Source organism: Bos javanicus, chromosome 13 (genome assembly GCF_032452875.1).
Source record: "Bos javanicus breed banteng chromosome 13, ARS-OSU_banteng_1.0, whole genome shotgun sequence".
Taxonomy (NCBI): domain Eukaryota; kingdom Metazoa; phylum Chordata; class Mammalia; order Artiodactyla; family Bovidae; genus Bos; species Bos javanicus.
This window is the reverse complement of record NC_083880.1, coordinates 54,456,755-54,577,282: the sequence shown is the minus strand read 5'-3', so window position 1 is coordinate 54,577,282 and position 120,528 is coordinate 54,456,755. Positions and strand designations below refer to the sequence as shown.

The following is a 120,528-nucleotide window of genomic DNA, read 5'->3' as shown; positions in this document are numbered from 1 at the left end:
GTGTCGCGGGAGCAGACTGCCTGGGGCCTGGCCGGGTATCGGGTCGCTGGTACCTCTCCAAGCAATGCACCTCCTCGAGTTCACGGATTCACGGGTTGCTGTGCGGGTAGCCCCTTCTCGGGACACGAGGGTTCCGTGCGTCCGAACAGCAAACAGGTGAGACAGCGGCCCAAAGTACAGGTGTGACGAGGCAGTCTGTGCCTAGGTGAAAACTCAGTCAGGTAGATAAAAACACGCTGTGCCCGGTTTCGTCCTAGAACAGGCAGCGCTCCTGTAATCAATGCATGCCGCGAATACTGGCCAGTGGTGAGTGTGGTGCACATGCCACATAGGTTCATCCTTTTAAAGTGTGCCCTTTGGGGGCAGTGTATTCACATCCCATCACCACAGTCAGGTTCAGAACATTTTCACCCCAAAGAACCCCATACCCATTAGCACTCCCTACCCACTAACCTCCTTTCTGTCCTTGTGGGTTTGCTAAGCCTGGGCCTGTCCTCTAAGGTGTAGGTACTGTGTCCACCTTTCAGCCATGCCCCCACATCACCCAGTGGTTGTTTTCTGTAGGGGAACCAGGTAGTTCAAGGACAGGCCTGTGCCTGAAGGCACAGTTCTTCCACCAGGCTGTCAATGTTGTGCTCATTCCATTAAAGCTCAGATGGCCCTCCTTGGAGTGGCATTCATTTCTTCTGTAGTATCTCTTCTTCGGACAATATAAAATAGTCCTATGCATTTGCTTTGATAGTTTGCTTTTTTTTTCCCCACTTAGTATGTCCCCAGTAGGGAAATGATGAACCACTTGCTCAATAAAAGATATCAGGACATCTGATTAATCATATAGAGAAAAAATTAAGAATACTTTCCCCCACACCAGCATAATAATTAGTTTCAGATCATTGAAATACAAAATTGTATAACCAATAAGTATACAGGATGATATCAATAAAATATATGAGACGATTCTAAGCATGACACCAACACAGACCATAATGTGCACAGACTTGCCCTGGCGAACTTGTTTAAAAGCAGATTCTAAAAAAAAAAAAAAAAGGCCTGGGTAGGTCCCAGAATGCCCTGTTTCTAGGGAGCCCCCAGCTGATGTGTGTGCCTCTGATCAGTGGACCCCACTCTGAGTAGCAGAATCACAGAGTACGCGGAAATTTACAGTGTTTAAAAGAGAAAATAAAGATTATATTCAACTTGGCTTTTCATTTACCAGAAATAAAGATCACTGGCACCTACAGTGTTTTTTGTGTTTCTTGATTTGCATGGATTCCTTGCAAATAGCAGTTTCTGAGCCTTCTTTTATTTAGACATGAAACATGAGAATGATCTGGCTTTAGTGAAGCTTATTTTATAAATCAAATGTGAAGAAAATATCAAACATGCTTACTTCAGACTCTAAACGTGGCTCCCAACAGTTCTGGTCTAGCCCTCCAGGGCAGCCCTCCTTAGCTGAGGAGTCAGGCAGAGCCCAGGAAAGGTCAGGATGGGACAAAGCCCACCCCCAACACTTGGCTCCCTTGAGCCAAAAGTAGGCCCCTGTTCCAAACATGCCAAAAAAAAAAAAAAGTAAACAGCATCGTGGAGCAGTGCAAAAGGCTGCCTTTTGAGGCCAGGAGGGGCCACCCTGTGGCCAGGCTATGCTGTAGGGGAGACCTGCACGGCCAGCTAGTCCACGTTCCTAGCAGCCCCTCTCCTGTGTGTTCGTGATCGGGGGTCAGCAGAGACAGTTCTGCACGAGATCTGGAGGCCAGAAGAGGAGCTACAGCCTCACAGATTTTTCTACTCAGAGGTCACACCCTGGGGCCACACGTGTGGCGATCCCCCTCTTGGGGACAGCAGCTCCACCCACTGTTCCACCTCCTAGGGGCCCACTCAGCCTCTGTCGAGCCCAGTGTGCCTCTAAGCCTTACAATACAGTGCCCAGCTTCTCAGGCCAGACTATCAACGCTGGGGGTGCAAAAAAACGTAGGAGAGAAGCCGGTCCTTCCTCAGGGAACCTGACCTGTCCTCACCCCATTCTCCACACCTTCCCTCAGCCGGTCCTGTCTATCCAGCTCCCACAGCCAAGCTAAGCCTGCAGACCAAGCCCTGATATGTCACCCTGTCCCTGTCTCTCTGTCTTTCCCTCTCTCCCTCCCTGTCTCCCCCTGACCCAGATAACGAAGCGACAGTGAAACCCGCAGCTCCAAGTCTTCATGTTGTGTGCTGTGCATCTTGTTGCTGTGACTTGTGGGTTTCATTCACTCCTTAAGGAGTAAGATGAGTGGAGAAATCTTTGTTAGAGATGTGATTTTAATCAGCTGCTTAGGAGAATTTGCAGAGTCTGACAAGACTGAGCAACTAGCACAGCGCAGAGCCCTGAGTAATATTTGTTGTCACATGACCTGGGCCTGTGATGTGTGTTCCTTGAAGCAACTTGGGAGAAATTGATTAAATATTTTTGTGACCAATTACTAAATATTTGCAAAAATTAATTGTTAAGTATTTAATTTTGTGTTTTAAGTTTGATACTATCTTTAAATATTTCTAAAAATACTGTTTAATAGATTGATAGGAGTAAGAAATAGGACACAGAACAAAATACAAGTTTCCCTCTGCTTTCTTGAAGGTGCCTCGTCTGTTAAAGTATCAATAAATTACACACACAAGGAAAGACAAACCAAAGGAAAATTTAAAGCCACTAACTTGGACTTCCAAGGAAATGAATGCGTCAGCCTGCCAGGTCAAGAGACCAACAGTTCAATGACAATGGGCAGGTGGCCCGCAGGAGTCAGACCACCAGAGGCAGGGAGAGGGCTGAGGCTATAGTTAAAAAGTAAAGTGAAGTCACTCAGTTGTGTCTGACTCTGTGACCCCATGGACTGTAGCCTACCAGGTTCCTCTGTCCATGGGATTTTCCAGGCAAGAGCACAGAAGTGGGTTGCCATTTCCTTCTCCAGGGGATCTTCCCAGCCCAGGGATCGAACCCAGGTCTCCTGCATTGCAGGCAGACGCTTTACGATCTGAGCCACCAGGGAAGCCAAGAGGGAAGCCACCAGGGAGGCTATAGTTAAAAACTGCAAAATCACAACACATTAAAAGCAGCCCGAGGTGGACCTGCGCTGCAGAGAATTAGCGCTGAATGTCCAGGGCTCGGTGGAGAGATTTCAGGACTGGTCTGGGAAAAGTTCAACGGAGCAGGGTGTCAGAGCCGTGGCTATGCTGGGGTGTCCTGACCCGCTCAACCACGTGGTGAGGAGAAGGAAGCAGCAAAGGGACCCAAGCCTTCTCTCCCTCGCTCCCACCCCTTCCTCCTTCCCCACTCTGTGTTCTTTAAACAAAAGGAAAGTGTTCCTTTACTACTTACATGATGACAGATGTCTATGGGTAGCCAGTCCATCATCACAGATGAAAGGATGCACGTGGCCCAGGGGAGAGGTGTGACCTCGGCCGAGCTGCCTTTCAGGCTTGAGCTGCTTTCTTTTTGTTCCTGACGTGCAATATGTGTGTGTGTGTGTGTGTGTGTCCATGTGCATGTGTGTACAGGCAGGAGCTGGGTCTCACCCAGCAGTTGCCAGCCCAGCACAGTCTCCCTGTGGGTCTGGGTGTCACTCACAGTCAAGGTCATGAGAGCAAACAGCCTCCATAGCTGCCATGGGACAGGACCCCTTGTCCCCCTAATGCCTCCACCCTGCTGCCATGCCCACCACCCTGCTCTGTCTGCCTCCTGTCCCCTCTGGCATGTCCTGAGCAGAGTCTTGCAGCTGATGGCCTTGGCCTGGGGCCAGTATCTCACTGGACGCATGTGGCTCCCCCTGGCAGTTGGGCCTCAATCCACCCTTACGTTGGCTAAAGGGCACCTGGGTGGTTTTCTGCTTTGGGCGATCGTGAATATGTATCACCAGAAATATTCAAGTTCTCGCACCCTTGGGGTGACATTGCCCCACTGGGAGCACATGCTTTGGGGTGAATGTAGAGGGGCATGGCTGGTTTGCATGGACTTCAGGGACAAGTCACTGATTGGAAACTGGCAGCTCTTCTCTGGGGGTGCTGCCTTCCCTCTACACTGTCCTGCGTCCTCGCCAGCACTTGCCACTATTAGCTTTCTGACTCACGCTGTGTAACTTTCCTGGGGCAGTGTCCATGGCAGCTGAATTCCTCTTCTTTTTACTGATACCCTGATTTCTCTGTTGCAGCCAGGGGTGGCTGTGTGCCCACCTGGCCAACGAGGTCAAACCAGACATTTTAAAGGGGCGACGCTGGCTTCCTCCTACAATAGTGAAGGGATGATGTGATGGTTCCAAAGGCAGCCTTCTTGCAAACCGGAGGACAAGAGTCATGAACAGTGGATGGCAGTGCAGGGGCCCCTCAGTGACATCATAAGTCAGTCCACTTGCTGGGGCTGCCTGTCCCCCACCTTCATGTGTTGCTCAAAGATGCAAAAATCTCTGTACCTCTTTGGTGATCCCTGCCTGAGCACCAGGAACACAGGTACAGGAAAAGGAGGCCAGAGGCACTGCAAGGAACTCGTGCCTCAATCTTGGTTTCCCTGGGATACCTCTCATTGCCCCCATTCCATGAACATGTGGGACCCCACATATCTCCAGGGAGCATACATTCTCTGGGAAGGAGAAGCTTGAAATCTTTTGAACAATGTGAAAAATGAAAATGAGGCTTTTGATGAATACTTGATGTCTTTGGGAATCACCCAGGTTATAAGAAGTGAAAAAAGATACAAGAACGTATAGAATCCCAATTGTGTAAAAGAAAAATGGAGGGAAAAGGGATTAAGGGAAAAGGCACACAGCCGATGACCTGTTGGGTGGGAAGATGTGGGTGGTCTTGGTGGGTCTCCCCTTTCTTAAGTATCTGACAAGAAGCAGGCTTCACAATCATTCGAAACCTGGAGCTCCAATCCTCATCTTGAGGGACCTGGGTTGCTGTTGGGGCTAGTATCCCGGTGCACCTGCTTCCCCCAGCCCTGCCCAGTGTCTGTCCTGCAGCACTTGGGCTTCTCTCTCTGGCAGGCATCACCAAGGTCAGGCTAGCACCATGGGTTCTCCACAGATGAGCCTCCTTCCTGGGCCATTGTGTGTCAGCGAGCCTGATGCGTTTCCAAGATGGCAGTGGTGGCAGTGGCCCCAGGCTGGGGTCCCTGCACTCACCCCTGGTTTCTCGTGTGTTCAGCTGGGTAACCGATGGTCAGTTACTGACTCTTCAGCCCACGGGGTGGAGTCTGTCCTGCCCCAGGGACGTTTTCTGGGTGTCTTGGCTCACGGCGGGATGATGGGTGCACAAGCTTTGTTAAGAAGCCAAATGCTGTTGCCAGGGTCACCAGGTTGGGGCTAGTCATGCAGCTGAAGTTCAAGGGCAAGACCCACAGCTTCGTCGTCTCCTCCCAGGCTGTTCTCCTGACCTGAAAGCACCACATGCCCCCACCTCCCACTCTACCACCCCCGGCTATTTACTCCACCTTGCATGGTGCCTGGCCCACCTGCTCTGCCTCACCACATGCTCCCTACCAACCTGCCGGCCAGCCCGATGCACCTTTAAGCCCTGAGTCAGCAACTGGGACTCTGGGTGCCTGCCAATCCTGCAAGGGATCTGCGTAGACTGCCTATCCCCAGACCTCACGTCCCTGTCATCCCTGATCGTGCTTCTCTGTCTTTCCCTTTGTGGCCTCGGACTTCCTGCTGGATGTGGGGACCCACACTGGAACTGTCCCTAAAGGGGGTGCATTTGGGAGGGGTCTTCAGGCCAAGAGCACCCCCTGCCCACAACACGCTGACCCGCAGGAAGTAGGGAGCCAAGATGTCCTGTCCAGACCCGACTTTCCAATGCGATGCCACACAAGACAGAAAAACTTTCTGTAGATGTTTATTCTACTTCATGTAACAAAGCTATGAAGTTCCATGTTTAAATGTACAGTGATATAATACTTTGCAATATAAAATACAATTTACAGAAATTTCTATCAAGTAAACCTAAAGAAACACACTTGATTTTTTACATTTGGTTGTATTTAAATTAGAAAATTTTTGTTTTACATGTAAAAAAAAAAAACCTTCACATCACATTAGATGTTGGAACTCGTCACCACTTTAATGTAACTTAACCTACTGATAGGGTCTGTAACACCCACAAATCACCCAAACTGCTAAGTTCTCAATGTTCTCGCAGCTTAAACGTTTGTGCTAGAAAGGGAAGAATCTGTAGTGATGTACAATGGAATAGACTCCAAAGAACAAAGGAAATTCTCTAACTTTACATTTGCAAAATTAAGTTTATGAAAATATAAAAAAAAATATCAAATTATATTTATACAGTCAAATAAATTAGCAAGTTTTCCTCTACTTTCCACTTCAGAAATACTTGGAAACACACGACGGGAAGCAGCTTCCTGTGCTTCACGGTGAAAAGCATTCTAATTTGCAGTTTTTGAGCTAATAGCGCTATTTTCACCTCAGGCTTTATACAAATATTGTTCCATTTCAACGACAAATGCTGAGACTTATCACCTGACAAGGACAGCAGTGTGGAGCTAGTGCACTTTTCCTGGGACATAAGAAAGAACTGCTCAGGTGGTAAAGTCCAACCAAAAAACTGTTCCTGATTATTCAAGTCAAAGAACGGCCCTCCCACCCCACCCCACCTTTTAAATTACACTTAATTGATTTATTTCCTTTCTTTAGACTGGTAAAATTTAAATCTTTTAAACTAAATATTATTTAAAATTCAACAGTTTCTATTCAGATGTTGCTTTTAATCATTTTTTTTGGGAAAGAAAAACTGTAAGGCAATACATAAAAACTGAGCAAAACTAAGAAATGTTTTGTTTCCTGGTTGAAATTTGTAATTCAAATTTCTTTGTGACGAGAGAAAGATGCACCTGTTAAATTTGGCATTTCTCAACCATCCAGAGGTTAGCTGACAGCCATGCACAGAAACCCATGGCCACCAGGTCCAAACCCTGTGAACCAGACTCTGGAAACAGCCACACCTCTGGAAACAGACACACAGGTGAGATGTCAGGAAAGGTATGGCTTTAACAGCCACTAAACTCCCTCACAACTTACAACAGTCAAGTTACTAGAAAAGATAACTTTATAATCTGAAAAAGCAATATGCTTTTGTAGGTACGTTCCCATTTCAGTATATTTAAATGGAAATGTTAAGAGTTCTTAGTTTTTTGTTTCTAAAAAAGCATAGGAATTGTAAAGGTGTGAAATTTTTTAAGAAACCATTATACACAAAATTACAGTAACTTTTCAAGTCCATAAGGTTCTATTTGCGCATGAGCCCCCAGTTCTTTCCAAGACCATCTGCTCAGCAGGGAGTGCGGCTGCTGCAGGGCCCTAGGTCTGGGCAGTCGGAGCGGCAGCCCGAGGGGTCTCGGTCTTGGGGTCCCGGGGCCGCTCCGGGCTCCGGCTGCGGTCCCTGCGGCGCTCCCGCTCTCGGGCCTTGTCGCGGTCTCGGTCCCTGCTGCGGGACCTCTCCCGGTCGCGCCTGCGGTCGCGGTCCCTGTTGCGGCTCCGCTCTCGGCCCCGGTCCCACTCACGCCCCTTGTCCCTGCTCCCGTTCCGCTCGCGGCTCCTGTCCCAGTCACGGCCAGCGTCCTTGTCACGGTGGCGGTCCCAGTCTCGGCCACGGTCCCAGTCCCGCTCGCGGCTCCAGGTCCGGCCGCGCTCCCGCTCCCAGGGCTTCCCACGCTCCCTCTCCCGCCGCCGGTCATCGAGGGCCCGGCCTGAGCGGCTGTCAGGTGGTGGGGCCTCAGGCTCCTCTGGGGCCTTGTCGCGGGGCCGCCCCTCAAAGGCCGGGCCTCTGTACTCGTGGCCCCGGCCCCCCTCGCGGAAGTCGGCCTCTGGGCCCTGGGCCGGTGCGGCAGATGGTGCAGGAGGGTGCCTGGGCAGCTCCAGCAGTGGCCTGGGCGCTGGCTTGGGGCCGGGGGGAGCTGGACCCTGGAAGTGGAAGCGGGGAGGCACCGGTTCACTCTTCTCCGGGAATGGGGCACCCCCCCGAGGTCCCCCAAAGGGCAGGGGTGCAGGTGCCCTCTGGCCGGAGAACCGGGGCGGTGAGTGGACCCGCTGCTCTTCAAACTGCTGAGGCTGCATGCCCCTGGGTCCAGGCACGAAGCCAGGCGCTTGGCCTCTGGGGCCTTCAAACTGCCCAGGGTGTGGCCCCCTTGGGCCCACGAAGTGGCCGGGTGGGGGTCCTCGCTGACCTCCGAACTGAGAGGGAGGAGGGCCGCCTCGGGGTCCCTTAAACTGCGACAGCAGAGGCCTCCTCTGACCTCCAAACTGGAACGGTGTGGCACCCCGGCCTCCTGGGAATGGGGCCTGCTCAGGTCCCTCGCACTGGGCAGGGCCACCTGAGGCCTCGCCGTACAGGGCATCCGGGTACTCTCTCTTCTCCCCGTGTGCGTCCTTACGCTCTTCCAACAGAGGCGGCCCTGCTCCCCTGGGTCCTCCTAGGTGGGACGGGGAGGGGCCCCTGCCATCCCCATAGGGAGGTGGCCCATGTGGCCCTGAGAACAGGGAAGGGATGGGTCCCTTCGGAGGCCCGAATCTGGCCGGTGGAGGGCCTCCTCTTGGCCCATCGTTATTAGTGTTCTCTTCTGAGAATGGAGGGACTGGCCCCCGAGGAGCCGGGAAACTGGGGCCGTGAAGGCCCGACATCCCGAAAGCACGCGGTGTAGGTTCCCTCTGGCCCTGAAACTGGGGTGGAGGTCCCCCTTTCTGTGCCAAGGCGGGGAACACACCAGCCCCCTCGCCTGGCCTGGGCTGGGGCTCTCTGTCTCCTTCAGTGTCAGTGGCCAGGGCGTCACTTTTCTCGGCAAACTGAGCATTTCTCGGGTCATCGTACTGGGAGGAGCCCATCGGGTTCTCCTGAGGTGCATACATGGGCCCTGAGAAACCAGGAGGGGGGAAGGCCTGGCCCTCACTCTGCGGAGGGTAGAGAGGCTGGAAGGAGGCGCCCGGTGGTGTGGGCAGTAGTACCTTCCGGGCAGGTCTGGCCACAGCATCCAGGCCAGCCATGCTCTCTGGCCCGAGGGTTTCTGAGGGCTCACAAGGGGGACCATCCTGTTTGGCCGGCAGTGGGGCCTCTTCACCCGGAGTCCATGGTGGAGGGGCCGACTCAGGTTCCTCCTGGGCCGGCAGCAGCCCTGGACCGGCGGAGACCCCTCCGGGTGCTTCTCTGGCCGGCGGGGCCCTCAGGGCAGCCTCGCTCTCATTGTTCTCCACGGCCAAGCGCCGGGCCTGCCTGGGGTCCCGGCTCAGCCGTGCCTCGGCATTTGGGCCGGGGGCCTGGTTGGTGGCGGGGGCCGGAGCCGGCTTGACTGCAGCCTGCGGTTCCTGCGGGAACAGCTCGGCCTTGGGCAGTGTGGCCTTTGGAGGCGGTGACATGAGTGCGTCTGACACGGAGAAGTGGGCCATGGAGGCCCCAACGGCGGCCCGCTGCTGCCTGAGCGCCTCTTCCTGCTCCTCCACCTGTCGCTTCTGCTCCTCGATCTGCTTGTTGAGCTCTTCAATCATCTTCTGCTGCTCCACCAAGGAGGGGGCAGAGAGGCCAGGCCCGCCACGTGTGTCTACACACATTCTGTTGGGCAGGTCATCGATGGTCACTTTGGCTTCCTCTAAGATCGTCTCATCCTCGGGGTCGTAGGCTACCTCCTCCCGCTCAGCTGCCTCGGGGGCCTCTTCCGCGTCCTGGTGCCTGGTCCGGTCACTGGGCGGAGGGTCCAGGGCTCTCTCAGGACCGTACTCTTCCTCGGGGTCATACGGCCTATCGTCCTCCTCCTCCTCCAGGGCTCTGTCTTTGGAGAGCTGACCGAACTGCTGGACGATGGGATCCAGCAGGGGTGCTGCCGTCAGCCCCCCATCGGTCTTGGCTTTGGAGTCCTGGTGGGGGGCTGGGGCCGACTCCACAGGCTCTTTGGAGAGGGGGTCAAAGGACTTCTTCTTCCCAAAGAGAGTCTGCAGGATGTGTTCCAGGGGCGAGGCGGTCTTTGAAGTAGAAGAGACAGAGGAAGCAGCCGCTGGAGCTGCTGCCGCCGTCCCGGATGGTGCTGTGGCTCCTGGTTTGAGTGTTGACAGTATTTTCAACATGGAAGACGAGCCTGGCGCCCCAGGTGCTTCTGGAGGAGGGGGTGGGGGTGGGGGAGAGCCTGGGGGCGTGGTGCTGACAGCAGCGTCCCCTGGGCAGAGCTGGTATTTGGTGGGCCTCTTCTCCGGCGGCAGGGCAGCAGGCACTTTGGGATGGACAGGCTCCACCTCGTCCTGTGTCAGCAGGCGAGCCCGCTTCTCCTCTGTCTTGTCTAGCTCACCAGCGCCTGAGGGCCGTTTTGTTTTCTGACAGATCACTAACCCGAGGATTATGTTTGGACGCGGTGACTCGAGACCTAAAAAACAAGAGTTGTGAGAATGTGAGAATCAAAATCAGCCTTTGTCCTTGAGAGGTAAGCTTTATTATGGGCAAGGAGGGGGAGGAGATTCTGTGGCAAGATAAAATCAAGTGTTGGGAGAGTTACTGCGACAGACGCATACTGCACCAGGACCGCACTGCACACTTGCCTGGCCTGACGCCCCACAACCCACGAACTGGGGGCCTGATTTACAGACACGTTCATCCCAGTGGCTGGAATCCTACAGGTTTCCAATTACACACAATGCTGAGACAGAAGCACCCGCCCCAGACCGTTAACATACTGGGCATGAAGCCTGTGTGGACCACAATGTTTTCTAACATTGAGCTCTGTTCTTTTATTTGTCTCTAACTACAAATCAGGAGGGTAGCACCCTCTTTCGACTCTAACTTATGAGCTGCAATATATAATTTATTTTATACTAATGTTAAAGATTCAATTAGGGACCGATTCTACAACTCAATTACAATGATCAATACAGCACACAGCATTCCATTAAGTTCACCACTCACTTGTGTCAACAATTATAATTAACAGGAAAAATGATGCTGACTGAAAGGGCTAAAATAAACGTTCTTTCAGGTTTAGAAAGAAACTCAATGACCAGTAACTTATCAAGAGCTACCTAACGCTCAGGTCTTTGTCAACAGAGGACATGGGCCGTAAAGTGCACAGGTGTTCAGGACAGGGGCGGTGATGGACAGGCTACATGGAAAACATGCTGAGAATTTCAGAAAAAGCATAATTCTTAAAAATTACTATTTCTTCAGTAAGGCTGAATTGTAGTACTCTATATCAGAAATGCTACTGTTTCAGTAATGCCCCCCACCCCAACACTCATAATAAATCCAGAATACTGACAGGGGAACAGAAAAACCCAAGTCACAAATCAGTGATTTAGGAAGAAATGATAAACACAGGAGAAAAATTGTTTCCACAGCAGAAGACAGTTAAAATTAATCAAATTGTATAATTTCAATTTATGGATAAATCACCACTATTTATAGATATTCACATATTTCCTATTTATTCACTAAGAAAATTCGGACTGCTTTTCCTGTTCTGTGATCTTAAGTTGCTCACAAATCAGTTGTCTCTGGACATCATCACGTGGCTCCAAGCATTTCTGTCGCCCTTCCTAAATGCCAGCATAGAGGTGCTGACGAGGAGAGCCAGGCCCACCAGAGTGAGCTGGGCCAGGCCAGCATCCACACGGGTAACCTCCACACGAAGCACCTCCAGCCCCTCCCCACATGGCTTCTGGGCCTCCTGTTCACAGAATGATGTTCATTGGCTGAGGGCCCATGAAGAACCCCACTAGTGAGAGGAGTGGCTTCCAGAATGCTCTGTCTGACCTGACACAGCTGTGGAGGGAGGAGCTGGACACAGGGGTCACGGGGACATGGGCACAGGAGGGCCAGGCCCACTGCACTGAGCATCGCATCCAAATAGCTCTGCTCAGATGTCAAAGGTAACCCATCAAGTTCACTTTCTAATCAAAATGAATTACTTTAACTTGGTATGCCTCTCACTCTAACAGCCTTCTACTGAGTATTCATAGCTCACAAAAACCCAGACTGGGGTAGTCAGTTGCTCAGCTGGCTCTCAAGGCCCTTCTGGGCTGACTGTCGCCGACAGTCCCAGAGCTGGCAGAACGGGTCCCCATGCTGAGCACAAGCTGGAGCCTCGGCGGCCCTGTGAGCAGCAGATTGATGTGCTTGGCGATGGCAGGCAGGGCGAGCAGGAGCCCTGGCCAGGGCCATCCTTTCAGGGCAGGACCCATGACGGTTCTCACCGCAGACAGGCTGTGCCACCTCTGAAGAGCTAGACCTCTGAAGGGCCAACACTAGGGCCTGCCTGGGGTGTGAACCAAGCTCGGGCCAGAGTGGCCATGTGTGGACCGTAGTCACCAAGTTAGCTCCGGGGTCAGCATGCTGTCCTCAGCCAGCACTGCTCCCACCATGGCTCTCACCAGCTCCAGATGCTTCCTAACCAACAAAGTGTACCTCAGACTCGGCAAGACACTTCAGACTCTGCCTTTGTGGTCACGGCCATCACACATAAGGTTATGATGGAACTGCTTCACATTTACATTTGTTCTGAAAACACTAAGCTCCCTGGCATCCCCTGAGCAGGTCTGTGGTTAAACGCTTTCCGCTCTCAGCTATCCCATCTGCACACGCCTCATCAAGCTCCGGAGTTGGAGGAGTGTTAGTTTTGAACTTCCCTACCAATCTTCTCCAGGATCTTACATCTAAACTGGGTCGTCTCACAATGCACGCCCCTATCGGGAAGCAGTCAGATCTCATCCGACTCACACGATCAGCTTATGGAGCATGAAGACATGAAATGTCACCAGCACCTCGGAAAGGACTTGCTCATGGGAGACCTACAACTCCTTGCACTACATGGGGCCTTGGCAGTGACCCTCATGGAGACGAGGGCATGTCCACTGCACCCGTTCTGCACTCTCACACGTGGGTGTCTGGCAAGGCCGCCACTGGGGAGTTGGTGAGAGTTGTCCCCAAAGACGTCCACTGGGGCCAATGTGGCCATGACCACTGCTGAGTGTGAGCCCTGGAGGAGAGGCACCCTGAGAAGAGTGTGCAGAGACAGGGGCTCCAGAGAGGGCATGGGGCACCCCTGGCCCCAGCAGCAGTGACCAGCCAGGGTGCTGATGTACCCACCTCCCTTTGAGGGTGGTTGTGAAGCTTATGAGAAAGTAGATGAGAAGTAGGTGTGGGGGACACTGAACTACTGATTCCAGACAAGGGGTGTTGACCAGACTGAGCACCAGGATGTTGGTACCCCGACTCGACTCTCCAAACTGTGAGAGCAAACGGTCCACAATGTTCCAAGGGGGTGAAACAAGTCTTTCAGCTGCACGTAGCCCCAGGTTCACACTGGGAGGGCCAGTCCCAGACTGCCCATACAGACAGAAGTGGACTCACTGAAAAGGTGTGTGATTATTTCCTGAGCCAAGGTCCAAACAGGGGCCTATGTCTGGGTGTGTCAGCAACAGGGTGGCCAGGGAAGTGATGAGAAGCAGCAACCCCCTCCCCGGGGTGTGGGGTGCCCCCAGATACCTCAGATGTGGCACTTGGAGGGTGAGGTTTAGCTTTAATCAATAAACCAGCAGACAGCAGCCTCCTTAACCACATCATCATGATGCTCCCACCCCTAAGTCTACCTGGCATGCTCCACTATTCATTATTTAAAGTGAAAACCTTCTTATGGCCTGAGTCTGACAAGACAAAATGTTCACACCTGCAGGAACAGAAATTGTGTTGGTGTTAACAGCTACCGCCCTTAGTGTTTGGGTGGAGAAGCCCTGCCTGACCCCGCACGCTCACTCCCCAGCAGACCTCCCATGCTGGGTCCCTAAGACCTGTGGTCCCAGTGAGCAGAGTGCTGTCCGTCCGCGACCAGGAGCCCGTGCAGTGCCACCCGCACAGCCAGAAGCTCGCGGAGTCGGCGTAGGCAAAGCAGGCAGATAGTCCTCAGTCACGGTGCACCTAGACAGGGACCAAGGCCTAGCAGACGGTTCAAACTCAGACAAACAATGACCAGTTTCCATGAAATATTTTTTATTGGTTTCAAAGGAGAGAGAAACACATTCCTCATGGCATGACTGTGACTCTGATAACGGTATCTCCGCACGGTTTCGGAAGCGCACAACTAGGCGTGCACGCACACACACAAGCAGACACTCAAGACATGCTTACCTGACAACACTGTAAGTCGTGGGCACTTTCAGCTAACTCAGGAGACAATTAGGAGTGAAGACAGAAAACACCACGGATTGACCCCATCTGCTAAGAAAGCGGCCTTCTCCTTGCCACACCTTAGAAGGTATGACCCTGTCCTCTGCTCAGTGTGGCTGGGGAGCCCTGGCTGAGACCCCGCGTCCCAGCAGTGGAGCCTTGTCCCAACATGAGGGGCAGCAAGCTGGGCCATGAGTACTGTCGGCTGGGTCAGAGGGACGCAGGCCTCCCAGGTGTCCCCCGAAATAACACACGGGGCGGCGTGTGACATGACGACGGCCTGGCCTCTCTGAGACAAGTCTGAGAGCACACAGGACAGAAGGTCCTGGAGGTGGAGCAGGCTCAGGGTGTGCTTGGACGCCGTGCAGGTGGCTGGGCTGTGGGCTCTGCGTGGAGACCCCTCCAGGTCCACCATCCCCACAGTGCAGGGTGGAGAGGACGCTGAGAGCAGGCAGAAGGTGCAGGCCTCCCCAGTTCTGGACACGGGTTCAAAGCCTTGTCTCCACCTGCTTCTTGGGTGTGAGCCACACAGTGAAAACCCACTGGCTCCTAAGTTCAGTGGTGAGGGTCACCGGTAACTTTTTCCAGAGACCAAGTCATGCTGAGTGGGTCACTCTCCACCTACAGCTCCGGCAGCCGGCCTGCGGGCTGCTCAAAGCTCTGTGCCCCAGTGAGGCCTCAGGACGGAGGCAGGGCCGGGGCAGACCCTGGCTCCACACTCCCCAGTCTGGTGACCTCAGGCAGCAACACCCCCAGGTAGTGCAGGTGCTCAGCTGGGCTGGCTGCTTTGAGGGACATGACGCCCCTCAGGCTAGGCCTGTGCCATCAACATGGTGCAGAGACAGCAGAGCACCCTACCCACCTGGCAGACACTGCACACGCCACGAGCCTGGGACCTGCCTGCGAGCACTTGCACCACATCATGATTTAAGTGTGTGAAGTGGCTCAGGGAGGAGTGTGGCCGACGTGCAAGTGGACAGAAGACACACAGATAACCATTGTCAGATGAACATCCCAGGAGAATTAAAAACACATATACCAAGTTAAACAAGCTCAGACTTAGAAGCCCTTCAATCAAAAAGTCTTGAAACGTCTTCTCTCTACTGTGGGTGAAAATCTGCCACAGGAGCTGTGGGGCGCTCCTTCAGGAGTCTCAGCCTCGGGAATGTGGGGGTAGGAGTGATGTCCTCCCTGTTAGTCACCCATGTGGTCACTTGGCGGTTAAGGCAAGCACTCCCACCCAGCCCTCCTTATGGCCGTGTCACCCGGAATGCCCAGTGCGGCCCCCACCCAGCACAGCAGTGTCAGCTCCTGTCTGGGCTTCACTGGAGAAGTCTCCTTGGTGGCCCCCCGGCCACTCCCTCCCTACTGCATCCCCACGCCTGACTCATCCACCTCTGCTCTCCCGGGGACTGTCCCATGGCCCCAAGCCTGGCTAGTCCCTGGCTCATGTGACAAGATACTCTGGGACGGAGCCATGGAGTCTGCAGGTAGAGCTACAAGAGGGGCTCCGACAAGGCTGGAACGGTCCCCCTGCCCCACTGGACAAGCACTCAGTGTATGCCTATCCCTGTCTATGCTTGCGCTAGGCCCCATAAAGGCCACCGCCCTCAGGACTGACCAGGGGCTCCTCACGGTGTCGGGTAGTTGGCTTCATGACCGTCACTGCAGCATCTGGAACACGGTGTCCGGGGACTGGCCAGAGCCTCGGGAGCTGCCTGCCAAGAACTTTGGCCACAGCCCTCCCTGCCACCCATCAGGCAGCACCACTTTAGCACAAGGAAGGCCAACGGCCCCCCAAAGCACTTGGCTTCTGACACGTGTTTGGCATTGAGACAGTCTGTGTGTAGTTCTAAGAGCACAAACCAGTGGTTGTGGGGGCTGACAGGACTCTGGGGGCACAGCTGCAGAGCCCACCAGGGGTGAGCGGCCCTGCAGGGGCCCAGACAGCACAGGTGGACGCAGGTGTGCATGTGGCTGTGGCAGGAGCATGGCCATGGACACGGAGATGCCAGGTGCAGGGGGCCCCTAAAGATGCCAGGTGCAGCCACAACCCCTGAAGTAAAGTACTTCAAGAGCCCTGAACACGTGGTGGACTCGGCATCTCTGAGGGGCTATCAGTCTTGGGGGCTTCATGGCCAAGGGGATGCTCCCACGGGGGCATCTTTCTGTGAAACTTAAGTCACATCAACCTCTCAGGGTTTAGAGGGCCCTCAGAGACCACATCCCCCTTGGAACCACCTTGGCCCCTCCACAAGAAATCAGTGTGTAAGTCACGCTTTCACGCAGAACTCTGTTAGGAAGGAGCAAGCAGAAAGAGGCCCACTGAAGGTAAAACTCAAGCAGCAGGTTTCAAAGTGCCTATTTCTAGAGCCATTTCCTATTTCACTGCCATTTCTTGCAACTCCTTGAAATGAATCTCCAAGGCAAGGGGGAACAGCCCGGCTGACGTCCGGAGGAAGGCAGGACCAAAAGGCCAGACCTCGGCCCACCCTGCACTGCCCCTGCTCCTGCACGTCAACACCTGCTTACCTGGGGCCAGGCAGGCTCTAGGTGGACACTGCAGGCTTGGCCCTCTGCACAAAACTCTTTAAGACAATTTACGCCTTGACAGGGTACCTCCAGTGCCCCCTCCTCTATTCTGGAAGTTCTGCAGCCCAAGCTGCTTCAGCTCTGCTCCAAGTTCCGCTGCCGAGGCAGGTCTAGGGGAGGCTTGGCGTCGGCGGGAGGGGATGTTTGGGGTCTGAAGGCTGGTGCTTACCTGGCCCCTCAAAGGGCAGCAGTTTGGAGGGGATGGGGTCAGTGGCGCTGAGTGGGATCAGGTAGAGGTCCTTGACGTGCCGGCTGTTGTTGGCCACAACGCCGAAGCGGTCGCGGCTGCTGAAGTAGGAGTAGAGTGAGATGTAGGCCACCTCCTCTTCCTCGGTCGCGGGGTGGAAGCGGATCAGACAGAGCTCCTGGACAGACAGGACGGGAGCATGGGTCTGTAGCTGCTCGGAAAAGCTGCTGAGCCTCAGGAGCAGCTGCGAGGGAAGCAGTGCCCAGTCCTGCTGCCCAACACGTGAGAAAAACAGGGCGGTGAAGGAGCACAGGCCCGAGACTCAAGACTGCTGGATTCCATCTTGGTCTCGGAGGAGCCTCTTTAAAATTATTTCTATTTATAGTCCCAGGGGGATCTCGACACAGATCTCACCTCATGGGGTTTTTGAACCAAAGGGTTCATTTGCGTGTAGGGCCAGTATCTGACACAGAGCTAAGAAACCACGAAGCGTGTGATGAGTTGTCTGCAGCTCTGAAACCCAAGGGCTGAACTGGACCAGGGTCATCACCCTCTGTGACCTCAACAAATCCAGAGCCCCTCCACCAAAGAGCAGCACACATGCAGATTCATAGCTGAGTCCACATCTCTGCTGGCCCCCCACCGCTGCCCACTCCAGCAGCTCAACAGTAAGGAAGCAAAGCACCCATGTTTCTGACCGACTCAGCTGCACACACATCACAAAGCTTCCACCGCCACGCTCCCCAAACACCCTCACAGGGCGGCCAGCTGTCAGCTGGATTTGAAACATTCACCTGGAAACATCTCACAAACTGAGACATTTCAAGTACTAACAAACCCCTCCTTTCTCGGGCACAGCGACCAGGCTGCAGGCAGGTACCTTGGACACTGAGGATTTGAGCTTGCCGATGTAATCCCAAACGGTCTTTGGAGCAATCCTCCCACCAATGTGAATCGTGTCGGGCAGGTCCTAAACGGAACAGACTCTGAGTAAGTGGCCAGTAAAACCCTGGTGGTCACAGAGAGACCCCAGACACCAGATTCACAAGAAAACCACAACTATTCCAAACAAAGTAGCGATTACACAGTCAAACGCTGCTCAGTTAACTAACATCCAGGATCATGAATGACCAACCCCAAGGATGGTACAAGGACAACCGTCTACTAACTAGGGTGACAGCAAAGCATTTTAACGTTCTCTTTTAAGAACAAACAGCAACAATCAGGTGTGATTCAGAAGTGCCTGAGCACTCTTGGCTGAGTCTAAAATGCTAGTGCTGTTTCATTAATTTTGAAAAACAATGGTGCTGTGTGTGTGCCCCTGCACACATGCGGCTGGGCACACATACACCCACCCGGGTCCTGTACAAGCTCCAGTGGAGCAGAGGGAGGAGGAAGAGGAGCTTCAGCTTTTTCAGGGAAGATGAAGGGTCTGAATTCCCACCACTGTGTGAACTGCATAATCTCAGACTCAGCCCAGTACAAACAGCCCCTATTTTGCCTCTAGAGGAGCTTGTGCATCCAGACACTCAAGAGGAAGACGGTCACACTTCTGACTCCAGTGCATGATCAGAGTGCCTTGGAAAAAGGTATGCTCACGCCTGTGCACACACACCCATGCACGCACACACACACATACACACTTCTCTCTTGGTTCACATCTGACTCCAGTGCGGGATCAGAGTTCCTTGAAAAACAGGTGTGTACATGTGTGTGTGCGCACACACACACTCTCACACTTCTCTCTCTCTCAGTTCTAACCTCACTGAGATAATCAAAACATCCAGAGACAGGATACGCCTTAGTGACAAACTTGGCTACACTTTGCATGTTAATAAATCCTTTCCAAATGGTGCTGAGTCGAGACAAGAAGAGGGTTGTATCTCCTTCAGGAGGGGACCGGGACTCTGAGATGCTGCAAAACAAAACCACAGAAAGTAAGTGAACCTTCTCTCTCTGCCCAAAGAATTGCCAGTATTTACTTAAATTGTGTGAGAGTCATGTCTGACTCTTTGCAACCTCTTTGCAATCCACAGAGGATTACCTGTCAGGCTCCTCTGTCCATGGGATTTTCCAGGTAAGAATACTGGAGTGGGTTGCCATTTCCTTCTCCAGGGGATCTTCCCCACCCAGGTATCGAACCCAAGTCTCCTGCATTGCAGCAGACTCTTTACTGTCTGAGCCACCAGGGAAGCCAGACTCTTACCATCTGAGACACCAAATATATTTTGGTCAAAGAAATATATACTGTATAGGCAACAAAAGCAGATGGCTCTAAATTTAGTTTTTAAGATCTATATCTCTAAGAGGATAACCAGTCACCCTAAAACCGAAGCTTTAAAAAATGCCTTTTTATGAAACAGAAAACTGAAGAGAGCTGCATTTCTGGGTGGATTTCAGAGCTGAATGACTGAATCACTCATCACTGCTCTCCCTGTTCACTGGAAAGGAAGGACGCAGAGGCTGCACCTGATGCTTGGGGACGGTGGCACGGACAGGAGGTATCTGGGCTCGGGGGACGCGGACGGCTTGGCCAGGATGGACTTGGGCACCGTCACGGAGGGTGGCACTGGCTTTGGTACATCTTGTCGGGGCTCTGCTGGGGTGGTGCCCTCCAGGTGGGTTGCTGCAGAAGCTGTGGCCGTGCTCGGCCCGCCCAGTGCAGTCCTGGGGTCCCGGCCGGACATCGTGACCATGGTGAGCACACTGCCACCACCAGGGGTGGGGCAGGGCAGACCTTCCAGGGCTGGGGGCTCAGGCTGGTTGTCCTCCAGAGGCACTGGGAGGTACTTCCCCTCCAAGTGAGTGTGAGCTGCACTTTCCAGGTCTGGCTCTGAGGCATTTTCAGGCGGGGTTTCGGGTGCCGCGTCATCTGCCTCGCTGAGAACTGGCTCAGGTGGGGGGCTGTCGCGCTTGGACTTGGACTCCTCCTTCTTGACAGAAGCTGATAACTTCTGTTTTTTCGGAGCTGGTTCATCTTCCGAGGATGGAACCTGACCTGGAGAACAAGAGGAAGGCCTGCGTGAGAAATCCCACATGGTGGAGGACGAAGCCTGCCCGTGAGCAGATGGACGACCCCAGCTTTAAGAAGTGGCACTCTGAAGGCAGGGCGTACTCCAGCTCCTGACTATCTGACTTGGCTTGAGCCCAAGGTCAGGAAGAGGCCTCCAGTGTCCCCAGGCCTGCTCACCCGTGCAGATCTTGCAGTTCAGGTCAAAGAGGTGCGCCCGGTGCTGGCTGGTCGTGTCCTGCAGCATGCTGCTGAAGACGCCCGGCAGCGGCGCTGCACTCCGCTCGGGGGCCGCCCGCACCGACTCTTGCTGTTCCTAACACACATCAAGTGGCAGAGGGGTCACTTCTTTTCCAACCCATCCCCAAATGAACAGCACCATGAGAAAGCACCCCACATGACTAAGGATCACTGAAGAAAGAGAACAGGACCACTGGACACAAGAACTTGAGGAGCAGTAGAACTCCACACACTTGCTTAAGGTCAGTGTCCTCCCAATAACTCAAACACCCAGCGATATCTGGAAGCCCCAAAGGTGCAGGTGCTCACGTCAGAGTCTGACACTGGTGGAGAGTCTTCCATGTCGGGAACAGCTTCCTGTTTAATGGCAGGCTTCTTAGTCTCATTGTGCAATTTCGTTCTGGACTCCATCACCTAAAATGAGAAAGACATAAAGCCTTAGCCCTTCTTCCCCAAGAGGACTCACCTGCACCAAAAGGCTATTAGTTCACTTCTGGGCCTCCAGCCACCGCTTCTGCCAGTACTCACAGGCTTTGTCGTTCGCTCTCTCCACACAGAGAGCTCTTTGGAGACCAGTTCTTCTGGTTTCATTCTCACCAGTTTTGCCAATGAGATTTCTTCACGCAGAACTCGATGGAAAAGTCCCTATAAACAAACAGGTCTCATTCATGCCTTCAAAACCTCTGCAGGTCTGATTCTAAGAAGAAACGATGTGGAGACCACAGCAAGGTTAAGTTCCTTCCCCGAGGCCAGTTGAGGGCCCAGACAACAGGGGCCCCGAGGTGGGCAGCCGATTTGATGGCCTGCTGCACCAACCCTGCTAGAGATCACCTCACAGAAAACAGTCGACTGAAGAAGGTACGGAGTTAAGAGGTAGCGCAGGCAGGCAGGAGCCTGGCCAGGCAAGTGCCCGGCCCCATGAGGACAGTGCACAGCACTCACGCACAGCCACTGCGGGGACCGAGTGTCCTGACCACAGGCCTGGGGCAGCACCTGGCCAGGGCTGTCCCACTCCTAAGGGTCTGGCACACACCTGGTTTTTGGGGTCCTTGAGGTTGAACATGAGGCTGCGGTACTTGCTCTTGTACCGATTGTCCGTGACTCGGAACAAGTTAAACATCTCCTTCTCGATAAGCAGTGCGATTTTCCCTACTTCATTTTCTGTCATAATTAAGTCATCACTGTCATTGACTCTAGAAGGAATGAAAAAAGCCCCACATCAACTGCTGCACTTACAAGTGACTTTATTTTCTGGGCTGTGCCATGTGCCATGTGGGATCTTAGTTCACCGATCGGGGATTGAACCCAAACTCCTCTGAGGAAGCGAGGAGTCTTAACCACTGGACCACCAGGGAAGTCCCACGTGTGACTTTTTCCTTTGAACAGTGGGGCTACCATGAAACTGCCACTTTTTATGGGGAAAGCCATCCGTTTTAACAGATAAGAAATAGTGAAACCGCACCTTTTCCACAAGATCTCCTTCAAGGAGCGTCTTATGTTCTGCCGAATTTGTGAATTTGGCTGGGATGAGGCTGGGCTCACGGGGCCCAGGCGTCCTGGCGCTGGAGAGGCCAGGGGAACGGAGGTGCTCCCAGGCTTCCTGACAGCTCCCACAGAAGCAGCAGAGCTGGGGAACTTTCTGGAAGCAGACGTGGCAGCAGCAGTCACCAGCCCTGCCTGCTTGGCAGAGGGAGCGCTGCCTGAGGGGGAGGTGGTGGACGAGAGCCATGGCCTCTTAGGGATGGTGCCCTTGAAGCCTGAGGGCGACTTTCTGACAGTGGGCTTGGCCACCGCTGTGTTTGCAAAAGAAGGGGATTTCTTTGGAAGGAGATTTCTGCCCGGAGGTTGTCTGCCGGCCCCCGAGGAGCCTGGAGGAGCCAACTTCTTCGCCACCACCACAGCCGTCTTGTCCTCCATGCGTCTGTCCTCCTTCACGGCTGCAAAGGAGAGAGACCCGCTTAGTGAGGTGGGGGCTTGGGGGGCCCACACAGCATGTGCACCAGAAACCAGCAGAGCTAACCAGGCATTACTCTGTGAGACGGACTTAAAGAGAACTTTTAAAGTAACTGTTGAATTCACAAACGGAGTGTAAAAAGGACTACTAGCAACAATTCTGATAGCGACTATATACTTTGAGGACAAATGCTTTATTATTAATTAAAAAACCAATAATCCAGTAAGCTGTTAAAGGCTAAATTTAAACCGCTAACATAACTTGAAAATTGAAGGGCAAATTTCACTTTATCAAGAAAAGGTATAATTTCAAAGACCACTCTCATGGAGAACTCCAGTGCAATTTTTGGTAAACATGAACTTAGAAAACCTTTCCAGAATGCAGCAGACACACTCTTTAAATGCATATTCACTGCCCACCACCGCCTCCCCAACACCACAAGGCTCTGAAAGTACTAGCAAGAGTCCATCCCAGGGGTAAGGGGCTCACAGGTGTTCACCATTCTTTCAGAAAGTCAATTGGACATGGTAAGATTAATGAGACACAGGATTCTGGGAGAAGACTGCAACATGGAGGAGGCCAGCTACTTTTATGCCAGGAGCTGGGTGGCAGGGCCACAACACATTCCCATTCACATGCCTCCAGCTGCAGCTTGTTACTGGCTAAGACAGTAGGTTCGAGCTTTTAACCCAGACAGGGATGCAGTCAAAAACTAAAACAGAAATCTTTATGCCAGTACTTCATGCTGACAGAGTATACCTAACCCTGTATCAGACCGAGAGAGCTGCACCTGCAGGTAAGCAAAGCAGGTCATTCTCAGAATCAGCCTGTCAAGATTAAAATCCAGACCTAAAACCAGCCGTCACTGACGTTTTGTTTTTTTTTTACAAACAGTCTGGGTTCTATGGCCCACTCCCAGACAGCCCCGCTCCGGTCCACTTGCCCAGAATGGTTGGACCCAGATGGGCAGGATGGGGGAACAGGCGGGTCCAGGGTGCGAGCTGGGACAGCATGGGGACACCAGCTGGGGCAGGTGGTCATCTCACATGGGATCGATGGAGAGGCTGCCTGCCCAGGTGCAGACTTAAACACCCACGGCACGGTGAGCCCCCAGCACCTAAATGGGAGACTTCAAGATGTTCCAGCAACCTTCCCACTTTACCCAGAGATTAGAGCCACCAATCTGTCACCCCCTGGTGCTTCTTAAAACTGTCCTAGAGAGACCCAGGGAAAGTCCAGTGAGGAAAGTGAGACCCTATCTGCAGCTAAGGCTTGACCCCACAACAGCCCCAAGGCATTCACGGCCAATATCACACAGGGCCATCCTGGCACAGGGTCAGAGCGCTGCCCTCCAGAAGTGCCCTGCCTCCAACACTGGCAGTGCCAGGGCAGACAGGGTGCTAAAAGCCCAGGGACTGCAAGTTTTTTCCACTTCATAGTTTAAAGGAAATTACTTTTTAACCAAGTTTGAAACAGGGCTACTATGCACACCCAACACTTTTAATTAAGAGTCGGGTTAGAGGCAGTTCATTGTCATCAAGCAACAATCTTGACTTCCAGTCTCCCATTTCCATCTCACAAAGCCTGATCCATGCCCCTCATCCATGGTGTCCCAACCACTAGTCCCGTGTCTGCTGGCACCCCCATGTGATGCTGTCTAGGCTTTCCCAAGACCACCCACTTCCCGTGGAGGGCTCACTCATGCTCTACGTCCGCCCCGCTGGCCAATACCCACATCCCATCAGCAAATCAGTTCATACAGTAAAAACTGGGAACCTCACAGTAACTAAAATGAAAAATTACATTTCTGTACGTATTATTTCGTCAGCTCAAGTTCACGTCCCTAAGGGAGTTGCCACAACTCAGTACATGGAAACTTTTCACCAGCTGACTTGGCTAAGAGGGTCTGCAGTACCTAATGTGCGGACTGCTAGAGTTTAGGTTAAATGAGATGGGTGGAGGCCCTCTTCTTGGGGGAAAAGAACAGAGTGCAGCAGGATGCAGTCCCAGATGTGACCACCAGCAGGGGATGAAGGAACCAGCCTGTCAGGATTAAAATCCAGACCTAAAACCAGCCCAGTCACTGTTTTACAACCTCCACTGAGATTATTTTTAACATTTTTAAACAACTGCAAAATGGTAGCCTAAAGTGCTTCCAGAATCCTCAGTGAGGCACCTGTGATGGGGTCTCAAATCCTGCCACGTGGCACCTACATTGTTTCAGGTGACAATTCCTGTTAACTTCACATCCTTCACTCCCTAAGACCCACGCTTGTGCTGTCTCACTGGTGCACTCTCACTCGGAAACACAAGCCAGAGGCTTATTTCTGGGCCATTCCCAGTCCAGGTGACTGAAGTGAGCGATCTGCTGTCCAGGAGCAGGAGCAGGTGCAGTAAGTGAACATCACCTGAGAATTAGGGGACAGCTTTCCCGAACCAGCCTTCTGCTTTCTTGGAAAACTAGTTGCTTCTGGCTTTTTAAAGTCACCTTTCATCCTGCCTTCCCTGCATCTCAGAGTATGTAAGTAGGTGTGACTAGTGTAAATTAAGAAACTGGCAAAAATATGGACACTAGTGGACCTTAACAGCTAGTTGTTTCTGTCCCCCTTGTCCGTCTGGCCCCACCATCACACGTGGGCTGGTTGCTGCCGAAATGGCAGGACACCACACAGCACTGGAGTGCAACAATGACACACTCATTTCTGTGTAGAGCTTAAATTGCACCGCTGACTCTTCACCCAAACTCCTGTTACCGTGTGTGCACCTTCACAGAAGGGAAGGAAAGCAGCACCCCCAGGAAAGCAGCACCCCCAGGGCATCGTGGCTCCAGAGACGGCAGACGCCCCCCCTGTGCTGTCAGGAAGCAGGGAAGACTACCAGCCTGCAAGTTGGAAGAACACAGCCCCCTCCCCCAGGAGTGTGTGCCTAGTCTGGGTCATCCTGGGGTCCTGCCTGTGGCAAAGAGTGGCCCGAGTTCCAGGCTAGGTGTTTTCTTGGGGAGCAGCTACAGGAGGAAAAGCTGCCCGGTGGCCTGGTCACTGCCCCAGATGACGTCGTTTCTGCTGGGTCCGGCCATTGGTTTGTACTGGAAATGAGTTGTTTGTGGTGAAGCCCGGTAGGAACCAGGCAGGCCGGTGCGTTCAGGGACCAGCAACATTCTAATTGGCTAATTTCCCAATCAGCATGAAACCGGAGGCCTTGTCACTCGGTGAGGCAGCTGTGGCGCTACAGCTTCGCTGGCCACTGGGTGGCACTGGTGGGCCTCGGTGGGGACGGGAGGACAGCGGCATGGAGGGCCGCCCTCCACGGGCAGTCAGTGCTGTGCAGCTGCAGCAGGACGAGGCAGCAGCGACGGGCTGCCCGCGCCCAGTCAAGGCTGTTGCAGGGTGGCTCCTCACAGGGCCCGGCGAGAAACCCTGAGGGACGGCCATGGCTTTATGCCTTTCATCCTGCCCAAACGAGGTGCCAATTTACCCTAAAAGCCCCTAGATACGAGGCTTAGAGTAACAATGAAAGCAGGGTACAGGGGAAGCACAGGCTGGGGGCCACTTCTTACGAAGCACGGGCTGTAAATGTCAAAGGAATCAGAGCTTCTGGTGTGACCAGGCGCCAAGCAAGACTCACCGCATGGTGTGAGTAGAGGACCCCCTCCCTTTCCCCCCTTGCCCATTCCCACGTGGCTACAAACCTGCCCAGACAAGGCAGCTACTGCCCAAGGATCAGGTAAGGGAACCGACCAGCCAGGGCTCAGAGGCCACAGTAGCTCTGGGGGATGGACTCTGCACACCGTTATCAGCAGCTCTATTTTCAGCTCAGCCTGGCCATGTATGATGCTGCCTCTCAACTTTTTGACTCCTCCTGGTGTGAAAAACACCATTTTGCTTTTGTACCTTTGCTTAATTATTCTTCAGTGAATTTCTCCTGTAGTAGTAGTAATGCTTACATTGCGGGGGGGGGGGGGGGGCGGTGGTACAGAGAAAACTCGGGAGGCCTGAGCTCTGGCCCTGTGCTCTCACAGCAGGGGTCTGTATGTGGGTGCATAGCCTAACTGTTCTGCTTTGGGGCCAAAGCTTGTCCAGATGGACTTTTTTCTTACTGATATCCAGTATTTGAGTGACTTACACCTAGAGAGGTGCAGAGAACTATCCATAATAAATTTGCAAAAAACCGAGTACACGTTCAGAGACAAACAACCCTTCCTGTTTTAATAGTTTCACATACAGCATTTTGAAAATAAAATACTGAATGATCCATAATGGGTTGGTAATGTATGAAAGAAACAGTCAAAGTCACCCCTTCAACAGGAATCACCAGGATGACATGGGACGGAGGCCATGGGAGGCAGTGTTCCCGTGTCCTGTCTGCATGGCTAGTGGTGGGGGTGACCCCTGCCCCGAGACCCCACCAGGAGCAGCGCTGCTGCGTATCCTGAGTTCTGACCCTGCCGCCAGGCACTCCTACCACTTTAATGAGGTTCAGTTTTCACTCGTCTGTGCCTAAATCATCTACAACTTTAAGAACCGTGATGGAGCCAGGGGCAGGTTGGACGCTTACTGCCCCCACCCTGCAGGCCCCTAGTCCCCAAGGGTGGTGCTCAGTGGAGCCTGTGGCCCAAGGCACCTGCTGACCCGGAGGGTTAAGCGGCAGTTACCTTGCTGTTTGTCCTGTTGATGCCTCCCGGTGCACGGCAACGCCCCAAGCTTCGTTTACATAAATTTAAAGTGGAAAACTTTATCGATCTTCTTAGGTTAACTTCTTTAACTTTCAGAAGAAAGACTATAACTATGTGCACAGTGATGTGCAACAAACATCGAGGGTGTTAACCGTTCAAACACACCCGAGCCCCATGAACCACAGGGGAGGGTGTACAGCTGCGTCTTCAGAGGCCTTGTGGACTCGATGCCACCTCAGGACTCTGCCTCAGGGCTTGTCTGCATGTGTCACAGGAGACACAGAGCCCCACAGGCCACACGCAGGCCACAGAAGAGCAGGCATGGTGAGCAAGACCGGTCCTGCTGGAAGCTTCTACCCCACGCCCCCGGTGAAACACCAGAACTATGGGGGGGCAGCCTGGGCACACCTGAGGGCCAGTCAGAGAAAACACCTGTGCATGCAAAACCTTCCCTGCACTAACTTTCTGAACAGCTGGCTATTAAAAAATCAAACACTTGTGAGAAGTAAAATACTTAAAAATACCAGATAATGTCAATGACATCCAAAAACATTCCAGCTGTATGGGTAACAAAAAACAGCCATCTTGGTGAACTCTGTATGAGAACAGGTTCTGACTCCAAGTGGGGGGAGAGATGCAGATGTGCAAAGCTAGTTTGTCACCAAACACTTTTTTTTTGCCACTATCCTAGAAGAGACGGATAAAAATGGCTCATGCAGCTGATAAAACATGTCTCTCCGAGGGGGCCATCGCTACTGACTGCTCTTCTCCTCTCACAGCCTGTGACAGGTGTCGCCCCTGTGAAACCACGTCCCTGGGTCCCGGAGCCCACGGAGCCGCAACTTGGGAGACTGGACATGTGGCTCACGGGGGCCACGCTTGTGTCCCAACAGGCTGCTCAGCATCACTGGACCTGGCGCACAGGTTCTGCCAGGGGTTCCCATTTTAATTCTCAAAGCTAAAGGACACTGCAGGAATTTCATTTTTCATTCAAAATTTTGTTCAAATCCCGTGTTTGTTCAAATCACCTCAGGGCCATGGAGGGAGCCTAAAATATGGGGAAATGTTCTGAGTCTGTCAGAGTCCCACTTTCAAGTTCTAACAAACCAGGGACACTTCAGAAAAAACACTTCAGCCCTCTTTGTGCCTGGATAGTACTGAGAAGTGAAGAGGAGGAGATGGAGAGGAAAAATGAATTGCAGAACTATGAAAACAGGAACATACATCATAATTTGGGGGAGAAATAAAACGGCAACTGTTTCCCTAAGCTAAACTGTACAGAAACTCTGAAAAACAATATAAATAAATATCAGAGAGCAAGTATATGTTACTCCCATCACCCCAAGGAAGTGAAGGGCTCTATGTCCACGGGGGCAGTAGGTCAGAGCCCTCATGCACAGCAAGGGCTGCCCCTCACCCGCAACCTCAGGCCAGGGCCAGCCTGGGAGAGGAGCGTCCAGAGCACCGCCGGGGCAGCACGCTGACCTCCCAACGTCTACCCAAGACTCGACCTGGACCCAGGGCCATGTGGACAACGCCCCCTCCTGATGACTGTCCTGGCATCACCTGCACCCAGAGAAAAGTCACACCTGAGGCTCGGGTGGCAGGTAAGGGTCCTGCTGAGTGTGTGTGCAGGGCCCTGGGGAAGGTCCGCAGCCCCCGCCCTGTCAGGTGGTGGTTTGGGGAAGAGGCAGAGGCATAGCTGCTACTCACCGAGGCGAAGTCGGGTGTTTACCAGCGCCCTTTAACGCTCCTCCCAATCATCTTTTGGGAAGATGACATTTCTGGGATAACAAAAAATCATCAGAAGCAACTAGCTCAACTAGCTCAAAAACTAGCCTTATGCAGGCTTGAAGTTGTGGCTATCCATCCACGTGGTTCTGAGCCGTAAATGTGCTGGGAAAGTCAGTGAGGAGCTGATGTGCAGAGAGAAAAGGCAGGGCAGAGGGAAGAGAAAACCCCGCCTGTGAGCAGTCACTGCCTCCTCGCGGGCCGATCTCCCCACCTCCCCACCCCTCCACCCCAGTCTTCCACCAAAAACCCAGAATAAAGAGTTGGGGGACAAGTGCCCACCCCTCCTGTCAACTTTCCTAACTTGTGGAGCACCCTACAGCTGACTCCTAGCTCAGAGCCTGGGGGATTCTGGTCGACAGAGAAGGAAATTGGAGAGTAATCAATCACCCAAGTTTGTGGCTACACCCCAGTCTTCCTTTTATTCTGCCACATGCCTACACCAACCAACCGAGAGCAGTTAGCACAGGATCCCAGAGGCTGTCCCCGCCCGCTCATGGCCGGGCGACGGTTACAGTTAGGTCCAATCATAAGCCCTGTAAAGCGCTGCTGTGTAGAGGTGTGCCTCTACTGTGTTGAGGTGCTATAACTTGATGGAAATTTGACACGCTGTTAGCACGAAGTTCTTAGTTCAAACAATCTGAGGTGTACTGAAACTCATTTTAATACAGCATCTGGTTAATATTTAACCACTCACTCCTAATATCCGAAAATAAATATATATATATATATATATATAAATATACATACATACACGTAGTATCACTTTGCAGTTTACTTGCAACTTCATTTCTTAGGTCTTGGGTCATTTACATTCTCAAAAACGCATCTAGTTATGCAGTATTCTAGCCACATTATAGCCAGGAGGTCCCCCTCTGGGGGACTAGCTTAAGATTGGGCTGAAGGGAGGCAGCACTCGCCTGTAATCTGGAAATTTAGGACCACTTAACCTTTTGGTGCTTTCAAAAAAGTTGCAAGAGTTTAAGAGCATAAATTAAACCTGAGCACAAAATAATCTCAATCACAGAATACAATGTGCCCTGGAGCAATTTAAGCGTCCAAAATTTAATTTTGGAGAACGAGGCTGAGAAACAAGAACAGAGGAGAGTCAAGCTGCACAGTCTCCTCTGGGACTGCATGAGTCTGTCTGACCCATCCAAGCCCATTCCCAGGAAGCGGGGGAGGAGGGCAGGGCGGGACTCCTGGTCTGGGTGCTGCTCAGCGCAGAGATGTCTTGCTCACTTACCTTCCAGCACAGGAAGTGGGCCAGGGCCTTCAGGACTGGCATGTGTATTTATGTCATGTGTAGTATGTGAATTGGACGTGAAAAAAATCCCAGTTTGGTCAAAAATAATTTAACTCCTAAAAATCATACTTCAGCTGAAAATCAGCTACATCACTACTGTGCAGTAAGAGATTCCCACAACATACAGAGAAGAGAGGGTCACGTGTGTAGGGAGCAGGCTGCATGGCACAGCCCCATGTGGAGAGCTCCCGGCGGTGGTGGCACCATGGCAGACTCCGGCGGACCTTGGGGGTGGGCTGAGTGCCCCACCATCAGGTTCTGTTGAAGACACTACACATACTTACCAGAGCCTAATAATAAAGAAAGTGATTAAAGACATCAATGGTCAGAGGTGAACATTCAGCCATGAGCTGGTACAGCTTTTTGGAAACACTGACAGGAAGTCCCAACAGACTAAGGAAGGGTGCGCCAGGCTCAGGAGGCCTCCTGGCCTCGGGCAAGGGCTCCGATCTCTGCAGGTGCAGCACCACACAAGGCTAGAACTCCTAGCTCTGAACAGGCCTGAGTGCACGGCCGTCCAGAAAGACCAGGAAGGGTCCAGAGCTCCCCCTGGGTGATACATACATTTATACAACAGTGGCGGCCAGGGGGCAGCAGTCTGTTCTGGCTTTACTGCATTGTAATTGTGGTCGCTGGCCCAGGACGGTGTGCTGCTCTCACAGACTGGTTCCTTAGTGAGGACCTCGTTCCTGGGAGGGGCCACTGCTGCCTTCTTCACCGCGTTTTCCTTCTTGTCTGAAGCCAGTCTCTTGTGCACAGAAGAGATTTTAATGCCTGCCTGGATAATCAGTAAAGCCCCAATCACTAGGGAGATCACCGAAGTTAGCCTGCAGTTGTTTTACTCAGCAGCGCAGGTCAGGACACACTCAGCTCCTGGGTCACCCCAGCCCATGAGCTGCATCGGCCACCGCCCTAACATCCTGCTGAGGGGCCAGGCTGACAGGATAATGAGGGGCTTTGGAGCGAAGCAGTGAAATGAAGCTCGAGCACAGCAGGCAGTGCCCCCGTTTGAAAATGCACCCAAGCAACACTGCCCAGACAGGGGCTGTGGACTTAACAGCATGTGGAGAGGACAGGCGTACCCCTGCACCCCCCCAAACACTCAATGTGGGCACCCTCAGGGCCCGCTTCCAAACCCCGCTGCCTAGACTCCCACAGGGACCACTCGCTCCCCGGAGGGCTGATCTGCGGGGTGAACTACTCCATGCAGCCACTGGCTTCCGTGTTTCTGTTAGTCCCTCAGCTAGAGGCAGGAGAAGAAAACATGAGAACACGTGCCTCTTCGTAATTCTGACCAGAACACTGGTGGGGAAGGCGGAGGGCAGCGTGCAGGCGTCTTGGCCCCTCTGGGCCTGTGTACCTTCCTCTCTTTCAATCAACCCACCAAGCCTGGCACCTCCAGGCAATTTTGGTTTCAACTACGCAAATGGCCGGTCTTGGTCAACTTACTTGAACGCTACATTTTTGAAGAACGATTTTTTCTGGCTTTGTCTTCAGCTTTTCTTTTGCTTTGGGTTTCTGCTCCTTCCCTGCACTCAGGAAGCGCATGGTGGCCGCAGCGTGCTTCAGGATGCAGTCGTTGCTGCAGTAGACCGAGTCAGGTTGTGCCACGCTTGAGCACCCAGGGCCGATGCACTTGGCAGCACCAGGCGCTTCCACGACCTGCAAGACCAGACACGGGTTCAATGTAGTCCCCCGCTGGGGCAGGCACCATGCTCTGTAAGGTCACTATTTATGGTACCGAGATTAACACCTTTAATCATGTATGAATGATTATGCATAAAAATGTATCTGTTTATTCAAAACACATAAACCCTCCTCCCGAGTAAGGCATCACGTTTTCAACCACCTTTCACGCCCCGCACAGTGGGCAGAACTCTGAGAGGACTTCTGCTGCACACTTCTCAACACAGCGGGATTTCACACCAGAATTAGGTTCTGTCACTGACCGTATGGGCATGGATTTTGCCAATTTAATTAAGATACCAGGTAAGAGGCTTTTGAGTCAGTCCAAAGGTTTGACTTATCAGGTAAAAACCCTCAAAAGAGGAACTGAGCCTCCAGAAGAGTGAACACTCCATTGCTGGCTCTGATGGGAGGCTGCCCAGGCCTGGGCTCTGCAGTCAAGGACCTCAGGCAACAGCCAGAACACCCAATTACACACGGATCTCAGAAACAACAGGTCCAGTATAAGCATGCCACAGAAACTGCCAGGAACATGCTTCATATGCATTTTACCCTAGCCGAGACTGATGAGACCCTAGCCCCACTGACACACAGAGAGCAGTCTTATAAGACCCAGAACCAAGGGCCTGGCTCAGCTAGGCCTGGGTTTCTGGGTTAATGGATGTGTATTGTCTAAGTCGCTAAGTTCTGGTCACCTGTTATCCAGCAGCAATCTGGAATATGACAAGGGCTGAACACAGCTGCTTGTGGCCATGATTACTAAAGCGTATTTTAATGGTCAAGACTAATAATGTATGTGACATATACATGAAATGCACTTGAGCAAAATCTTTTTCCTCAAATAATGTACTTAACTGACTTTCCTCCATAGAATCCAAGTTTTACCCAGAAAAAACACTTAAGCTTATGTGCAGTCTTAAACACAGCAGGAAGATGATGCTTCCTGCTGATTTCCATTTCTGTTATGTTTTCCTTGAATTACCAGTTATTCTCATATTTCCACTTAGTGCCTCTTCACACCCCCAGGACAGGGTCCAGGCCTCAAAACTAACTCACTGCAAGGGGGTGATGGCAAGGGTGCTGACATGGCCACCACAGGGCCCCACCACAGGGCCCCACCACAGGACGCCTGCATCTACAACACCTACAAGAGATGGGCCATGGTGGTGGGGTGGGCCCCCAATTCAAGGAAGGCTTGGGGTGAAAACACACTGAGTGTGACACTCGTGAGCACCTGAGACAGTTCTCAAGATGCACGGAAACCACAACCCCTGGACAAGACATGTGTGAAAAGAGCTGGGAAAGGAGGAAAAAAGAGCTGCACAAACACTGGCGAGTGGGGAACACCATCACAGAGGGTGTATCAGGCACAGTCACCTTGTCACCCTGAGGAGCTGTGCCGCCACTCTGGGTGGCCTCGGCATCTTGCCTTGAGGTGGGGATGAGACTACTGGTTTTCTCAAGACAGGGCAGGTGATACAGGTGCACACGTGCTCCTGTGACTCGAAAGTAATTTTCTTAATACGTGCACTTAAACTTTAAGCTCAGGATGCTGGTCGTGAGAACACTAAAGAGTAATTTTTTAAAAAATTATGAAATACGTTAAATCAGTAATCACAGCACAGGAGACAGACACAGTTATTAACAACATCAAAAAACAGACCTGAGCAGGTGCATGGACCCAAGAGCCCACAGAGTCCAGCCCTATGCCAGTCACTGCAGGGAAAACCTAACTTATCTCAGAAGACAGACGCTTCCGACCTTGATGTTTCTGCCAAAGGCAGTTGAGGGCTTACAGTCACCTCTATTGTTGGCCTCAGGAAATAAGTACTTACGGGCTGGAATATCTTGAGTTTCTTCTTGCCACTTGGGTTTGCAGCTTTTTCAATTCTACCCTTAATTCCCTGGTCTTCACTTGACTTCTGCTCCACGGTTCCTATACTGGTGAAGTCCGTGCTGTCGGCACCCAGGGGTCCTGACCTCGTGTCCTGCATGTCTGTGGCTTCTGAGCTGGCCTCATCCTGCACCTGCAGGATCGTGCAGTTGGGGCAGATGTAGTCTTCCCCATTCCTCTCCAAGAGGCGCCCTCGAGCCTCAGAAATGCCCACACAGTCACCATGAAACCATTCTTCACATCGGTCACAGCAAATCATAAACCTGAAATAAAACAACGGTCAATGTGTTAGTCACTCAGTTGTGTCCAACTCTTCACGACCCCGTGGATTGTAGTCTGCCAAGCTCCTCTGTCCACGGGATTGCCTAGGCAAGGATACTGGAGTGGGTTGCCATTCTCTCCTCCAGGGGATCTTCCCAACCCAGGGATTGAACCCAGGTTTCCCACATTGCAGGCGAATTCTTTACTGCCTGGGCCACCAGGGAAGCCAATGGTATCAGGAATGAAAAGGGAGAGACAAACTCAATTTTAAAAATATCAATAAGTCAAACTCATTGTTTTTAAAAAAAAATTACAGAAACATGGAGCATAAAGAATGTCAGTGTGCCCTTCTCTCAGTTCTATTACCACTGTACATTACCAAATTACATCATCCTTTTCTTCGAGGGCAACCTGCCCTGGACCGCAAATGCCTGTCCAGAGAATGGCAGCCACTCCTTTACCCCTGCAACTACCCAATGTCCACACTGTGCCCCAGTCACAGCCAGTCTGAGCAGCGTCCTGAGGGCTCTCTTGGGCAGCAGACCCACTCTGGTGCAAGCCATCGCACCCATTCACTGCCATGCTGTGACCAGGCAGCCAACACCCCACACCAGCCACCACCTGACAAGGGCATGGTTCTGGGTAGTGCCCACACACTCCACTGGTTTCTTTCTGACAATGACTTGCTCATCTTTCCCGACAAACAAGTCACTCATTCAGGCCAGCTTAAGACTCTCTTAAGAGAACAGTGAAGTCTCCGGCAGTTTCCCTGGCTCTGCCCCCAACCATCCCCCACGACCCACCTGTTGTTGTGAGGCTGGCGGCACAGGCAGTACAGGGCGCTGGGGTCATACACCTCACACTCCGGCTTGTGCCGGATCGAGTCTGCGGCTTCCTCGGCTCTCCCTCCTGGGGCCACTCTCCCATCCTGCCGGCCCTCTCTGTCCTCTTTCACTGCCTGGGCCGCAGCCCCCAGGTCGCCCTCAGGCTCCCGTGAGGCAGGCAGTGAGCCCTCCATCACATCCCCTGCCTGGACGTCCACGGTCTCAGCCGGGTCCTCCTCCCGCCGCTTCCTCCGCAGGCGGTTCTGGATGCCCCTCGTGGGCCGGTCCGCGGGCTCCTGCTCACGCTTCTTCCGCAGGCGGTTCTGGAGTTCCTTCAAGGTCAGTCCGTCGCTGTCGCTGTCGGATGTGTCGTCCTCGTCCTCGCCCTCTCTGGCCTTTGCCGAGGAGGCCAGCCGCTGCTTAGCACCCGTGGAGCTGGACCTGGGCCCACTCTTCCCGTCTGAGGCGCTCTCCACACTGCCCTCAGAGGCAGTCTCCGCGTCTGTCGCTGGACAGGACGCTGGCTCCCCAGAGTCCTCCAGGGACACGGGGGCACTCCGACGGCCACGGCGCCGCACAGTGGTCAGAAACTCCTCCACCCGCTCAGTGCGCTTTGGCTGCCGCCCACTGCGCCGCAGGGATGGGCTCTGCTGCTGCCGGGGCGACGGCTCCAGGGTGTCCACCTCCGCATCCCCGGCACCCTCGCGCTTAGCAATGGTGGTCCTCCGGAAGCCCCAAGTCTTCCGGAACTCCTTGCTGGTGGGCTTGATGGCTTTGGGCGCCTCCTCACCACTCGGGTCACCCTTGTCATCCATACCTGACAAGGAAACACAACCAGGCCATGTCAGGCATCAGCCAGGGCTGCGGTCCGGGCCTGACACCCATCAGCTACGAGCAAGCACAGGGGGCACTCCCTCACACATGGGAGAACCCGACCTAAAGAAAGCAAAAATGCTTCTACAGTGCAGGAGGATTCAGTGACGAACCCCATGCTCAGGAGGAAAACCCAGCGAGCAAACTACATCTATGAACATGTCCCCTGACTGCTGAGGATAAGCATGTATACCAGAAGTCACGGAGAATGAGGAATTGGGCAGTGGTGCTGCCAGGACGGGGCAGGATAGGGCAGCAGGGGCTCTCTGGCTCCCCACAGGGAGACATGGGCCCACCTCCCACCTGGCTGGCTCCAGGCCCAGAACTCTGGAGCCCCAGAGTGTAAGATGTCCACCATCCAGCAGGGGAAGGGTGGAGATGGGCTCGTTTGCACCCTGAACACCCAGCCCCACTGAACCCACCCAGATCCTAAAGCCGAGACTGTGTCGACACAACAGGGGTCACCCAGCTCTGCTCTCAGGTCCGCAGCAGGGACACTCAGCCAGATGGCACCTCGTGCATCTATTTCTTCTCTCTTCTAAGAGATTATTAAAGGCTCCAGTTTGTGAAAACTTTGTTCTTATTTCAAATGAAAAAAGCCTGAAAAAATACAGTATATACCTTAAGAATTTTTTCCCCAAGCTGTACAGGCTTCAATTACATTTAAATGCTAATGACAACTCAGATTTTATGCCACGTTCCATCCCAGGGGGAGGACTCGTACAGAATGAAAACCTTCAAACAGAAAACACACAAAATTCAAAGTCACACACCACGGAACTCTCTGTTTGGTTCCCACCAAGTGGTATCACCTCCCATCCCCCATCCAGACCTGCAGTTCCCCACTCTGGGCCTTGGCCCATGCTCTGTGACATCAGCAGCCACCCTGTGACATTGTGCCCTCAAGGGCCACACCACTGTCCTGGTCACCCAAGGCTTTCTGCGGGAAGGACTTTCCTCTACAAGATACAGCCCTCACCAGCAAGAATACACGCCATTGTAAACTAAAGGAACACTCAATCTAATGATTGATTAGACACTCTTGGGCTAAAGTTTAGAATATTTCCAACAAATATTAATGGTACACCAGTTTTTATACATATATAATGCCACTTTTGAAATAAAAACATGACATCAAAACTTAAAATTGTGTTGTTGGCATTTAACATATTATCAACTGTGGGAGTTTTGCAAAAACAAAACTGTGGCCAATAATTTGTTATGTAAGACTGAAATGTCTCTGGTAAATAACATTTGGATAACAAAAGACGCATCAGTACATCTCTGGTCAGTAAGATGTCAACACTACTGCCGTTGTTACCTGCCCCACACAGAAGCATGGGCACTTCTCCCGACTTCCTAAACCCAGCACAAACAGGGCCGTTACAACCTTGTGGCACAAGGAAAGCACCAGGCCCCCAATGCTGCTGTCGTCAGCCACTGTTCACAGATCACAAGGCAAATTATCTTGAGACTGTGTCCACGGAGTAAGCTCCTAAAACAAACAAACAAAAAAACATTTTAAAGATCTAAAGCAACCAGAACTAAAATCACATTTAAGGGACAAAAGGCACAAAACTTTCCAAGCAATCTCTTAAGTCTACATTATGTGACCTACAAAGACATCCACCCAGTCCACAAATATGGCTCCCCTGCAAGGACTTTTTTTAAAAAGGGAAGATGCATACTTTGACTACACGATGAAAGCAGGGCTGGGACAGGCCATGGTTGGCACCCTGGTGGAGAGGGAGCTGGTGGTCGAGTGCAGAGGCCTCAGTGGGCGGGAGGATTTCAAAATCAGTCACTGGTATCAGCTGCTTCCTAATTACAACCCTACTTCTGATGGACCCAGGCCAATAAAAACCAGAGGGAGAATCAGGAACAAAATATGAAAAGATGAACAAGAAAATTATATGTGAAAGCAATTATTTACAAATTCTTAACACTGTAGCTATGTCGTCATTTTAGTTAAAAAATCTAATAAAGATTTCAGAAGACTAATAATTATTGGACATCCCTGTGGTACAGCTTATCTTTGTGTATTTATGCATTTAATGAACATTTCTCCTCCTGTCTCCTCATTCAATCATCATACCTAAATGCTCCACAAACACATTTCTGTTTCTAGGTAAATTCTCAGTATTAACATTTTAACACATTTCACATTCTATACCCAAGACCCCTGCCTGCGCCTCTCCTCACCTCACCTCTTCCTCGCCTCACTCCAACTGCCTCCCTTGTTAACTGTGGTCTCCTTAGTGACCTCAGGACAAACATTCCATCCCACCTCCTTTTAAAGGGACAGAGCCCATCTCACTCTGGCCACCCTCCATCCCCAACACCATGGCCACTGCATCTCTTTCAAGTGGTAAACCCATTTCAAAATGAGAAACTTCTCAGAAGGTACTTGAAATAATTCTTACTTTTATATTTCACAACAATGAAAAAAGTAAAGAAATTAGGACATTCTCAGGAAAAAAAAGTTTTAAAAATTTATGCTAATCTAAAAAAATCATGCCTTTGGATTTGAGTTCTGAAAAATCAAAAAAGGAAAATCCAGTTATTTCTGTTAAGTGGAGTGAAATACTTAACTCAAAACATAATATAATTTTAGACAATTTGATTCATTTTTCTTGATTTTATACTTGCAAAATCAATTTCATGATTTCTTCACAAATTCAAACATAAAACTTCAGGTCATGAAACAAAAAAGTCTATCAAGATAAAAAAAAACAAAACCTCTAAGATCAAGGCAAGTTAAAAAAAAAGTGTTATGCTCCTAACACAACTTAAAGTAGGTCCACATGCAACAGCAGGTCACCAAACAGTGGTCACACTGTACCAGCAACGACGACTCCAGAGAGGAAAAGGTCAGTAGGCACTCCTAAAACTGGGAAAGAGAAACCCAGAGGCAAACACTGGATACCCTGAAATGTACAATCTTAAAGTTCCTAAGTGCAAACGTCCTCTCAGCTGAAAACGGCTCCATTTCGTACTAAGTAGACGTGCAAATACCAGTGAGAAACCGTGGGTTCCCCAGGCCCCCCTAGGGGTGCTGAAGGCACCCATCAGCACCCAAAGACAGGCGGAAGCCCACCTCCCAGGCAGCTCTCCACTCCGACTTTTTGTTGTCGAGGCCCGGTGATATCCCTAAAACTTGAGGACCCCAAAGAGCATTTGCTCATGTGGGATGTGTATTTCCAAAATTAAACCTGAGAAAGACTTTCAGAATTGCAGACATTCCCTCATACCACAGTAAACCTTGACAAACTGCACTTCCCCAAAAAGCGGTTGTGACAGGAACCTGAAGCCACATCCGTACTCTGCACACGTTCCTAGGCTTACAGCCTAACTATATAAAACTGTTAAGGCACTCAGAGTGCATCTTGTGCCCATGTGCACACGTGCAGAGTCCACAGACTGGCATATCTCATTAGCCAGTATGAGACACACCTGCTAATGCCAGCGTCCATCTCCTGAAATGTTTTTCCTTACTGGGACAATCAAGCTCATGGTGGCAGATAAAAGCTTTTCAAAATTCTAATCTTCACTTAAGCTGGCATTTTTTCATCAGTAACAAATACTGTCCGTTGCTTTCTTCAAGACTCACACTGAGTATCTTTGAGGAAACACCTGCCACACACCCAGAAAATGCAGTCCAGCAGCAGTGTTCTGCGGGCACCTCTGTCCCCTTGGGGGCACGCTGCCAGGAACCTCTGTGCCAGTGGCGCATGCCCACTGGCGGGACCTGCTCACAAGGCTGTGAGCCTGGACAGGGTTTCCAAGCCTACCCTCCAAAAGGGTTTCGATACACACCACGAACATCTGTAACATGACATTTCTAGTTGCTTAAGGACACGCTGGATCCATGTCAAGCAGTCACATGTATTCACACTTTAGGGTCGGACGAGAACAAACACTTCCTTCCACAAAACTGGTCTAAAACCACGACTTAATTTTCCCTTCACGTTGTCCAACCCTTGAAAGATAAGCTGCCAGAAATGATTTTCTTAAGAACAAAAAACATGCTCCCCCAACAACGTGGGTGAAACTGGACTCTACAACCAGATACATCTGAAGGCTTGGCTTCTACAAACTTGCAACATGCAAGTAACCACATCTTGGTCATTTAAAGATGTTCAGGTCTATGAACTGAGGGTTTATTTCTCTGAGACACTTTAAGTTATAATATATAACTGCAGTGAAGCTCCTACTTTCACAGTACAACGACCAAACAGCTACATTTCTCAAGAAGGTAACAGGCAAGCACACACCTGCCCTGCCCTATGCTATGCTGTCACTTCAGTGGTGTCCAACTCTGTGTGACCCCATAGACGGCAGCCCACCAGGCTCCCCCATCACCGGGATTCTCCCGGCAAGAACACTGGAGTGGGTTGCCATTTCCTTCTCCAATGCATTAAAGTGAAAAGTGAAAGTGAAGTCGCTCAGTCGTGTCCGACTCCCAACGACCCCATGGACTGCAGCCTACCAGGCTCCTCCGTCCATGGGATTTTCCAGGTAAGAGTACTGGAGTGGGGTGCCATTGCCTTCTCTGTGCCCTGCCGTACCTGGCAGCAAAACAGGCTGGTCCTCAAAACCTCACAACCGCGAAATATTCCCAACTACAGCATTACCTCTGGAGAAGGCAATGGCACCCCTACTCCAGTACTCTTGCCTGGAAAATCCCATGGACGGAGGAGCCTGGTAGGTTGCAGTCCATGGGGTTGCAAAGAGTTGGACACGACTTCGAGACTTCACTTTCACTTTTCACTTTCATGCATTGGAGAAGGAAATGGCAACCCACTCCAGTGTTCTTGCCTGGAGAGTTCCAGGGACAGGGGAGCCTGGTGGGCTGCCGTCTATGGGGTCGCACAGAGTCGGACACGACTGAAGCGACTTAGCAGCAGCAGCAGCACGGCATTACCTCATTACTCTGGGCTGTGCTAACTCACTTTACAGTTCTGCCAGGTGAGGCCAAGGTTCACAGCTACTGAGATTTCATATTAAGGGTCTTCCGTCTCTGACTAATTCTGTGCTGTGGGTGAAGAGGGACTGAGAAGATGCTGAAAGTTCTTTACCTACCAGGAAAAAAAGAGGCAAGCTTTCCCAATTAAAGCCCCTTTCACTATTCCGTTTTTACTAACAGAGCAGTCACTACTGACGGCTTGTCCGGGAATTTCAGATGATGGGAAACACCCTGAAGGGTGGGTGTCCTCTGACCACGGGTGACCCCACACTCATCCTGACTCGAATGTACAGATGACACTTCAGTCCTTCAGGAGCCCCATCAGGATAACCCTGAGTTTACTAAAATTACCCTGAATCAAAGGTGCCTGCAGCACAATAAGCTTCTCAAGAGGTAATTGCAGAGGGAAATCTAGGAACAACCCTGCTGTTTAACATTTCTGAGGTGTTTTTGCTTTACAGGTATGCGGAGACAAAACCCAAAACTTTTTGCTTAAAAACTCGCTTGGACTGACGTCTGCCCCGGCCAAGCTCTAGCGAGGTCAGGCCCCCAGCGCCCTGTGTACAGGTGGCAGCGGCTGCTCCAGCGTCTCTCCCCAGTTTTTAGTGAAAACACAGGCTTGTGACCGGATAAGCCACCTGAACATGTCGGGGTCACAGAGGAAACGAAGCCCCCCGTCCTCCACAGAGCCCTGCCACCGCAGACAAGCTCCTGTAGTGGTCTGCACATCTGCACCCCTGAGCCTTCACAGATGGGGTGACTGGCTTGGCAAGAGGCCCCAGAGCTCACCCATGGCCCTGCCACCAGGATCGAACTGCCCCGGCACCCTGACCCCAGGCCTCCCATCCCCGGAGCTGCGGAAAATCAAGTCCACTGTGTAAAACCCCTCAGTCTAGGTCTCTGTCACAGCAGCTCCCTCTTGCCTCCCAGGGAACAGGAAAACATGGCTTCAAACACTGGTCAAGGGAACCTGAACCCTATACCCTGGGGGCTGGTGCTTGTAAGGCCATTGCTAGGGTCTTAGGGACCCTCTGAACTGCACAGGCTCTTATCCTTACTGAGTCTGCAGGATGAGGTGAGTTTGGCCACCACTAAATGCCCAGGACAGCACTGGGATGGGGTCCCAAATGGGCGCCACGTCTCCCCTTCCCCAACCAAGACAGAGGGCAACAGTGACTGTGTGGTCACAGCCGGGACCTGGACATGGAAAGTACCTCCCAGAACAGCCATCCGTGCAGGCATCCCAGCAGCTGCTTCCCTAGCATCTCCAAGTCCCATGGCTGTTAACACAGAACCTTGACCCTCCAGCTCCCCACTGCCTGCCCTATTGCTTTTGTATCTACAATGGTCCATCTGGGTCCCGAGTGCATCTGGGTTGGCTACTCCCATGGCAGGGGCAAGATCCCACATCACCCACAGTGCCCACTGCAAGCCCTGACTGTCTCATGGTGGCAAGAGCTGCTAGTTAGGGTCCAGTGGGAGGCTGTGGGTAAGGAGAGGACATCGTACAGTAAAGGCTAAACACCCTCAGGTCAAAAGACCTCTGAGACCTCTTCATCCAGCAGGCACCTTCGCCACACTCCAAGCCTCTCATTCCAGGCGGCACACTGCGAGGGAGACGTGTGCACTGAACCCTCCTCACTGGGGACGGCAAACTGGCCATATTCCACTCCTTTCCCCCAAAGCAAGGAAAGGGTTGAGACGCCCACATTCAAAGACACTGCCTATCTTCTTAACAGTAATCCATTTCCCAGGTGTTAAAGTTCTGGACAACTGTCTTTTTCAATTTTCATTTCTCAACAAGAGCATTTCTAATCATGATCTAGGCAGAGGTTCTCAAAGTGTGGCCCCCGGACCTTCTAGCTGGCCTCCAAGGTCAAAGCATTTGTACAAAACTACTTAGCAAAGTGACTAAATAATAACATGGAAGTGTTTTGTGACCTTTCAGGGGCAGGGTAGTTTTTCAGAAGCTAAATGATGTTGGTGTGATGATAGCTGGAATGCAGAAGCAGGCAGGAGAATCTGGCTACTGTTGCCCTGCCTAAGTCAGACACTTAAAACCCCAAGCCACCTTTCTCCTTAAGCTATTTCTTATCTTGGAACATAGTTTCCATAGAGTGTTACTTATGTTAATATGCAGGTGTTTGCTATTATTTCTAAGTGAGTAAGTAAACTTAATGTCTCATTTTTAATGCCAACCATGGGAAATATCAATAGATAAAACAGAAACAAAAGCCCTTGGGGTCCTTGTTCATTTCAGGTATAAAGGGGTCAGTCTGAGAAAAGACAGCACAGACTTGACATGAAGGGTGATGTCAGATGGCTGTAAGACTGCAGGGCCCTGACAGTGAGGCTCAGGACGCCACCTTTCCAGGAAGACAAGGAGGCACTGATCATGAAGCTGCAGCATTCGGAGGGACTGCCGCCCACATCCAAAGAGAAGTGATTGGGGAGAAACAAAGCTTGCCCTCTCACAAGCATCTGCTTCCCGAGTGCAGCTGCAACTCATGCCACAGGCCATGGAGCAAGCACGATGCTTGGAGACCGCGGACACGCAAAGTCCAGACCCACACTGTACACTTCAGCTGGAATTGTCCTCTTTCTCTGAGATTAGCAGAGGCCAATGTCTAGGTCTGGGGGGGGCAGTGGGGAAGGCCCAAGCTTAAATAAAACGGTTATAAAATAAACAACAGGACTGTCCTACTGATTTTTACAGATCCACACAGAGCTGAACTTGATGCAACTCCCCACAGCTGCCACTGCTGCCTGGGCGGGAGATGTGCTGAGGAGAGCACCTTACTACTGGAATACCTTGTGAAAGGGTCAAGTCTTTTTAAATTACAACCTAAAGAGCCAAGGGTAGCGCTGTACTAGCCTGTCTAAATGGGGCATCTCAGAGGGACCACTCCCCCTGGTGCAACTGAGCATCCCCGGTTCTGACCAAGGGAGCCAGCAGTGTCCACCCTCAATGACCACAGCATGACCCTCCCACGTTAATGCCTAAGTCCGAGGGTGTCCCAGACTTCAACCCCAGCTGCAAACCTAACAGCTAGGCACTCTACCCAGGTATATGGAGATGACCATGACCTCCGTTTCCTAACAAGATACCTGAAACGACACAGCATCAAGTACCAGTCAGTGTAGGATAAATGGCAAGTTTATGAAAACGACAATGTCTGCTTGTGAGTGGCTGGGAAAACAGGCCCTCGTGAACAGTCTGTGAACATTTATCAAGGGCCCCCCAGTGCTCCACACAGAGCAGGCAGCATCTCTATTCCCCGCGGGGGTGGCTGCTTCACTGTGACCTGGTAGAGAGAACTAGGCGAGAGCAGGTGTGTTTATGGGGTGCTCCCAGCATGGACACAAATCTATGACCATCACCAGGAGACCGGTTTGAAAGAAATCCAGAAACATCCAAGTGATGGTGTTCTCTAGTAAGATTGTAATGAGAGCAGGATGAACTCTAGAGCCCCTGCCATGGAACGAGCCCCACGCCCGAGTGGAACAGGAGGTTACATCCAGTTCACAGCACATCCTGCCTACCCCCCATTCCCCAAACCAAGCTCACAAACATGTCCACAGCTGTAACTGGGCTTCCAGAGGCTGCTACTTTCTGGGGTTTCTGCTTTCTTTATATTCTGTATATTGTCTTGTTTTCTATGTATAAATTTATTTTTGCAACCCAAACACAGTACAGCTGTCTTTATACTGGGGGAGGCCCCATTTACCTTCCTGTTGTAAAGTATATTAAATATCACTTACACATCTGCATCAGCATATGAAAAACAAAACCATAGCACCTGATACCCATGAGAGAAACAGCTGCTTTACAAATTGGGCTCCCAACCTGCCCACAGCTGAAAACCCACATATAACTCATATTCGGCCTCTGTGAATGCAGACTGTGCAGTACTGTAGTACTTACTGCTTAAAAACAGGCTCTATGCGAGTGGACCTGGACAGGTCAAATCTGTGTTGCTGAAGGGTCAATTACACGACTCAGAAAGAGGAAAAGACTAAGAGTCGCCATGCTGTGCTGTGTGCTTAGTTGCTCAGTCACATCCAAGTCTTGGCGACCCCACGGACTATAGCCATACAAAACAGTAATCCACTTCTGGACATACAGCTGGAGAAAACTCTAACTCAAAAAGATACACGCACTCCAAAGTTCACCGCGGCACTATTCACAAGAGCTGAGACACAGAGACAACCTAAATATCCACCAACAGATGACTGGATAATGCAGATGTGGTATATGTATGTAACAGAATATTATCAGCCATAAAAAAGAATGAAATAATGCCATTTACAGCAACACGGATGGGCCCAGAGATTATCATAGTAAGTCAGAGAAAAACTATTTACAAAACAGCAAAACAGACATAGAAAACAAAGTTATGGTTACCAGAGGGGAAGTGCATGCTTGGGTAGGAGGATAAATCAGAAGTTTAGGGGAAAAAAAAGAGGCCTGAGCAAGAGACTCCAGGAAGTGTGAACACTTCACATCAAGTGAGGACTGTCTGGCCTATCCACTCCCAATTAGTATGTGTCCATTAACTGTTAATCGTGGAGATTCTGCAGTGGAATTAACACACATTATTTGATGCTGGCCATAAATAGCGTCATGTTAGGTACCCACTGTTAAAGATGCCACCGTTTAAATAAGAAGTGCACAAAGGACTGTTTAAGGAAAGTTTTCTTAAAAGGATTCTCAAGGCCACCAGGTGTATGAGAAATCAGTCTGCTCTTGGACACAGTGCCAACTTCAGGGACCCAAGGACAAAGTGAGTCAGCCTGTGAAAAACTCAACCCTGGCTCTCAGGAGCCAAGTGGAAGTCACCAGGGATCTTGGGACAACTGTGTACAAAAGGGAAAACATGTCCTGTTAACAGGAATATAAAACAACCAGGACCTGGAACATCTGAAAACACATACGAAAGAGACCCAGCCTGTGGGTTGCCTGGGAAGGGGCCCAGAGCCTCTAAGGCCTCTGTGGTCATAGAAAGACTTACAGTGTCAACAGCAGGTCCCACAACTCCAGTCATAAAGAAGATGGGATCCCAAGTCCCACTCTAATCCATCCTCTCCTCAACCTGAAGACAAATCCCACCCTCATGAAGGCCCACCTGAAGCACTGGGCACCATGTCCAAGCCCCATGACACACTTCCTCAACAAGCCATTGTGATGTTCACACAGGCGTGTGTGCTGTGAGGGGCATGGCTGGCCAGAAAGCAAAGGTCACTGCGGGAACTAGCAGATGGTAAGGGGAACAGCCAACTGCACAACTTTTAATTTGTGCCCTTTCTTATCAGCACATAATTCACTTCACTTGAAACAGCCTGAATAATCAAATACTAATAAAGGACAGTTCTTGGTGGAAAATCAGAACTAAGTTAAAGATATACCTTATTCCTAAACTCATTGCTAAAATAAGCCTGCAAGAACACAACCAACTAGGAAACAAGGCTTAGCAAGTGCGTTAGGCAAGGAGTTTCACAACAGGGTTGGGGCTGGGTCTCCATAGCTAACCCTTGACACATCTATGCCATGTTAAAGTGGGCCAGTCATACAGATGGTTATGTCTATGCATCAACCCCAAGTGCCAAAAAGGGCCCCAGGCTCCAGGTTATGTGGCTGGCAATCCTCATAGGTCCCTGTTACAAGTCTCCAGGCCTGAGAAGGCCACCCTTCTGGTCTCTGCTACAGCCAGGGTGCTTGGCACACAGGATGCAATAAATATTTGTTGAATACAATGAGAAGTCTTCCTAAAGGTCACAGATCGTATTTCCTTAAAGTCTCCAGTTAAAGCACCTTCCTTGGAAGCACGTTGAAACCAGAACTACATAGCTCTGAGGAAATCAAAGAACATTTGTCTGGGGTTGGCCCAAAGGCCCAGTTAGAACCCAGGTATTCCATCCTGGGCAAGCTCTTTACAGGTGCTTCAGCTTCTGGGAGGTTAGAACAGGTACAGAGCATCATAGTCACTGAAACGAATGAGCACACATACAGTGCTCAGAACAGGGTCAGCCTGGGTGGACTGCCCACTGTGAACTGTTGCCAAATGGAGGCTCAGCCTCCCCCATACCAACGAACACTACAATGAGGTATGTGAACACATAAACACACTGAAAAGATCTTAACATCTGCCTTTCCTTCCTGCAAAATCCCCAAGATCATGAGGCTCAAATCTCATTCTATCAAGTATACAAATTACACGGATGTTACCTAAGGCCAACACACGAATTAAACAGTATCTTCAATTTCACTCACATGCTGTTGTTGTAAGGTCCCATCTCTAAGCTCATTAATTGGAGTGCTGGATTCAGAGCAGAAAACCTGCCCTGACCTCCAGGGTTTCCCAAGAAATAACAGAGAGAAAGCAAACGAGGGCGTGGGATCAGGACCCAGAGGCCTAAGCCAGAAAAGGGATGGCAGGGCACATCTCCCGGGAAGCTGAAAGTTACCTCTTTCTACTGTGAGGTCGACCAGAGCATAAAATACAACATAAATTTGAATCTTACATCAAATCGACAAGTGACGCAATAAAAGCTAAAAATCTGCATTTTACGGCTAGGCACATACTCTTTCAAAAAATGAAACCAATTTTCTGAAAGTCTTTTTCGTTGTTCTCTACTTCCGACAGCATCAAATACCACATAACTATCCTAATGTCATCCTTTACAAGAGTAGTCGACTAGAAACAAGCGAAACAAAAGCGACAAAAACCACACTTTAGGGTGAAAAAAAAAAAAAAGACCGACAGGGAAACTTCACCTCCTTTAAGATGTCTAGAGAAACTACTCTGGTTAAAAAAAAAAAAAGGGTGGTGGGGAGGGGGGAATTCAACCCTATGTTACACAATTAAGGCAGAATCATTTCCATGTACCAGCAGCTAGACCAGGAACTTCTAGGAAAAAAGCATCGCCCCGCTCTAGGGTCACCCCGCTGCGGGTCACCGGGCGGCGTCCTGCTGGCGCACTTCAATCCGTTTCGACCACGATCCGGCGCCTCGAACACTCCCGCAGCGAGCGGACCGGGCCCGGCCCCTCGGAGTGGACCCTATTCAGCAGGCCGGCGCCCTCCGCCCCCCTGCAGCCCACTGTCCGCGCGGCCCTCCCTTCCCCCTCCCCGCGGCCGCCGCCATCTTCTCCGCTCGGCGGAGCGCGGCCGGGCGCGGGCCCGGCAGCGCCAGGCTGGCTGGCCTCCGGGCCGGCCATCCCCGCCCGTCCCACGCGGTCCCGCGGGCGGCCGCCCCTACGCCCAGCGCCCCGGCCGCCACTCACCGTGGGCCGCAAGCCTCCAGGGTTTCGCAGCCATTTCCTCCGAGCGCCGCGGAGTGGGCGGGCGGGGTTGGCGCCGGCCACCGAGACGCGTGAGGTAGAGGGGCCGCCCGCGCTCTCAGTGGAGGGAAGACGCTGGCCACCGAGACGCCGGGGGTAGACGGGCCGGCCGCAACCCGAGCAGCGCCCCGGCGCGGCGGGCGGAAGGAGGAGCCCGGCCCAGGCCCAGTCCCTGCCCTGCGCCGCACAGTGGCCGAGTCCAAGGGCCAAGGCTGGCAGTGTAGGCGGCGCGGCTCCCGTCGGCCACCCTGGGCCCAGTTTGTGGCAGAAAAGGCAGGCACCCGGACGCAGAAGCAAGGCGCCGCGTTCCTTTCCCGCCGGACTGCGTTCCCAGCTTCTCTGGACTCGAGCCCGCTCCCTACCGAGCCAACCAGCTCAGCGCCGGGGCAGTTCCAGTCTCAGCGCACACAACCGGGCACACCTGCCTACGGGGGCTGCAAGGAAAGGGATCTGACAAATGATAACCCTCCACCTGGATTTTCTTCACTCAGTGCTGACTAGTATCAATTAACACCCCAGTACCTGTGCGTGCTTAGTCGCGTTGGACTCTGCAACCGCATGGACTGCAGCCCGCTAGGCTCTTCTGTTCATGGGGATTCTCTAGTCAAGAATACTGGAGTCAGTTGCCATGCTCTCCTCCAGGGGCTCTTCCCAACCCAGGGATCAAACCCAGGTCTCCAACATTGCAGGCGGATTCTTTACCGTCTTAGCCACAAAGGAAGCCCCCCCCCCGCACCTGCCCCTCCCCAAATACTCAACAAGCAGACCTCAGAGGGGAAACACCTGCTACCTTGGGACGCTGGACCCAGGACAGTAACTCCTTGGCTGAAGGCCTTTTGTCTCCATCACTGCCTCTACAGGTCCCTTATTCCACATTCCTTAAAAGCAGGAACCTCTCAGCAAAAAGTGCCCTGTGTGTAGTAAAGCTGTGCGTGCCCAAGACCCTACAGAGGGCTGCCAGGTGCTTCTGTAGGGGAGCACTAGGGGCCTGGGAGCAGGTGTGCTTCTAAACAAACATCTGGAAAGACCACACAGCCTGCCAGGCTCTCAGAAAATGCCCCTTTTCTTCAAAGAATTCCAACACAATTTGTTTCTGTTGGTGTGATTCCATTAGGACCAACCACTTCCATGGAATCTTGCAGACTAACTTCATACTCCAACATCTTGACCGTCTTCAGGTTTGTCCCAGATAAGTGTAGTGAGAAGTTCAGAAACATGACAGATTAAGTGGAAACTGGCTTGAACCAGGAGTATGATCTTGGGCAAGCTCTTTGTTGAATGGGACTCATATGCTGGGGTGCAGGCGAAGCTCCCTGCAAAAGGCTCCCTAAATGGGAGCTGGAATGGGGAAACCCCACCCAACCTCTCTGGCTGAAAATCTTTACATGAAGCAAACCCAGCAGCAACGTCTTTCTAGGTGAGATTTTTTTTTTTTTCCAATCTGTGTTGTCTTTTCACTTTTTAAAAAAAATTAATTATTTTAATTGGAGGCTGATTACAATATTGTAGTGGTTTTTGCCATACACTGACATGAATCAGCCATGGGTGTACATGTGTTCCCCATCCTGAACCCCCCTCCCACCTCCCTCTCCGTCCCATCCCTCAGGGTCATCCCAGTGCACCAGCCCTGAGCACCCTGTCTCATGCATCGAATCTGGACTGGCGATCTATTTCACATATGATTATATACGTTTCAATGCTAATCTCTTAAATCATCCCACCCTCGCCTTCTCCCAGAGTCCAAAAGTCTGTTCTTTACATCTGTGTCTCTTTTTAACTTGTGTGCGGCTTCAGGAGGGCACTGGGTCCTGTGAATGACATGGAAGATGGGGCTGCCGATGGAACAGGAGGAAGCTCTGGGCAGAAAGCTCAGGGGACAGAAAGAAGACCCCAACAGGAAGCCCCACCTGTGCCACTACAGTACTTGGGTTGGGGATGGCAGCTCAAGTGGGCACTCGGGCAGCAAAGGAAAGGAAACTGCACCTCCCCACCTACCCCTGCAACTGGCCTCCCTTTCTAACCTCCCAGTGGGAGCTGGTCGTGACCATGGGCTACAAGGTTCAGAGGCATCTGCCATCTGCGGGAGGACTCAGGCCCTTGTCCTTCTACAACCTCTTCAGGTAATTCAGTTCATCTACTGTCACTCCTCACAGGAGCTGCTCTTCCCTGGTGCAAAAGGCATTTCTAGAACTGCAGTTTGGGTACTTTTCGTTGACATCTACTAGCTAAGAAGGGGCTGCTTCCCTGGTGACTCAGATGGTGAGAAATCTACCTGACATGCAGGAGGTCTGGGTTTGATCCCTAGGTCGGGAAGATCCCCTGGAGAAGGGAATGGCAACCCACTTCAGTATTCTTGTCTGGAGAATCCCATGGACAGAGGAGCCTGGCGGGCTGCAGTCCACGGGGCAGCACAGGGCTGAACAACGAACACTTTCACTTTCACTGCACTTTCAGCTAGGGAATACCTTCTCCTAACAAACTTACTTTAACAGCTAAACCCAGAGGAACAAACAGGTTTAAAAGGAGTCTCCAATTGACTCAAATACCCCAAATACACAAATAAAAATCCTGAAGTTCAGGGAACTGACAACAACAGTGGTTCAGAGGTTAGGAAGCTACGCAAGCTCCCAGGCCTCAAGGGGTTTCAGTCTTTGAGGAAAAATATGGGAAAAGTACGACTGATGCATCCTCCATATGTGTGGACACCAGGTCCTGCCACAAACACCCACGAACAATTCTGAGGAAATTTATGAAGGCGGAAAAGCACAACTGGAAGAGTCAGGATTCCTTTTTAGAAGACCGCTTCCTGGTGTTCGGCCTTCTCTCACCCCCGAGTTAAAGCCCACTGGAAAGCAGGGTCCTGAGCAAAGCACCCCATCTCCTGGTGGTCAAGTGCAACCCTGAGAGACAAGGTAAAGTTTGTCAAGACCCTCTCCAAGGACAATTTAAAACCAGATGAGGCAGCAGCCAAGTCGCTTTATTGTTACTCTTGTTCAGAACTCAAGGATGAACAGGCTAGCACCCACCCTGCAGGCAGGCCAAGAAGGGGTCAGGAAGTCGGGGTCAATGGTAGGGCCACTGCCTGGCCCTGGGGCAAGGTCCCCAGTGAATCTGGACCCAAACTCAGACCCAGGTCTGGGCTGGAGGGGAGAAGAGAGGAAACCAAGAGCCAAAGTCACGGTGGGACCCCCTTAGCTCCTCCTCCCTGGCCTTGGTCACCACTGGGTGTCTTTGAATAGCTAACATGTGCCCTCTAACCCCAGGGGCCATGGGCTGCAAGGCTAAGACTTCAGAACAACGCTGCTTACTCCTACCTTTCAGGATGGCTCCTGATACTAAGACTACTTTCCCCGTAAATTTAGTGAAAAGTAAATAGCTAACTTAAGAAGAAATATTTTAATAAGTATGAGACATAAGAACCGTATTTCCTTGCTGGCTAGTTTCATCTCAAGTCTCTAAAAGAACACACCAAATAAAAAAGCCAGAAAAATCAACTCCTATCAGAGAAAAGCAGTTTTGACAGAAAAGCAGTTTAAGTGTAAAGCGGACACAAGCACGTGGCGTGCTGCCTCCACCACACTGTGCCTAGATTCTGCATTTCCTCACTAGCTCGTCCATCACACCACAAGGGCAGGTGACAAAGGAGAAAGGCGAAACAGGCCCACAGATCTGAACCGAATTCCGAAGGTGGCTGGTAAGCAGGAACAGGAACCTCCCTCCACAGGGTGGGAGGGGATGGTCAACTGAGACAAGGAAGGTCCCAGAGCAGGGCCACAGCCGCTAGTCCTCAGACGCAAGTATGCATCGACAAATAACTCTTGTTTTTTAGTCACTAAGTCGCATCTGACACGACCCCATAGACTGTTGCAACCCCATAGACTGTAGACTGACAGGCTCCTCTGTCCACGCGATTTTCCAGGCAAGAATTACTGGACCTGGTTGCCATTTCCTTCTCCAGGGGATCTTCCTGACCAGGGATTGAATTGGTCTTCTGCACTGCAGATAGATTCTTTACCTTTGAGTCACCAGGGAAGCCCTAAGTAACTGTACTGGCTACATTTTAAGAGATTATTTTTTCCAAAATTGAAATACTTGAAAAGTGAAAGATTCACTAAAATCAGGTCTAACAGTGGCTTTTTGGATTTGTCCAAAAGAGGAAAAAAAAAAACAACCATGTAATTTCCTGTGCTTGCCTGGATCACAGAAACAAAATGGTGAAGTGAGAAAAGTGTATTTGAAGGAAATCTCAACAAGAATAATACAAGTCGAGCTATTAGGAAATTGCAAAAGGATACCCAACAGGTTTTATTCTGAAATTTCAACAAATCAATATAGGAGACCAAGAATGTTGCCTTTTACAACTATACAGAAAAACAAAAAATCTTGGGATTCTGTCAGCATACAAAAGTTCCTCTCATTCCAATGGAAAGTAAAAGCATTTAAAGAGTAAACATAAGAGGCTTTTAAAGTCAAAAAAAGAAAAAACAAAATTTGGCAAGTGTTTTTAAAAAGGAACACATGGTTATCAGTTGAAACAATGGCTCATCTTTATTCAGTGTTCTATCTCCCATATCAGACGTCCGATCACAACTGGGCTAATGCAAAAACAAAACAACCAAAACCAAACAAAAACAAGAAACCCCTTAAAGCATATACAGATAATTTTCAATAGCTGTGCACATATACGTTATTAGGCGTTTATATACACACGTGCACGTGTCTGTATCTATAACCAATGTACTTATCAAAGCCCTCTCCAGGCAAGAGGGAAGGGAATGGAGAGTTTCAGCAGAGACGGTCTGCAGCCCACTGCCTGGACAGGGTAGGTAAACTGCCACTTGAGCTTGCTGCCCGTGCCCCGCTGTCCAGCCCAGGCCATGTGTTTTAGGTAACACCTTGCTGGACAGTTTATGTTACGTCCTCTGCAGGAATTAAAAACTCAAGAAAAATATTACTCTACCCATCCAAAGAAACGTATGACATAACCAGTGCTTGCTGGTTTAGTGGTATAATCCAGAAAGGGAAATACAGTCCAGCAGGGAGGGGGAGGGCGACCATCTCAGACCCCACGACACATGCTTCACAGGGTCTTCATTCAGCTAATTCATCTGGATACATGCAGCAGAACTAAAGCGTAAAAACAGTCTTCCTTACTCCTTCCAACAGCTTCAGGATCAATCTGAGAAGACCCTGAGTAAAGTCAAGGCTATGGCACTTGACCTTTGAGTGAACTCCGGGAGTTGGTGATGGACAGGGAGGACTGGCGTGCTGCAATTCACGGGGTCGCAAAGAGTCGGACACGACTGAGCGACTGAACTGAACTGAGTGGTAAGGACATCTAGCCATTACTGGTTAGATAGCATCACCAACTCAAAGGACAGGAATTTGAGAAAACTTTGGGAGATGGTGGAGAACAGAGGAGCCTGGTGTGCTGCAGTCCATGAGGTCAACAAGTGTAAGACATGATTTAGCAACTCAACGACAACAAGAACCGGTAACAATTCTGAGCAGCAATGTCCAATCAGCTTATGCCTGACCCTGAAGAAACAGGTCTAATTTGCCAAATTCCCTGGAAAGCAGGGCTCCAGCATTCAGGCGTTTGACTTCATGCTTTGAGGGTTTGACAGTAAGACAGAAACACCCTCTAAAACACTGCGGTTCTGTAAACTGTGCCTGACACCTGGTTGCTGAATAGTCCAGGGTTTGATTAAAGGAGGCGCTGTGTATTTTATTATCAAAACACATTTCATTTTAAAGTAATTCTTGCATGCTCCTTTAAAACTAATAAACCTTAACAACTCTCCTTAAAAACTCCACACTGTTCTCCATAGTGGCTGTACTAGTTTGCATTCCCACCAACAGTGTAAGAGGGTTCCCTTTTCTCCACACCCTCTCCAACATTTATTATTTGTAGGCTTTTGGATCTCAGCCATTCTGACTGGTGTGAAATGGTACCGCATAGTAGTCTTGATTTGCATTTCTCTGATAATGAGTGATGTTGAGCATCTTTTCATGTGTTTGTTAGCCATCTGTATGTCTTCTTTGGAGAAATGTCTATTTAGTTCTTAACAATAACCCTGTGTACGAGACAGCAAAAGAGACACTGATGTATGGAACAGTCTTATGGACTCTGTGGGAGAGGGAGAGGGTGGGAAGATTTGGGAGAATGGCATTGAAACATGTAAAATATCATGTATGAAACGAGATGCCAGTCCAGGTTCAATGCAAGATACTGGATGCTTGGGGCTAGTGCACTGGGACGACCCAGAGGGATGGTATGGGGAGGGAGGAGGGTTCAGGATGGGGAGCACATGTATACCTGTGATGGATTCATTTTGATATTTGGCAAAACTAATACAATTATGTAAAGTTTAAAAATAAAATAAAATTTTAAAAAAATAAATAAAATATTCCAGACATGGGTATACAGATGAAAAAAAAAAAAAAAAAACTGCTCAATTTCCCTGGTGGTCCAGAGGCTAAGAATCTGTCTGCCAATGCAGGGGACACCAGTTCGATCCCTGATCTGGGAAGACCCCGCATGTCTCAGGGCAACTAAGCCTGTGCACTACAGAGCCCGCACTCTGCAAGAAGAGAAGCCACTGAAATGAAAACCCTGCACACCTCAACTAGGGAAAACCTTCACGAAGCCAGAAATTAATCATTTTTTTTTTAAATAAGGGACTGCTGATCTGTGTGATTCAGTGCCATTCTCAACTTCTTCCTCTGCTCTCACTCCGCCCGGACCCGTTTCCCGTCCTTTGTCCATATCTACTGAGACAGCTTTTAGCGAAGGTCTTCACCCTCACTCACTCATCTGTTCCTCCACGTTCTCAACAAGTATCTATGGAACCCCTGCCACGTACTAAAAGTTTCAGCTCTTGTGAGGGTCACATGTTGGTGGAGAACTGTGACACTATCAGGCATCAGCGACATAGAACGGTGTGCTGAAGGCAACGAAGGGATCGTTTACGGACCAGGGGAACACAAAGCGGTGGACGACACCCTACTTGCTGGGATGGTGTTCCCACTCCTAGGCACTGGCCTAGGAGTGTTGCACACAGACCCATCTCCTGAGAGCCCAGAGGAAGGGCAGGGTGCTGAGGCTGGCTTTCAGCTATGCTCACTCTGCACAGACAAGTGGGGAGTCGCTGATGGGTGTGAAGAGGGGGCCAGGGACAAGAGAGATGACCCTGGCTGCTGTATGGGCTTCAATAGGAAGCCAGTATCTGGACAGAATTAAAGCAGAGCAAGACCACTTCTGGGGGTGAGGGGCCATTAACCTATGACCCGCAGAGCAGGCGCAGCTGAACCTTCTTTAGGCTGGAACACCCTAGCTCTTTAGGGCACCGGATTTGTTCTTGTGCCCCCTTGAAAAGAATTTTAAAAATCTGCACCCCTCGCCCACTGTAAAGCTGGTGTGTAAAGTTATTCAGAGGATTAAGTGCTTGAAAAGGATGTAATTGCAGACACACTGTATTTGCATTTTAAATAGATTAGGACCAAAGCTTTGGACTTGCAGATTTAGCTCAGTTCACTAAAGAGAAATATCCACCATTAGTCGTCTTTGTCTAATCTGTTTACCAAATTGCACTTACTTTCTGCAACAAGTCCCACTGCATTTCCACGCAATCACATGAAACCATCTAACTCTGACTTTTAACAGGAAGACATTGGAGTTCATTGGATTCTAAAATCTTTTAACTTGACTCTCCAGCAACTGGAAAACGGGAACGACAGAGGACGAGATGGATGGCATCACCGACTCGACGGACAGGAGTTTGGGCAAGCTCCGGGAGTTGGTGATGGACAGGGAAGCCTGGCATGCTGCATTCCACAGGGTCGCAAAGAGTCGGAAACGACTGAGCGACAGAACTGAACTGACCTGGAAAACGAGACCTTGCTCTGACATAATCTGTACTCTTTTCCCGTGGACTCACAATAATAACCGAATAAAAGCGTGAATGTCTTCCTGCGCCTCCGCGACCCCAGCCGCAGGGCAGGAAGACCCTCCTCGAGCAGCGGCCGCAGTACCTCGAAGCCCCAGGTGCACAGGCCTGCGGTCCCCGCCCAACCTGAGCGCGGATTCTGAACCACGGGCGGGAAAGACCACCGGGCCCGTGGGAGGTTCTCTGAGGGCAGGTCTGGCCCTGTAGACTTGTTCTGGAGCGAGCTGGTGTGCGCTCTCCGCCGCGGTCGCGTGCCCCAGAGCCCACCCCAACCGTCGGAACCGAGAGCTCCCGCCGTCCGCGCTCGGGCGGCTCCTCCCGGGCCTGCGCGAAGGCAGGCACCGGGTCGGCAAGGTCCCCTCCTCGGGGCTGCGCGGAGCACCGGCGCCTGTACCCCCTCCCCGCCCCATGCCCTCGGGCTTACACAAACGACGGGAAGGACGCTGGGACCTTCGCCTCAGTCTAGATGTCGCCGTCTCGGCGCGAAGTTACCCTATAACGACGCCTCCACGGCGGCCATCTTACCCAGAGGCAGCCGATGCCTTTTGACTCTCGCGCCAATCCGTAGAGCGAAGGAGCCGTGAAAGGAGTTCTGCGCAAGGACGGAAGCTGGAGTCCCGCGTTTCCGGGCGGCCGCCGCACCCCGCCCCCTCGTGAAGGCACTTGATTGGCTGCCGACTCGCGATCTCGCGATCTCGCGGGAAGTGGCTAAGGGGGCGGCCGCCGGTGTGTCTGCCCTCCCGTTCCCCGCCCCCGCCTCCGCCTCCGCCGCGACTCCCGCCTCCGCCTCCCAGACCCCGGCGCCGCCACCTCCCCCTCCCCCACGGCCCCGCCCGGCCCTTCGAGCGGCCGCGGAGACCGCGCAGCGCGGCAGGCGGGATCCGCACGGTAAGATGGCCGCGGCGAGCCCAGGCGGCCGGGCCTAGCGTCCCCGCCGGAGTGCGGCGGCCGGGAGGCGGAGGGCCGGACTCTGGGGTCGTGGCCAGGAGGGATCGAGGCGGGCCGGTGAGGAGGCTGACCGGGCTGCGAGGTTGCGCTGGCCGGCCGACCGTGCAGGGGGCCTGCCGGTTTCGGACGTCCGAGCAGGTGTCCTCGGGCCGCGTTCTCGGGGGAGGCGGCTCCCTCAAGAGTTTCCAGGTCCAACTGTCTCCTCTTCCTAAGGCGGCGGAGTCCGGGCGTGGACTCGGTGTTTGTTGTTGATGGAGCGTGTTTTGAGGGGCGGCGACGCCTGCTGGGAGGTGATAGTTCTCCACAAGTCGCACAGGTCTGCGGCGGGAACTGTTTGCACCAGGACCGCATTCGAGCAGACACTGAGCTGCCGAGACAGGACTTTGCTCGTGGGGCGAAGGGTTCCTCGCCGTCCGTACTGTTTGTGGGGTGTTTAAGTGCTCAGTTTTTCCTGCACAAAACAGAATGGGTCGGTTCTTCAAAGTTGTTAACTTTCCAGTACTGCTCTGTCGCCCATGAGTGAGAGTTTTCGCTAGTGGCCGCAGCTTAGAGAAATGACCTTGTGTGAGGGACGGCCCCTTGGTTTTGTCTCAGTCAAGTTCTCTAAGGCGGATCAGAGTTGGGCATGGCATCCCCCAGCGACCAGGGACTTCATCTTGCTCCCCTCTGCTTTCCCACAGACACTGTCTCCCTGGGCGATCTCTGGTGAAGTCTTGGCTTTCAGTCAATTTGTGGTGGACATTGCCCTAATTAATGTTTCCATCGCCCAACTGGGGACCTGTAATCCAGGTGCCTGCTTGACTTCTCCTACTGTGGGTCTGATAGTCACCCCAAACTCGCCCGACTCCTCAAACCTGTTCTTCTCCTAGTCTTTCCTCATTTGGGACTCCATTCTCCAAGGTCTCAAGCTTGAAACCCCTCCATGGTCCATGAATCTTCTTTTATACATTCCCGCTGGGTCCAGCAACAAGGCCCATTGGCTCAGTCCACAAAGTCTTGTGGGCTGTGCTCTTGGTTCTTCCACTGCTGTCCTCTTGCTTGGGTGGCTCCTCACTGGTCTTTCTGCTCAGCTCTCACCACCCCACAGTCATCCCATGTCCACTGGGAAACCAGAGCCATCTTTTAAATTGCTTTTGTTTATTGAGGTAATTGAGCATGTGCTTTGCTTTATATAAGGTAATATCCACAATACCTCTGTCAGTTACAAAGGATAAAAGGGAAGTGGACAGTGGATGGGCTTACCACCCATCCTGACACCCCTGCTGGGGTTCCCAGGGCCCCCCTTTCCATGGTAACCAACTCCTGAGTTTCAGGGTTCACGCTCTTACTTGAAAAAATAACATGGTTTTTGCTATGAATGTATTTACTACTAAGTAAAAATTGTATAACTTGTCTTGTTTTTGTTCTTTAAAAAAATTCTGCCCTTGGGTCTCTGCTGCAACCTGCTCTCTTCATGCAGCTGGTTTCTAAGTCCCCTGTGTGGGCCTGGTCATGTATTTTAACTGCTTTAGTAAATTCTGTTCCATTGATACAGTTAGTGGCCCTAAAATCCACAAAACTTTGAAAACCAAAAGTTTTTGGTCTTGTTTTTAATTGATTTCTTGGCAGACCCCGACCCTGCAAAAGCTTTTAGTAACTTCTGTTTCACTCGGTGTGATCCTTATGCGTTTAACTGAAGCAGTCACGTCCAATCATGGGGTGCTGCCGCAGACCCCTGGGAGGATGTCTTGTGATACATATATCAAATAGTCTTTGTACAACCTGAATAATTCTGAAGTCAGAAACTGGTCTGCCCCAGGGCTTTGGTCCTTTGGGACTGCAGTCCTATGAACCATCGTTTGCTTGTCCCTGCTGCTGTTGACTGACTCCTGGGTGGGCAGTCTCCATAGTGTTGCCATCCTGAACAGTGACTCTGAGCACAGGCTTGTCTGTGTCTGGGACACAGTAGGCTGTTTTTTGGGGTCCCAGCTGGCAGAAGAGCCATCGGCGAGGAGCGGAGCACACATGCACAGTGTGTGCTGAGTGTGTTGCTGTGCAGTCCGTTCTGACCACAGGGTAAAGGGGCTCAAGAGACCACGCACATGTCTCTGTGAGCACTTGGTGTTGTCAGGCTGCTTCATTTCTGTCAGCCTGGAGGGTGTGCGAGATGGCTTGTCTTGAGCACACACATCATAGCAGGTGAATCTTCAGCTTGTACCTCTGCGTGCCACCCTGTGCTTAGAGGAGCATCTATCTATTAATAGACTGCTGCTGGGCCTGGAGGGCCTTCATCTGACCTGGACTGACCTCTTGACCTCCTGGTCCTCAGACTCCTGGCTCTTGCTCATGTTCATCCTGCTTTCTGAACCTCCCCAACCTTCTCTCTGGTCCCTGAGCCTGTGTTTGAGTCTCTGGCCCTCTGCATATGCTGTTTTCCACATTTTAAGTATCTTCCCTCTCTACCCTTTGGTTCCTGGTCGCTGTGTTTGTATCTGAAATGATCACAATTGTGAGAATTTTTCACCAATTCTTAAAATATTACTTTTTTTCCCTGTAGAAGTAAATCAGAATGAGTTACACAGAAAAACCCGATGAAATCACAAAGGATGAGTGGATGGAAAAGCTCAATAACTTACATGTCCAACGAGCAGACATGAACCGTCTCATCATGAACTACTTGGTCACAGGTGAGGGCTGTGCTATGGGTGCTGCCTCTTGGGCACCATTCTCCCTTTCTGGGCTCACAAGCAAGACTTTACCACTGGAGGGTCCTGAAAGTTAGGTTGCATTCAGGCATCATGGAAACGCAGTGCTCTTGTAACCAACTTGGAACTACCATTTTAAAGAGATGTCCTCTTCTGGAGATGAAATCATGATTCCAGGTCTCTGAGATCTAAAGAAAAAACCTTATTTCTTAGCCTTTGACATTTTGCAGTTGATCTACATCATTAACAATGTGCAAAAGTAGATTTAAAGTCCAAATAATTAATCTCTTCTGGCCAGTTTGGTAAATGATACTGGACTGTTTCAGAAGGTGTGTCCAAGTCAAAAGAAGAAAGGGGGAGGGGCCTGTGGAAGGTAATGCAAGTGCTCTGTGATAACACCCCGTCCTCCTGACCCTGTGGAGGAGAGGGTCGCTCTGCAGAGCTGAGAAAACCCACATGTCTCCAGAAAGTGAGTCTCCTTCCTGGAGTTCCAGTGACCTCGGCCCCCATCAGTCTCTGAGACTGAAGGAACTGTGTACTCATTCACAGTGGGAGGGCGCTGTGCTGCCCCTGGAGCAGGTTGGCAGCTTCTCCACATAGGCCTGGACCCCAGTGCAGGGGCCTCAATGCCCATCCTCCCCTGACTGGAAGTTGAGGGGGTGGGGCAGGTGGAAGGAAAGGAAGTGTAGCTGGTAAGCCACAGAGGTGTTAATCCCACATCCCAAGAAAGTGCAGTTCTTACTAGAGGTTTTCATTCACAGAAGATGGGCTTTCTAGACATAAAAAGCCCTTGTGTTGGTATCTTGCTGATTTTCCAAGCAGTTGAAGGTTGTTTCTTTTCCAGAGGGCTTTAAGGAGGCAGCGGAGAAGTTTCGAATGGAATCTGGGATTGAACCCAGCGTTGATCTAGAAACACTTGACGAGCGAATCAAAATCCGTGAGATGATACTGAAAGGCCAGATTCAGGAGGCCATTGCGCTCATCAACAGCCTCCACCCAGAGCTGCTGGATACAAACCGCTATCTCTACTTCCATCTGCAAGTGAGTTGCTTGTGGACACTTGGTGAATTAAGGTTCTTCATGTTAGCCATCCCCAACTTCCGGGCCACAGACCGATACCTCCTATCAGGTTAGAGGCAATAATTCATTAGAAATAAAGGACACAATAGACGTAACGTGCTTGAGTGATCCCAAACCATCCCTGCCCTACCCCAGTCAGGGGAAAAATTGTCTTCCACCAAACAGGTCCTTGGTGGCAAAAAGCTTGGCAAGTGGACGTGTTAGTCACTCAGTTACGTCCAACTCTTTGCGACCCTGTGGACTGTAGCCCGCCAAGCTCCTCTGTCCATGGAATTACCCAGGCAAGAATACTGGAGTGGGTTGCTGATCCCTTTTCCAAAAAGCCTGGGGATGGCTGCTTGCTGTTATTGAGAGGTAATGAGGCTAATTTCATTAGAATATTGCTGTAATTGACGAGGGAAGGGGTTTAAGTTAGCTGCTCTGCCATGTACCTCAGAAGCTGTTTCTTGCTTTGAAAATGCAAAGTCAGGAGCTTGGAATACTCAAAAACTCTGTCCTCTGAGAGGCCCTTTTCATAAGAAGCAGGTGCAGCCCTGGTGTGGGGGGTTGTCGCTGGCTGGGCGCAAGTTGTTCACCCTGTCTGCCTGGCCCCCAACCAGCAACAACACCTGATCGAGCTGATCCGCCAGCGGGAGACGGAGGCAGCGCTGGAGTTTGCACAGACCCAGCTGGCTGAGCAGGGTGAGGAAAGCCGCGAGTGTCTGACCGAGATGGAACGCACACTGGCCCTGCTGGCCTTTGACAACCCCGAGGACTCACCCTTCGGAGACCTGCTCAACATGATGCAGAGGCAGAAGGTGGGCTCCAGAGGGCTTCCGTCCACATCCTCTCTGGATATTCAGGGCAGGATTTCCAAAGAAACGGGGTGGTGTGTGTGGTGTGACCAGGACACTACTGGGAGGGCCCCACACTTTACTTGTGAAATACTAGGAGCCCAGGGTATTGAGACCCTTAAACGATAGTTAAGCCTCTTTGCCAGTTTTTGTTTTTGTTTTTTTTTTTTAATCTGAGCTGGCTTACTGTGTGGAGACTCTTAGGAACGGATGTTCCAAGTATCTTTTGATGAAAATCCCACACTTTGCTCTCTGCCACGGCCTCTGTGTTCCCACCAACAGGGCAGCTCCCCAACCGCAGTCCCCCTTCCCCACTGCCCTGACTGCCCTGAAAGGAGGGTGTCCTTGGGGTCCGCATCAGGTGTCCTCCTAGGGCTTGTTGGGTGGAACTGGTATCTCATCCCTGCCAGTTCCCTCATGCCCAGGCTGGATGTGAGATCTGCTGACCATACCGTGTGCCCCTCTGGGCAAGGACTGTGTTTTATATCCCCAGAGTACCTGACGGTCACAGGCTTCGTGTTTGTTTAAATAAGTAGCCAGCCTCTCGTGTAAAAATGGTTTTGAAGACATATAAGATGCATCTTATAATGGCTCCTTTTCGCAGGTGCCCTGTATGTGAGGTGGTTTTTATTGGCTATCCATTTTCTAGGTGTGGAGTGAAGTGAACCAAGCTGTCCTGGATTATGAGAATCGTGAGTCAACACCCAAGCTGGCAAAGTTGCTGAAACTACTCCTTTGGGCTCAGAATGAGCTGGACCAGAAGAAAGTAAAATACCCCAAAATGACAGACCTCAGCAAAGGCGTGATTGAGGAGCCCAAGTAGTCTGTGCGGGGCCCCGCCGCATGGCCCCGGGCCCGCGGGCGCCACCTGGGACTGAAGATTTTTACGGCAGCAGAGAACTCTCTTCTCCCTTCTTTTACTGTTTGTGTGTTTTGTTTTGTTTTTGACCCAGCATCATTTTGAAAGGGAAAAGTGGCCCTTTTAAGCACTGGAAAACTCCCAGTGCAAGATACCGTCTCTTCTGGAAGGCCGGCAAGGACTGCCCCATGGCCTGTGCTCAGCGTTCTGGGCGCTTCAGCTCCTGAAGGCGCCTCATCTTAGGGCCGCTAGTCCACTCGAGGCCGCGCTCAGAGCACGGGGCAGCACTGATGACCGTCTCACTCTGTCAGCATCCAGGAGGACAGCGTGTCCTCCTCCCCCCATCTCGGCCGGCCTTCGTGTAGAAGTGTTTTATTTCCCTCTTTGGTTTTTGGTTTGTTTTGGTTTTTTCATAGGAAAGACTATATGAATTTGTAAATCCCAATTCAAAGACTTCTTTTTTGCGCGGGCACTAAGTTTGGTTGTCTTCCTGTTTGGTCTGGGTCGTGTGGCTTTGGGGGAGATGGGTGTGTGCGTGTGTGTATGCGGGGCGGGCTGTGTGTTTTTTAATTTTTTAAATATATATTTTGGTGCTGTAAGTGGTGAGAGACTCTTTCCTAGTGGATCAATGAACCATCTCTCCTGGGCACTTTTGTTGAAAATAAAGGTTTCTCCTTAATTTCAAGAATGACCACAGTGGTCTCTCAGAAGTATTCATCATCTCAAGCACAACTTTTGCTTTTGGAGTGGCTTCCCCGGGGTGACCATAGTGACGCTGTCTGGTACCTACAGCCAGAAAGGGACAGCTCCCGGTGACACGTGACAGTGCCAGGCATGTGCTATGGTGCAGTGAGCTCTGTGACCCACACTTTTGCCTCTCGCTCTGTCAGCCAGTCTGGCAGACGTCCAGCTCCTATTCCCTCATGTCTGTCCCCTGCCCGGTGCCCACTGCCGTCAGTGAGTCCTGAGTGCAGGCTCAGGTGTTGGGGTTTGGGGCAGGTGGCCCAGGGTGCCAGTGCAGAGCTGCTGGCCCTCAGTGAGGCTGGTGGAGGTGGAGGGGCCCTGGCGTGCAGAGCCCCAGGGCTGATGACCCCCATACATCCTCTGGTGAGAGCACCTGCATGGCTGGGATTCAGTTCTCACCTGATCCCTCCCACAGGGTGGGTTGTGCTGGCACCTGGGCTCTGCAGAGATGCACGCCATCAGCAGCCAAATTTAGAGAGTCTGTTGGCCTTGGTGCTCGGCTGGGTAGGTCTTTGGGAAGGTCAGGTCTTCTCCGGCTGCGGGGCGTCTTCGTCACATCCCCATACACTCAGTGTTTGTCCCGCAGGGTCTGCGGCTTCAGCTCCTCTCCCCACTCACTTGCGGCTGCACGTGGAGGCTGCAGGTCATTGGTTTTCAGTGGGTACAGCTTCAGGCAGAGTTTTCCCTCCCCAGTCACAGAGCAAAGGCAAAAGTGCTGAGGTCTCTGTGTATCAGGAGACCATCAGGCCCTGGACTGGCCCTTACCCGTGGCAGTGATGAGCTTCAGCTCTGTCTCAGTCATCAACTCAGATGTGACCTTTCTGTATGATCATTTCCTCTTAAGATTTGGGAATAAAAGTAGGGAGAAAGGGGCCTTTAATCTTCAGGTGATAGTTAAATACAGCAGAAGCTGAAGAAAAATATTAGGGAAGTAGAGGTAAAACTACACTTTTCGAAAAGCACGAAGTAATTCAGCATATTCCTATCCTTTACTATTAGTGTATATAAGATAATTTATGTGCATCATTAACATACAATCAATCTGACATTTTTCAAAATAGTGGGTTTGAGATGTATGTTACCGGGTAAGAACCATCCATGAACCATGGGGACCTGTGGAGGGCCTGTCACGTGTAGGAAGTGCTGTCGAATGCTTCAGAGAAGTGCTGCTGGCTTGTCTATCATTTAGTCAGTGAGGGGCTTGACCAGTGAGTGCAAAGACCCATGTGAGCTGGGTGCCAGTGAGATGTGGAGAATTCAGATGGTGCTGTTGGGTTCTTTCCCTGTGTATAAAGAGTGTGGTTCCTTCCCCATAGGCTGGAAATCTTTAAAGGGGCGGCTTTGCAGACTTTTCTGTTTCCTCCTTTTGCAGTCTTATTTTTTTCAGCAAGCATTTCAAGGTAATGAACATTAAGTATATCGATTTTTCTACTTCATCTCATTTGGATCTCGCTGTGATGTTTGTTAAAATGTGATGTTTTACCAGGGTAGTTTATGTCTTCTTTTTTACACTTTCTGGTGGAAAGTGCCTTGAAATAAATAAAACGTGACAATATTTTGGTGCTCTGTGTTCCTGATACTGTGAAGTCACATGAGGAATGACCCCTAGTTTGGATTCTTCTGAAGCATAGGGATTATTGCAAGGCACATGAGAAATACTGTATTTTGTTATTTGAATCAAGGTTTCCAGCTTCTAGAAAAGGCAGCTGTTGTTTGGGATGGTTCCTGTCGTGGACTGAAATGCCAGGGGTGAGCCTGGTGGCTGCAAGGCTAGCTCTGCTGTCCAGCCGGGATGCCCCCTGAAGACAGACGTGCAGAGCAAGCACGTGATGGGCAGCTTTCCTAAAGCAGCGTGACGTCTGTGCTTTCCCCAAGTGCTGACTGGGCTGCACAGGGGCCAGAGGTGGCGAGGACCCTGGGGACACCCAGGCCGTTGTCCAGCAGGGCTGCACTTGACCAGAAGTTGTGCCAGGTGTAGCAGCCCATCTGTGCTGCGCAGTAAGGTCGGGTCTGGAGGCTGAGGAAGGTGAGGTCACGACATAGCAGAAAGGCCTTTGTGGTGTGTCTAGGCAGCAACTCCAGTAAAACTCATGCAAGGTGCACAGGCCCCAAACGAGTAAGAGCCGAGGCCCCAACACCAGTGGGCGTGGCCGGAACAGCCATCACCAGCATTGGGGGCCAGGGCTAGTCTCTACAGGACCCACTGATCACTCTCCACCTTGAAACTCAGGAACAGTGGGTTGGCTGGATATGAGGTCCCTCACAGAGGTTACTGGAAGCTGGAGGCGTGTCCAGCTGCTGCCAGCGTGAGCGTGGCTTCCTCTCGGGTTGGGACACGTGGTCTAGTGGCCCTAGCTGACACCCAGATCTTCTGCCTCATGGAGGATGGCCCGTCCAGCTCAGAGGCTCAGGAAGGGGTCGGATGCTCACCCCTGGCCCTCCATTGGCCTCTGTGCATTTCGAGCAACCCTCCACCTCTTGTTCCCCACTAGCCAAAGCTTTCTCACCTTGGGCCTGGAGTACTGCAGTGGCCTGTCCTTCCTTGCCTCTGCCCTGGCCACCCTGAGTGGTCCTCACAGCAGCCAGGGTGATTCTGTGACCCCCTGGGGCTTCCAGTGTCAGAGCCCTGGCTGGTCTCTAGCTGACCACCAAGACCCATGAGCCTGCCCTTCCCCACTGCTTTTGTCCCCCTTCCTGTCCCCTCACCCACCAGGCTCCTTGTGGTCCTGGAGCTGCCCTGGGCCTCTGCCCACCCCACCCACATGCCCTGCTCATTCTCTGCTCTCAGACTTGATGCACAGGTCTTGGCAGGGACACTTCCCAGCCCATCCCATGGCAGAAGCCACCCTTCCCTGCCTTCTCGGTTTCCTTTCTGTGTTTTGTTCATGCACAGCTCCAGGAGGTAAGCAAATGACAAATGTTCCCCATGGTGCAGCTCTAGGTTTTCATATAAAATCACCATCAGGGACTTCCCTGGTGGTCCAGTAGTTAAGAATCCACCTTCCAATGCAGGGAACACAGGTTTGATCCCTGGCCAGGGAACTAAGATCCCACAGGCTGTGGGGTGAGTAGGAAGTCCATGTGCTGCAGCTGCTGAGCCTGCGTGCCACAACTAGAGAGAAGTCTGTGCACTGCAGTGAGAAATCCTGCGTGCCACAGCTAAGACTCAACGCAGGGCTTCCCTGGTGACTCATTGATTCAAAATCCACCCGCCTATGCAGGAGACACAGGTTGAATCCCTGATCCGGGAAGATCCCACATACCATAGAGCAACTAAGTGAGTGCACCACAGCTACTGGGCCTGTGCTCCAGGGCCTGGGAACCATGACTACTGAGCCCAAGCACCACAACTACTGAAGCCTGCATGCTCTAGAGCCTGTGCTTCACAAGAGATGCCACCGCGATGAGAAGCCCACGCACCACAATGACGAGTAACCCCCACTCATCACAACTAGAGAAAAGCCTGTGTAGCAACAAAGACCCAGCACAGCCTAAAGTAAATAGACTTTTTTTTAAAAAAAAGACCCGATGCAGCCAAAAATAAATTTTTTAAATCATCATCAAAGCTCCTGGGGCAGTGGGTGGCAGTGAGCTGCCAGGTAGAATTTAGCAAGGATTATCACACTTTCCTCAGTCCTGGGTTATTTGGGGGAGCACTGCTCTCTCCACACCGTCTTTCTGTCCCATTGAGCATCGTATGGGTGGAAGAAGTGCCGTCTGCTGCTAGCATGTGTGGAGCAGGGCAAGCCAGGCCTGCGGTGAGCACCACTGCACAGAACGAGCTGGGGGAGGGGTAAGGCCAAGACCAAGGGGTAGGGCGTTTTAGGTTTTGTTCAGAGGGCCTCCTCCTTGTGTGACCTGGCCAGGTTCACCAGGCTGCCATGTGGAGGATGGATCCGGGGGGGTGGGGTGGAGGTGGGGTTGTGGGTGTGTGAAGAGGCAGCAAGTACCTGGGAGAAGCAGAATTGCCCAGAAGTCCACTTGCTGCCTCTCTGTGGCTGTGCCCACCACCCCTGGGCGTCAAGGCTTCTGAAGTCATGAGAATCCCCCCAAGAGCGAGGATCCGGGGATCCGAGGGCGGGGCCTGGCACCTGACAGGAGTCAGAACACGGTCTCCTCCGTGGGCTCTGGATCGCCAGGCTTCCTTCCCCCTGCTGCTCCAGGGTCCCGGGGCCAGAGCCCACCTTCAAAGACCCATTTTGAAACTGGTTCCCTTCCAGTCTTATTCCCTTTGCAGTGGGTGAGACCAACCCCAACTCTCACCCGAGGTGTGCACAGCCCTGCGAGGTGAGAAGCCCCCGGCATGCAGGCTGCCCGCCAGGATCACCGCCGGCTCAGCCCCTCCAGAGCCCCATCCTTCCGGCTGGCTGCAGGGGAAGCGCCCTCGCCGTCTGTCCCGGACGTCCGAGGCAGCCGCGAGGAGGCCCCGGGGCGCGCAGGGGTCTACCCCGCCCGCGGGAGCGCCAGGCCCGGCCTCCCCGACGGATGTGAGTGGGGCGGGTACCGAGTTGCGGGCCCCGCCCTGCCCGCCCGCCCCCCGCGGTGGCCGTCCGGGGGCGACACGTCCTGGGAGCGCGCCGGACGGAAGCGCCGCTGGGACTGACACGTGGACTTGGGCGGCGCTGCCCGGTGGCTGGGCCGGGCGGGAGCAGCCCCGGACACGCTGCGCCCGCGCCGTCCACGCCCGATGCAGCCGCCCCCAGACGAGACCCGCAGGGACGCGGCGGAGGACACCCAGTGGTCCAGGTGAGGCCGAGCGCTTCGGGGGATGGTCAGGGGAGGGTGCGGGCGTCCTGGGTGGAGACAGCTCCCGCCGGCGGCACCTTTGCTCCGCCTAGGGGCCACGTACCTCCCTGCTGCCTCCCTTCCATCCAGGGCCCGGTTCCCCAGTGCCCTGTCTGCTCTCTGCAGTCCAGGTCGGGTCTTGGTGGGATGGGAGGGCTGGGGGCAGGGCCTCCCAGCTCACGACCACACACGTTGACAGGCCTCAGCCCCGACCTGTGCCCACCCACCTGAGGGTCGCCTGTAGGTGCGCAGTCAGTGGGCTGGGGGCAGGGGGCTACGCTGGAACCTGCAGCAGACACTGACCCCTGCCTTCTGTGCCAGCTGTGTGATGCACACAAGGTCCCCCGGGGGTGGGGGTTTACCGCACAGGGAGACCTTGGGCAGGTCATGGCCCTGGGCTGGGGGCTCCGCCCTGCAGCGTGACTCACACAGTGACCAGGAGCGAGCAAGAGGATCCCCTCCGGTTCTGGGGGGCTGAGGTCCCCAAGTCATGAACGTCAGGCCCTGCCTCCCCTGACATCCCCCTGCCTCCCCTGAACTGGCCCTGCTTCCAGGGCCGGTTCACCTCCACTTCTGCATCCTGTGGGCCTGCCTTGTGCCTTCCCCTTCCCCAGCCTCCCAGAGCCAGTCACAGGAAGACCTGGGGAGCCAAGGGCTCCCTGGGGACAGGGCCCAGGGACGGGGAAGCTCAAGAGCCCAAATCACTCACCAGGTGCCAGGTGCCCAGGAGGGCTGCCCACTGGGTGTACCTGCCTCCCACTCACCTGCTCCCTCCCCACCCTGCTGGTTGTCTAGGCGAGGCCTCCTCCCTCAAGCTGACCCAGGAGCCCTGACCCAGAAGCCAACCCAAGTGACAGGAGCTTTGCAGGCGGCTGGGCAGAGGGCTGGAGCTTCTAGAGAGTCCTGTTGCTTTCTAACAGTCTGCCTTTGCCTTCACCACCTCCTTCCCTCCCTGCCTAGTTTAGAAAGGAGCGCCTCCAGGCAGGCAGCGGGGTCCTGGGTGGAGTGGTGCATACCCTGTGTGGATAAAGGTGATGAGAACTGTGACAAAGGGTTGTGGCGACTGTGCAGCTGCTGACTGCCCTGTGGACCACCCAGAGGCAGGGCCGTTCCTGGGACATACCTGACAGGGCAGCCAGCAGCCTCAGCCCCGCTTCTCTCTGGCCCTTGCCCTCTGTCCCCAGCAGCAGGCACAGTTCCCTTTTCTGAATCAAGGGTCCACGTGACCTCGTGTTTGCTCAACCATGGGTGCTTCTCAGGCATGGGGGCCTTTGGCAGGAAGCAGAAGTTTCTAGAAAAGTTGAGGGCATGGACGAGACTCTGGACTGGGCAGAGTGAGGGGATGAAGGTCTTCAGACTTTTTATGGCTGATCCTGTCATGACCTTACGTGTTCCCAGCAAGCCCTGCCGGAGACCAGGATTCTGGGTCTGGTGTTCTGATCAGTCGCCACATCTGGGTCACCTGCACCAGCAGACTTGCTGGTTCTGTGTCCCCAGCACCTGTGGAGGATGTCCCTTTGCCCGGCCAGCGGCACTGCCTGCCAGCTCAGGGACAAGGCTGCGGGTCCTCCAGGGCCCTAGGAGGAAGCCCATAGCACCCGGCCTCCCAGCTTCTGTGGGGGTCCCCATTCTGGCACCTTAAGCTCAAGGCCAACCAGTGATCTGGAAGCTGATGCCTTTCCTGACCTCTCGGTGCCCTGTCAGCCTTCCAGAGTAGGCTAGTCTCAGCCGGCTTTCCCCAGTTTCCAGCTGGACTTCCCACCCAGAGAGCAAACAGAACCAGGCTCCTGGAGCGCTGGCAAATTGCATCCAAAGGAGGGGCAGGTGTGCTGGGGGGCGCGGTCCCATCTATGCAGGTGACCCTTCGTAGCTTTGGCCACAGAAAGGAACAAAGCTTCCTTTTTAAAGGCACCTTCCGGCTATGGCTGTTCGGGGAAGTTAGAAGCCCTGCTCCCCTGCGCCTGGGTTTTCAGGGCTCACCTGTAGGCTGTGGAGGTCACCCTGCGCCAACCTCTGAGGTTCATGCACCTGTACTCAGCAGTCCTCTGCCCGCTCCTGCCGGCTGGCCTGCCATGCCGGGCTAGGAAAGCAGGGGCAAGAGGGGGGACTGGAGGCATCATTTCCACGGTTGGAGCCCCAGAGGAGACAGTCCCTGAGCTCCTCTGGGGGTCGCTGAGCCAGTGCCTCCTGTGGCCTCCTTGGCCTTCCTGATGCCCCTCCCCTGTCCTACCCTGACACCCCACTCACAGTCTGGTTCTGTAAAGAAAATTAGCATTTGGGGCCACTAGGCCCCAGGAGAGTCCTCAACCTGCCCTGTGGGGTTCTGCCCCCGCTTTGCCTCTCGAGAGGGGCACGCCCCGTCAGCCACTGTGCTGCTATCCCCACTTCTGAGTCACTCCAGTCACACTTTGCCAACCAGGAAGGAAGGTGGGGGCACTATGGCCTCTCCCTGATCACTAGGCAGTTTCCAAGGGGGCACCTGCCCCCAACCAGTCGAGTGGATGGCTCCTGGGAGTGCAGAACGGCGGGCCTTCCAGCGCAGAACACTTTCCCACTGGACTCATAGGAAGCTCTAATATAAAATGCAAATTGCCACAGAGTACTGCCCAGGAGCCCCATCCTTGCCCCTCCTCAGGGCACCCAGAGACGCAGCGTGAAATCTGTGGTCCAGTGCACCCAGGGAAACTGAGGCCCAGGGAAAGGGGGTCTCCCCTAGTCAGGCTGGGGCCCAGAGTGCACCCAAGTGTCTCCTTGGGAGAGTTGCTCATCACATCAGACCATTCCCTTCGTCCAGAGCTAACAGCACTTTGGACGGTAATTCCCAGACTCCTAACTGGCAAACACAACCCTCTGGGGAAACAGGCTGGGCTTATGCCCCTCAAGTCCCCTCGAGCGGAGGTCTGTCTCCACTGGTGGGATTGCAGGACCCCACAGCCTCCAGCTGTGGGGGCAGCAGCTGGATGATGTGGCCCTGAGCCTCCCCCAACCCACGGCCTCTGCAAGCCTGAGACACAGAAAGGCTCCCCATCTCATTTCCCGGCCTGTGGGAAAGTGCACCAAGTTGCCAGGGTGAGCGGAATGGGGTTGGGGGAGAAATGCTGGGAAGAGGTGGATGCTGTTGCCAAGGCTCCCCCGGCCCCACCCCCCCAGTCAATGGCTCCTTGTTGAGGCTTCGGGTGCTGGCAGTCACCTTGCTAGTCACTGACCTGTGAAGGAAACAGGCGTCAGGGGAACAAGCCCATTTTCACCGAGGAAACTGAAGTTCAGGAGGCCCGGTGGCTGGGCCTGTGTTCCCCCTGCAACGTGGCTGCATTTTCCCCAGGTGGCAGTGGCCCTGACCTGGAGATAATGGACATGGCCCATAGTGCCCATTTACCAGGCTCCTGGTGCGCGTGACGCCCACTGGTTCAGGGCACAAAGTTGCACTCAGGGCCTCTGAGGTCTCTTACTCCTGGGAGGCGTCCAGGAAAGTGCTATGGCCCTCCCAGGGCCGGTCCTGTCCTCACCCTGGACTGTCCTCCAAGGCGGCCTCAGCCTGGGGGGATGCCACAGGGAGGGGATCTGCCCCCGTGTCCATAGATGGAGCCCAAGCTTCTGCTGCCCTTGGCCCCTCTTGCTGTTTTCAGGTCAATGCCCAGCGAGGCAGCCGAGGGAGCCCCTGCCAGGTCCAGACAGGGGTTCAAAGGTTTGAATGGGCTTGGGGCACCAGGTTGAGACTCCAGGGTCCTGGCTCATCTGCCAGGTTTGAGGTCCCTGCCGTCCTCTGTTCCTTTTTTTTTTTTTGGCGACGCCACTGCATGCCTTGTGGGATCTCAGTTTCCCGACCAGGGATTGAAACCCACCTCCCACCCCCCCACCCCCGACTCCAGAGTCCTGATCACTGGACCACAGGGGAATTCCCTCTCTTGGACATGGGTTTGGGTAGACTCCAGCAGTTGGTGATGGACAGGGAGGCCTGGCATGCTGCAGTTCATGGGGTTGCAAAGAGTCAGACATGACTGAGCGACTGAACTGAACTAAACTGTTCTGAGAACTGCCCATGCACTCCTGCTGACCTTGCCTGCCCAGTGGCCTGCCCAAGGCCCTACAGCACTGATGCCTTGGCCCCTTTCCGCCAGGCCTGGGGGTGCGGGGGGGGCAGACTTGAAGCCTCTGCCCTGTCTCCTCCCCACAACCTGAGCAGCATCTCACTCCCCCGCCCCCCGACCTCACCCCTGCTCTAGGAGAACCCTTGCCCCAGTTAGGCAGGTGAGCCCAGGTGTAAGCAGGACACCCAAGACACCCCCTCAAGGCTGCCTCAAGGCCTCCCCACTCTCCTGACCTCCCCCCACCTCACCCCTGCCCCAGGAGAACCCTTGCCCAAGTTAGGCAGGTGAGCCCAGGTGTATGCAGTATCCCCAAGGCACCCCAAGGTTGCCTCAAGGCCTCCCCGCTCCTGAACTCCCCACTGCTGTGACCCCTGCAGGGGATGTCTCCACATTGCACAAAGACATCACAAGTCACTAGTGGTGCCCTCCCTCCCCCCACAGAAAGGGCACTGAGGCTCTTCTCTCTCTCATTTAAAAGTCCCACCACCCCTATCTCATTTTTAAGAGCAGTTGTAGATTGGATCAGGAAGATCCTCTGGAGGAGGGCCTGGCAACCCACTCCAGTATTCTTGCCTGGAGAATCCCATGGACAGAGGAGCCTGGAGGGTTACAGTTCCAAAGTAGGGTCTCAAACAGTTGAACGTGACTAAAGTGACTTAGTATGCACGCACAGATTTACAGAGCCACCGTGAAGCCAGTAAAGACTTCCCTGTGCTCCACACCAGAGTCCCCCTTTCACATCCCAGATCAGTGTCCATTTGTCACTATCCGTGGACTGCCGTGGACAGTACTGCCACCAAGCCACACTTGCTTGGGTCCTGCACTTCCCCCTGATGTCCTGGGATGCCTCTTCCCACCCCACCTTGGACCAGGGTCCCATAGGCGCTGAGTCCCTGGGCTCCTGTCTCTGGCTTCTCCTGATTTGGTGACTGATAATTGAGGAGTTCTGGCCAGGAGTTTGGAGGACAGTCCCCATGTGGATATTGTCTGGCAACCTTCCTAGGAGGTTTGGGCTGCCTCCCTACTGCCCAGGCTCCTCCAAGGGCCCTCTGGCCTCCACAGCATGCTGGCCATCTCACACCACTTTCCCCTGTCCCCTGCTGAGCAGACCCAGCTTTCCTGGGGGCCTTGCAGGGGCACTGCTCCTACCCCCTCTCTGCCTCAACTGGGGTCCTCGTGCCAGCCCGTTGCCCCCTTGGCAGGTTACACTTGGTCCACCGAGTGCCCGTGTCCTGGAGCACTGGATCTCCCCCACCGCAGCTCACTGCCCTCACTGGCCACTGTGTGCTCCCACCTCCGCTGTTTCAGGGACCTCATGCATCATTTCTAGCATCTGCCTGTTCCTCCCAGGAGTCACCAGACATGGATAGGTGGGTGTTCAAGAGGTGGCCGAGCTGTCCCTCACATCAGCCTCTCTCTCCCCAGGCCTGAGTGCCAGGTATGGACAGGGACACTGCTGTTGGGCACGTGCCTGCTCTACTGCGCCCGCGTCAGCATGCCTGTCTGCGCCGCCTCCATGAGCCAGGACTTCGGCTGGAACAAGAAAGAGGCCGGCGTCGTGCTCAGCAGCTTCTTCTGGGGCTACTGCCTGACTCAGGTGGTGGGCGGCCACCTGGGGGACCGGTAATCCCCGCCCCCCAGGCAAGGCTGGGAGAGGGGGCTCCTAGGGAGGGAATGTGGGGACTGGGAGACCCGAGGTCCGAGTTGGGGTGGGCTGGGCCAGCATTCAGCTGTCTCGGGGTGCTTGGCTCCTTGGGGACCCCGCCTGCTCCTCAGCAGGATCCCCTAGGCTGGCCCATCCTGGCAACCTGGCTGCGCGGTTCCTCATGGCCACCCTCTTGTTCCCCTTGCAGGATCGGCGGCGAGAAGGTCATCCTGCTCTCGGCTTCTGCCTGGGGCTTCATCACCGTGGCCACTCCACTGCTCGCGCACCTTGGCAGCGCCCACCTGGCCTTCATGACCTTCTCTCGCATCCTCACTGGCTTGCTCCAAGGTAGGGGGCCCAAGCGCAGCAGAGCAAGGGATTGTGTGCACATGTGAGTGTGTGCGTGTGTACCTGTATATATGGGCGTGTGTTCAGGCAGGTGCTCCTGAGCAAGCATACGTGTCCTCGTGTGGGGCCCTGTGTATGGTATGCCTCAAACTCTGCCCCAGATCACAGAGGGTGCATTAACACCGAAGGCTGTTGCTGGTGAGGCTGCTCCTGGTGGGGCAGGTGGTCAGCGGAGGACCATTCCCACTGGCACGCAGCCAGCTCTGTCTCACATCCCTGCCCCTGTGTTTGTGCTCTGATGCCGTAGCACCCAAGCGCTTTCTGTTTTCTAGAGTCACTTCACAGGCTGGCTGGCACGTTCTAATGTCACATGTCCTCCTGCCACAAAGTCTGCTCCAGGAATCTGGTGGCCACTAGGCCGCCTCGTGGTGCTGTCAACTCCACCACAGGGGTGTGCCCAGTTGGAGGCCACACCCATGCTGGCTGGGCCAGCGGGCAGAGGGATGCCAGCATTCCCAAGACCTCTGGGTCTCATGCTTTGGGGACATTACGCTTCTGGAGAGAGGCCTCCTCAAAGACCTCCGGGGGGCAGGGGGAGTTGGTGGCAGGGTCTCACGCCCTCCCTCCGGGGGTGGGATGACCTTCCGAGCTCCTGCCCTACCCCAGCCTGGCATCTGACAGGATACAGCCCCTTCCTTACCATATCTCCTGCTTCCCAGAGCCCAGGCCGGGGGTGGGCTTGCTTCCAGCCCACACCCCCAGGATCCCAGACATCCTGGACTGGGCCTCTACCTGCTTCCTGATCAGCCCCATCAGCCCAGCCTGCAGGTGGTCCTCGTGCTCCAGGCAGTCCAGCACCTGCGCTCCTTCCAACTCACCCCAGTGACCATGGCTAGTACTGTCTGTCCTGCAGCTGAGGCAGGACTGAGCTGTGTGACACCTGGCTGGGAACTGCCCACTGGGCACCCGGCTGGACGGCCGTCAGCTCAGCTGTTTCTCCCCATCCTCCTCGGAGATGGAAGGACTTCTCTGTGTGGCCTGTTACAGCGAAAAGACCAGGGGTCCAGGGGCAGTTCTCACCCTGAGTGACCAGCACTTGGTGTGGGCAGTGCTGGGTCCCAAAGGGAAGGTGGGGACCATGTCCTGTACCAGTGCCCAGCCTCTGAGCTTCTCCTGGGTGCTTTTGCAGAAAAACCCAGTGTAACAGGCAAGAGTTGCAGGCCCCCAGTACAGTTGTTTTTTTTTTTTTCCAAAACTAGAGTTTGAAATAATTATGGCTTCACAGGAAGTTGCAGTGCAAGGTGCAGTGAGGCCCCGAGCTGCCCCCCGCCCCCCCACCTCCCTGCAGTGACGTATCCCATAGCTACAGGGCAGTGTCGCAGCCAGGACCCGGCGCTGTGGTCCCTCAAGGCCGTTCAGGTCCCACCTGACATTTGTGCACCATGTGTGTTAGTGTGTGCACTTGTCACGTGTGTGCATGATCACCCGTGTCGGTGCCAGGACTCTGAAGCCCTGTGGCCTTGAGAGCTGGCGTAGGCCCCCTCCGCACCCCGCCAACCGCCCCAGCTGAGTGTCTCCTTAGCCAAGTGTCAGGAAAAGCCCACATCCACTGTCCCGGGGGTGATGCAAGGAAGAAGGAGACCTGGGCTTGGATAATCACCCAGAGCCCCTGGTGCTTCCAGCCCATCTCTCATGCCTCGACCTGCTGCCCTGGTGGGCCTCGTGGGCCAGCTGGCTTGGGACACAGCTCCACATGGCCCCTTCCTTCTCCACCTGCCCCAGGGGTTTACTTCCCTGCGCTGACCAGCCTGCTGTCCCAGAAGGTGCGGGAGAGTGAGCGAGCCTTCACCTACAGCACTGTGGGGGCCGGCTCCCAGTTCGGGTAAGTCCCAGCCTGGGGCTGGTGGGGACAGGCCACTCGTGTGAATGCCACAGGGCGATTCAGGTTCAGTGATGGTGACACATGGAGAGTCTGCTCCTGGAGGCACTTGCTGCCCAGCCACCCCGCCGCCACCACTGTGTTTGCTCTGTCCCCCTGGGGCCAGTGGCAGATGAAGTGGGCTTTGGGACTCTTGCCCACTTATATTCCCTTCCTTCTGCACTGACAGAACTGGATGGGGGCCGTCCCCATGGGGGAGGTGGCCTGCATTTGCTTTAGAGGGCACCCATCGTGGTCCAGTCATGACAGATCTGATCCTGTGTCCCTCCCCACTGCATGTCCCCCAGAGCACCAGACCCTCCGTGGGGTGTCTTGCTGTCCTAATGGGGCTTCACAACCCCTGGGTTCAGGGCTTCACTTCACTGCTGCCGAGTTCCAGGCAAGAATGCAAAGGGGCCAGGGGTGCCTGTGGGGGTGCTGGGAGCTGCCCAGATGGAAACCCTGGGTGCCCAGTGAAACGTGAATTTCAGAGAAGCAATATGAAACAAGTCACACCAAGAAAGGTTCATAGTGCATCTGAAATCCCATCTCACTGGGTGACCTGGACCTGTTGGGTGGGAGCAGGTAGAAGGGAGACACAGGGAGAGACCATGCCCAGCCCCCTCCCCTCAGATGGGGAAATGGAGGCTCAAAGCAGAAGACAGCCTCCACGGGCCTTGGTGGGAAGCTTTTTCCTTCTTTTTTCTTCTTTAACCATCTCCTGGTCGAGCCTTGGCAGACGAGGGGCAGTGGGGAGAAGCTCCTGGACAGACAGGCCAGCCTGTGGCAGGGAGGCCCCCAGGACACAGGATCAGCAGGACACAGGGAGGCAGTTGGGTTTGGAGGTTGTTTCTGCGTTTAGAAGTCTTTTTGAAATTTCATTCTCTCTGATAACAAGGAGCTGAAAACAGCGTGGAGGTTTTATATCAGCGAATTCTTGTCACCACTGTCTTCTCATTGCCTTTTTTATTTTAAAAAGATTCACATGCAAATGTGGGCCAACTGAAGGCCTAGTAGGGAGATCCTAGAACAAAGCAGGGCCCCTGTGCCATGTCATGGCTGCGTGGCTGTGCCTGAGTCCACACTGGCCTATAGCATCAGAATGCCCTGCCAGCTCGCACCCCTAGCATCCCGCACGGACCCTGCCTTCTTGGGCAGCTGCTCACAGATGACAGGGTGCCCTGTTTTCCAGGGACTCAGCTTACACAGGGTGGGGTCCAAGAGGCAGCTTTGGCCCCAGTGAAGCGAGGGTTCTGGCCACACCCACTGTCTTTGCAGGACACTGGTGACCGGGGCTGTGGGCTCCCTGCTCCTGGACTGGTACGGCTGGCCGAGTGTCTTCTACTTTTCGGGTGGACTCACCCTGCTGTGGGTGGGTTACGTGTACAGGTGTCTCCTGAGTGAGAGAGGTACGTGCCACTCCCTGGGGAGCTTGGGAGGCCTGGTGCACTCCTGGTGCCTCGTCCCCTCCAGGGAGGGACCACTGAACCCCGAGAGCAGGTGGGCCCAGGGACCCGGGGCTGTGGCTCTGCCCTCCAGAGAAGGATGCTCCAGGTAGAGAGGACGCCTACTCCCTGAGTCTCATCTGGGCTATGGTCAAGTCTGGGGGCTGTTGGATGAATGCAGACGTGCAGGGGCCACTCAGCCGGCACAGGCAGTCTGCAGGGGAAGTGGCGGCCTCCGGTGACAGGAGTGGGGCCTGGGAGGTTTGAGGGCTCGGGGGACAGATGGTCAGCACTAATGTCTACCCCCGAAGGCAAGTGCTGCTGAGCCCAGGCACTGGCAGAGAGGGTATACAGCCCCCACATACAGCCAGGGGCCCACAGGCTGCTCCCAGCATCTGGTCTCTGGGAACAGGTCCATCCTCCCACCTGGATGGCTTTCACGTGGACCTGCCTCCCCCTTCAGATCTCATCCTGGCCCTGGGCATCCTGGCGCAAGGCCTGCCCGTGTCCAGACACACCAAGGTGCCCTGGAGACAGCTCTTCCGAAAGCCTTCTGTCTGGTGAGCGGGCTGTTGTGGGGACAGGGTTTGGGGACCTGGATCCACCACCGCAGGGGAGCAGCCGGCATGGAGGCAGCTCCACTCCGGGCTCCCCGCTCTCAGCCCCTGGCCACCCTGGTGTGGGGACGGGCTCCAAGTGTGGATGCTGAGCCTGGCGCCCACCCCCCAGGGCAGCCATCATCTCCCAGCTATCTGCGGCCTGCTCCTTCTTCATCCTCCTCTCCTGGCTGCCGACCTTCTTTAAGGAGACCTTCCCCAGCTCCAAGGTGGGTTGGCCACCAGGCAGCTCGTAGGGTGGGGGGCACCACAAGGCATGTGCAGAGAGCTGGGTTCCTTCCACCCAGGCTCTGGCAGTTTTGACACTGTGTGGCTCAGTGCCAGAGCCTGGGTGCACACAGGAGAGGCCCAGCTGCTGCCCTGTCTGCCCACCCCACTGTGGACAGTCCTTCCTGGGGTTGGGGGGTATGCAGGGTTCCTGATGTGGGCACAGATGTCCTGCAGTCAGCCTGGCTGGCTACACCCCAGTTGCTCAACCACCAGACCTCCCGGTCTGGTGACCAGGAACTTCGGGTCACACACTCTGGGCAGGACGCAATCCCCAGCTCTGCCCCCACCCTGTGGGGAGCCACGAGGGAGGTCCTTCTCACAGGGGAGACAGCACCAGTAGTGCTCGGTCCATGTCAGGGATGGACTAGGGTCTGGGAGGCCGGGCTGGGAGGCCTAGCCTGTGGGCAGAAGAGAGACTTACTGCGCAGTGGTCATGGGCAGCGGCCACCCCACCCCTTTGTCCTCTCCAGATGGCCAGGTGCCCATTCTGGACGCCTCTTAGGTCCCTCCACTCCCTCCCTCCAGGGCTGGGTCTTCAACGTGGTGCCCTGGCTGGTGGCCATTCCCGCCAGTCTGCTCAGCGGGCTTCTCTCTGATCATCTCATCAATCAGGGTGAGCCCTGGGGGAGGGGAGGGGGGGCATCCCTCCTGGGTGCCGCTGTAGCAAGGAGGAGGCCATACCCCTGAGGACTGGCCATGATGTGGGTCCCCGGTCCAGGGAGCCAGCCCCGGGGGCCCTGGTGCCCGGCTTCTGGCCTGACAGCCAATGCCTGCCTCCAGCCTGCCACCTCCCTAGCCTGTTCCCCATGAAGGGGACATAGTCACCGTGGAGCAGTCGATTCTCCCACCTGGGTGCTAGACGCAGTCCCCCTGGTGGGGTCAGACCACAGACCTGCACACCCATGCCCTGAGGATGACCGCTTGCAGGCAGGCTCCCCACGACCCTGCCCTACATGGCCTTAAATGTCAGTCTTGTCCTCATTACCAAAGGAACCACCCACTCACTGAGGGAAAAGTAGAAAATTTGCAGAAACACAAAGAAAACATTTTGTAATCACTGAGGGACTTGCTTTGCCCGGCCTCTAAGTGCACACACATACACACTCATACACGTGTGCACGTGGCTCAGATAACACAGGCTGTCCCCCGTGAGCCCGGCCCAGCCCTCCTCTCCCTGCGGCCCTGCCGGGTGGGACCCCTCTGGATACCGTCGGGGGTGGGGCAGCACAGATGGCCAGTAGGACACTCTGGTCTCCCCCTGTCCAGGTTACAGGACCATCACCGTTCGGAAGTTCATGCAGGTAGGAAGGTCCTGAGACCGCTCTCTCCCGACTTTCTCCCGCTCTCACCGTTTTGCTCCTGGGGCCCCTGACCTAGAAGGTGGCCAGTGTGGTACAGTGGCTGGAGGGCTCCCTGGGTCAGCTATGGGGACTGGTCTGGCCGACTGAGGCCCTTCCCTGAACCCCAGTGCTCATCGACTGGGGCTTCTCTGGCTGCAACTAGCATGGCCAGCTGGTTAGTGTAGCCTTGTTCCGTGTCCTCCGGGCAGGCCCAACCTGAGAGGGAGCCCCACCCACCCTCATTCAGGGCAGCCCAGGAAGGCCCAAGGCTCCCGCCGCATCCCCGCTTGTCTCTCCTGCAGGTGATGGGCCTCGGCCTGTCCAGTGTTTTTGCCCTGTGTCTGGGCCACACGTCGAGCTTTTGTAACTCCGTGGTCTTCGCGTCAGCCTCCATTGGCCTCCAGACCTTCAACCACAGGTGAGGGCCGGGCGCCTCATCCTCCAGAGCCCCCCATGCCGCCTCTGGGCTCCCGGGTCCTGGGTGCAGGGGAGGAGCCCTGTGATCCGTGGTGCACATGGAGGGTGGGCAGTGACAGGCCCCCACGAGTGAGCCACAAAGTGAAGAGGAATGGAGCCGGTGAGGACCCAGGCTTTTTGGGAAAACGAAGCGGTGTTTGGGGAGGGGCCAGCAGAAGAGATGCTGATCTCTGAGAAGCATCCTCTGAGCCAAAGGTGGGGATCCAGCCTCATGTCCCCCAACCTGCACTGCAGCTCAGGGTTTAATCAGGAAAACAGCTCTGAATTGTTCTGAGTTGGAACTTGATGTTGTTTTCCAAATTATTGGGCAGCAAAGCATGTGTGCGCTCAAGCAAGCTTGCCTCCCGTCTTATTTCATCCTGGGAGTGGGTCCCGTGCCATCACCACTGCTGAGCTGGGGCTGACCTCCTGGTGTGGTGGGCAGGCCTGGCTGGCCTCTGGGATCCAGGTGATCAGAAGAGCTACGGCTGGCGTGGTGGCTGGCAGCCATCCTGTGGTCACTTGCCCTCGTTCTCTCCTCTTTCCCGCAGTGGCATTTCCGTTAATATCCAGGATCTGGCCCCTTCCTGTGCCGGCTTTCTGTTTGGTAAGGACCACAGGCCCTCCTTGAATAGGGAGTAGCTGCCGCTTCCTGCTCAGGGCCTCTAGGGCCTATCCTCGGGCAGGTGGGCTGTAGGAGAGTTCCAGTGGGCTTCCACTGACCAATCCTCATTCTCCCTGTCCTATTCCAGGCGTGGCCAACACAGCTGGGGCCTTGGCAGGTGAGAGGTGGGCTGGGATCCCCTGCCTGCGGGTATCAAGCTGCCCCGCTCCGTGTCCTCCCACCCTCTGCCTCAGCCCTCAGGATGGGGCGTGGTACCCCTCAGAGGGTCCTATAGTGTTAGAGCAGTTGCGGGGAGCTCAGCCCCTGGAGCTAGCCACGGGGCGAGAATAGACCTGCCTTCCATGGTGACATGGAGCCCCTGCACATGTGCGGGTCCTCAGAGGCTGAGGACTGGATTGCAATGACAGGGCTGGTGCCCTCAGGGCCCCTAGCTTCTCTCCACACTGTCCTCGCAGGGGCTGGACAGCCTGTCCTCAAGCCGGCCTGTCTGTCCCCCAACCGGCCTGTCCCCTCTTGCGGTACAGGTGTAGTGGGCGTGTGCCTGGGCGGCTACCTCATCGAGACCACGGGCTCCTGGACGTCTGTGTTCAACCTAGTGGCCGCCATCAGCAGCCTGGGGCTGTGCACCTTCCTTGTGTTTGGGAAGGCCCAGCGGGTCGACCTGAGCCCCGCCCATGAGGACCTCTAGCCTCCCTGACCTACACCCCTGAGGACCTTGGGCCATCAGCAGGGAACTTGGCCCTGCTGATGGGCCCCTTTGCTCCTGGCCCTAAAGGGAGGGAGCCTCAGCCCAGGGGGGCGTGGCCTGCTTCCCCTGCCCATGGGGGTTGCACCCTTCTTCCAGTTAGTGAAACTTCAGTGTGGGTGGATTAGTATCTTTAGTAGCAGTAGCTTCATGACAGACACAGTCTATTCTGTGTAGACTCATATGTGCCCCATGCGGGCATCCCTCCCTGGGGTCATGTTGGTGCAGGGTGGGCGGTCAACTGGAGTCTCCCCCCAGAACCTGCTTGGCTTTGTGTTTCGGCACTGGGGGCCAGATCATGCTCTGGAGGGGGCCGTCCTATGCACTTTAGGGTCTTTAGCAGTATCCCTGGCCCCCACCCACCAGACAGGCCCCTAGTCCCAACAGCCAGCCCTGCCTCCTGACATAACCAAGTGTCCCCAAAGGACCTGTCCCTGGTGCCCCTCCTGTGAATCCCTGGGCACTGCTGATGGACCTGCTCCCCTAGTGCCTCGTGCGGGTGTGTGGGCACCCCTCCTGGGCAGGACACACCCTGAACCAGTGAAACCCCCTGTCCTCCTTGTCTTTCTCCCTCCCTGTTTACAGTAGAGGGACCAGTTGTCTTACAGATTAATAATAGATTCTGCAAGATGTATATGTAGAAAAAAGAAACTATGAGAATATGGAAAATCACACCAAAGCCTTATTTAAATTATGACTATTAAAAAAAATTATGACTATTAAACTATTTAAAAAGAAGACCATTATGTCATTTAACTCTCTATTTATAAAAAGAATAAACACATGTTAAAGATTTATTTCATTCATTTGAGGAAACCAGCAAAGTGTTACAAACTGTTCAAGGAAAACATCACGAACAGACAGACACACTGACCCATGTGGGTGCTGACACGAATGCGCAAACACCTCTGAGGTGGGCCTTCCTTGCTCCGCCCCAGACAGACCCTGTCTGCGCATCTGTGTCAGAGCCTCTTGGCGGTGCTGTCCTCTGTGCGGATTCCAGAATCAGACAAATCCTAATTTTCCATGTGAGCAAAGATTTCCCCCGACAGCCTCCCCACCCCCGCTTTTGATCGGGAAGAATCAGATTCTCGATTACAAAGTGAGTCTGGCCTCTGTAGGTTTGGCCTGATTGTTTACAGAGACGCAGCAAGAATATGAATTTACCATGAAGGCCTTTCTGTTTGCTCGGCTGGGGTTTTTCACGAGAACCTTCAGGTGGAATTCCAGGCCGTGCTGTTCTGAGATGGGAGCCCAGCCCAGAAAGTTCTCCCACAGTGGGGTGCCCTCCTTAGGACCCGGGACGCAGGACAGCTATGGGCTTGTGGCTGTTTATGAGTGCCGCTGTATGTTACCTTGTTGGGCAAGCATCACCCCCATCTCCTCCATGACTTTCTCCTCCCAAATAAGAACTGTCCCCTCCTTGTCAGACCCTGGCGTTCACCATCTGTGTTCTGTCTCTATGACACTGACCCCTCGAGGCCCTCTTGGGAACCCGTCCTACAGTATTTGTCCTTTCATGACGGCTCATTTCACGAAACATGATGTCCTCACTGTGCATCCGTGCTGGATCATGTACCAGGATTGCCTTCCTTTTTAAGTCCATGTAATATTCCATCGTATGGATGGACCATGTCTTGTTTATGTCTTCATCCGTCAGGGGGACACGGGCTGCTTCTGCCTCCTGGCACTGTGCATTCACTGCTGTAAGCCTGGGAGTAAGAATAACACCTTTGTCTTTGGTTGTTCAGTCACTCGGTCGTGTGCTACTCTTTGCAACCTCATGGGCTGCAGAAACACTGGGCTCCCCTGTCCTTCACTATCTCCCGGAGTTTGCTCAAACTCATGTCCGTTGAGTTGATGATGCCATCCAACCATCTCATCTTCTTTCACTCTCTTCTTTGTCTTTAACCCACAGCGAACTGTAAACTCTTGGAGAGACTGAGAGAGATGGCCCGGCCTGTGGGAACACAGCCATCCCATTTGGTGTCTCTGTGCTTGAGTCCTGAGGGATGGGGGCCCAGGGCACTCATGTAAACTGGGATCCCAGGCCTCCTGGATGCTGAGTCTGATTGGACTTCTGTCACGGCCTCACTGTCACCGCCTCACAGGACAGGAGAGGGAGGAGCCGGGGCCGGGGGCACTGGGCCTGCTGTAAGCAGCTGGGCCTTCTCCTCCCATCACGGCTGTTCCTGGTCCTGAGTGTCCTCTGGGATCTGGGTACAGCCCCACCCCTTCCCAAGGCCAATGCTGGGCCCTGGAATGGGCTCCTTGGATTCCAGGTGAAAGCATTTGCTGGTGGGCAGGCCTGGCCCTGGCCATGTGTTATCTGGTGCAGGGAGGCCCAGACATGGCCTCACCCCTGGGTGGCCTTGGCAGGATCCCAGAGCCAACACTGACCCTGAGTGCAGTGGCGGGGAAAGGGGGGCAGGCAGGGAGCGGGCAGGCTTCTGCAGGGTCACCAGACCCTGGACACCAAACCTGCTGTACCTTCACTCCCGAGAGGAGGGGCTCTGGATGCCCAGGGCCATGAGTGTGCATTTGTGCTCGGGGTGTGTGAGGCGGGGAGTTGGGGGGAGGGGGGCGTGCGCGTTTGCCACACGTCTATGCCTGCACCACCCGCGGCCAGGAAGTGCGTTGGGAGGACCAGGCTGTTGTTGCCCCCGCAGCTGGCCGACAGAGGGCGCCGTCCGACAGGGCTTTGTCCCGGCCCCCCAGAAGCCGACCTGGCTCCTCCCTGGGACGCTAGGTTGGGAGCTGAGGGATCCAGTTGGCCACCAGTGCACCGGCGCTCGGGCCCCTCGGCTCCATAGGAAGGGATAAGTTGGCAGGATGTTCCAGGAGTGAGGATGCACAAGACTGGAGCCTGAGGCAGGAGGGGGACCCAGGAGTGGCCGGGCCTGGGAGTGCGCACGTGGGGCAACTTCCGGGGGTGGGGGCCCTCTCTCACCACCTTTCCCCCAGTCTGGGTCCCTCCCACTGGCCGCCAGGGCTCCTGCACACACGGGGTTTCTGTGTCCACTTCTAATAAGACGATGACATGCCCGCCCGACTTCATGGTTGGAGGCCCCGAGGTCCGTTCCCCCCACCCTCTCCTCTCCCCAGGGCGCACGTGTCCTCAGGGGCGGGACTGTCCCCCCCTATTCGGGACTACAGAAGTCTGGCCTCAGGTGGGGCTGGGGTCCCTCCGGTGCTCAGGATGTTGAAGGGCTCAGGGCCGGTTGAAGTCCCCCTAGGTCCTGTCCTAGACCCCAAAAGCCCCACACAGGCCTCACTAGGTGCCCCACCCCACACCCCTCTGTCCCCACCCCCACCCCTACCCCCACAGGTAGGGTGCCCCTTCAGTAAGTGACTCTTTTCTGTCTTTTCTGTAAAACAGCATCTTTAACAGCCACTTAATATCTGTAATTAGCATGCTAATTAGACCCACCCCTCTGGGTTCCCCACCCCCATTCCTTGGCTTTGTCCTTCAGCCCTAGGACAGCAACGCCCTGTGGGTCCCCACTTGCCCCTGGGGACCCCTTGCTCACCTTTCCCCGGGTGGGAGGTGCGGGGGCCACCCTGGGCAGTTGGGCCACCCCCAACTCTGGGGACCAGGGCCGAGTTCTTTCCCGTGTACAGTGGAGACACTACCCACCTCCGCAGCAGAGGGAGCTGAGCTGCACGTAGAAACACACTTTTAGGGAATTTGCTTTATCATGTTTAATTGAAGGCCGTTGAGGCCGTGGCATGAATATTCAGCGAGGTGGCAGGAGCCTCTTCAGACTGCAGGACTGCAGGACGCACCCAGCACGGGGCCTGTCAAAGGGGGAGCGAGGTGGGGAAGCTATTAATTGAAATAGCTTCATTAATTAGTAATTAACAGCAGAGAAATGACTGTGTCACACGTCGTATTTCAGTGGATGCCCTTCATGTGTTATGGGGCCTTTAATTAAAGGATGTGCATTTTAATTAAAGGCAAGCTTGGCCCTTTGACCTTTGGAAGACAAAAGAGGCTCTGAATTTTCAAAGAAACTGGCCAGGAGGCTGGTGCAGGCCTCAAGGGACCGGCGTCCTCTGGCTTCGGGACCCTCTGCCTTCCGGCCCCTCTGAGGCCAAGGGCCCTGGCTGCTCCTCCCTGAGCCCAGAGGCGGTGGCCATGTGGGGTCCTGTGGGGTCACAGGTCAGCACAGGAGGGGTCCCGGGCAGGAGGGCCCAGAGAGTGATGTCCGCGCAGCCCTGTGGGCCAGTGTCCTGCAAGTGGGGGCTCAAAGCAGTGCCCTGAGACCTTGGGGCAGGACGGAAGACCGCCGGGCCAGTTGGCTGAGCCCTCCTCCCCATCGTGGGCTCCAAGTCTCTGTTCTCTTCTGATGCGTGTGGACACATTTTGTGAACAGAACAAGGCTTCGCACAGGGCACAGCCCAGCTCCCCGGGAGGTGTGAAGGTGGCAGTGTCCTGGGGCTGCAGGACCAAGCTCTCAGACCCGGGACTGGGACAGCAGACCTCTTGCAGGCCTGGAGGCTGGAAGTCTGGGGTCGAGGTTCCAGCAGAGGTCCCTCTCTTGTGCACGTGGATGGCGACCCCCCTACCCCGCCCCGTGTCCTCATGGGCTCGTCCCTGCATGTATGTCTTTGTCCTAATCTCTTATCAGGACAAGCAGATTGGATCAGGGCCACCCTAGGGATCTCGGTTTAAAGTTATCCCCAGCCTGGAAAGGCCTTATTTCCAAACAAAGTCACGTTCTGAAATCCTGGGGGTTCAGGATGTCAACATATGACTTTTGGGGACCTCGTTCAGCTCATAACAGTGTGGCTCCCCCACTTCCACCTTTCCTGAGCCCAGAGCCATAGGAACCAGGAGAAGCTGCCTGGAGACCTAGTGGGTACTGTGGGCTGCTCAGACCCCCTTATGGAAGGGGTGGGGTTGCTGGCGGCTCACAGCTGAGTCTCCTTCCTGGGGTTGACCCCTCTCCAGCATGGAGGGACAGAGGCCCTGCCCTTGGCCTCAGCTGGGACAACCCTAAGGAATATAGGTTCCAGAGCTCCCAAGAGGTGGTGGAGGCTTCGGTTGTAGCAGCAAAGCACCCCAATTCCTCCCCCGCTCCCCGCCTCCTCGCCCCCTCCCCAACCACTGATGCTGAGACCACCTCCATGACCTCCTGCTGCAAATTTCCACCTCAGCCTCATCTGCAGGGGCCCCTGGGCTCAGGCAGGCCCTGCATCCCAGGCTGGGGGCTCCCAGAACCCTCCCTGCTCAGGAAGGACATACAGCTCCTGCGTCTGAGACTCTCCATCTGTTAAACTAGTAGGAGACGCCACACGGTTAACTGCCCTCCAGGCCCCAGGGCACGGCGATCAGTAAGTGACAGCCCAGCCAGGTCCTGCTCCCAGAGGAGGTGGGAACCAGCCCCCTGCAGCCCATCCCTCATTTGTCTGAGGGACAGTGGAGCTGGGTTCAGGCAGCACTTTTTCTCTCTTTGGCTAAGGATGAGCTTGGCCAGGTTGGGGCTCGGGGGTGGGAGGCGCTCGCGGCGCTGCAGCACCTCAGAGTCCGGAGTCCTAAGGACCCTCAGCACCATAGTTTCCCGGAGTTCTCCCCACAGGTTGGTGAGACTTCAGGAGGTTTCTCTGTCTTCTCCCCACTCCAGTATTTTTGCCCCAAGTGGATGATTTGAACACAGACATGTCCAAGGAGCCAGGTGATGAAGGTCCCAGAGCTACACCCCCTCCCAACTATCTCCCTACTGCTGGGCTTTGCCTATTCATCAGTCATCTGTCCCTGGGACCACTCATGTTTTTATCATTTCTATTTCCATGCTTCCTTTTCTGAAGTGAAAATCGCCAAGGTTAATTCTTTCTTTCTTTTTGGCTACACTGTGCAGCATGTAGGATCTTAGTTCCCCAAGCAGGGATTGAACCCGCACCCCCTGTAGTGGAAGTGCAGAATCTTAACCACTGGGCCACCAGGGAATTCCCAGGGTTAATTCTTTTAAAAAAAAAAAATTTATTTTAATTTATTTTTTTGGCTCTTCCAAGCCTCAGTTGCAGCATACGGTATCTTCTAACTTTGTTGCAGCATGCAAACTCTTAGTTGCAGCCTGTGGGATCTAGTTCCCTGACCAGGGATCGAACCTGGGTCCCATGCATTGGGAGCGAGGAGTCTTAGCCACTGGACCACCAGGGAAGTCCTAGGGTTAATCCTTTTACGTGAAAAACATACACGGCTTGGCTACTTGATTTATGTCAAAATTGACCAGTTATAAAGTCCAGTCTCTGGGACCTATATCCACCTACGCTCTCGTCCTGGGCATCTACCCTCTGTGATTCAGAAGCAGCAGGACATGGTCTCAGCCTTCTGGCAGGAGACCCTCAGGGCTGGCCCAGCCTTGCTGTAACTCCTGGATTAACCCCTGCCCCAGGTCCTGCCTGCTGCTTGGACCCCATCCTGGGCCTGGTCCAGTGGGTTCCCATCATGGACTTGTCTCCAGAGTTGGCCTAATGGGCAGCTCTGGGCAAATGGGAGTAGGGGGCCGGCAGCCGCCTCCTTGTAGGTGGAGGGCCAGCTCGTCTGCTATCAGTGCGGGGTGGGCAGGGTGCCTGGGCAGCCCTGGTGGGTGCCTTTCCTCCCACACTCTGTTTTGTCAGAGTGGCCACTCCAGGGCCTCGCCTGCCTGTTTACACACTCATGTCTTTGTTGAGTTAGAGACAGTCCTGTCTCTGGCTCACCAGCAAGATTCAAAGGGGTTTGAAGAATAAATGTTTTCCCAAGTTTTAGCTGACATTCAATTTTAATGACTTTTTAAACAAAGTAACTGTTAAATGTGTGTGTTTTATGGCCTCCTGATGTCTGACAGGTGTTTTTGCCCATGTGGGAAGCAGATGCTGACTGCGCCTCCCTAATAGCTCATAAATAACCAGCCCTGGGCGTCCTCCTTTGTATGTGGCTCTGCCAATGGCCAATTTGTTCTTCAGAAGTGGCCACGCTGGCCTGTCAATCAGCTCTTGCCGTAGGCACTTTTTGGTGATTAGAAGCCCCTTGGAGAGTGAGAACTCCAAATTAGTTTTAAATAAAAAATAAGAATATTCATGCTGTTGAACATCTAAAGGTAAGAGAAACAACAGAATCCAAACCAGCCAGCTTGGGTCCCCATGTTGCTGGCGGAGGGGGCTGCAGGCCCAGACCCACCAGGGATCGGGTGCAGGACAGAAGCAGGGGATCATCGGGGGATGGATGTGACCAGAGTCAGCCTGAGACACAGGCCAGTGGAGCACGGGATCTGCAGACTGTTTCCTGTCCACTCTGGGCCTTTGTGGGACATAAAAGCTCACCCAAGGACAGGGGGTGGGGAGCTGGTCTCCTTGAGAGGAGGACAAGTTCCCCTTGGAAGAAGTGACAAGGGCACAGTGTCTCGGATGAGACTGCATGGGCATGCCAGCTTCTGTGTGCTGCCCGCTCTCCCCTCCTTCTCCCTCCCCATCCCTGGCCTCTGCTGCCTCTCCCCTGCCAGGATGAGCAGGTCCAGTGCCTGCTGCTATGTCATGTCTGCTGTCCTCCTCTCTGGAAGTCAGGGTGACAGCCTTGTGAACTCTTTCTGGGGTCCTTGCTGGGCTCCAGCCCCAGGCCCTGTCCAAGGTGCTGACCAGGCTCAGAGAAAGGCTTGGTCCCAGGCACATGAGCTGCCCTAGACTCACCTCCCTACAGTGGTGTCAACTGCTGTGGGGACCCTCTCACCATTGGTTCTTTACTCCTCACCTCTGCTTAGTGGGGACCCTAGCCCTACCCTCCCAACCTCTTGTTTCTCCACCAAGTTCATCCTTCCCTCATCCCTTCCTCTGCACCTGCTTTTCCTCTGCCTGGCTTGCCCACCCCATTCTCCCAAGCTCAGCCCAAGGTCACCTCCTCCAGGAAGTCTTCCTTCATCTCAGGCTAACTTATCTGATTACTGTCCATGCCAGTTCTCAATGGTGGGTTCTGCCAGGGTTCGCCTGTTCAGGCTCACAATTTGTCTTCAGCAGACAGCTGTACCTGGCACATGGAGATGCTTGATCATTAATGACCTTTGATTAGTTTAGTCAGTTAATTGGTCAGGGTTAGGTCGTTAAGATCGATACCAACATCACCTCATCGTGGTGACTGTCTTTTTCAAATTTACCACTTTCACTGGTTTTAATGTTGTACAGTCAACACCTCTATCAAGTTGCAGAACCTTTTCACCACCCCAAAAGGATATTTGGTACCCATTTGTAGTCACCGCAACCCTCTCTTACCCCAGCTCCTAAGAACCAATAATCTACTTCCGTCTTCCTGGATTTGCCTCTTCCGGGCATTTTGTACAAGTGGAATCACACACTGTGGGGTCTCCTGTGTCTGGCTTTTCTCACTGATGGTAATATCCTCTGGGTTCATCAGGGTGTCACATGTAGCTGAGTAATAGCCCATGTCTAGATGAGCCCCTTCTGTTGGTTACTCCTCAGCTGGTGGGCATTTGGTTGATTCTGGTTTAGGCCCCTTTTCAGTACTCAGTAGCAAGAGGAGCATGTTGAGGGGCTGCAGAGACACAGGCGTCCAAAGTCCCGCGTCCCTGTTCTCAACTGTGACTGTCCTGGGAGCCTATGACCCACTCTCGGCCATCAGCCACTCCCGATTTCAAGAAGGACAAAGTGGTCCCTTCCCAAATGAAGTGAATTCTAACCTTTCAACCACGGAGGATTGTGCCAGCCAGGACAGTGTCTGCTATCGCTGCTGCCCAGGCCTGTGCCTAGCGGCCCTGCAGTTCTCTGCTGAAGCGGCTGGCGTCCACATATGCCTGGCAGCGCAAGTCTCCCGTGAAACCCCTGAAATATAAAAATCTTAAATATTTTAGCAAATAAAAAAATTTTAAACTGTGCGGCCAGATGTCCAAGTTGACAAAGTGCTTAAGGCGTTTGACTGATAAAAAGCCAGAGCCCACAGTAAGTGGGATTTAGAACAAGCCCCGAGGCAAGTGTGTGATACTAGAAACGTCCCGGCCCTCAGAGCGGTGCTCGGGCTCGGGCACGGGGGTTTGAAGGCAAGCGTCCATCTGTCGCACCGCGAGTCCGACACTCAACAAAGGCGTATGGATCTCAGCGCGGCCGCTTCTCTGCTCTGCAGCAGGCCCAGGCGGGACGTGTCACAGAGGAAGGGCCATCAATATTCATGGTCGGCAGGCACCTCTCCTCTCTTCCCTCTCTCCACTGTGTCAGCTCTCTGCTTGGGCTGCAAACAGCAACTCTGCCTTCAGAGTCTGCAGAAGCACCTGAGACACAGAGGGGCCCGGGAGGCCATGGCCCTCACGTGGGAGATGGAAGATCACCCTAGGCCCCTGTGAGGGCAGAGGGCAGAGCCCTCCCCAGACAGAGGAGGAGAAGGACCCAGGGAGGCCACAGTTCTCACCTGGGCAGAGAGGGGGGGGTCAGCCCAGGACCTTGTGAAGGCAGACCCCTCCCCAGATTAAGATGAGAGAGGGAGAAAGGGGAGCCCCGAGGGGTGGGGTCCAGGGAGGGATGGGAGCCCCGAGAGGAGCATATACAGCTGAGAACTATGGAAACAGCAGAAAGCCTGAGCTCGGTTGGCTGTTTTTTAAATCCAGGGGTTGATTTCCAGCACGGCTCTCCAAGTGTAGCATGTGTAGCTCAGGAAGAACTAAACATGGGGTCTGGGATGGTGGGGACCATTGGCCTTGCCAATGGAGGGAGAGGGGAAAGAGCTGGGCCTTCTGGGTATGGATGGTCTGGTCTCATTTGCACCCCTGAGTTGCTGGTTCTGACTGTGCTGGTGACAGTGGTTTTGACCTGGAGCTCCCACCACCTGAGCCCAGTTGGGCCCCCTGTAGGGCCTGGTCCAGGCCTCTTGGGGGAGGGCCTCTTCTACCAATCCGCCCTCCTTGACATCTGAGAAGCCCTGTACCTACGTGGCCTCCCCATGGCTGTATAGAGTCAGTCAGCACAGTTAGCTCCAGGGTCTGGCAACCAAGAATGAGTCCTGGGAGCTGATCCACATGGGAGAGTTAAGGGTCTTGTCCTGGAGAACACCACGATTATCGGGAGAGTCACACACAAGCTGGAACTCCGCTCGACCCTTTACACCATGTCAGGGGACCCAGGTGAGTCTTTTGTACTAGGGCACTGCCCACCTGGTTGTCTGCTAGTCCTGTGGGCAGCTGGGGTGCACCTCCCAGCCCAGCAGAGTCTTAACCCATTTTACAAACCAGGACACTGAGGCTCCAGGTGGCCAGTGGCCGATCCAGGCCTTGGGTCCTGCCTGGTCAGGGGCGCCCCATCTGTTGCTCACAACCTGCCTCTGTCCAGCCAGACCAGAGCATCTGCAGTGGGAAATGGCCTGTGGGCTGTTCCAGTCCCGGGACTCCTTCCGTGCCCAGAAGGGCACCCCTTCCAGAACATTCTAGCACAATCCACATTGAAAAAATAGAGATGAAATGAAAAGACAGAGGAAGTTTTATTATTGTAGCTTTTATATCACACTCTGAATGGCCACTCTTGTAATACAGAGTCATTATCACAATTAAACCCATTCCATTAAATAGCACAGGCGTTTATTACTGCCAATAAAGGACAACATCAGGGTACTGATGGAGCCAGCATATCGGGTGCTCTGCCACCTGAGCACCTGGGCCAGACATCTGGGCTTGGGGGACTCACTGGAGAGGACTGGGGCCCTGTTGGGGTTCAGAGTCACATGTCATGTCTCCTTATTGAGTGCCTCCTGCTTATGAGCATGACCCAGGGGCTGAGGGGACAGTTAGCAGAGACCCTGAGAGAGAGGACAGCAGTTTGCTCTTGGAAAGGATTGACAAGGAGTTTCCTTACACGTGACCCCTTGTTGAGACAATTGCATCCAACTCTAGCACTCAGAGCCTTGATGCTTAAAGAAATGAACATCTAAAAGTTGAAATCAGACCCTGTGATTGTGGGAACATTTTTACATGCAGGACAGGGTATCTTTTGGTGATTTTCTTTCCATCCCTTAGAGTGACCTATGCTAGCATGATGGTTTTAAAATACATTTCCAGACTATTTGACAGTCCTCACCGCAGGAGAAGGCTTAATTCCCTCTTCTTGAGTGTGGCCTGGGCATAACTATGTGCGTCTAATGAATAAAAAGTGGTGGGAGGGGTGATTGTGATTTCTAAGATGATGTTACCCATCATCGTTTGCCTCAGGGACTAGCTGCCCCATGGCCACCATGACTCAAGACAGCCCTTCACCTGCTCCATTGTCTCCCACCTGTGAGACGTGAGGATGGTTTTCCCAGGACAGCTAACACCTTGGGGTCCCCAGAGGGTCCAGTAGGCATGCCCAGCTTATGACTGTGTCAGGGTCCACGTGACCCTCCCACAACTCTGTGACATGGCTCCCAGTGATGCAGAGGCTGTGGGTCCATCTAGGCAGCTCTGTGCTGTTTCTGACGACCCATGGGCTGACCTGCAAAGAGGACGGTGGTGCTGTGAGCACCCTGGGGGCTGTGTGCACACAGTTGGCCAGGGGGCCTGAAGCAGCCACCATGGGCCCTTCCCTGCCCTCTTGAACCTCTGGGAGAATAAAGCCATGGAGGAGCCCTGGACTGCCCATGAAGGAGAGGTAGTACCGTGAGGGGTGATGGGGTCCTTGTATCCTCCAGGGTGGGCTTGGCCATGGCTTCTGCTGCTGCCATGGAAGTGCCCACAGACCTGGGCTGAACAGGAGAAACTTGCTCTTATGCAGTCTGGGGGCCAGAGGTGCTCAGTCAGGTGCGGGCAGGGCCGCAGCCTCTGGAGACTCCAGGGAGCGTCAGCCTTGCCTGTGCCCACTCTGGCGGGAGCTGCCTCTCTGTGGCTCTTGTCACCGGGCTCCCTCTGCCTTCTCTCATGTGGACACATGTAACAGCACTCAGAGCACACCAGATGAGTCAGATAGCTGCCTCTTCTCAGGATCCTTAGTCATGCCTATTGTGTGTCAACCAAAATTTCTGAAATGGAGACCTGATTGAAATGCTAGTGCTTACTTGAGGTTTATTAGGACTGCAGCCTGGGAGAAACAGATTCAAGAAGCACCTGAATTGTGTTTGTCAGACCTCAGCATGGGGGGAGCTCATAAATGCAGAACCTGCAAGGTTACAGTCAGTTACGCAGAGAAGGGGACACAACCAAGCCAGACCTGTCACTATGCCTGTAAATGGGCAGTATCTGATGGAAGTACATGTGTGTGCATGCATGTACACACGTTAGCATTTGTGCAAATGCAAACATGTCTGGATACATGTATGCAAATGTGAACATGTGTCTGGATATGTGTGTGCATGTGTGCAAATGTGAACATGTGTCTGAATACATATATGCACGCTTGTGTGTGAGCGTGTGTGTACAAATCTGCATGTGTGTGTAGTGTCTCAGGCACAGCCTGGGTTGGGGCAGGCTTCTTTGCATTCCTCCTCCCCCAGCAGGGCTGGCTTTGCAGGAGGCAGCCTGACCTGAGCGATGTGCCAGAAACCCAGCACTGTAATTCTGTAGTTTCCATCCTGTAATTCTTAATCACTTGGGAGCCAGGGCCCCGTAGTTTCATTTTGCACTGGGACTGCTGTTCTGTAGCTCATCTGGCCCCCAGGAAACTGATGGAGTCTTAGGAGGCAGGGCTGCCAGGGTATCTGCAGCCACGTGAGTGACCTGGTCAGTGGGTTTCGGGGCTAAGTGTGCGGGGGCCAAGGACAGTGGCCAGAGCAGCAAATACCAACACAGGAAACCTGCTGCAATCTAAATTGAGATGATCAGGAAATGTGTCTTCAGTATTAAGTATGAACGATGCAGTTACTTCTGGAGAAGGCAATGGCACCCCACTCCAGTACTCTTGCCTGGAAAATCCCATGGACGGAGGAGCCTGGTAGGCTGCAGACCATGGGGTCGCGAAGAGTCGGACACGACTGAGCGACTTCACTTTCACGCATTGGAGAAGGAAATGGCAACCTACTCCAGTGTTCTTGCCTGGAGAGTCCCAGGAACAGGGGAGCCTGGTAAGCCGCCGTCTATGGGGTCGCACAGAGTCGGACACAACTGAAGCGACTTAGCAGCAGTAGCAGCATGCAGTTACTTCGGGCAGAGGCTTACTAAAATGACTTCCTGCTCTTTACCTGGGAAGCCAGCTGTGTGTCTGGCTAGGAGGATGCAGACCCTGCCGGTCTCCAGGAGTCATCTATCAGTGGGCACCCCCCAGCCCCGGCTCCTGGGCAGCTTTGTTTCTGTGTGGGATGGGCAGGCGGGAATAGCAACAGAGGAGTCTCCGGAGAGTGGCGGGGACAGTGCCACCCTGGAATTTTGGCTGCATTTAATATGTGTAATGGGGAGGAAGTGGGCCAAGGCCTGAGATTAGCACTCATCACAGATTCAGGGCAGCAGCCGTCCATCTGGACTCACTCAGGTGGGTCCAGTCCACGGCTCAGCCCACAGGCCTCGCCCACCAATGTCTGCTGGTCTTCATCTAATGAGTGATTCCGGATTAAAATGGGCCAGCAACAGGGCACTGATTTATATTAAATCTCCATAAAATGAAAATTGCAGAGACCTACTCAGGGTCATTCGTTATGCAAGGAAATGTAATCACAGTCCCATCCGAACGGCCCCGTGCCACCCGATGGATAATGGAGCTGCCATGTGGGGATTAGGAACGCATCCTGTTTGCTAGGACAGCTTCCCCTGATGTCTGTGCCTTGGGGCCCCACAGCCACCCCCCAGGACAAGGCAGGGTGTGTTGGGGCACTCAGGTCACCCCGGCAGCAGTGATTCACCCCGACCACAGCCCATGACACTCACTTTGCTCACTAGAACCTTCTCCATATTTTTCTCTATCAAAAAAGTACGACAGGAGGAAAAACAGACAAAATTCGAGCAAAAAACCCTGGGCCACATTCCCAGTTTGTGGAGACAGTGGTTGTGAGACATGGCCTCTCGCCTCCCCCTATTGGTTCATCTCCCCACTGTCACATCATCACACCTCCCAGGCAGGGCCCTGCCCACTATGCAAGATTTTCCTGTCCCTCAGGAGAGTCCGAGGCTTCTGGCTGCTCTTCTGTGGTTCCCAGGAAGGGGCCGGGCGTCTCCAGGTTAACGCTAACTGACAAGCAGCTTAGCGAGAGCCCTGGGCACTGGACTCACGGAAAAGTGATATCATGAGGCACCTGCCCGCCTGGCCCTCCTGGGGCCCCTCCCTGACCACTGCTGTCAGCCCCGTTTACTCACATGCGCTGGCCCGGCCCCTCACAAGGACACGTGTGGACACCGGGCAGCTCAGGGGCTGGATGTGACCACTCTCCCTCACCTTTCCTGGGCCTGGACCACCTCACTGCCCCCACCTTGTCGGGGAAGCCATGCTCAGGTGTCCCTGGAGAGGACGTGTCTTTGGAAGGAAGAGTAAATGCAGGAGACAGAGGACTCCAGAGGGTGATTGGCATGGACGGAGCAGTGGATGCTGGACCTCCTTTATGGGGTGCCCCAGACGGCTGGCAGGGTCATCTTCAGAAACAACCCTATAAAGAGCAAAGTGGGGTGCTTGCGTCCCCCCAGAGCTTCTCCCACGACACGGCAGCTCATGCAGGGTGGTTTCTGCGACAATCAGGGTGGCTCCTGACTTTCAGAGACCAGTGCCCATGGTGGAGCAGTAGGAGACACCACCACCCAGCCCCCAATCTCCAGCACCATTGAGATCACCACCCACATAGCAGATGGTAACCTCTGCAAGCTTCAGACCCCCTGGGCTGAGTGACAGAGGCCAGGCCCCAACCCCACACCCTATGAATCCATTTAGGAGACATTCCTGAGAAAGTCACTGTAGGGCCAGACAGCAGGCCCGTGGTTTCAGGTCAGGCGAGCACAAGAGGGCTTTTGGGGTGATGGCTAGAGTGTGTATCTTGCTCTGCTGTGTCTCAGGCTGTATGCATTTACCCACATTCAATGAACTGCATCTAAGGGGTTCATTTTACTGGGTGCAAATTGCACCTCAATAAGCCTGACTTGAAAAAATCGAATTGTAGGTGTTAACAGAGCTCTCTGGAAATAGACTGGTGGGGAGGCAGTGGTTGTACAACCTTGTGAATGTTCTTAGTGCCAACAAATCATACACTCAAAAAGGGGTTAAACAGTGTTTTATGTAAGTATGTTTCACCACAATAAAAAGATACAATAAAGGACTTTCACTGGTGGTCCAGAGGTTAAGAATCCGCCTGCCAGTGCAGGGGACCTGGGTTCCATCCCTGGTCCAGGAAGACTCCACACATCTCAGGGTAACAAAGACTGCTCCCCCAACTACTGAGCCCAAGAATTCTGGAGCCCGTACTCCCCAAGGAAAAGCAATCCCCACTCCTGGCAGCTAGAGAAAGCCCTCTGGCAGCAACAAAGATTTCAGTGCAGCCAAAAAAAGAAAAAAAGATACAGGAAGCAGTAACCCCTTGAAGAATGAAGGGAATGCCCCTCGGGAGCATGGTACCCAGTTGCCCTCTCATCTTTTCCTGCAGGCTCTGCAGGGGGCCTAAGGGGGCGGGGGTGGGATCTTCAGCAAAGGGTCACTGTGTCTGTGATCCCAGACACTGGCCATGACCTCCCTGGCGGGGAGCACAGTTGGCACTGATGAAGCCTTGATGGGGTAGGAGCGGGGGAAGCTGCTTCTCAGGACCCCCACTCAGTCCTCCTGAGGCACAGGGTCCCTGGACGGAGGGGAAAACGGGTGCTGGGCTCTGCATCCTGGCCTTGGTGCTGGGCTGATGCTCACTGGGCCTCAATTGTGTCTGTTCATTTGTGGTTATTTTGGAAACACTGTTCCTTCCCAGACGCGGTGGGCGGAGGAGCAGTTGAAAGCCAAAGGCCTTGTTTCAAAAACGTCTTTAGCAGGTCTGCGGCTGTAATGAGCCAGTTTAATGAAGTCAGTATCCTTGAAAGTTCATCCACATCCCTCATCCGTCAGCATGGCCACTTCCCAGCACGACATTAATTAGCCGCGGCGTTCCCTACAGTGCAGAGAGAGGTGAGAACGACAGGTGTGGGGACCCATGGCCCTTCAAAAGCACTGTTTAACCAGCGTGTTAAACAGAAAACAAGAGCAAACCTGCCGACAACGTGCTGATTAGTAGGTGTTGACCCCTGCCCAACGTTCCTGCAGCTCCAGCAGCGGCCAAAGCCTCCTCCCTCTCAGCTGGCTCCCCTCTGCCTCTGTTGAAATCGGGCTGGGCTACAGGTTAAGTGGGGTGGGTCGGGTGCTGGGGCCGGCCAGGCTGGGGGACTCAGGACATGACCGCAGCTCAGGGAACACTGCCCTCACCCCCGTCTCTGCAGAGCCCCTTCAGACAGTGGCCACATTCGGCCATCCAGGCTCCCTCACGGTGAGGATGTCCCCTGAGGCCCAGTGGCAACCTCCCCTCAGGTCCTACCCGCTGACCTACAGAGCTGTCTCACCCACCTTCCACAACAGCCCCCTCCCACCCCTGAAGGGCACCTTGTGGCCTTGGCAGAGAGGAAACCGTCTACAGCGTGACTCGCCTGTACATGCACTCATGGACGCAAGTGTGCTCACCTGAACGTGAGTACGTTCAGGTGATGCTTGGGCAGACAGCATGGTTGCCCCAGGCTGGCTCCAGACTGGGCTGAAAGGGGATGGTCAGCTGTTCTCCTGGATCAGGTGTTCCCTTTCCAGACCAGCCAGGCCTTCCCAAAACAGAGGCAACCAGCGCTGCACTGGCAGTGAGCAGGGTCATGAGACCCTAAACCTGCAATATTTGAAGGAATGTGTTTGTTAGGGGAGGAGGGCTTGCCAAAGGGAAGGGAGGGTTATAGTCTCTTCTCCCCAGAAGTAGCTGCAGCAGAGAGATGGACAGGGAGAGACAGAGAAAGAGAGAGAGAGAGGGAGGAAATGAGCCAGGCTGTGTGTGCAGGGGGCCTGGGGGTAGCTTCTGTTCCCTGGAAGCAGCCCTGGGACATTTGAGGACGGCACTTTCATCCCATCTGGCAGCCCCAGGTCCCTGAGGTGGGGGGGGGGGTGTGGAGCTCATGGAAAGCTCTGGAACATCACTGCTGACCCTGAACCCAGAAGGGCTCAGGGTGGATGAAGAGTAGTGTTTTCACGTCCAGGAAGCAGGTTACAGACTTCACATTAATTTTGGAAACCCAGACTCCTGCATGTAAAATAAACACCTTCCCATGAGTCTGTGATGCCTCAAAGGAAGCCCTGCCGTCTTAGACCCTCAGTAGTTCGAGGGTGGCTGAGGGCCGGGCAGCTGTGCTGCTCAGGGAGACGCTGGAAGGACAAAGAGTCTTAATGCCCAGAGGCTTGAGATCCAGCTCCTCCCACCCACAATCTGGGCACCACGGGCCAGAGAGCAACTTACGGACAGTGGGGTTTCTGTGCCCCTGTCACCAAGCCCCTGAACGTGTCCACTCCTGAGTGGTGAGCTGGCCCCTATCAAGCTTTTGGTCAGCATCCAGACTGCTCTACACAACCATCCTGGAACCTGGAGTGACTTTGGCAGGGGGGACCTGGCTTCCCACCTGCTCGGTGATGACTTGGGACCACGTCGCGTGAGCCTGTCTCTGGACCCCTGGCAGGTGCAGGCTGGGCCCAACCCAGACCTATCACCCCACATGCACGAGGCACTGAGACCGGCCGCTCATTCCCAAGGATCTTATAACTTGGGTGCCGTCTGTGGTCAAAGGCAGGCATGCAGGCTGGTGCCCCGAGCCAGCAGCTGCGGAGTGACAAAGGCGGCAGAACGCATCCTGGCAGATGCCTCGAGGCCGTCCAAGAGCCCCATGGGTCCCTATGGCATCTTGGGACTGGAAGCCAGGTTCCCAGGCTGGCCTTGGCCTCATTAGGGCAGCGAGAGCTGTCCACGCGGGACTGGGGAGACTGCGCTGCCGTCAGGCCGAATCAGGGCCCCCAGGAAAGCAACTGACTGTGGACTCATCACTTTAGACAAAATGGAGCTTGGAGGCGAAGCCAGGCTGCTGGGAAGGCTGGGCTGCTTCCAACATGCAGGCAAGCTGCTCCCGCAAGGACTTCCCTCACTCCCGTGCCCGGCGGCAGCACAGCGCCATGCAGGGCTGGCACCCCAGGAGGCCTTGTGGGTCGTAGGGGGCAAGGCCACATGGGTCTCTGTGATGCATTCAGGGGGGTGTGCCCCCAGGAAGTGCGGACCCAGACACGGGGGGCCACAGAGCATCTTCCCTTTGTGTCCCTATCGGGCACCAGCCGGGAGTCCCGCAGAGCCGAGACAGCGAAACGTACTCATTTACAAACTCGATCCCCTCATGTTAACCTCCAGAATAACTCTGGCCACCTTCCCACTCACAGCCACACTGAAAAAACAGCTTTTATACCATGATATGAACGCATATGCCTCGGGCACTTCGGGCTGGGAAGAAGATGGCACAAGTCACTTTTTAAAATGGGGTAAACACCAGATCAAAGGTTACTTTGCTAATTATTTCAGCTGTCCTGCATTATGGTAACGTGGGTTTTGCTCCTTTGAGGTTAAATGTACAAATGTGTATTAACTCTCTGATTTTACGAACAGACCTGGGGAGTTGGAACATCGAGTTACAAGCCCAAAGAGGCAATTGAGGGAGAAATTATTTAATCCATCATAAATCCCTCTATCCCATCCCTTCAAATGGGATGCCCAAAGGGATTAAAGACTAAAAACATATCCCAGGCAAATTCACATGATAAAATTGCTGTAATCACTCTCTGCTGGATTAAGCAGGGCCCGGAGCCTCTGCGGAGCAGGGTCCACGCAGGCGCCGAGGGAGAGGCAGGCTGGCTGGGCCATGCGGAGTGATGGCTGGTGCATTTCCCCATCAATTCAGGAAAACATGTATCTGTCCTTTGTGAGGCAGAACTTCTTTTAATGCTCCCAAACTGCAAAGAGACAGACAGGCGTATTTGGCAAAGCAAGCATCTGCACTGGGACACTACTCAGCTTACTTGTAAGGGAAAATGAGGCTCTGGGAGGTTTCCATGACCTCTGCAGATGTGAAAAGGAAACCTCATCTTTGGGATGAAGTCAGCAAAACGAAACAATGGAAGCCATGTGTGTGGTACTCAGGGGTCCATCCCTGAGCTCATGGGGGCTGGATGGCTTCTGTGAAGTCCACGCTCCTGGGCTCTGGGGGCAGAGCCTGGTGTAGGTAGAGTTCTGCCCCCGGAGTCTGGGCACCCTTACCTGTTACTGGAAACTGGGATGCTGTTTTAGGTACATGAATTTCCTACCAAGAAAAGAATGATCTTTGGGCATAAAGTGTGTTGGGCACTATCAGAACCAAAAGTGCTGGAGCCACACCCGTCATGTCAGTCAGTAAATGAAAATGAGGTGCAGGACTGTGATCAAGTAATTTGCCTCTCTGACCCCGGCCAGAGTCCCCATGGAGCCACTGGGCTTGAGAAGCCTGCCCCAAGCTGCCAGGAGCTGGGCTTCTCAGGCTCGTAACCTGAGTGTGAAGGAGTCTTGGTCCGAGAATGACTCATGTAAGCAGTCAGTGCGGTCGAATCCTTCATCTGTGGGGTCAGCAGAGGAAGAGGCTCTGCTGAATCAAGACAGCCCCTTGGCCACAGCAGGGAGGACCCCAGGGTCACTCCACTGGCTCCCCAGGAGTCAGTGTGGATGGCCTATGCAAGGCTGATGTACAGCAGAAACCAACACAACACTGTAAAGCAATTATTTTCCAATTAAAAATAAAAATTAAAAAACTGCACTTTGAATGCTTTGCGCTTTTATCATCTCGAGCTGCTATCTCCACCACTTGATGGAGGAGTGGCCACTGGGCACTTGAAATGGGCTATCCCGAACTGACATGGGCTCTGAATGCAAGACACACTGGATTTTGAAGACTCAGTACAAAAAAATGTAAAATATTTCTCTAGTAATTTATATTTTCCTAATAATTAAAAAATACTGATTACATGTTAAAATGATAATAGCTGGGCTATGTTGGAATAAATAAGTCATTAAAGCTAATTTCATTTACTTTTATTTTCTTTACATAGCCACCAGAAAATGTAAGATTCTACACATAGCCAGCACTATCTGTGTTGGGCAGCCCCAGTTTTAAAAGGCTTGCTTTAATATCTTGCTCCTCCAAGAATCAACCCTGAATATTCACTAGAAGGACTGATGCTGATGCTGAAGCTCCAATACTTTGGCTACCTGATGTGAAGAGTCGACTTATTGAAAAGACTGATCTCTCATTAATGTTGGGAAAGATTGAGGGTAAGAGGAGAAGGGGGCGACAAAGGCTGGATGGCATCATTGACTCAATTGACATGCGTTTGAGCAAATTCCAGGAAACAGTGAAGGACAGGGAAGCCTGGCATGCTGCAGTCCATGGGGTCTCAAACAGTCGGACACGACTGAGTGACTGAACAATTTTTGAAAATAAGCTGTGTCAAACCTGAGCTCCAAAAAGCTCTTTCCCACTGAATTCCTCCCCTGTCTCCGCCCCCGCCTGCCCCCTGTTCAGGAGGGAGCTCTGGGTTAGGCGCTGGGTGATGAGTTTTCTCAAGTTAATTCACAGCAACTCATGCCACCCCTGCAGGAAAACGAGCCTTAGAGGAAGACACCAGAACCCCCACCAGAAGCTCCCAGAGTTCCGGGCTCACAAACAGGCACCTCTGGCTGGTTATATTGGGGGTGCACAGGCCATGGAGGGGTCAGACCCTTCCTGTTGGGAATGTTCTTCCAATGTCTAGGTTGTCTTAGAATGAGGAGTTTTGTCATGTAAACTTGGGAGAAGCCAAACAAGCATTCATTTTAATATTTCAGACTGCATGATTAGCGGCTGCTGTTGAGAAACCCACCTAATTTCACTTTAAAAAACTCCTTCACTCAACCCCGGGGAAGAGCATGGCTACCATTTTGGGAGGACATGGATAAACATGTTTGCAGATTTTAAAAATATTTAAATTTAACTTTTACTTAAACAAAGTTATTGGAAGAATTTACTTTAATGGTTATTTTTAAAATTTGTTATCTTTCACCTAGAGGGGCAGAGAAATTTTTTTCTTCACCTTTTTCTTATTGTGTGGCTGTGTTAGTTCCTCAGTTGTGTCTGACTCTTTGCAATCCCACGGACTGTAGCCTGCCAGGCTCCTCTGTCCATGGAATTCTCCCGGCAAGAATACTGGAATGGGTTGCCATTTCCTACTCCAAGGGATCTTCCCAACCCACAGCTTGAACCTGGGTGTCCTGCATTGGCAGGTGGATTCTTCACCATCTGAGCCACCAGGGAAGCTCTTTTTCTTACTGTCTGGTGTATTTGCTGAGTGGCTGCTTACAGGTCAGTTGTCTGTGTCTTAGAGACTTCTTAGACTGCTTTAGAAGCACGTGGCCCAAACTGACACAACTCTCAGAACACTGAAATTATGAGTTCTGTCACAAGTGAACACTATTTAATTCGATATTAAAATTTCATCATATTATTTTAAAAAATTAGTTGAAATCAAATACTTTATTCTGAATATAAATGATGTGCTAAACATGTCTGACTTTAGAATAAGCAGCTCTGTTTCAGATTATAAGTAACTAATTTATAAAGTTGATTCAGAGTCACTTTGAAATGACCCTAGAAGTTAATGACACTCGGATTGCAGTTATCTAAAAGGCATTTGAAACACACTTTTCAACACTCAGTTTTTAGAATGTGCAAAACTGATAAACTAGTCTGTTATGGGGGGAAAGACAATAAAAAATAAATATGGAAATTAGCAAAAACCAGTATTAAACATATGTCTTTATGAATAAGACTTAATCACACACTTCATTTTGCAAATACAAAAGGGCCTTTTGAGATGTATTAATTAAAGTTAACCGCTGTAGACAGGCCGCTTTGTAGGGCCGCAGTCCTCTCCCTATTAGCATAGCATTAACGACAGCCGCGGAAATTGGGTTAATAAAGCCGGGTATTGTGGCAGAGCCGGGGAGCGCAAACCGGCGAGCAAAGCTCGGTCCCTCTGGGAGGCCCAGGCTGTGCGCGGCGCGTGGACCCCGGCTGGTGGCAGAGTTCTGAGTTGAGAATTGCCTTTAAAAGAGATCCCATCACCGTGATCATTGGCCAGGGCGTGCCCCAGCAGCATGTACTCACCGGGGCCGGGTCACCTCTCCCAGAATTGTGCGGGGTCGGTGGAGAGGGGCCTTGGCCTGTCACCAGGGCTAAACTAGGCCCTCCCCTGACACCCCAGGAGCCCTCCTCCATGCAGCCGCCTTTAAGCAGAGGGCGCATCTCGGTCTCCATACAGCGTCACCAGGGCCGCGCCAGGGCGGTGGTGCCTGGAGAGTCCAGGGGCTGCTTAGGGACAATGGGAAGCAGCCGGCGTCAACGTCCGCTCACCCAGAGGTCAACATCTCCAGGCAGGCTAGAAAAGAAACGTAACAGACGGGAAAGGCGAAAAGCTACCAACCGGGGTCTTCTTGCGTCCGCGGTCTAGCTCCCTTGCAACCACAGTTGCGGGACCCGGTTAGGGAGCATCCGGCAGTTCCGCTCCTGCGGCGCGGGGAGGGGGTCATGGAGCCGGCGGAGGCGGAACACGTCCACCCAGAGCGCGGCCTTGCGGTTGGCAAGACGGCCGACGGAGGCCAAACATGACCCCCGAGAGGGCCGGGACCCGGGCTACCCTCCGTCCCTGCGCTCTGAGAGCCCCCAGGTGGGTCTGGGGAGGACCACCCCCGGGGATCGCGCCAATCCCTGTTCCCGCTGCGACCCCGGGTTTCTTTTTGAGGCTGAGCGGTGGCGCCCAGACAAACACGGTTGGTCAGCCTCGTCCTGTCTCCAGGATCGATGGCTGGCGACGTCCGGAGAGTGCCCAGGGGCGCTGCAGGATCTAGGACCTGGATTCCAGCACCCCGTTGTCCGGTCCAGTCCCACTCCCGGCTGGGCTTTGCTCTTCTGTTCCGCCGGCCCAACTGTTCAGCGCACAAGGGCTGGAAGCGAGGTGCGGCCGTCTTCCCATGAGCGGACTCCAGTGGGGGAGGGTGGCAGTCATGGGGGCAAGGTAAAATAAAGGACGCGTGCGGAAAGAGGGACGGCCCAGGGCCCTTAGGGCTTCTCGTTACAGTGTTTGCAAAGCGCCGAGGGCGTCCCGGAGAAGGCGGCGCACTTGTCTGGACAGGGCAGCGCGGCGCTGGCAGAGAAGGGGTACAGTGCAGCCTGGCCGAAGGGTGTCAAGGGCGCGGCGGCCACCGGCGTGGCCAAGCCCTGGCCGTGGTTGAGGTAGGCCACGAGGCGCCGCATCTCGTCCAGGGCCTGCGCCTGCATGAGGATGTAGTTCTTGGCAAGCAGCAGCGTGGCGATCTTGGAGAGCTTGCGCACCGACGGGCTGTGCGCGTAGGGGATCACCGCGCGCAGACCGTCCAGGGCGTCGTTCAGGTCGTGCATCCGCCGGCGCTCCCGGGCGTTGATGCTCAGCCGCAGGGACCGCTGCTCCCGGGGCCGCCGCCGTCCGTCCGCCGCGCTCCCCGGCCCGCGCCGCCGCCTCCGCCGCTCGAAGGCGTCGTCCTCGTCCCCGCTCTGCTCGCCGCTGCTCTCGGCCGCCGCGGCCGGGACTCGGGGCGCTGACGCCGCGGGGAGGTCACTTCCCGTGCCCGGCATGCCGTAGCCGCGGGCCGCCTCCGGCCCCCGGGCCGCCCCGTAGGCGAGGCCCGCCTCCGCGTAGCCGTGGCTCAGCTCCAGGTACGCGTCCCCCGACAGCGACTTGAGCTCTGCCATGGCCGCGCCTCTGGGCCCGAAGGCCCGCCGGGCGGGCAGGTGCTCCTACGGCCCAGGCCGTGCTGCCCCAGGGTCCGCGGTCGCGCTGGCCGCCGGCGCCGCCTCGGTCCCGCTCCCGGCTCGCGCGTCCGTCCGGCAGTCAGTCAGTCCCCGAGCCTCCCAGGGCCTCGGCCCCGCCTCTTGGTCGCCTCCCCCTCCCCCTTCTCCCCTCCCCCTCTTATTCCGTCTCTTTCTCTCCTACCGCCCCCGACCCCACCCCCACCTCTCGCGGCCGCGCGCTGGGCTGGGCTGGGGAGCGCTTTACCTCCCACTCGCGCCGCCACTCCCCCTTTAAGGTGCGGAGGCGCCCGCTGGGACTTCGCAGCCGTCCAATCAGAGGGGACCTGGTGACCGCCTCTTTCCGGAGCCTGGCCGCTTAGGCGGCGCAGACCGACGGCCAAGGGTGGGAGAGCCGCCAGGATGAGGGAGCCGGGGGCCTGGTTGGAGACAGTGGTGGACGCGGTGGACGTCTCCGCGTCTCAGCGCTGCCTCCTGCCGCTCCCGGGGGTGCAGCCGCTGTACGCTCCTGTCCCTCGTGGGCACCCGCCTCAGTCCGGCTCCTTTTCTTCTTCTGTGCCATTTTCAGGAGCTACGTCCGGCGTCGCGCAGACAGGGATTAGAGCAGGGAGCGCGCAGAACACCGCGGAGCCCGACCAGCCGAGTCCGGTTCAGGTGCCGAGCGCACGCCTGGGGCGCTCCTCCCGAGTGGGCGTCCTAGTAGTACCGCACAGCCAGGTAACCTGAGGGGCAAACTGGGCTCTCCCGGCGCCCCTTCCAGGGCCTGCTGACTCTCCAGGACTTCGGTGCTGGATGGGAGTGTTCCAGGAGACAGGCGCAAACACGTGGATCATCTGTCGTGGGAACATCAGAGACCGGCTCTCTGGGCCCCCGGATGAGGGGAGCAGAACCTGGGGCTGATGTTTAGGAGAGCAGGTCTCCTCTACCTGCGTGTCCGGCTGGGAATGAAGGACAGGGTCTGGGGGAGGCCTTTTCCCAGGAGCCCCTGCACTGCCTCCTGGGCCGAGGTCTGGAGAGCGAGTGGGGGAAGCTCAGGAGCTGGGGTGGGGAAGCATCCTGAGGGGCAGGGGGCATCTAGGCTGTTGGAGGGGCAGCAGAGGGTGGGGGTGGGGGGCAGAGGCCCGCGTGGCTGGCCCTGGTGGGGAGTTTGGTCTTTGCTGGGAGGACAGAGGCCACCCAGAAGGACTCAGGGGAACGCTTTCTGCAAACCGCGGCACCGCAGCCCTCAGGGGATTTGGGGCGCTTCCCCCTGGGCGCCCCTCCCGGCCTGGCAGAGCTGTTCAGGGTGAAAGGGGTTGTAAGCAGAGGTGGGCCAGCTCCACTGATGCCCCCGGGCCCATGCGAGTGGTGGGGCCTGATGGGAACTGAGGGCCTCCTGCCTCTGGGCCTCAGGGCTGGGGGTGGGGTTGAGGGGGAGGGTATGCTCAGAGGACAAACTGAGGGTGGGGGCGTTTGAACCAACCAGGGGTGTCTGGCAGACACTTGTGGGGTCGTGGGAATGTCATCAGAATATGTAGTCATTGAAACCACAGGCACCCAGGAGATCGACTTTCAGAACAGAGGCTGGGGCAGAGCTCCTGCTGTGGCTGCAGGTCACCATCGCTGGGAGGTTCAGTTAAATCCAATGTCAGCCCTCCCCCCGCCCCACCACGGGATCTGACAGCGGCAGTAGAAGCAGTCTCCGTGGTGGAGAATCCCGAATAGGCCTGGACAGGCGTGGTTTTTGGGCAGACGCTGCCACCTGCTGGCCGCTTGGGAGATTGCACTCCACCTGAGGGCCTTGCTGTTTAATGGGCATTCTCAGGCCCTCAGGTTCCCATTAGCCTCACTTCCTGGCACAGCCAGGCACAGTGAGGCACCCTTGACACCTTGGCAAGTCTCCCCTCTCTGCTTTTGGAGGTGGAGGCTCCAGAGGCCAGTGCTTCACTAGAATTGGGTAAAACACAATGAAGCCCAGGCGCAGCTGCTACCCCAAACCTGGCCGCTGCCCCAGACCTTCAGAAGCCGTGCCAGCCCTGGGGAAGAAGCTGCTTTCCAGGGTGAGCACAAGAACCCCGCCTGCTCCACCACCTGGTCAGAGGGTGTTCCTTGTTCCTTATGTCACTTCTGATGTCTCAGCAGTTTCTTTCCAAAAGTCACTAATGGGCAGTTTACACTAAGAGGCTCCATGGCCAATCCTGGAACATGGCTGAACGAGGCCCAAAGAACACTGATTCCAAACCTCTTCATGTTTTTATTGGTTTTGTGTTGCATGCCCACACTTGCTTTTGGGTTGTGATTTTTTTTCTGGGCTATTTCCTAAGTGCAGAAGGCTAAATGCGGTCATGGCTCTTTGCTGTTTGTTGTGGGCGGTTCCTCTGGGGTGAGGTCCCCATGGGCAGGCTGAGGGCAGCAGGTTGGGATAGCCAGGAAGTGTCAGGTCCTGCCAAGCAGGGGAGAGGTTAGCAGCTGCTTTGGGGCAGCACTGGTCCTGCATTTGGGGCGAGACTCTGCCCCCATTGTTTCTGGGGCTCTCTGGTGATGGAGGGCCTGGGCCGAGGTTTGTTTTAGGGGTGTGTGTTCCCTGTACCTCTCGCCAAGTACCTCTGGGTAATGCTTGGTAATTGCCCTTCAAGTCTCCTGAGTGGCAGAGCCTCCAGGTGGCAGCTCTGACCTCTGACCGTCCACCGTCTCTGTTTCCCCTGGGGGGAAGGCAAAGAAAGGCTCCCAGTCCTCTTACCAGAACCGGTTTGTTAAGGTTGTTAGAAGCCCCACAGAAGCACCACCTCCTGCATGCAGACGGATTTGACAGCTTATAAAGCGCTCCCTCCCCCCTCCCTCTCTCCCTCTACTCCACTAGTGGGCACCGTGCCAGGCGAGTCCAGAGTGATGAGAAGAATTTTTTGAAAAAAACCTTTATTGAGATATAATTCAAGTACTAACTACACAGCTTACCCATTCAAAGTGTATAAGTCAAGGTTTTTAGATTATTCACAGTGTTACGTGTCCATCACAACAGTCTATTCCAGGGCACGTTTGTCACCCCAAAAAGACCCGCATACATTAGACCTGCATCCCTCCCATTCCTCCTTTTACAAAGCCCATGGCAACCAGCATCTGCCCTCTGTCTCCATGGATTTGCCTGCTCTGGACATTTCACGTAAATGGACTCACACGCTGTGTGGCTTTTTGTGACCGGCTTTTCTCACTGAGCGTGTTTCCAAGTGTAGCCACGTTGCAGGAGAGGAGGTGCTAATGCCGGATGAGCTGCTGGCTTGTGGCCTCTGGGTGAGGTATGTAGGAGACAGTCCCCTGGTTCTGAATCTCCTGAATGTTGCTCACGACTGCCACATCACATCCCACCCACTGGACCTCTGGGTCCCCCATGGAGGTGGTCCCTGCTGTGTGTTTAGGTGGCATGCATGGAATGCATCAGCGTGAATATGTCTCCCCAAATACTCCTTGGTTAGCAGCAAAACTGTTGCCCCTGAGTAATAACGAGAGAGCCCCTTTCTGAGTCCACAGGAAACTCGGGGCAGCAGGGCCTCCCAGGGCTCTGGCGCTGGTGGCTTCAGCTCTGATTTCCTTGCATCTTCTCTGCCCCTCCTTCTCCATCAGCACAGATTCCTGGCTGACCTCATCTCCTTCCACTTAAGATTCCCGGTAGCTCCTGGTCACCTGTGGGATAGAGTCCCTGCTCCTTGGGGCGTCTGCCCAGCCCCACTCCAGAGCCCTGTCCAGCTTGCCCTCAGCGCCGGCCACATGGGCTGCACTGCCACCAGTGTGTGCATCTTTCTGGCTTCTGTGCCTTGGGTTTGGCTCTCTGCCCACCTGGCACACCCTGCCCATCCCGCTGGGCTGAATGCCCCTCCTCCTCCAGGAAGCACTCCTGACATCCTCCCCCAGCCATACAAGATGTCCACCCACTGTGGCTCATTAAGAGTGACAAGCTTGGCCAAAAGCTTGTGACATTAGATCAAGGCTCATCGTTTCCCTCCGAGGTCACTGCCTGCTTCCCCAGGTTTAGGCCCAGAGTCTTTAAGTTTCTCTGTAACAGTGTTAGAAGATTTCCTCATAGGAAAGCTAGTCTAAATAAATATTGGGTGAAATATCCACATTTAATACCTTTGGGGTTTCCCTTTCTTGTTGATTTCTAACTTTATCACATTGTGGTTCATCTATATGATGGTTCATCTATATGATGGTTCATATATATGATGGTTCATATATATGATGGGGATTTTATTGGACATAGTTGAAATTTTATATAAATGTGTGTGTGTGTGTGTCTTCAACCAAGTGTGCTGTGTTGTTCAAATCCTTTATATTCTTATTTGAGTATTTGATAGATGCTGAAAGAGGTGTGAGAAGGTCTTTTACCATATTATTGAATATATCTGACAAAAATTGACAGATGGTGAGAAAAAATCGACAACAGTCCCTTAAGCTCTTATATTGGGTATGTTAAGATTCATCTGAAAAATTTGTTCCCTAAGGGCATGAATGTGGTTGCTTATTTTCTTTGTTGAAATTTGGTTTAGACTCAGCATTATGGGCATTTAAAAATTTTATACACTTTTTTAAAAGAACAGTTTTAAAGTTTACAGACAAATGGATGGGAAAGTACAGAGTTCCCACACCCCGTTTCCCCACCCCACCCTTATTATTAACATCCTGCACTGGTGTGCTACTTTTGTTACCAATGCACCAATATTGGCACATTCTTTTTTAAAAATATTTGTTTATTTGGCTGCACTGGATCTTGGTTGCCACGCACAGGCTTTCTGTGTTGTACCAAGTGGGGGCTGCTCTCTAGTTCCGGTGCCCAGGCTTCTCACTGTGGTGAGTCCCTTGATGCGGAGCATAGACGCTGGGGCTCAGAGGCTCATTAGCTGCTGCACTTGGCCTCCAGAGCGCGGGATCAGTAGTTGCGGTGCGGAGGCTTAGTTGCTCCGTGGCATATGGGATCACACCTGTGTCCCCTGCATGGGTAGATGGATTCTTAACTACTGACCACCAGGGAAGCCCTTGATACATTATTATTATCTATAGTTTAGGTTCACACTTTGTGTTGTACATACCATGGGTTTTTACAAAGGTATAATGACAGGTATTGGAGAAGGGAATGGCAATCCACTCCAGTATTCTTGCCTGGAGAATCCCATGGACAGAGGAACCTGGTGGGCCACAGTCCATGGGGTCGCACAGAGTCAGACATGACTGAGCGCCTAACACACTAATGACATGTATGCTGATGAAGGAAATGGCAACCTACTCCAGTATTCTTGCCTGGAGAATCCCATGGGTCAGGAGTGAGTTAGGAGTGGGCAGAAATACCTACTCCAGTATTCTTGCCTGGAGAATCCCATGGGTTAGTGATGTGGAGTGGGCAGAAATACCTACTCCAGTATTCTTGCCTGGAGAATCCCATGGATTAGGAGTGCGTTAGGAGTGGGCAGAAATACCTACTTCAGTATTCTTGCCTGGAGAATCCCATGGGTTAGGAGTGGGTTAGGAGTGGGCAGAAATACCTACTCCAGTATTCTTGCCTGGAGAATCCCATGGGTTGGGGTTAGGGTTAGGAGAGAGGAGCCTGGCAGGCTACAGTTCGTGGGGTCACACAGAGTCAGACACGACTTAGTGACTGAACAACGAGGAATGAGATATATCCACCACACAGGGTAGTTTCATGGCCCTAAAAGTCCCCTGTTTGCCACCTACCTGTCCCTCTCTCTCCCCCAGCCTCTAGGACTATCTCATCTGCTCAATTTGTGTAAACTTTTTTGAGGGGAGATGTGGTGTTCTTTATAAATTAATTTGATCAAATGTATTGATCATATTGTTTAAAATGCCCAAATACTTACAAATATCTATTCGTCTATCCCTTCTATTAGTTGTTGGCAATTGTGAATAAAGTTGCTATTAATATCCATGTGCTTTATGACTGATACCACAGAAACACAGAGCATCATGAGAGATGACCATGAACGAGACGCCGTAAGATGGACAAACCTGAAGAAATGGGGAATTCTAAGGAACAGACAGCCTACTGAGACTGAATCGTGAAAAACGAAAAATCTCAGCAGACAGTCAGCAGTAAGGAGACTGAATCAATGACTAAAAACCTCCCAACAAAGAGGAGCCCAGGACCATGGTTTCACGGGTGAATTCTACCAAACATTTCGAGAGGATGAACAGCAGTTCTCAAAATCTCCCAGAAACTTAAAGAGGAGGGAACACTTCCAAATTCATTTTTCCAGGCCAGCGTTGCCCTGATACCAAAGCCAGACAAGGACAGGAGAGAAGAACCTTACAGACCAGCATCCATGATGAGAAATAAGAGGCAGAGTCATCTTCTGACCAGGGTCCAGAGGAAAGAGCAGCCACTTAGGGGCAGTTCTCCTTCTGGTCTCCAGGGGGCAGCAAGCCCCTGGGTTTGTGTGGCCAGTGGCCCGTCCCTGGGGACGCGGGCAGCAGGAGCCTGGTGTCCGACTGTGGCCTTGGCTGCCCTTGGGCCAGACCCTTTGGACCCTCTGGACCCTCTGGAGTAACTGGGATGCACGGAGGGCAGTCAGTGTTGGGCTCTACACAGGAGTCCAGAAGGGGGATGGGTGCCTGCAGGGGATGGGTGCCTCCAGGGGTGGTGGGTGGGGGCGCACTGTCCACATCTCTGGCCCCCAGTTTCCGCTGCCTCCCCAGTCCTGCTCAGGGCGCAGCAGCCCTGCCCTCCTGAAGCCTTGGGTCAGGGTGAGCTCCAGAGGGGGCTGCAGACACCGGCAGAGGTCTTTGCCTGGGAGGCGGGAGTGTGGTGGCGGGGGTGGGGGTGTGTGATTGTGTGATGCTGCCTGGAGCCAGAAGGGAACAGGTCTGGCTGCAAGGATGGGCCGAGGGAGCATCGGGCACAGATGGACAGTGGTCAGGGCTCAGACGCTGAGGCCAAGCTGCTGTTCCCTTTACAGCCCACCCTGGGCCCCCGATTGCCTTCTCATCTGTGAGACGGGTACAAGGCCCAGGCATGGCCGCTGTGTGCTCAGATGCGTCTGAGGACAGTCCTGTGTGAGCCGCCCACCCCGCGTGCTCTGATAGGTCAGGCCTGCCTGGATGACCGCAGCATGGACCATCCATCTGGGATGGCCTTGCTCTTCCATAGGCCTGCCGAACAGGAGGCTGGCTATTTCCCTGTCCACAAAATCAGGCGGCGAGGCCAAGATTCCTTGGAGAGACCATGGGGTCAGTCTCCCACCCTGGGTAATGCCTCTCCTTGGCCCCTCAGCCTAGACACATCACCTGGGACTTCGGTCTGAGTCCTGTCGCCATGACACGTGTCCAGGTGCGGGAACTGGACACAGGCTGGTGGTCGTGACGGTCCCGGGGCGTCTACATCTTGGTTGCGCTTGCTCTTGGGCCCTGTCCTAGCATCGGAGGGACTGCCGCTGAGACCATTGGTCCTGGGAGATGTCGCCCCACTTTCTGCCTAATTAGGGGGAGGGGCAGCAGGGAGGAAATAAGGGTCATGGGCCCCCGAGGCAGCCGGAACCTTCCAACGTGTGTCAACAGCAGACCGCCGGCTATCATGGGTACCAACCAGGAGGAGATGTGGCCAGATGACCCAGACTGGCTGGGATCAGCCCAGCCACCCGCTGGCGTCCACGGGCTTGGCTCCAGGAGGCTCAGTGCGGTGGCGCCACCTGGTGGGGATGAGAGACAGTTGCAGCCGATCCAGCCCCACATACTGAAATTGGGCAAATGTGAGCGACTTTTAAAAACAGGGTGGAAGCTCAGAATTAACTCACATTTTCCATATAAGGTCAGAATCTAGAACAATGCGAAAATTAGACAGTGAAGCATAAAGATGTTAACTGGCGAAAAGTGCCAGCACACTCTGCACGCACAGAGCATCCCCCACAAGATGGAAATGGCTCTGGGTCCGTTGCTGTGGGGTTGCTTGCTGGTCCTCGGAACTCACCCTGGGACCTGGGCTGTGGCTCTCATGTCTCCAGCTGCAGCAGCGTCCCGTGTCCCTGGCACCCAGCCCTGCAGTGAGCAGAGGTTGTGTGACTTTGTGCTCACCTCCCTCTCCTTTTAGTAGAGAGAGAGGGTTGGGTGGCCGGTTCACTGTGTGGAGATGGATGGAGTTAATTCGATGCCCTTGAATCGGGCTTATCCTCAGTAGAGGGCGCTGGCCTGGCTGGAGCGGGGAGCGGGTGCGGGGGCACAGTCAGCTGGTGTCCAGTGACTGGCACAGGCAGCCACCCTCAGGGGCTCCACTGGCCAGGTTGTCCAACATGCTGGCAATTAAGGTGAGGTGTTACCAACTGCAGGACTCCCGTTTATCTCCTCCCTCTTCTGTGATGGGTCCTCTGATGGAGGGGTGGGGTGGGGTTGGGCACCTCGCCCTCCCTCTGGAACTGAGAGGCATCCTCCAGTTCCCCCAGTGGGTGGTAGGGTCCGCTGGGTCCCTCCCTTGTTTTCTCTCAAAACAGGACGTACTCCCTGCCCTGCCCTGAGCAGCTCCTGGGAGCCGGCATGCCCTCCTTTCAGAAATGATTTCTGCATTTTTTAAGACTCTCAGGATAAACGGGGAACCGGGTCCACGGAAGCAACTGCCCTACTTACAGCGGGCGGCGCCACAGGCAGGATTCTACCCTCCCTGGGGCCGGGGATCCAGACGCTTCAGACTCCCCAGCCCTTTCCCGTCTTCTCTTGATGTTCAAGCTCACAGACGCCTGAATGCCCCATCCCTCCGGCTGGATGGCCAGGCCACAGGGTGCATTTGATGCTCCTTGCCGCTGGACGTCCCCAAGGGCAAGGTCGGCGGCTCCTTGTGCTTGCCGCCCCGCCCCCTTCCTGGCTCCTCCGGACAGGGACTGCCCGGGATGGGGGGCGTGGCTTTCCGCAGAAGCCCCGCCTGGGTTCCACTGGATGGTTCCCTCCATGTGTGTCCTCCTGTGAGAGTGCACAGTTTTCTCTCTGGCCCTGCGGAGCAGGTCTGAGGCTGTTTGAGTGCACAGGCGCAAAAGGGAAAACAAATGTTTCATGTTCTGGACCAGAGAGGGGAGGAAATAAATAGCTACATCCTCAGTTAAGTGCAGGCTCCCCACCAAAGGGGTGGCAGGTCTCACCTCCAGGTTTCTTGTCTTTGTCATCCTTTTAGGACAAAATTGCAAACCGCCAGCTACAGCCGTGCTGGGGACAGAGAACCAGGTCTCCTGGACTCTGGGGGGCTATTTGTGGCAGAAGGGGGCTCTGGGCTGGAGACTGGGTCTGGGAGGGCATCAAGTGCCACCCTGGGATCCCTGATGCCCTGTACCTGCTGAGATCTGGAGGCTGAGAAACGTTTGCCAACGTTTAATGCTCAGGCAGTGGGGCCACCCACCAGCAGTGCCCTGAGCAGGTGACACAGGCCTTTCGAGCATGCAGGGCATGTGGACTCCTCAGCCTGGCTGAGCCTCCAGCCTCAGGCCACACAACCGCTGGCTGGCTGGTCATGTGATTGTATCCAAGAGGTAGAATCTTCTGGAAGGTTCAGGCAGAGCCACTGCTCCCTGTCAGGTTACTAAGGGCATGTGTTTGTCTGGCAGAGTCACCTGGCACCTGCCCTGTACCATGCCTCCAGGGTCACAGTGCCCAGAGGTCAGCAGGAATTCTACAGCCACCGGCACGTTGGCAGTGTGACCAGTGCTGGGAAGAAAGCCGGCAACTGGGCGGTTGGGGCCTGACTGGTCAGGAGGCCATGGGCCCCACCGTTCATTAGGGGGCTCTGTGATGGGCAGCCCTGATGGGCAGGGTCTGGCCGGCACTCTGCGTCAGGCAGGAGGAAAGTGTCCTTTCAGGACCCGGGTTCTGCAGCCAGCCCAGCAGAGGCGGCACAGGGGGGCCTTCAGCCTTGGCCTCGAGTCACCTTCTCCTTGCACTGTCGCCTCCTATGGTATCTGTGGGCACAGCTTCACCCATATTTAGTGAATAATGATACTGCCCCCTCCGCACCCCCACCGATGACTCCAAAGGCGGAAGTGTCCTGGGCAGGTCACAGCTCACTGAGCAGGTCCCCAGGCTGCCAGTCTGGTCACCCTCAGTGGACCGGACGTGGGTGCGGCTCCCAGGGACTCAGGGCCTCGTGGAGGTGGGCCCATCCCGGGACTGTGCTATGGTTCACTCAGGATGTGTGTAACTGGTCAGGTTCAAGGAGCATGCCTGCAGCCCCCTCAGGTACTGTCCACACTCAGACTGGCGGCAGGCTCTCGCCCCCTCAAACGTGGGCTGACAGATGCTCTATCGCAACAAGGGAGCCGGTGTGAAAACCACGGCTTCTCCTGGAGCCTGGGGCTTGGTCATGAACAGTGTCTCAGGTCCATGGGCACCGCGCTGGCCCGGCCCGGAGTCCGACCCCTGGAAACATGAGGAAACAGGAGAAGACTCAGAGCTGACGTTTAACCCTGACAGGGATCCACCTGGGAAAAAAATGAGACCTTAGACGTGTCAACACTCCGTAAATATTGCTTTCTTGAACTCTCGGAACTAAAGGCGCCATGTTAACCTGAGACTGAATGTCCCCTCAGACAGCTGCACTTTCTGGAACACAACTGCCTCCCTGTCTCAGGGGCACCTTCTCGGGGACGCTGAGAGGAGGGCAGGAATAGGGCTCAGGGCTGGGGATGGCGCAGTGGCCATGGGCTCACCTCTTCTCAAACCCAAACTGCTCTTTGATCATGCTCCCACCCCGAGCCTCCCTAGGGACACAGTTGGTTTACTGCAAAGACGGCTCTGTAGGCCTGTGTCCACCCTAAACCTGAAGTCGTAGTACTCTCCAGCAGTGATGCTTCCAGAAAAGAGGGGGACGCCTCAAGGCAGAGGTCACACTGGGCTCTGCTCCTTCCATACCTGGCCTGAGAGGTGTGCTCTGGTACCCGTTGGGAAGGCGGAGGCTGGCCTAGCATCGGGACCAACATCCGGTGCCGGCTCCAGCTGTATGCACGCTGCTCCCTGAGGCAGTTTCTGCCACCGAGAAACTGGGCGTCAGAGGGCCAGGAGAGTTGTTTGCTAGCTTGTCATCTTACAACTAATTATTTAATTACCCTAATTTAAAGTTTTACCAAATTTAGCTTCAAAACAAAAACCTGTGACTGCAGCGTCAAAAAGTAACAATATAATTAGCTTATTTAGGGGTAACATATTAACTCTGTTGATTGCAAGGCGTGATTCTGGAGGGAACCTGTGCTTGGGATGTGAGGGTGCTGACAGGGGCCCTGGGGCCCAGCAGTGGGCAGGTGGCCACCCCCTACCCAGGAACAAGATGCAGGCTGGGGTTTCTCCCGACTGTGAGCTCTCAGAATGCCAGGGCTCGAGTCCGATCTCATTTGCAACCTTAATTCCCACCTGCCCCGGTTTTTTGTTTCCATCTGCCAGAGAAGGAGCTCCCTTCCCTTCTCCCCACCACAGGCCCCTGAGGACTAGTCTGGCTTGAACAGAGGTCTGGGAGCTGGCCTCTTGTCCAGGAGGGTCCTGGCTGGACCGTGGGGGGCTCGTCTGCCAGGGTCCTGCCCTCCTGACTGTGGGAAGCTGCAGGAAGCCCTCTCACCCTCCAGAGCAGTGGCCTCAGTGGGTATGAGCTTTGTGGCCTCAGGAAGTTTGTGCCTGAAATCTGGAGTGCCCTGGCCAGTGATGAAACCCTCATTGAACTGGAGCCCCATTTCTCAGATGCTGGGGGGCCGTGCAGACAGCTCCCTCATCCAGGCTGGGGAAGGGGCTCATGAGGGCCGTCGTCCGGGCAGCCTCAGCAGTCACTGTGTGTCTTTCCAGCAGCTGCTCCAGGCCTGGAGCGTCTTCAAGGCTGTCGGGCCCCTGGGTGGGGAGTCACCATCACCACCACCACCCCTGTCCCGTGCGCAGGACGTGGGGCCTGGTCCTCACAGATGTCCTGCTTCACCTGCTGCTGTGTCTCCAGTGTCTGAAGGCCCATGGATACACCGCGGGGGCTGGGAGCACATTTGTGACACAGAATTCACCAGCAAGTGACTGAGCCAGCTGGACCCCACCAGGAGACAGGCCTCGGACAGAACACTGGGGAGCCGGTGGAAAGGGGGCTGGGGGGGCCCAGGGAAGTGTGAGGCTGCCAGTGCCCATGGATGCAGAGCAGAACCCTTGGGGAGCCGTGGGCTTCCAGGTCCCCGGCCCTTGGAGAGGCACAGCCTACAGCAGACACGAAAGGAGGGATGGAAGCAGACACCCACTTCCACTTCCTCCTCCTGTTGGGCCCTCTTGGCTAAACCCACCCAGAAGCCAGAGCGCAGGCACTGTATTGTCCATGGAGACCAGCCCCCCAGGCCCTCGACCCCTGGGACCTGACCCCCCCAGGCCCCCGACCTCCTGGGTGCTTCTGTGGCCCCATTCCAGGCTCATCGGGACAGTGTGTCCATCTGCACAGACTCTCCCTGTGCCCTGGACCCTGAGATGTGAGGGGGCCAGAAGGCTCAGAGGAGTCTCTTTTGAGGGGTGGCACTGACCCCCCACCCCTCCATGGAATCCAGGGATGCCTTCCAGGGGAGGCTCTGATTCTGCTGTCGTGTGCTGCCTTTTAACACGTCAGTGATGCTTGAGACTGGGCTAATTAATTAGAGGTTCTGAAAACAGCCAGGGTTTCCTGTGGGTGTCCCCTTAAACGGTCGTGGATGATGCGAAGGCCAGGTGGGCTGGGAGCCAAAGCCATGAAGAGACACTCGTGTCCCCCGAGCGTTGGGAAAATTAGGACATTTGGTGCCAGACTGGCCTCCTAATTAGATTCCCACCAGCTCCAGCAAGGGGGGAGGGGACCCGCTGCGGCCATCTCGGGAGAGGCTCAGGTGCCCTCTGACCTCCAGGGGGCCCATCTGCTTGTTGTCCAGCCGCCCATGTTCCCTGTGTCCGGACATGGCTGTGCTGGTCGTTCTGGACGCAGACCCAAGGGCCCCTCTCCTGCCTGGCACCCTGCTGTGTTCCTTACTGCCCGTACAGCCTCAGCGGCCACAGACAAGCCTGGCGCTCAGCAGGCTCGAGGCAGGAAGACAGAAGTGGGGGCCGGAGGTTCCCTGAGGGTGGCACTGTGCGCTAAGCGGCCCCCACCAGCCTGTCCGCCTGCACTCGGCAGGCTGTCTGTGCTCTGCAGCCCAAAACCAGGCTCCAGGCCTGCTCCTGAGACCCTTCCGAGAAACAAGGGGGATCTACTTTGTTTGTAAAAAGCTGATTATCATAGATAAATGTATCTAATTAGTCTCATTTGCTGACACAGCCTTTAATTGTGAGTTGAATAATTAGACATATTTGCATATGCAAATGAGCGGTTATACCAATGTCAGTCTTTAACACGATTCCTCCAGAGACGAATAATTCTATTTCAGGAGAGAATATGATGCATTAATTCACACAGACAGACAACTTTATTTAGAACCAGTGACTCTCCTGTTTGTTTACATGAAGTAACAACTGTAGAACCAGGAGAAATCTCATGTTGAAGGAACATCTGGGGATAGTTCCTGAGCCTCCCCTTGGGCGGTGTCCCCAGTGAGGGCTCCCTTGGTGTCCCCCTCCCTCTGAGCACAGCTGCTCACCCCCTGCTAGGTGAGGAGTGTAGGATGGTTGGGGTTGCCCCAAGGCTGCAATCTGGCCCAGAGCATTCTGGAGGGGGTCCCTCCCCAGGGCTGTGAGCTGCATGCTAATGGGGCTGCTGGCTGTGGGCCTGAGTTCTCAACTTCAAACAGCCCTGCCATTTACCTCCATCTAAGCCACAGCAGCTTTCACCCTCCCTGAGGGGTGGGCTTGTGCACAGAGGCCTCGGTAGAGCTGGGGGTCCCCACTCCATGTCAGGCCTCCCTGGCTTCTGCTTTTGGCTGAGTCCCCCAGCACAGCGAGGGGGATCCAGGTGACCATCCCAGGTGACCACCCTCAGGCGTCCTCCAGGTCCATCAGGAGGGGCATGTCTCTGCAGAGCCTTCAGGGCACTGGCCAGTGAGGAGGAAAGAATAATCCCACCTACCGCATCCCAAGCAGAGCCAGGCTCCTCCCCATGCCCCTTCCCCATCCCCAATCCCCAGGCTGGGCGGTCACATGGGCTTCCTGGGAGAGGCTGAGCGGCGTGGAATTTGGCTCCAGCAAAGAAGGACGACTTCCCCACTTTCCAGAAGGTCCGCACAGCAGCCCCTCCCCCATCCTCCTGTTGCCATGGCAACCAGCTCGGTGATGCAGACTGGAGCTGACACCGTCCCAATTTGCTGTGGTCCCCTCCCTCTCCAGGCCAGGGTGCAGTGGGCCTGTGTGGCCAGCAGAGGGCAGTGGCAGGCCAGCCACTCGGCGGGGCAGGGGTGGGGGGCTAGGGTGGAGGAGTAAGTTGTGGGGAACCCCGCAGGACATAGACCCTGATTTTTGCGGTCTTGTCTTCTCGAAAGAGAAGGCCTCGCACCTCTAGTGGCAGGTCCACAGGACACGTCCACATGGCACGTCCATCTCTTCACCCGTATGGCCCTTAACCCTGCTGGTGACTGGTCTTTGGTGGAGCTGGAAGAAGGGGTGTCAGGACCACTCCCAGCCCAACACCTGGGGTGCTGCGCTGCCCAGAGCGTTGGGGGAACCCAGATGGTCATGGCCCCGCAAGGGGCGGAGGAGCTAGGGCTGCAGTGTGGTCTGGGAGGAAGGTCCTGCAAGACTTTGCAAAGCTCTTGAAAGCCCCACTGAGGCACTGGGCTAGGGGAGATGGGTTAACTGCCCTCCTTCCCATGGGGGCTGTAGCTCAGAGACCCCCCGCCTCAAGCCCTTTCCTGGGGATATGGTGGACCAGGGGGAGACCCATGTGTGTATAGCTTCATAAAGAGGGGTTCTGCCAGAGGAGAAAAGGGTCTGCAACCCCAAGGAGGTGGTCACTGCCCAACGCCTGCTGTGTGCTCTACTCGAGAGGTGTGTGTATGTGTGTGTGCAAGTTCTCCCATGTATGGATGCACACATGTGCACTTGTGAGTGTTCTGCATTGGGTGTACACACACATGAGTGCCTGCGGTTTCTCTGTACAGGTGTGTGTATCTGTGAGTGTACACACGTGTTCACAAGTTACCACACTCTGCATGAGTAGTTGTACATGTGGGAGTGTGCACACCTGTCAGGGTCTGTGTGTTCCTGCATGTGCACGCCTGCAGGTATATATGAGTGTGTGTGTGTATCTGTGAGTGTACATGTGTTCACGTTATCACACTGTGCATGAGAGGTTGCATGTATGGGAGTGTGTACACCTGTGGTCATGAGTGCCTGCAGGGGCATGTGTGTATGGGTGTGACCTGGGGCCTGTTACCCCCCCACAGTGCTCCTGGTCACGTCCTCAGCACCTCCCGGAGTGTGGAGGTCGATGGCGCCCCTGGTTGTTTGATTGCAGACGCCTCCATGTTCCTCCTCCCTGGGGCCACCACACAGGTGACCCTCCTCCTGGGCAATGGGCCCTGCAGGCTGGACCGTCCAGCATTGTCGGGCCCCTCAGAGGTGGAGGCGCGAGACTGCCTCGCCACCTGCCCCTGGTTCTGCTCCTTTTCCTGTTAAAGGGGGCACACATGAGCCTCTTCTGTGTTGCTGGGGTCAGGGGGACCCACTGGGCACCTCACTGTGGTC

The 120,528-nt window shown here is 54.0% G+C and overlaps 4 protein-coding genes across 15 annotated transcripts; 2 read left to right on the top strand and 2 right to left on the bottom strand.

The window, feature by feature from the left end:
• Positions 1-7,325: 7,325 nt before the first annotated feature.
• DIDO1 (death inducer-obliterator 1) lies at positions 7,326-56,328 on the bottom strand. Of its 9 annotated transcripts, none has more exons than XM_061436946.1 (17): positions 47,710-47,896; positions 36,850-36,954; positions 36,081-36,194; positions 34,566-35,403; positions 33,443-33,764; positions 31,371-31,583; positions 30,486-30,699; positions 21,661-22,135; positions 21,232-21,391; positions 20,727-20,843; positions 20,508-20,612; positions 20,139-20,274; positions 19,418-19,946; positions 18,710-18,863; positions 17,829-17,918; positions 16,931-17,126; positions 7,326-10,381 (listed from the first exon to the last, which is right to left on the bottom strand). In XM_061436946.1, the coding sequence occupies exons 4-17, from the start codon at positions 35,399-35,401 to the stop codon at positions 7,338-7,340; spliced, it is 6,591 nt and encodes a 2,196-aa protein (XP_061292930.1). In that variant the 5' UTR covers positions 35,402-35,403; positions 36,081-36,194; positions 36,850-36,954; positions 47,710-47,896; the 3' UTR covers positions 7,326-7,337. The 9 variants fall into 9 exon arrangements, with proteins under 9 accessions (XP_061292930.1, XP_061292929.1, XP_061292925.1 ...); XM_061436945.1 differs by having other exon boundaries at positions 36,781-36,954; positions 47,710-47,894; XM_061436941.1 differs by lacking the exons at positions 36,081-36,194; positions 47,710-47,896 and adding an exon at positions 56,241-56,328 and having other exon boundaries at positions 36,781-36,954.
• A 24-nt stretch (positions 56,329-56,352) lies between these two features.
• GID8 (GID complex subunit 8 homolog) lies at positions 56,353-64,418 on the top strand. Of its 3 annotated transcripts, none has more exons than XM_061436953.1 (5): positions 56,353-56,441; positions 59,200-59,329; positions 60,192-60,388; positions 61,027-61,224; positions 61,910-64,418. In XM_061436953.1, the coding sequence occupies exons 2-5, from the start codon at positions 59,212-59,214 to the stop codon at positions 62,081-62,083; spliced, it is 687 nt and encodes a 228-aa protein (XP_061292937.1). In that variant the 5' UTR covers positions 56,353-56,441; positions 59,200-59,211; the 3' UTR covers positions 62,084-64,418. The 3 variants fall into 3 exon arrangements, with proteins under 3 accessions (XP_061292937.1, XP_061292935.1, XP_061292936.1); XM_061436951.1 differs by lacking the exon at positions 56,353-56,441 and adding an exon at positions 56,514-56,603; XM_061436952.1 differs by lacking the exon at positions 56,353-56,441 and adding an exon at positions 56,535-56,720.
• Positions 64,419-67,445: 3,027 nt separating this feature from the next.
• SLC17A9 (solute carrier family 17 member 9) lies at positions 67,446-81,883 on the top strand. Of its 2 annotated transcripts, none has more exons than XM_061436949.1 (13): positions 67,446-67,609; positions 73,162-73,359; positions 73,590-73,729; positions 75,512-75,611; positions 76,926-77,056; positions 77,505-77,652; positions 77,822-77,918; positions 78,505-78,592; positions 79,246-79,280; positions 79,622-79,737; positions 80,327-80,382; positions 80,528-80,557; positions 80,925-81,883. In XM_061436949.1, exons 1-13 carry the CDS (start codon positions 67,551-67,553, stop codon positions 81,086-81,088), a joined length of 1,362 nt encoding a protein of 453 aa, XP_061292933.1. In that variant the 5' UTR covers positions 67,446-67,550; the 3' UTR covers positions 81,089-81,883. The 2 variants fall into 2 exon arrangements, with proteins under 2 accessions (XP_061292933.1, XP_061292934.1); XM_061436950.1 differs by having other exon boundaries at positions 67,448-67,609; positions 77,556-77,652.
• A 20,751-nt stretch (positions 81,884-102,634) lies between these two features.
• On the bottom strand, positions 102,635-105,193 carry BHLHE23 (basic helix-loop-helix family member e23). The gene has a single exon (XM_061436938.1). It carries the CDS (start codon positions 104,869-104,871, stop codon positions 104,203-104,205), a length of 669 nt encoding a protein of 222 aa, XP_061292922.1. The 5' UTR covers positions 104,872-105,193; the 3' UTR covers positions 102,635-104,202.
• Positions 105,194-120,528: the final 15,335 nt, after the last annotated feature.

Bases quoted from the DNA above. Each gene is read 5' to 3' on its own strand.
- BHLHE23 (XM_061436938.1), bottom strand. From the start codon at position 104,871: ATGGCAGAGCTCAAGTCGCTGTCGGGGGACGCGTACCTGGAGCTGAGC.
- DIDO1 (XM_061436941.1), bottom strand. The intron at 20,275-20,507 runs GTGAGCACCTGC...GATGTGTGTTAG, and splicing joins CACCAGTGTCAGACTCTGAC to GAACAGCAAGAGTCGGTGCG. The intron at 17,127-17,828 runs GTACCTGCCTGC...CTGTCTGTCCAG, and splicing joins TCAAATCCTCAGTGTCCAAG to GAGCTCTGTCTGATCCGCTT.
- GID8 (XM_061436953.1), top strand. From the start codon at position 59,212: ATGAGTTACACAGAAAAACCCGATGAAATCACAAAGGATGAGTGGATG. The intron at 59,330-60,191 runs GTGAGGGCTGTG...TTTCTTTTCCAG, and splicing joins CATGAACTACTTGGTCACAG to AGGGCTTTAAGGAGGCAGCG. The intron at 60,389-61,026 runs GTGAGTTGCTTG...GCCCCCAACCAG, and splicing joins ATCTCTACTTCCATCTGCAA to CAACAACACCTGATCGAGCT.
- SLC17A9 (XM_061436949.1), top strand. From the start codon at position 67,551: ATGCAGCCGCCCCCAGACGAGACCCGCAGGGACGCGGCGGAGGACACC. The intron at 77,919-78,504 runs GTGGGTTGGCCA...CCCTCCCTCCAG, and splicing joins AGACCTTCCCCAGCTCCAAG to GGCTGGGTCTTCAACGTGGT. The intron at 80,383-80,527 runs GTAAGGACCACA...GTCCTATTCCAG, and splicing joins CTGTGCCGGCTTTCTGTTTG to GCGTGGCCAACACAGCTGGG.